We start from the raw sequence: 121,896 nt of genomic DNA on the forward strand, positions 1-121,896 counted from the left end.
GTAATGCCCAGAATAAGTGGAGAAGATCAGGATTTGCCAATGCTGTGGGCAAGCATCCAGATGCTAACATCTGTGTTTTGTTCACCATATCTGGCACTGAAGTTGGGTGAGAGGAGTTGCAGAGGCAGTGGTGTGATGCAGTTGCCTGTACAAGAGTACACTGATGCTTCTGAGATGCTGGTGTAGTAGACAAGGCTGGGGAAACCCTGCTGACAGGAGTCTGGAGCAGTGGCTGGACATCCACATGACATCCTCCATGGTTCCCATAGCACAAGCTCACGGTGTTCAGACAAATGTGTTTAAGCCCAGCATAATCCAGATGAAAATAATAAGATGATCTTTAAGGTTTTTTCCAACCCAGACCATTCTATCTGCTTCATTTGCTCCAATACCCTTGGGAAAGCTGAGTGATTACAGAACAGGACAATATCTGAACAAGAGATATTTTTTCCTAACCAAAATTCTTTGTACAACAGATGATGTTCCCACCTTTTTCTGCCAAAGCCCACCTGCCTCCATCTCTAGTGAGACTCATCCGGCAAATCACTCACCTAACACATGTTTCATATCCCTAACTAATATCATTGAGTTGTTGGCTTTGTGTGACTGACAGTCAGAGCACTGTGTAAATCACAAGGCAGGAGAAAACTCCCACTCTGAAATTATCTTTGTGTAAGAATATTTCACTCATGCACTCACCTCTCCTTTCAGTGTGTAAAATACATCTAACCTCTGTCAGTTTCCTCTTAAATGGGACTTTGTGGCTAGGAACTTTTAATTCCTCTCTTCAGCCACTTTTTTACTCTTACAATAAGTGTTTCAATCAGAAGCTGGAACACTGGCTGAGAGTATATGCAAATTCAGCCAAAGCCTTTTGCCCAGTTGATTCAATCTTCCCTTTAATCCCCACAATGATCCGCAGTAATGGATAAAAATTCTGAGTAGGAGAAAGAAGGAAAAAAAAAGCCTCAGGAAGCAATTTTGATCGCTGTGAGGAAACACTGGAGGCTCTTGGCCCTGGGGAACCCTCCCCAGTTCATTGGAGGTTTTCAGATACCATGGTGATAGGGGACTTTATGAATAACTAGATAGATAAATGGTAAGTGCTTTTGATCTCTGCTAGCCTGTATTTCATTCTGTCAGCTGGAGAAGAGGCTATTCAAATCTGTCGGCTGTAGGAGGTCAGCCAGGAAAGAGAAAATGTCTTCATTACAGCCTTCTGTTCATCCAGGCCTCCCAGCTGACCTCAGTGCCCGGGCTTGTCAGTCAGACAAGGCAAATTTTCCAACTGAGGAAAGAAATCACTGCGCCAGATTTATCCCTGGTGTACAGGCTCGGAGGCAACAGTGTGAGGCCAAGGAAGACTTTGCTTGCACTGGGACATCTCCCCCAAAAAGGTCATGGATGCACAGGCACTTTCCCTGGTGAGGTGTGTGTGGAGAACCTGATCCCACTTCTTTCTATGTCTTTTTCAGTGGCATTGGGGTGGGAGGCTCTGAAAGCAGGAATGAGCTGCAAGATTACTCTGTAGTTAGAAATACCTAAATGTTAATTACATTTTCTGCATTAAGTCTTTTCAATCAGGTAGTCCCCTCTCATGGATCTGACGTAAATTTCAGGCAATGGAGATGGAGTTCATTTTAGTTTACATTTCAGGCTAAAAGTGAATTTTTCATGTTTAAAGATTATGCTCTGGCTCTGTGGGCACAGCCCCACTGAGTTTTGTAACAATACTCAGAAAGGAAACCAGGGCAGGTTATCATGACACTGAGCCCTTGTCTAATGGAGAAGAAAGATCTCAGCTACTCAGGAGGGAGAAGAAGGGCATGTTTTTGCAAGAGGATGCATAAAAATTGAAGTAGGAATTCCAATTCCATTATTTGGTAATGGGATTTGTAAACATCATGTTCACAGGCTGAGATAAACAATATATGCTTCCCAAATTCCTCTTGGAAGAAGAGCTCCTTGCAGCATAGCTAAATTACACAGTAAGTTATCATTTACAAAGAATGAAAATAGGAAAAGGAGTTTATGTCTAAAGGATTTCTCAGTTTTTGTATTGAAGAGTGGGGAAGCAGAGTCTCCTCCAAAACCACACTCGTAATGGAGATGGTTTTATTGTGTTAGATCATTTCCAGAAATTGTTATAAAAATGTTCCCTTTACTCAAGCCAGCCAGGTTTTAATAGTATCAAAGCAAAATATAGTCTGCTATTAGCATAAAATAACATTAGCATAAATGGAAAAGAGTAAGGACACTTGACAAAAAATTCTACATAAGTGGCCTGCTCATTTCACTAGACATCACTGTAGCTGAGAAACTGTGAAATTTCCATAATAATCGGGTGCAGAGAAAACAAACAACAATTTTATTGATAGGGAAATTACATCCCGTTCCTGAATATAGAACTACAGCTCTGTTCAGAGGCCTTTTAACAGCATTGAAAACGCGTATTAATTTGTAAGCGTAAATGAAAGGTAAATAAAATATTCAGTTCACTCTGGACACAGAAACCTCCTGGTAGTATTTCAGTGCAGGAACCCAGGAGACATATACTTGGATTCCATATCCCAAACCCTGAGCTAGTGGCATCTGATACCCTTGTGGAAAAGATTTATTCAGCTGCTATGCAGTGATGCACTTATGACAAAAAGCACAGTACCAACTGGCATATATGAGATGGTACTGGCTTTGGGGGAGAAGGGCTCCTTTGGGTTTTTTTGCTTGCTTTCTTTTAAAAAGAGAATCCTTCAATACTTTGCAGCAATAATACCAGATATTGCAGTTTGAAGTTATACTGCTGCAGCACTTCGCACTGTTACAGTGGTGCTTTTCTTTGAAATAGGATTGTATTTTCAAAAGAAAGCAAACCAGGAGGTTTTTTTACCATCTGGGGAGCAGTAGAGAAAGCACCTATGGAAAATGAATCCAATCAGGAGGGACCATTCCAGTTGTTCCTGCACAGACCCAGAGCTGTCAGCCAAGTGAAGGGGCTCTGGCTGCAGTGTCCCACAGGTTGCCCCACCAGCCTCTGGCTCCTTCATGACTGGGACGTGCATGGTGATAGCAACAATACTGCTTAGACTTCTTAATGGGCATCTTCCCAGCTGAAATTCAGCAGCAGTCACCATGAAGCTTGGAAATCCATGGTCGGTCTGTGTTTTTTGCACACACAAGCTCACCAGAACCCCTAAATTGTTGTTGCCCCAGCCCTTTAGTTGCTGTGGTCCCAGCAAGCCATACCCTAGCAGAGGGAAACCCATTACAACAGTCCTGGTAGCAGCAGATTCCTTCCTCCTGCCTCTAAATGTACCTGGGCACCAAGGACTGCTCTTCCAATCACCTCCTGCACCCATAAAGACTCCTGCAAAGTAGGTCTGAACACTACCCAGTCAGCAAGAGTGTGTTTTATATCCCCTGTGCTCTCTGCACGTCAGTAAATATTTTCCCCCAGGGCAGCGCAATGGAGAAAAAGGCCCTGGAATTGTGCCTTTAGCTGTGCTCCTGCCAGGCGGCCCCCACAAAGCTCTCCCTGGATGGCTCATCCTCAGAATGGTGTTTGGGGAAGAAAGGTTTGGGGGGGTGGGGGGTGTCAGGGCAATTGTGTGGCTGCACAAAGCCCGTTGAACGGTTAATGCTTTAACCTTGCGTATAATTTATACAATAAACAAAGTCACATGTTTCTCTAATAATTTAGATGTAAGCAAATGTTGATTTATTCAGGAAGGCTACTGCCAGCAGCAAAGCCTGCAGCACTGAAATTTGAATTAAACTAGGACAGAAGCAGGCTAGTCTATAATAACATTTGTATAATTTTATTTTTGCCCTTGGCTCAGTTCATTTCCTTCTACAGTAGATGCATGAAATTGGTTCTTCAGCCACCTTTAGCTGATGTTCATTGATATCGGGGGTAGGCAGAGAAGCAAGAGAATGTAACCTTTTTAGACTTTGTGTTTGCAATCATAAGGCCATGAATTCTTAGGTCATTTATGACAATAATATTCTTCTCCGCCTTTCCTTGCCACAGTGCTATCTGAACTGCTCCATTTAACCCGGAGTGATGGGGCTTTCCCCCCCATTATTTTTCCCTGTATGGAGACTTCTAGAACAGAGCTTGTTAAACAGATGCAAATGTTGTGTTGTTTTTATTCTTTTATTCAGGCCTGAGGGCATGAAATTGGAGTTTTCTTACTCTGCTTTCAACATGAAGGAAGGGGGACTGTATGATACTTTTAAAATGATGGTGAAAAAAAATATGCACTAGTACAGACATTTGGAATGGATCCCTTGGCTTTCTTTTCTTTTCCAACTTCGCCTTCAAGGAAGAGAAAATACACTGGGTAATGGGAAGATGCAAAGCAGGCAGGGCAGTGATTCTGTCAGGGGGTTCTAGTAGCAGTGAAAGCCCTGCTCCAGAGCCTCAGAGGATTCACAGTGCCAGAACACAAAGATGAACTGCTTCGCTTTTGTTCAGGGAGCCCACAATAGGTTTTGAAGTGAAATCAAAGGATTCCACTCTAGAGTGAGATCTGTTCCCAGGCTGGTGGGTGCTGGGCACTAAGAGGGAGCACTGGCCATCCCACTGTGGAGGGGACACCTGGTGTTACCTGGCAGGTTCTCTCCAGCATTGGGCTAATACGCCCTGGAGAGCCTGCCTGAAATGTTTCTAAGGGCACTGTGTTCATTTCTACTAAACCAAGAGAGACACTTTTAGGCTGAGGGAACACTATGGGCAAAGAAGTGAAAGTAAAGCAGAGGATAGAGAGCAGGGGAGGGGAGGGGAAAAAGGAGCTAAGAGCAGCACTGGCAGAAGAGTGACAATGTCGTGGTCTGGCAATGTGACAAGGATCAGCTTCTGAGTGCAGCCAAGGTGAGCAGGATTGTTGTACTGGAATGACTCACGATGGGTTTTTCCAGCTGCAAAACCTCAAATGCCTATCACAAACTGAGGTAGTGATGATGTAGGTGGTGATTTCATGGCTGTGGTATTTGCTAAAGAGTAACTTCATTTCTGCAGTTCTCTAGTTTGTAGAGAAAGTCTTAATATGAGCCAAAGTTAAACCAAGTCCTGCAGGTGCAGGGCAGTCTCTGCGACCCACAGCATGCCCCTAGCCATGCACATGTCCATGACCCCAGAGTGCACAGACTCAAAAACCTGTCAGTGTCACTTTCAAAGACCAGTCTGATAAAGGTCTGAGCAGAAACAGACACCTGATGTGTTTCAGTAGAGGACTGTGGCTGACTGCCAGGATGGGAAATGACAGCCTCAAGCCTCTCCCTTGAAAAAGTAATATACTCCCTCTCCTCACTACACAGCGACCATGAAAATGGTTCCAGCCCATGGTCCTCCAAGGTCCCTATTGCCTCAGGAGTGTAAAAACTGAAACAGAACAGCTTTCTAGTCTGGGATCCTAACAGTATGTGACCTGTGGATGCCTTGAAACTTCCAGCCCCACATGACTCATCTTGCAGTCTCACCTGGAAGCTAAGGCCATGATGTATTCACCTTCAAACAGTTTTCCCTGCCTGTGGACAACAGTGAAGGGAGGACAGTCATGGCTGGTGGGTCCATTCAGCTCTGCCCACGACAATACTTGCAGTCCCCACTCCTCTTCCTCTCCTCAGATGCTGGTTACTGCAAGCAAGGATAGAGCAAACTGGGGGGGGGGACGGGGGGACGGGACGGGACGGGGGAGACGGACGACACACACATGACGGAATTTCCTTTGTCAAAGCATGTAGGAAGCAGAAGCAGACTGCAACACCACCGGCCACAGCCTCACAGGCTGCTTCTTGGATAGTGCAGCCATGTGCTGCCCCTGACCCGGGGCAAAGTCATGGCTGAGCCCTTAGTTACTTTATTATTAATTAAAACATTGGAGGAGATCCTCAGCTGGAGTAAATATTCATTGCTCCTGGCTCTCACCCACCGGTTTCTGAAAGCACACAGAATTAGCCAAATTTATGCTGCTAACACTGAACTTGGATCACACTTCTGTGGCCAAATAAATAAATATCATTGATTCCCATTTAGCTCTGTTAATGCCACATTAAGAATGGCATGTGTTTTGACATAACCACCCTTCCCCCTTTTTTCAAACACCATAAATGCAGCATTCAAAGTCCCAATCCATCATGGTGACATCAGATCAGTGGACTGTGACTTTTATGACATCAGAGCAATTGATTATATGACTCTTTTATGTGTAGCTTGCTATGCAATGATTGCTCTTCTATCCATATATTACACCCTAACATCCTGGAATAATCTCAGGAGATGAAAAGGAATCACTGTGAAGCAGTGAAGTACAGTAGTTACAGAATTGCCGTAAAACTGTCATAAAAATTGTAGAAACAAAAATGCCTTTAAAGATGGCAATGTTCCATTATGGGTCCCTTGCTAATGGTCTGCAGTTGCCCTATGCATACCTTACTATATTTACTGCTTCTGGATATTTCTGTAGCTTTCTCCCAGAAGCTTATACAGTTACCAAGACATGCAGGGCTGTTAGCATGCATACTGTAAGTCCCTTTATCCCATTATATCACCTCTAACAAGTCAAGTGCCACTTGTAGCAGGCTAAATTCGGAGCTTTTTTTTTTTTTTTCAAATAACCAAAAAAAGGGAATGAAAGAAAAAACTCCTGACAAGGAAAGAGATATAACCTGTTTGTTGCCATAAAATTGCTGAAAGAAAACAGACACTCTGTAGTGCTCCCAAAGAAAGGTGCTGTTACAATTAGATACAAGGCACAGAATAAGTAGCTCTTTCCTGCTGAGAAGTGACATGGAAAGCTTTACCCAGAAGACAGAGTTCCAACTGGATTTTGTACTATAAAGCCACAGTGCCTGAGCCCACTCGATGTGCAAGGTGCTGTGCCACGTAGCTCCGTGTTTTCTTGTGCTCTTGGGGTTGTCCACACACACTCACTACTGCCAGCAATGAGGAAGCCACTGTTTCTTTTCCAGATACAAATGTGGCCTTTGTTGCTCTGTGGGAGGATAAGCCCCAACAGGCAAAGCTCAACACTCTTTTTTCTTTTTTTTTTTTTTTTCTTTTTAATCTCCAGGCAATTTAATGTAAGCAAAGAGGTGCTACAGTGGTAAGGAAGGTGTAAGTCATCGCAGAAGTTTATGCCTTGGGGTCCTGAAAGATGAGCTCTGGCAAATCTCATCCCTGCTACTGTGGATGTCAGTGTCTCCAGCTCTCCACCCATGCTGCCTGTCCCTGCATCCTCCTCTGGGGGAGGATGGATTTGCACCATTGCACCAGCCTCCAGGGAGGCATGGACAAGCATGTCTCACCACCTCTGTTTCTGACTTTGGGCAGAGGAGAGGGGCCAGCAGCCAGAGCAAGAGCAAGCTGCCCTTGAGCAACTGCAGTTGTTGCTGCTGTACATGTCAGTGGGCACCTATAGTGCCTTCCCCAGACTGTCTGAATCACTAGAGCAATACAGCAGCTTCGTGAAGCACCTTAACATCTCTAAAGTACTGTGGGATCCTTACACAGAACGCATTAGAGAAAAGGTGCATTTGTAATAAAATAGCTGGTTGTGTCAATATCCTCCAGTCACCTTCAGAAATGATGTAGTGGAGGAAAAGTAGCACCTCTTTGGTCAGCTTCCTCCAGCCCCTCTAGCTTACACCACATGGCTGGGAGCTCCAAACCAGAGCTGGACAGGCCATTTGCTGGGGGGAGACAGAAGACAATCTGTTGGTGCTTCAGCCAAAGTTGCCAAGCAGGGGAAGCTGCAGTGAGTTTAACAGCCAAAAAAAAAACCCTCCACACAGGGTGGCACCTCTGGAAAAACCATGGTGCTGGGGTGGGAGGCACGATCCTCCAGACACTCCCAGACTCATATGGAGCAGGCACCTTGAGGTGAAAAGCTCCATGCCCTCTTTCTCTTTGCTCTTCCAGTCCCAAACAGGCATAATCTGGCAGGCTGAGAAACAATCTAAGCTAAGATGATGAATGATTAGTACTTGTCCCCTTTTGAAGGATCTGTTTTATCGGTGTGAGGGGGAAAGAGGTGCGTGGCTAGGAGCTGGGACCATTACAAGTGCCCTTTGCAGACTCCTGGGTGATTTCAAGGGCAGCTTATGGCACAGGATATTGACGACAGAGCTCAGTTTGAATACACACCCTTAACACACTCTAATTTATATGCAGACCAAGCAGCAACATTATTGTTCAGCTGGGGGCATATTTAATTGCTGAATGTTCTGCAGATGTCTTGCAGGCTGTATAGATAAAGGCATTTAAGTTGCTGACTTATAACAGCACATCTTTCTTCTTTTAACATAAAAATTCCTACCTTTGATGGATGCTGAATTTTTAGGACTGAAATCCTGTGCTAGTCCTTTGGAATATTTTAGCGAATGTTAAACTCCCCAGTACTGGGAGGGAGAAGCTAAACTATGACACCTTTTCATCAGAAACGAAAAAATGAACTTCATTACTGTAAAAGCAGTGTTTTCCCATGGTACAAAATTGGGGAAGGTCCATTACTGTTTCTTTAGACCCAGCAGTACGACATGTCAGTCTCTAGCCAGACACCAAAGTGATTGCAGCTTATTTAAGTGCAAGCAGACTGCTCAGTGCTGAGTAAGATGTGCAAGGAGACTGCAACCCAAGGGCAGTCGTGCAAAACCATGTTGGTGCCAACGGTCCAGCATAGCTCCCCTTCACAGCAGTGCTGGGAGGTGGCAAGCAGTACAGGATCAACCCCCTGAACTTACAGTTCTTATCTATTGCTAGTCCACAGCAAATACTAAAGGACTAAATACCACATATTGTTTCTTTTTGATATGGTTTTTGCTGTGGGGTTTTCTTCTATTAATCCCTCCCAGCTTTCAAGAATAATCAGATTTACAAAGGGATGTCACGCATGTTTTTTAATGACACCAACAATGTCCTTTCTGGCTCGAATCATCCTAGTGACATAGGTGTCTGACAATTTGTCAGGGAGAGAGCCATAAGTTAGGCAGAAAACCGGACTCCATTAAAAAAACATAAAAGCTGGGAGGAGGCAACTTGATGTGGCATGGCTCCTGGCAATGAGGAAGCATGAGTGTATACTGAAGCTTAGAAATAGAAAGTGATGTCCTCATAAAAATATGGCTCTAGGCTGGTGTGCCACTAGAAATTCTTCTGTCAGTTTAGAATATTTAGCTCTAAGGGATCTCTACTTTCAAATGGATCTTTTGATGCAAAATAGGCTGCACAGACGGAGATAGTGTTGAAGAAGGGAGAGTCGCATTTGCTCTCGGTTATGCTTGGTAAACTGAAGATTTTTAGATAGGCTTTTTGATCCCAAAGTATTGAGTGGGCAGATGGGTTACCTTACCAGTGTGTTAGGTCTCTGGGCCCTTGTAACTGAAAATCATAACTGATGCCTGGCCAGCTAAATAATACTGAAAGCTTCAACACTGCTGGTTATCAGGGGAACCTTTTTAGCCTAATTTGAAAACTCAAAGCTCCAGGCAACTGAATTTTTTTTCGTTACAGGCTCTTTTGTGTGATGTTCCAATGCAGTATATCCAATCAATGATGCAATATCACGCACAGTACCATCATGCGGATGTTTATTCCCCCCGTGTTTTGTATTTGACTTGTTAAACTGCAAGAAGAGTTCAGGGAACAAACAAACAAACAAAACAAAGAATGAAAAGCAAACTCCACAGCTCCCCTGCTGCAGAAATTTAAAACTAGCAAATACACATGCCTCCATGCTCCAAGAGAAATGAAAGAGCAGAAAGTGAAAATATATACATATGTATACACATGAACAAAACATGAGCCACAGTCATGGCAATCTGGGCTCCAGCGTGCCAAATGAAAGGGGTTATTCCTCCAAGCAATCTTTGTGCCATAAAATTGAGGACACAGCAAGGCTGGTTTATGATCACACTGTAGATTCCACTATAAAACTATACAGTCACAGTACAGTAAATTCCACTGGATGATTAGGGCATGCTCGTTTGGGGGATTTTTAATATTGCATCTGCTAAAAGAAGTAACGATAAGGATAGCTTGCATGCGGGGAGGGAGATGACTACTTATCAGATACTCATTCCTCCTTTCTTCTACAATTTCTCTCACATGCATCTGTCATAGTTTAAGTTCATTTGGGGCAATCACAAGAATTGTGAGTCTTGCTTCCACATTGACTTATTTTAACACAAATGATAATGGTCCAGATCTTCAGATGAAACAAATCAGCCCAAGCCATTTAATTTACTTTGTTTCTGTGTAAAAGATGTTAAATTAATTTTCCTTATTAGGATGACAAAAAAGTAAGAGCAAGCTCCATGATAAATGATTCCTTTACAGAGGATGCCTGATGCCTCATGAGATTTTGGTGCAGAAGAGCAGAAGCAGCTTATGGAAACTCCATAATTTTATAATGCTTTTGATTTAATTTGTTATGAGCTACTTCATCTACCCCAGTGCTAAAAACATAAAAGATGGTTCAACACTAAGAATTCGAGCAGGACTAGATTAAAAGATTTAAACCTTTGGAACAAAGATCTCAGCTCAACTCAGACCAACACTTGCATTAACTGCATTTTTCTGCATTTACAAGATTTTACTTCAAAACTGGTTTCTCTTGCTGCTCTGTTCTGAAGTGAACTGCAAACCTGCATTTCTGATGCTGTAGTCCTTGGTCAGTGAGATAATTGTAACTCTTGGAGTTTCCCTTTGTCATTTCACAGGGTCACTCTCAAAAGAGAACTCATATTTGAATCTTAATATCTTTGATGGTGAGGCAAATGGGCAATCAAAAGTGGCAGGCGTCTGACAGGGCAAGCTTCCATAATGCGCACTGAGCTGTTTTCTTACACCATGAGAAGACTCCCTTCTTTCTTGGCTTGATCATGCTGGTGCTTAGCGACAGCTGATGATGCTGATAACCTTGTGCTGTCATTGACAGGAGGCAGGTGTGAGGCTATTCCATCATGCAGGACTATATCCTGTGCTTGCCATTACCCTGCAGCTTTTACCAGGTAGCTTTACTTCTATTTTTGGCATCCTAACAAATAAAATCATCTTACCACTATTTATACATTTCCATGGAAGCAAAGTGTCTGCAGACATACACTGGCCTCGAGTTCAACTAATGTTGCTGTCTCTTTCACTGTTTATCTCTTTGCCATGTGAATCCTCACAGCGAGTTGACGTTGATTTTGTTGGTTCCTGGAAGATATCATCAGTGCAGCTGTGACAGTGAAGGAGTGAGAGAAGAAGCAACACTTACACATTCACACTGTGTGCATTATTCTGATTTATAAAGGAAATGTTATCCAAAATTAAAGGTTTTGCCAACTTAGTGATCAAATCACTGCTGAAGACAGATGGGCATAAGCACTTTTTTCTCTCTTTCCTCTTAAAGGACTTGGTGTCAGTGTAACAAATCAAAAGGCACACCAAGAGGTGTTGATTAAATTCATCCAAAACAAGTGAATTCTTTTTTATACTTATCTGTCTTACTTTCTTTATCTACATAATTCGGATCTGTTTGTACACCTTTTAGTTGTTTTCAGCTCATGTCACTTTTCAGCAAGGAAGAAGGTGAACATAAGGAGGCAACAACTACAGCTCAGAATACTCAGTTACATGATGAAAAAATGGAACTCTCCAGATAGGAAGCATGGCAGAAAAGCAAAGAATTGTATGGTTAGGAAGCAAGGTGAGCTAACCTCCCATCCTAGTGAGGTGAAGAGGCTTAAAAGGCCTGCACAGGTCTGCAGGGGATCTACAATCCCCAGGAGTCATGGAAATTGTGCCAATACTTGCCAAAACGTACCCAGGGCAGCACACAGCATCGCATACCTTTTGGATTCCTCTCAAGTCTGAAATGAAGCTAAGCAAAATGAAACTGGAGAGTGTAGGCGCTCACCCTGTGAAAGCACAAGGTATAACCAGAAACTAAGAAACTGGAAAAGAACAACCAACCAAAAAAACCCACCAGGTAGGGATTGGGTTTATTTGAACACCATAGCTAAGAGACTTATGAATCTAGATGTGTTACAAGCCCTGTGTTCAAATGAGATATCAAGTGACATTGAAAAGAATGTTTTGTATATAGTCAAAAGTAATCTGGTACAGAATTACCTACAAATTTCAACATGGCAGTGACAGCAACTTTTTTACCTATTCCCAGTTTATTTTGCCTGTCCATACACAACTGGTTGGGAGAGATTTTCCAAAACCTCATGATCCAGACATTCTGGAAATGCCAGCATTCCAAGCAAGACTTTTCCCTTTTGTTGCTCATTATTTTTATTTTGTGCTGGGTGAATGTAACGTACACTACTGTCAAGTCATATGCTAGCAAGTATTCTCAAATGGATTCCCATCCTAAGAATAATGTCAGAAATAACTCATTTTTTCAAACAACAAATTTTAATTGCTGTCTTAATCTAGTGTAATAACAATACAGAGGCTTTAGGCCTCCGGTCATCAAAGCATTTAAACATGTGCTTAAGTATCATTGCACTCAATGAGACTTAAGTCTCTGCCTAAGTGTTTAGATAGTTCAATGACTTCATACAGGAACTGAGGAGTAAATTTTCAGTGATTTAGCCAGACCACTGATAATATGATTTCAGAAAATAATGTCCAGACAAAACTTCTGAGTGTAGATTTTAAGAGTGTGAAGAAATAAGCAGGCTGAAGGGCAGAATAAAACTCTTAAAACCAGTGAAGGGACTTACTGCTATTATGAGCAGTGTCTCCAAGGCGGAGCTGGTTGGCATACACCCATACAAAACAGAAACAGTGAAAAGTAACCAAATACCATTACACAGCAGAATCCGTGAAAGTCAGATCAAGAAAACACACTTTGAGAAGACAAGATAGTCCCCGAATGGAAGCCAGGAAAGAGTTCACCTCCCATCACTGGAGAGCCCATTGCATGCAGGGATGGCTGCCATCTGCAGTCACCCAGAAACACCCGATGGTTGAGCAGGGGTACAGGCACCTGGACCTCGAGAGAGCCTTCAGGCAGTCTGTGATCCAACCCAGCAATTTCAGAGTACACCATTTGCATATCTTCCTGCAATTCTTTCCACAGTCTGCCCAGCAGTCTTTCTGCTTTTCCAATTTGTCTCTAAAAGAGACATCATTTTAGGAAACTTGGTAGGAAAAAGCCATTCTGAATAGAGCACTGACCATATAGCTCATCATTTGAAAATTAGGAAATGCTGAAGTAAGGGGTTTGGGCGTAGCTTTGTCTGTTGCTCACAGATATATAGAGATGTATCTGTGTATATACACACATACAGATATATACAGAAGTGTACTCAGTGCTACTACTCCTGCGAGGAAGTTCCTCTAATTTTTAAAACCTGGAAAAATGCAACACAAGGTATTTGTTACTAGTAATAAAAGTAATATGAGTAATGAAATTGCAGAATATTTCTTTCTATAAGCTTACACTTTATGATACAATCCCCATGGCAAAATGTATTTAGAGATCAGAATATAAATGAGTACAAACCTGGGGTATTTAAATCTATAGGAACTTTGTTATTGACATTTTGGCAAGGAGTACAGTTGACATGAAAATTGTTTTTTCTTGGGATATAGAAATCACTGAACTGTACCAAGTACCTGAAAAGTCCAGAAGGGTGGTGTGTGGTACACATCTATTTGCAAGTTCCTCATTCCTGGAAGGGCTATGATTAAAAAAAGCCAAGCTTTCAGTACAAGGAAGTTTGCAATTTAAATCTTCCAGTTAACAAAGTTTTGCAACTAAATTAGTTAAGAATGGGAGGTTTAAAACACCTATGTAAAGACAAAACAAAAATCATGCAGCTGTATAGCTAAGGCTGTAGAGGGAAGTTTTTATATCAACTTGAGAGATTGTGCCTTTGTGCTCTTAAGACATCATTTCTCACTGAAAGCTGGCAAGCGTGCAAGTTCCTTTCACAAACGTAAGTCATGTCCACCAATATAAGATGGATAAGATGATTTATTTGAATTTTCTTCAAGCTTTTGACAAAATCCTATACTAAAAAAATCCTGTAAAAGCTGTACTATAGAAAAGCAGTGTTGTTCTCTGTTGTAAAAAGCAGACTGGGAGACAGGAACTCCTGAGTTCTCATTGTATTTGCTTTGATCTATATGCCCTGTACATAATAAGCCTGACACTTATTCTTTCTGTAGCTTTGGGCAAGTCATATAATCTCTCTGCCTCATTTTCCTATCTTGGGGGGTATTGCATGGATTAGTTAGTGTTTGCAAAGCAGCCGAAAGAGTATTGACCCGATTCTCCCAAGGAAGCAGGGATACTCAGCTGCTTGGGAAGTCATGACCAATAAATTTTAAGGCATGCCACAGAAAATAAATACCAGGAGAAAAATGAACCCAGCTTTGACACAGACTACACCTGGTTTAGTTCAGTTTGTTCCTGAAAAAGGCTGCACACAACTTCCCTTCCACAGCTGTCAAAGGAGACCAGGACCTCCCCAGGGGTGTTTGGCATCCTTGGTTTAGGCTGTGAGAAAGGAGGTGAGAAAGGAGGGAGAACAGAGTGTTCCCAAAGGGGACACTGACACCTCTCTCCACAAGTGTTTGCACTAGCAAGCTGGCAAAAGAAAATAAATAGGGAGTGAGTGACACTACCTGACAGTACTCATCATCCCAAGCGGTTGAAAAGGACTGTGAGAAACCTGAAATGAATTAAAAAGCACTGGCGTATCCCGAATTTGGGGATGACTGATAATCAAGTGAAAATTGCCTTGGATGAATATAAGATAATACAAATATCGACACTGTTCTTTCTGTAACCTCAGAGATTTTCTTTAAGTTTGGCTTGACTTTGCTGCACAGTCACACCAGTATGTTTCCATGTCGGTCTGTACGATAGCACAAAGGAATAACTGAGAAAGGTTTCCTCCTGTGTTAGGCATCAGTGTGGGTGGTTTAGCTGACCATTGAGTTAAAAAGAAAAATTGAGAACATAATTCTTTAAAACTAAGAGAGAAATCAAGAGAGACAATGTCATAACCAAACCATTGATAAGTGGCAGCAAATCCCCAGGCAAATGAATATTTTCTCAGTATTTGTGACTTTTCCTGATCATTTCAGAAACTGCTTTTCTCTGTCAGGACAGCAAAGGCAGCTGCTGCTGCAGTAGCAAAACCCTGCATTTCCTGGTGGGAAAGAGAAGTGCTAGACAAAGAGGGATAAGCCAGGTTTACCAGTGTGAGTGCATCCGCAGCAGTCATTTTTCACTTTGGAATAGCTATTTCTATACCCAGGTAGTATAGCTGCAGAGAGAGGAGAAGGCAGTCAATTGCCTTGCCACAGAGCCCTATTCCTTTCTTTGCACCAACAACTATGCCAGCTACATCAAGCCACTGACTCTTTGCCAGCACTATTTGCTATTATATCTGTCAGGGGAGTGTTCCTACGTAGACATGGCTTTGGCAGCAACTCTTGCTTGCCAATGTGTGCTTGTGAGATGGCTTTTTTATGCCACCTTCCTTAAACTGTCTTTGGACTTATATTTGGCTGTCATCATGTCCTTTCTTTTCTAGGGGCTCCCCTTTACCATATGTACTCCATAGTTCAGTCGCTCACAAGAAGACTGAAGACTGGAAGAAATATCACAGCAAAACCCAAAGCAGGCTAGCAGGAGATTGGCTGACAAGATAGGACTTCTCTCAACATCTGTCTTATGCTGTTCAGGATGGAGAAAGGTTGCCTGGAGGTATACGAGTGTTGCCTTTGCATGAGCTAGCAGAGCCATTTTCCGTGACTGTGGCATCAGAGGAGAGTTTTGCCAGATGGGCATTTTTCCCTGGCAGACATTTTCAGCCTCTGCCTTAAGAGACGACTGCGTCTATTTTCACAGGCAGTCAACTAAAATCCTCTTTAAACTTGTAGGTGTCTTCATGTCCCCCAGCAGCTGCAATAGGACCAGCAGGGCATGGATTAAAATCCTGATGAGCTTCTTGCAAACCACTATTTTTGACCAGGAGATGAACAAATAGGAATTGTGATGAGTCCGTAAGGTTCATACCCCTGACTGTCATCACCACTTTATAGTCTTTATGTCACTTTAGGAGTCTAGAAAATTAGTCTAGAAAATTAGTCTGGTTGCAAAAACTGCAGATCACTCATTACAGTCAGTATTTTTAAGTTTAAAAAACCTTGGAACTACCTGTTTCTGAAAGGGTGATATGGTAACAGCCCTGTTCAGATTTTATAATTTGCACCTTTCTTCATCCAGATCAGCTATTTGACAATCCCAGACCAATATACACACTTCCAGGCTTTGGATTATTCAAAACACAGATGCAAATCCGGATTTTGCAGCCTGAGTTTCTCTTACAGCTGTATTGTGTATCCCTCTGAAATATTTCCTCGATTGAATAGAATGGTTTATTGCATGTAAATTCATACTTCAAATAACTATCTCTATGTATTACCCTATTATGCTGAGATCTCACAATTTCTGGAAGAGTGTGTTTCAAAATACATCTACATTGAGAGACTGTATTGTAGTATCAATGTCCATTTTCTCTCTGAAAACTCCTGGTACAGTTGAGTAATGCTAAAAACCCAGGAGGGAAGATTGTTGGTGTGTTTTGTTATTTAACACCAAATGCCTCTGCTCATTGTCTTTGTGTATATAGGCATGCTCAGGGAATAATTTTTATAGGTAGGAAAGAGAGATTCTGACACCCAAAGGATGCGCAAAGAGATATACTAACATAAATTTCTATGGTGCCCTGAAGGTGCTTCCATTGTATTATAGGGCTTCTTGTGAGCAGTTTTGGCTCAGGCAGTAGGATCAAGAAATAAAACTGAGTGGTCCTGGACTAGATGAACTGAGACTGAGGCAGGTTATACCACCTCTGGAAACCATGTGTTTTGTTACAGGGTAGTGGAATATAAAATAGCAAAACCAAGTTCTTTTTCTCCTTACCAGTTTCCCTTCACCCCAGCATAAACACACATACATGCTCACATTTTACCCTCTTTTCCTCAGTCTACTCTTTAATTACAATGAGTTGAGCAGTTAAATTGGAGTGATCTTGGAGCAATTTGCACAATCTCCTGAGGTACATTATCAATTATGCCCTGAATTCTGTACACTTTATCTGAAAGTTTAGACCAACTGAAGCTTCTGCCATATTCATCCCTGCTGGTATTTCACATGGTCCTGCTCAGAAAAGCTTACAGTGACCATAAGAGTGCATTAGTCCTTTTGCAAAGTGTACTGACTTATTCTAAATAGAACATCTGGCTTGCAATGGGAGGAGAGGTTTCAAATGTGCATAGGAGAAATCTAGCCAAAGCAAACGGGTAGCGAACTCTGATTTGTTCTCTGCTCTCATAGGTTGGACAGAATGGGTCTTTTCTCACCTATTTTGCAGCACAGATTTTCTGTGCAACAAATGCCTAAAGACAGGTAACAAAACTAGTGTGGTACTACCCTGTTGTGCCCCTCAGAAAGCCTCTGCAATCACCCAGCAAGCAGAGGAACTGCTTCTCAGAGGAAGGAATAACTGTGGAGGGAAGTGGGAAGCAGACAACATCAGAGAATTTCCCAAAGTTCATTATAAATGCATAGACACATAGAGGACAATGACACTAGGGTTCACATTTTCAATGCTGCATGCTCGAAGGAAACTTTCTAAGACCTATTTTTGCCTATCCACAAGCATCATGATTTGCTAGAGGTCTTCACATCTCAAGCTCCCATTGCTGGTCCTGAGGCTTCTGAAAGACATAACAAAATAAATCTAAATAACAAAATTCATTTCTTCAAATATTGCATCAAAATGTTACTGGTAACAAAGAAAAACTACATTATTTTTAACACTTCTTGGGGAAAACAAATCTGGAGAAACTGTTCATAAATCTCCCCCTTTTAATGCAATGTAAAACCCTTTCTATTTTTATAAAAAAAAAAAAAAAAAAAAAAAAAAAAAAAAAAAACCACTAACAAAATATCTAATGTAGGCAACTGTTGCTAGCTTTTATTGCCACACCAAGCTGATCCTCTTAATATGTTTGAAACAAGATTGCAGCACATACCAAGCCTATGGACTGCAGGAGGGAACTTTCAAAAGGTCAAGCTGGCATGAGGGCCTTCCTGAGAAGAGCCCCTGTGCTTGATCCCAGACAGGATTACAGCTATATCAGAATAATGCCCTTTAGCAGGTGGACACATGCAATCTGCAGCCGCAGGAAAACCTGCCACTTTAAAAGCTGCAATTTTCCAAACTGTTAACATTGACAATGATACAGAAAAAACTACTATAGTTTTCCAGAGGCTAGCTATGAACAGGTGATGATTTGAAGAAAAAAATCAGAAATCAAATATTGAGCTCAGTTTGAGCTCGTTACAGTTGAATTCAGCATCAGTAAACTATTCATAATCCACAAACACAATGTAGTTTTATGTAAACCTGTTTAAAAAAAGATAACTCCAAGTAAAAGAGAACAGAATTTGGTTTAATGTGTGCTCCTTTGTATGTAAATTACCTCCAAGCAGTTAATCAAGGCAAAGCTTGATAACTTATTTAGATATATGTGGCAGCTCATAGAGGTTATATCTTGTGAACTCTACTGGTGTCAAAAAAGCATCCCTAGATCAGAGTACGGCTACACCAGCTGTACATTTAGGCTTCTGTTAAGGCAATGGAAATTGAAAGCTGCAACAAGGAAGAATAACCAAAGCCAGGGTCTTTCCTCTCCTGAGAAAGTACTATGGAACTATTTCATTTGCATGTGAAAAGAGATGCAGACTGTACTTTAGTGTAGCAGTTAACACCGATTTCCTTGAGAACACGTCCACTTTAGTCACGTGAGTTTATGTTTTTGACCACAGTGTATAGGGAAGGGCCAGGCTGCAGTCCCATTGCTATATTATAGTGGACAAATGGAGACGCCAATATCTATCCAAAACGGTTTGCAGCTACCCCAGTGGGTATTTCGCCTATCTCATCTCATGAATGTGGTGTGAGACTTAAGCCTCTGATTTTCTGACTCAGAGGAGAAAATTTTACCAAATGAGCCTTCTTGAGATAATAAATACATTTTCTTACTTCTTAAGGAAATGCACCTTTTCTTATCTAGTTCTGACATCATTTGATAAACTCTTTGCTGCAGGTAAAATAACAGCACAAGGATATTTTCCACATTTTTAAAGGATGCTACACTGCTATTTTTCTTCACCTTTCTCCGTAATGGACACTTGCTAGCTTGAAATTAAAATTTGCTCTTTTACTGAGTTTTCCCTCTCTGTATTATGCAGGTCGCTAATGAGTGCCAGGCTGCCAGCCTGCTGGCATTGCTGTATTTATTTATTGGGAAAAGAAGGGCGATGAAGCATTTAAAGCAGTCACATACAAAGACCCATCAAATTTTCTTTGTGGTGACACACTGTAAGACAGAAATAAAGTTAGGTCAAGAGCCAGGACTACTGAACTTTGTTTCTCTTTGCTTCATCTGGACAGAAAACGGGGGGAGACGGGGATGGAGAGGGAGCGGGTATTTACTGCGGTATAATTGACAGACCATGAGAATCTTGGAGTTATTAAAGCAGGTTTACGTACTTGAAAATGACTCCGCTGCTAAAGTTGTGTAACATTAGTGAGGGTTGCATTGACCCTGCTCCTCATACACCTAGCGGAGGAAGGCACGAGTGGTTGAGGGGAGGTTTTCCTCTTGTGTACTCCTAGTTTTTTGGAAGAATGCTAAATATAAAATTTGATGACGAAGGCATGTTGAATGTTTCTTGGGGCAGTTAAGCGTGTGGTTACTTAAAGTTTTTCCTCTTCTATTCAGACAGCCATTCCTGCTTAATTAGCCTAATGTATTTGTGCTCGCAGTGGCAAAACATTCGCAAATGGTGTGATTGCTACGTGAGAAGTCCTACCACATTATTGTGCTTATCGTTTAAAGAGAAGAGGAAAGACAAAAGGAACGTGTTGGGTTGGATGTATTTTTAAGCAAGAGAATTAGTCATTCCTTAGGCTGCAGCAATTGCCTTAGGAAAAAAAAAAAAAAAAGACGATTGTCATATTTTGCATTACTTTCCTTAAAATACTAACCCCATATAATGAAAAGCTAACTGTGGGTTTTCGCTGGACATGTCCAGTTCTATTCAAGGGCTTTGTTGGGCAGTTTTGGCCTCAGCCTGGTCTTTTTCATGAGAAATGTCATCAAAGTCTCTGAATTAATGGACTGTGAAGCGCTCAGAAACATACCGTTTCACAAAAGTGTACTGTGAGGATGTGACACTAATGGGAGGTGACCCAGGGGGGCTGTGACAAAACAGTCCACTCTAACAACCATATCAACAAATTAATGCAGCGCCTGTACTCAGTAGCTTTGCACAAAGCAATATACAGTGGAGTGGGATATGAAGGATGGTAGAATAAGAGAAAACTGGTCAAGAATAAGATTTGTAAATTGTTTGTTTATGCCCGGTTTTGTTTTCTTCAGGATAAATGAGTTGCAAACTCCTGGGTGAAGAGAAGGAAAAAGCCAAGGCTCCATTTCTAATGGATAATTGGGAAAGGAAAGTTAGTGGCATTTGCGAGCCACGGTCACATGAACCTAAGTGGCAAATTCCTGGATTTATTTACATTGATTTTTTTTTTCTTTTAATTTTGCAGCTTTTTAAAAAAAATATAAATAAAATTTTTAAAAGAATGCAGTGAAACTCCTTCAATCTTTTTGCAATTCTGCATGGTTGAACATTTGAAATGAGTTTGTGTATCACCCCGAGGCATTGATTCAGACTTGATTGGGGCAAAGCAGTCTCCATGTGCTTATTTTTATACACGTCATTTGGGAAGTTATATAGCCAAGGGAACAAAAAATGTGTTGCTCCACTGCCAAATTATCCCGTATCCCTCGATCAAAACGGGAGGTGAACCTAATCAACAAGTTGTGCGACCTTAGCGCAATGGCAATGTCAGGTCAGCTCGGGAAAGTGAAGAGACAGACCTAAATACAAATAAAAAGAAAGGGAGAGACAGAAAGAAAGAAAGAACCAACCAACAATCCTTATAATTATCATCATCTGCTGCTTTTCCCTCTTCTGGCAAAGAAACACTCCATCCATTTGCAGAAATCGCCCGCGGAAACGTTACATCAAAACTAATCACAACGATTAAAATCAGCTTTTCTGTGCAAGAGGAGAGTAAAAAGCAAGTTGGAGGCTGGAATGAGACTGTTTTTTCCACCAAAAAAAATCCGGAGAAAAAAAATACACGCTATATACATATATATCTATATGCACGTTTCGAAGGAGATCAATTTTATGCCCGTGTGATCAGTTAATTTAATTTAACTTTTATTTCGGAGATTGATTCAGACTGGAGGTAGAGACATGAGCTAATTGTATCCTGATCCTTGCCTTGAGGGGTTTCAAAGCCCTGGAGCAACTATTCTCTGTATTTTGCTCTGTCTACCTTAGCCAAGCTATTGCATTTCTCTCTGGTGTAGCGAGGAGAGCAGACCGCTGCCGGGAGAGAGAAATATCGGAAGTGTGAGTTGGGGAGGGGGGAAAAGGGGAGAAAAAAAAGGGGGAAAAAAGGGAAGGAAAAAAAAAAGAAGGAAAAAAAAATAAAAGAGGGACACATTGGCGGCTCCGATGTTCCAGGTAAGGGCTGCTCGGGATCGTTGTTGTTGTTTGCAGCGGAGGGTGCGGAGGGACTCGGGCGCCACTCGCTTCCACGCATGTGCCGGGCGCTCGCACCCCGCGCGGGGACGCGGCGCTACCGCCGCGCTCCCCCGCGCAACCCGCGCCCCCGCGCAGCACCGCGGGGAGGCGGGAGGGAGGGAGGGAGGGAGGGAAGAAGGGAGACGGGGGGAAGAGGGAGGGAAGGAGGGGGCCGCGCGGCGGGAGGGTGATGGGGGGGGGGGTGCGCTCCTCCTTTCCCCACCGCCTCTCCTGGGGGTGGCGTGTGCGTGGAGGGGGGGATTTATTGAGTTGAAGGGTGCGTGTTTCCGCGCGGGGGGTGCGCGGCTGGCATTGTTCTCCTCCGGGCTGCAGGAGGGGGCCGCCATTGTGTGTGTGTATGTGTCTGTGAGAGCGAGCGGGAGGCACCTTCCCCCACTACCACCACCTCCGGAGCTCCCCGCGGCCCCCCCTTTGTTGCCGGGGCGGCGGAGGGAAGGGCGGCCCCTCGGGGCGAGGCGACGCGGCCCCGGAGCAGCGGCCGCCCTTCCTCCGCGCCGCCCGCTGTTACCCCGTGGGGAATGAGGCGCCTGTGGTGCGGGACGGCGGTTGTTCCCCCCATCTCTACTCCCCCTCTGGCCCCGCACTGCTGCGTGCCCCGGTGTGCGACGCCGTCCCGGAAGACAGCCGCGTCCGCCGTCTCAAAAAAAAAAGAAAAAGGCAAAAAACCACCAGAAACCTCAAAAATAATAATAAAAAAGGGAACGAAAGAAGCCGCTCGCCGCCTGTTTCCAATCAGCGCGGTACAAGTTTATTCGAGCCCGCCCTGCGGGCACCGAGCGTGCTCGGATTGTTCGGGCAAATTAAAAAATGGGCGAAACGCTTCTCCCTTCTCAGCGGCGGGGGCTGCACAGGGACCTCCTCCGGCTCTTCCCGCTGCGGGAGGAAAGGGGCAGACCAGCCCGGTGCGCCTCCCGCACCGCTCCGTCTGCGGGAAGGAGCGGGGGTGGCGTGTGGGAGCTTTGGGGCTGGTGGTTCGAGTTGCCGGGTTGCGCTCTGCCACCAGCGCGGTGGGAACCCTGAAACGCAACTTTCCATCCGCATCCCCCATCCTGGCCTTCCCCACCGAGCCGGGGGAGGCTTGGCGGAGGTCACCGGGGCCGGGGGCTGAGGGAACCTCCGGGTTCATGCGAGGAAGTTGGTGCTTGGCGCACAAAAAGGAAAATGAATTTAAGAAGTGTCAGTGCAGTGGATGCCGGTTGGGTTCAGCAGCGGCCGGGAGAGGATGCTGGCCCCGCGGGTCGGAGGGACTTGGCGGAACTTGCCCTCGCCTGTTCAAAATGACTGCGGTGATTCTGGTGTATTAATTACTCCAGAAGCGCGACACAAAATATTCTAGCACACGCTAGAGGTCCCTCTCAGAGCTGTCAGGGTGTTTTCAGGTTGGGTTGCTCATTATTATTTATTTATTTCCCCCCCTCTTCCCCGGTTTCACTGTTTGAACAATTTCTGCTATTGCTGCAAATCCCAGCGCAGCAGTACCTTACTCAAGTAATGGTGAAGACGGATTCGAGAGGGTTTTGTTTGTGCCCTGTGTGTTTGCGTGTTGTTTGAGCATCGGGGGTCACTTAATCTATACATTCCTCTGTGCTCTAAAAAACGCGAGCGTAAACGGGTTTAATTTCATGCCGTGATTTCATAGCTCTCTTTGAAATATCCTCCCAGTTTGTTGTTGTTGGGGCCAAGTTCCGAATTTCTTACTCACTTTTCTCGTGTGAATCCTGCCGTGGAAACAAACAGAATAGAACTTGAATAAGGCTTCCAGGGTATGGCTCGTGGGTTTTAAATGAGAAATATGTAAACGAGAAAAAGCCGGGTATTAAGTTTATAAAGAGTCAATAAAGGTGATGGAGATGAGAAAAATGATTGATCCCCAGCAATTTTCATAACCAGACTGTGTTAGGGAACTAACTAGTCTCCCGATCTTCATGTATTACAAGCAGTATTATCACCGTTTTACGGATGGAGAAACTGAGAAATAAAAAGAAGGTCACTGACTTGCCTAAAGCCATATAGCAAATAAAAGATAGATCTGGAATCAGCTAGGACAGATTTAGATCTCTTGCTGATTTGCCTTGCTGTAACCATTGATTTCAGTGGAATTCTTCTGGATTGAAGTCTGATTCGGACCTTAAGTGTTGCTTTGTCCCTTAGAAACGCTGGCTTCCTCTGAATTCCATTTTGAGCATGACTGAATTAGTGAAAGATTTTGGGGAAATATTTGGTGCATATCTAATTTTTAAAAGACAAATTACTGGGAAACTTTAGGACTAAAATGGCTTTTTATTCATCCGGTTTTATTTTTTTCTTTTCTTTTTTCCCATTGCAATTTCATCCGTCACATCAGCATAGTTCCCTAGTTGGTTTTTGGTATTGTGTTTTGTTTGTTTTCTTTTTAATGAACAATTTCCTCATGTCTAGTGCAGCTTTTGTTGCTGGCTTCTGAGAAGCGCCTCTTAGTAGATGTTTCTGAATGAAGCCTTCGGTTTTATGTCAAAACAACAAATGATTTTGCACGAGGAAGACTTCCATTCATTGTGGGTGTCAGGAAAATATCTAAATTGTATGACCATCGTATACAAAAAGCCAGCCTTTCCCATGTGCAGAGGAAAGGCTACATGCAAAGACTTGCTCACATAGTCTCTTTATGGGATTATGATAAGTTTATGTATGGAGAAAATGCACTGTGAAAGGAAATATTCACTGATCATAACAAATATGAGTACATTATTCAAACTGGGGTCTCTAACAATTAACAAAATATCAAATCTGCCAGTCACAGTCAGACAGCATTTCACATAAGCCCAGCTGGGGAGGAATGACAATTTCTGCTTTCTGTATTCCAACTACTTTAGAAACATTTTCAGAATACCATAAAACAGACACAGATGCACAGATTGTGGTTATGGTGCTTTACTGCTCATTTATTAATATGTGCTGGTATATACAAACTGCCACTGCTAAAGCATAATGTGAAGTTCCTGTTTTCTTCTGGTCATCAGAGGGATTCACTGAGATGCTGATACTTCAGGGATTTGATAGTGCAGCTCACACCCCTGCCACAAGGGTCCGACCCTACATCTTAAAGTGTGGGGAAGCAGACATAGAATATGGGTGTCATTGAGACTATCCCCAGTCTGAGCTTATACTTCTGAAACAGAAATCATTCAGGTGGAAATTAGCCCTACAGAGCATATGAGGTTTGTTCAAGACCATGTACTGACTCCCTGCCTGAGCTGAGTTTTAAGTGCCAGAGCTTTAGCCCCCTTTCTCATGTTCTGTGCAGTAAAGTGCTGTGCCTCACTTGCAATATGTGTTCAACTCCTATCTGGTTCCAGAGGAAAAATAATGTAGATCAGAAGCAAATTTTAACAGAGATGCCTGCTGTTACTTATTTTGGATCCTTTTACACTGCTGCAGCGGAGCCAAGTTGGATCTCCTTCCAGGAAACAACTTTAGTTAGCTGTTGTTTTTTTCTGACAGAAACATAATTCTTACTTTAAATGGAATCTCTTCTGTCGGTCTGTGTTGCACTTATGTTTTTAGTTTTTTTTTACAGCCTGAGTAAAATTCGTCTCTGGTACAGTGCCATTGACTTCTGTGTTGTTTCACAAAGAATCAATTTGCTCTTCAGTGTTGAAATACAGATTTCTGTTGTCCTACTTTCCAAAGAATACAATTTATTTTATTTTATTTATTTCAATTTGAAAGAGAAAAGTATAAAATGCAAATCTTCATTCTATTTTGCCCACCTTCACTACTTGTGCAGGCCGAGGGTATCTCTTTTTTTGCTACTCTGGTAAATTCAGTTGAATATGTATATATATACATTTGGAGAATGTCTATAGGTGGGAGGATGGAGTAATTACTATATTCCTAGCTGATAACACCTTAAAAAATATCTTAATGTATGTGAAGGACGTTAGCACATTCCATATTGATGATGCATGTTGTAGCTTTAATAATCTTGGGTTCTCTAATGTGTATTTTAATCATTCTTTTGATCCAGAAGTCAAATAAACAACACCCCATATCCAACTGAACCAAAGTTGATGCTGTTGCATGTTCGGTTGTTATAAGCCCATGTTTCTGAAATGAATGGCTCACCTTATAACCTTTCACTGATAGCTCTTGAGCTGGCTGTCTACCCGCACTGGCAATAGAAGTTACCTGTTTGATGTGGTTGGCAGGTTAACTCAAATGAGGCTTTGCAGGTGGTTTGTACATACCTGAAGTCTATGGGTGAGGGATATGAACCTTAGAAGTGCTTGCTGGGGCGAAGGAAAACTCATTCTGACAAATTATTTAGTGGCTTTTACTTAACTGTTTTTCCTTACCCAATGCACTCATGAATAAGGAGCAGCCTTTAAAAATACGGAAAGTGACATTGCACAGCAGGGTTGCTCTGAGATGATAGGGAAAATGAGTTCTGTCTCACCCAGGGTAATGGGTTTTTCTGCTCTGGATTCTCAAATGAGACCTTTACAGTTGTGGTCATTCCCCCTCAGACAGCATTTATGATTCACAAGCCTCATGTTCAGTGCAAGCATCTGTGGGGTTTCCTTTATTTTCCCTGGTGTAATTCAGGATGACTTGCAGGATAGCTAACTTGCAGGACTATAACTGGTACATGGGTTCAGGCATGTGCACCCCACTCCTGACTGTGACTGTGGCTGCCTCTATCAAATAGGCAACTGGTATGAGGACAAAACCATCTCCTGCAGTGGTAGGAGGTTTCGTTAGACCTCAGCTGTCATAGCTTTTGGTTCTCACAAGGAACTGTGAAGCCACCTTGTGATTTGGTCAAGCAGAAATGATGGACGGTTGTCTCAGGTGAGGCATTTCTAGCAGACATTAGGAAATGTTAGTACTTCTATGTAAGGCATGGGTGAAACTTGGTCTATAGTGCAGCACACAACTCTGAGCATTCACTTTTGAGAAAGATGAACTTAAGCTGGAACTACAGCTACAAGGACGATTAGAGAATGGAGTGTCTTGTGAAAGGAGATTAGAAGAGGCTTGAATGTCCATGTTAGCAAAGTGTAGTTGGGAAAATTATATGACTATTCCTATAAATACATACAGGTAGTGAATCCCAGAGAGAAGAGAACTAACTCTTCAAGCTGAATTACAATAAATGTGGCTATAAACTGGCCCTGTTTACACAGTAGTTTCCAAGACCACTTTCTGATACCTTATCTAGAAGGAAGTGAGACTTCGAATTCGGTAATACTCTGCTTTGTGCATGTCTATAAAACCTGGACTATTTGGAGAATATTTCCGAAATCCTTCTATGGTTCCATGAAAAGCACTGCCAGCCGTTTACCTCAGTGACTTTACCTGCACCATTCCAATGAGCTATGGCCAAGCAAGTTTTTTCATTAACATTTCTGTCAGTGGAGAAAAAGTTTTTCTTTAAAGAAAAAATAGACATTAAAGAAATCTGTCAAAAGGCAATTTGAGATTCATTTACAAAACTGAAACCAGACCTTTCTCGTACCTAAAAGCCACTATTTATTTTGAATTTTCATTAGATAGAAATTTGAAAAAGACAATCTGACAGAAGAATTTTAAAAATATCCTGTTATTTTCACAGAAAAACATCCTCAGTCAGTATCTGGTTTTATGATCAATGAAAATTGTGCATGCTTGCTGGTCAGTGGGAGGCATTTCTGGTTTGCTCTTTAGATAGGATCCTTCATTCCTTCTCTGTTCCAGCTGCAAAACTATATATCTTTCTATAGTTCTTCATTTTTTCCAAGTTAGACCTTTAATGCTTACAGTTTTCCTCTGGCTTATTTAGTGGCATTCACTTTATTTTCACCATACACTGTAACAAGGAGAGAAGAGATTTAATAAAGAAACATGAACAAAGAGCCCTTTTCTCTTTTCCTCACCTTCCTACAAACATTAACTTAAAAACACCATCTTCATCATCCAATCACCCTGCAAACTTTCTGTGCACTGGTTTAGTTGCATACCCAGCTTACAAATCCCCATGGGAAGGACCGTCTCTCCTGCTGCAGCAGAGCACTGCAGGTATTCAACAAGTAATTAATATTAGCTCCTGCTATCAGTGTTGCCAGAGGAGCAGGGGGAAGAGAGGAGTGCCAGACAGTGTGAATGTATAAATAACGTCTGGAAACCAAAGTATCCAGGGGCTGCTGAAGTAGCTCAAAGTTAAGGCAAAGTGCTCTTATGAAACAAAACCAGCTTTATTTCCCTATGAGAACTGAACTTGGCATCAGCATTAGATGGAAGAGGCATTGTGCATATAACGTCTTACAAAGGGAGTACAGGCCCATCAGCGTGATAACAGAGCTGTCAAAGAAGCAGGTAGGAGTGACCCAGGGGAGGGATGAAATAGGAGTCTCTAACTAAAATACTGAGGATGTCAGGTCTCCAAAGGTGTATTGCTTTCTAAATAAGCCAAGACTCACCTAGAGGTTTAGTTAAGATGTCCTAAGAGAGATTGATGGTCCATCCATTCAGCACTGGGGACCAGTGCTGAATAATTCAGAGGATCATTATCATTATCATAGCCCATTATGTACCCATTATACCACTATTCTAAACACTGAAGAGAGATAATCCACACACTAAGGGCCACTAACACAAGGTAAACAGACCTTCTTTTCTTGCCAGTAACAGGCAAATTTGACACCATTTATCTACGTCAGCCTGTTTCTCTGTAAGTGGTATGGCAGCAAAGGGGTTAGGCAGGCATACCAGCTATATCATGGAGAGTCTTGTGGGTCATGTCAAGGCAGCTGTACCTGCTGGTGACTGTGGGAGAAGGCATGAAGACCATAATAGGAGAAAATGAGAAAAGAGCAGGGTAGATCAACAGAGGACAGTTAAAACCCTGATTATCAAAGGGAGCTCACAGATGCAAGGAAGTTAGGGAGAACCTGGAAGACTAGTGAAAATCGGCAGATGCAACACCAGTGGAGGGATTCAAAGAGAGTCAAAAGGAAGAGATAGACAGTTAGGGCTCTGTTCTGTATAGACAAAAGAAACGTTGATTTTTTTTTGTAGACAAAAAACCATGATGGATTTTCGCTAGATATCCAAGAGACAGTCTTGATGAGATCCAGGTGGGATCTTTCATGGATCTGCAGCTTGGTTCTGGAGAAAGAGTGAAAGAGAGAGAAAGAAGCAGTAGAGTTTGGAGGTGGTTGCAGATGTGAGCTAAGGAGAAATAAACAAGACAGTGCAACCTTCCGTATCCTCCAGCTTTTCCTTACAGTGGCCTCTGTGACGCAGACAGCTTAGGATTCTCAGAGGCAAAATGAGGCCTGTTTTTTGCTCTCAGCAGAAACCTGAATTTCCAAGCCTGCTGAGGCTGTTCTGAGGAAGAGGCTTCCTGAAAAACGTGTAGCCAGGAGTGGTGTTGTTTCTGGGACACAGGAGAAAGCAGCTGCGGTTTTTGCTGGGCCTTCTGCACTCAGGAAGGAGAAACTCAGTCACTGATGAAGAAGGTAGCTCTTTCTCAGGGGAAGAGGTGGTTCTTTCAGCTGAAAACCAGACCTTTGAAGACATGTTTTCTTTAGCTCAAGATCCTGCGTTTATTACTGGCTACATACAATCTTCTCTTTTTAACGTAATCTTCTTGAACTATTTACATCAATGTCCCACAACTGCGAGTTCCATAGGTTGCTAAAAGATAAGCTGAAGAGTAATATGCTTATCCATGTATAAGGATAATGCCTTTTTAAATTCCATTAAGTGGCCTCTTGTTTTATGAAGGGCATCTGATTTCTCCTTCGCACCATTCATTATTTTATATACCTCAATTCTATCATCTTTTACTGTTTTCCTTTCTAAATGAAACAGTACTGGTCTTAATCTTTTTGTTTAGAAATACCCCCACATGTCTCTAATCATTTTTCTTGCCTCTGGCTATCTAGTGTAGCTATCTAGCACTCCCATCACTACGTCTCACTGGATCTTTTAAAGCTAGTTCCAAAGTCATCAGCGTGAAGGAGACTGAAGGATGATCTTCTGGTTAAAGTACATCAGAGAGTCCAAAGTTCTGCTTGTAGATCTTCTGCCCTATGGCCTTGGACTAATAATTCAGCTGCAGAGATCGACAGATTTCCTTTTAGTACCAGAAAACAGTATGGGGATATTTCAAGCAAAATATGTTAACAGCCTCTTCACGGCTGGATGGAAATTATTATAGAAGCACAGCCATATTAAATGCAGTAGTTTTGATTGTTTTTTTCCACAAGGCAGCTGTGTGTGTGTTGAAATGTGTAACTTCTCCCTGTTTGATTGTATGTTGCTTGACTGTTTTCTATTTGTTACACTTCTCTGATACCAGGTTCAAAACAAATTCAATTAAGTCTCTTTCTTATTTTATGGTGAACTTCATATGGAAAGTATGAGTTACAAATGATTCGGCCAAACAGACACACGGCTTTCATGCATCCTTGGGGACTTGGAAAGCCAACATAGTCCTGCTGAAAGTGAAAAACAGAACCAAATTCCGACCTTTTACATGCAGGACATGGCCCACTCATGGGGGGCACTGAGTATACCCCTCATTCCCACTCATACTTCCCACATGTGGGATCAAGACTGAGGTATTGCTGGCTTGTCCCCAGCCTAAATGAACTAATTATCCACAACCTGTCAAGACTCTCATAAGGAATGTAGGACTTGCCCATTTAGTTCCCTCCCCTGATGTTTTCAGCTAGGCCTGGCTGTTACACATTTCTAGTGCCTCTATCACTCTCCAAAATCCTGCTTCAGGTCTGGGGCACCTCAATTCCTTGGTGCTGGCATGCAGAAGTTTGCAATGCTGCAGCTGGGGCTGCGCTGCTGTCACAGCCCCATGCTCCAAGGATCTCATAAGCAAATGCGTTCCCAAATAGTATCACTTGCTACAAAATGATCATGTCTCAAGCACTGGGATAAGAGAACTTTCAAATTTCTGGACTACAAAACCTACTTTTTTAAAAACATCTTGTGCCAAAAAAGGTGGTAAAAGAATATACCTCTTTGCATGGCTGCTACTCCAGCAGAACTGCAAAAGCAAGCTGCTTCAGTATTTGCAACATAAAACTAAGGATAAGTTAACTCTGGTCTAAACTGCATTTTTTTTTGTTTGCTTGTTATCCCTCTACCTCATTTTTTGCCTTGCTGTCCTTCTTTCCATTTGCAAGCAGATAGTCAGCTACTGTTCCCATGAATACCCCAAATGGCCCTGTCTGCTCTTTTCACTATTGGCTTCAAGCCTCTGAGCACATTCCCACACAAGCCCCAGGAAGTTCAGAGCAATTCTGGTCTCTTTGAAAAGGGGCCAGTCCTGCAAGACTCTCCTGATAACCCCGGTCATGTCAATAGGCCTGTTTGTGTGATTAAGGATTACACATAAGGATGCTCAGGGGTGTTGGGGCATCAAGAATCTTTGCAGCTTTAAAAAGTGGAAAAGGGTGGTTTGGCCTTTGGTAGAGCTTGGAGGGGTTTGTTTCCATTATGCCTTATAGCTGGCATTTTGTCAGAGCTTTCTGCACACTAGCATTCCCATGACACATGAACATGCTCAAAGAAAAATTTCCTGTGAGAAATCAGTGGGCTTCATTAAATTTTCAAAGTTTAAAGCTGTGATCCTCTTTGCCCCTCTCCACAGGCAGCTGGCCATGCCAGATTCTGATTGCTTATGTGAACATTTGATAAATCTCACTGTGGACTACATTTGCTCTTTCACCCAAGCAGTTATCACACACATTTCCCTAACACTTTAAAATTATGCCTGCCAAACATTTTCTGATGTAAAGTTAAAAGTCATCTACTACTGAAGTGATTTTTCAGCCCTTGTGGGCATGTTTTTCCTTCTTTTTTTTTTCCCCCTTGTGTAGTTCAGATAGTTTCAAGCTCTTTTAAACAGGCTGCCAAGGGTCAGTCTCCAAATATATATCTTCTTTTTATTTTATTTTCTGTGCCCTAAAAATATGTTGGTGCTGTTCTTCTCTTTTATACATCTCCTTTTAAAGTTGGTCAAATGAACATAATGTTGTCTTACTGCCAAAGGCCATAGAGAACTTAGTATATAACTAGAGGTTGCTTCTTCCTCTCCCACAGAATCATAGAAAGGTTTGGGTTAGAAGAGACCTAAAAGACCATCTAGTTCAAACACCTCTGCTGTGGGCAGGGACACATTCCCCTAGACCAGGCTGCTCCAAGACCTGTCCAGCCTGGCCTTGAACACTGCCAGGGATGGAGCAGCCACAACTTCTCTGGGCAGCCGCTGCTAGCGCCTCACCATCCTGACAGTGAAGAATAGGGATTTCTGCACTTACATCTGGAAGGACGCTTCCCACTGACTTCCTTTAACCACAGCTCAATAGGTCCCATACCACCATGCTGAAGCTGATGACAGTCTTTCTGAAGTGGCCTCCACTGTATGTGGTGGCACTGTGCCTGCTGTGCTCCCAAGATGTCCAAACATGAGACGTGGCTTGAAGAGAGCACAGCTCCTACCTGGATGCTATGCTGGCTTGCAGAGAAGGGAAGTGGCTTCTTGCCGAGAGCAGATCTGGGGTGGGCCTGGATCAAGCACCCATATTCAAACACTACCAGGTTCCCTGCTCTAAGATGGACCTCAGTGGATTTGTTTGCAACTTTGAAGTCCAGTGATTTGGTGTCATCTATGGCCAGCCTTTATATGCAAACCATCTGTTCATATTCAGAGCCTTTCCTGGCTTTTTCATCATTTTTGCCCCTTTTCACATCCTGTACGGATCATAGCCCTGCTTTCAGTGTGTGAGCAGAAGGCAATATGTCACTTCTTTCCTCCCTGATCTCCTCATTTCCCCCCTTCTCAGTGCTCTTGGCGTTTTCCTTTAAATGCCTCTTTTCTTCCTCTAGGTTACAGGGCTGTGTGTGGTTTATGAAACTGATTAAAGCAGTTTGTCCTACCATGGCAGGAAGATGCTAAAACAAAGCATGTGTGTCTCTTGGTTATAAACCAGCATTTTTCTTACTCTTTTCCCAGTTTCTTGCTTAGCAAACATGGTTAAGCAGGATCATGGTGTAAAAAAAAGCAAAGCGACTCCTCCCTTCCTGGAAAGCACCAGCCGGCTAACACATCCAGGTTTTTTCCGAGACCCTGTTAGTGCCCTTGAACTTACTGAAGCATGCTCCAGCATCAAATGGGCTACACAATCCAAATGTGTGATTTCCCTTCGATGTGTTTCAGCAAGGTCTTTATTTGAAATTGCATTTGCTGCTTGTTTGTGTAACAACTGCACTTCATGCAGTTTCTAGAAGTGCAGAGTCTTGGGTCCGGGCCAGTCTTAAAGGAACTAATGCAAACACCTCCCACCCCAGCTTAACACAAGCAATGCAAAACATCATTCAAAGCTTTCTAGGGTGGAGATAGAAATCTAATAGCCAGCTAACACTTACGTTGCACTGCAATTAAAATATAATCCTTTAAATTTCTTGGACTTGGAGGGAGAAAAGGTTTAGAAAGAGGTACAGAGAAGGAAACGAGTCAGAAGTGAAGACATTACAATCCTCAGCCTCAACATGGAACTACTTAAGCATACCATAATTGCATCACAGAAGGTATGCATACCCCGAAACCAAAAAGGAAGCAGGAAGGCAAGAAAAACAAACACAGTATGATGAACCAAACAGGTAACCTTCAGGAAAAGGAAATCTAGCCCTGGTTAACCCAAAAGAAAGGAACATAAACTGGCAAGGTAAAATGAAAGATGGGAAACAGAAGGACTGATAGGAAACTTCAAGTGCAAACAGACCCATTTCTTCAAACAAATAGGAAATACAAATAGCTGAAATAGAATTAGTGGATTTGCTGTATCAAAGGAGCAGTTAAAAATGACAAGGGTATTGCAGAAACTATATTATAACTCCCATCAGTCCTCACTGATTGGAAATACATTCACTCTCTACAAGTTTTATTTAATTACTAAGGATGAGGGCCTGTCAAACATTGAGGTATCAGAAGAGGGACTGCAGGATTGACATGTTAAAGTAACAAACCTCCCAGAGCAGATGGCATCAATCAAGGCTGATAGCTGTTAACAAACTCATGCAAGTTTCATTTAAAAATAGACTATTCTCATATACCAAATCACTGGAACATGGCATGAATTTACTTTAAAATCAAGATCATCTCAGCCATATGAAGAAGAAAAAAAGTTGAAATACAAGTTATATATATATATAAAAATATATATATAACGTATAAATATTTAAAAGTATATAAAAAAAAAGCATATATATATATATATAAAGTTACCCCTTTTTAATTTCTCCACCTTTTCCTGGCACTAAAGAGTGATAGCATGGGTAAAATGCAGGTGACTTCAGGGTGATAATGCCAACACTGATTTTTTTTTTTGTTACTTATCTAAAAAAAAATAAAAAATAAAAGGGAGATCACATTTTTGTCCTTTTTAATCAGTGTCCCCAGTGGCTGCTGCTATTCTTGCTCTTGCAGAGTATTTAATAAGAAAACAAACCGTGCACTTTCTCAATGAAGCCATGGATTATGCAGAACCATTTAATATATAAATTTTAGAGGAAATTTCATTAAGCCTTTGATAATTTTTCTCAGAAGATGCTGTTAAGAAAATCCAGCAGCTATGATGTGAGATGCAAAATTCTGCCCTAACATCTGTTTTATAAGAAAAAGCAAATTTTGCAGGAAGGAAGAATGAAAGGTTAGCAAGGAAGGCAGTAGAATACCCACAAATAGACCCTAGGGGCGATCTCTAGAACTTTGATGAATTATCAGAACAATGAGTTGGAACATTTGGAGGTATAAACGTTGTCAAAATTGTCTGGCCTCTTGGTCACTCAGGGCAAGACAAGACTCTGAAAAACTTGGGACTGAAATACAGTTTTGTGAAGAAGATGACATTAATTTTGTTGCTTTGCCAACACAGAAAGTGACAAATGTGACAAGAAATGTTTGAGTTCTCTGCAGACACTTTCAGGTTATGAAAAACCTCCTAAACCCTTATTTTATGTGTCATGTGAGTGCAAAGGAGCAGCGGAAGGGGCAGACCATGGCATTCAGTTGCTGAACACAGAGGTGCAGAGGCTCAAGCAACATGAGACCCAAAGGGGAATGAGAAGGGGCTCCAAGAACACAGCCAGGCTCTTTGTCCTGTGCTGGGACTGCCCAGGACCAGGGGGCTAAAGAGCTTGGCCTGCAAGGAGGGAGCCTCTGACCTGAGTGAACTGGTCTGGTCACCCTCTTGTATGAAAGTTAAGCACAGAGGGACACAAAATGCACAGAGGCATGAAATGTCACCACTGGGCTCTGTGAAAGCTGGTTTGTTTAAAGAGAAGACTGAGAATATGATGAAGGCAGATGACATAATGAATACAGCTGAAAAAAAGAAATTATATGTTTCATTTTACTTTTTCATAATATTAGGAGAAGTTTTGTGTGACCCTGTTAATTTGCATCAAAGAAACTGGTGCTATTCTTGCAAAACACAGCTTTTCTGAGTTTTTACCCAGAACTGGCTGCAGCATCACTCCTGCTACTTTCTATGTGCTTCACTACTTTTGCAAACTGAAACAGACAGAGAAATGCTCTCACAAAGATCAGAAATACAATAAAACATAAAGCCAGTTTAAAGTTTAAAGCTGATAAGAGGAATTATATTTTGATACCAAAGAAAACTCCCTGATGCAGAATGGACTAGGTGATCTTTAAAAGCCCCCTTCCAATCCAGACTGTTGTATGTTACTATGGTTCTGTAACTGACACCAAACACCATTTAGCTCAGCATGGGCTATCACAGTAAAATCTATCTGGGCTGCTCCTTGAGAAAGAGACAGGAGAAAAGGCTGTGTAAAGACTGGACATACTGCTATTGTGATCCATTTTTAAGGAGAACTGTACTGGATCCTTCCTATTTTTTGTCTATAAAAATTACTAGATTTTGTAATCCGGAGGTTTCTTTCACTGCTCTTGTGTATTTTCCTTCCTTTAATCCTGCAGTGGTCATGTTCTGCTGCAAAAGTAGTAGCAAAAAAATGTTCAGTTTGGTATGGGTTGTATGAAATTTTGTCAGTCCTGGGGTGGTCAAGAAAGATGTAGAGAGCTGATTGAATAAGGAGAAAATCTAGTTTATGGAAATGAATAGGATGTGATTAAAGCACAGAATAAGCTCCTTTCATCTCACAGCAAATACAGTATTTGTGGGATGTCAGGATTATGAGTTTCTTGCGAATGACTGGAGTTCAAAATACGCCTATTTGTAATTTTGTGGCTAGTGGCACTTCAGGGTCCACAAGTCACGAGAGAAAATTGCAGAGAGGGAAATAATTTAGAGAGGAAACTGAAAGTTTATTATGATACAAATCACAGTGGAAAAATGGAAGATTAATTTGTTCTCATGTACAGTGCATGCTTCAGTCTGCAAGCTAAGAAATAATAATACAAAACCTCTCCTCCTAATCTGATCTACAAATAGAATTAATTTAATACTTCCACCTTTTCCTGGCACTAAAGAGTGACAGTGTGGGTAAAATGCAGGTGACTTCAGGGTGATAATACCAACACTGATTTTTTTTTGTTACTTAGCCAAAAAAAAAAAAAAAGGAAGATCACTTTTTTGTCCTTTTTAATCAGTGTCCCCAGTGGCTGCTGCTGTTCTTGCTCTTGCAGAGTATTTAATAAGAAACTGCACTTGAAAGCCCAGTGTTTGACATCTGATTTTGTCTAAAAGACTGATGAACTTAGGTGCAAAATTGCTAACCTACGAGAGTGCTGAGATACCAGGTCTTACAGGAGCCACCAGAAAATAGGAAACATTCAGTATGTGATGAACTTCCCACAAGCTCTTTTACAGAGACTCCAAGGGTAACATCTATTGCTATATGTACATGAAAAGGGAGGAAAGACAACAGACAGATCACAGATTTCTTTTCTGTTCTCAAGGGCAGATAGTGTGATCTTCATAGGTGGGTGCACATCCTTAAATATAATCTAAGTATTACTGAATTTAGTGTTCATGTCTGCCAGCCACAAAATTGCAATCTGCAAGCAGCTCCGAGCATCCCTCTCTGTGTCAGGGTTTTTGTGAACGTAGTCAGAACCTCATAGGATTGGACAAAACTTGCTATACGTAACTGTGCATAGGGATTTCCCCTGTTTCCTTGATTATCTATTACATTTGCAAATAGATGTTCTGCTGAAGGCATTACTAAATGCTATCAATAACTTCTTCAACCCATAAACTGGTCACAGACAGGATAAAACTGATAGCTTGATAGAAAGTGTAACTATGTCTTGATAGACTGGCAAACAGAAGGGCAGAAGTCACTGTCCTAAGACAAAGAAATGAATACCAGGCTCTGTCCAGAAGTTAAAACTGAGCAAGTGGAGCATTCCCTAGTCACACATGAAAGAGGAAAAGGTTGCTTGGTACACCACATATTTGTGAAAGGTTATGGGTAAGAAGGTAAATAGAGAGAAGTGCTTTTATGCTCTATTCAGGGTGAAATGAGAGAAACAAGTTCCCAAAAGACACAGATTTACCTAGAGAGGCAGCCATGGAAACTGGATTTTTTTTCCACTGTATTCAGTAGAACCTCTCTTTTGCTATGAGCAGATGACATCAAAGGTTAATTCAAAAAGATTATTATTTGAACAGAATAACCACAAAGCAAGGTAATGACAGTAATAATAATGGCCAACTCTTCTGCTGCATTTTTTAACAGCAAATTTCAGAGTTTATAAGAGAAGAGGTGTTTAACTTTGAATGCATTTTACAGAGAGGGAAAGTGCTGCACAGAAGATGGTGACCTCCCGGAATTCAGCCAGGAGGCATGTGGCTGAGTCAGGAACAGAAACCAGAGTGCTAGCCTAATGGGGAAGTCTTCCTGAAACAACATGGAACCAAAGAGGAACAAGAACAGTGTCTCTGCATTTCAGCAGTGTGAGGCACCAGCTGCCTTATTTGCCATTTCTTTAGACTATTAAGTGCACACATTTTTCTTAAAGATGGTATTTATTTAATTGCTGAGCTGGCTCTGCAGCTCCTTTACAGGGTGAAAACAAACACTTCAACAAGCCTCTCCTGCCAACCCCACCCAACACCTACTCAGTTACAACAGCTGGATGAGTGCCACAGACCAGATGTCAGAAAGATACCAACTTTGTTGCTGCACAAGAAACTGTAGCATGCTGCAGAAAAGAACCGCTCCCACGGCAACATTATTTAAATGCCACATTGGACTGATCCCTGTTAGAAGTGATGTTCACAGAAGCCGGCAAAGCCTGTAGCTGCTGCTACAACCTCCTGAAATCCTTCCATTGCTTTTAATAGCCTTGCCTAAATTTTATTGTCTTCCAAGGGTGGGAAGCTTTGTTGAAAAAAGATATAGAAATACCTGGCTGGAGTCCAAGAGGGATGGGATGACTGCCTCCTCTCCTTGGAACAGCTTTGACTATGCCTGCTTGTGTAGTAGGTAGTAGTAAATAGACCTACTCAAGGTACTCCTTGCAGGCTTTGAAGGACAGGTAATCTCTCCTCTGAGAGATTGTCTTTTCCTGAAACATTAAGAGATTCAGATGTAACGTGGACAAAGACATATGTATGTGAAGAAGACAAAGATTTGATATTTACATAGGTGGAAGCTTCATTCAAATGGTTTATATAATGTTATGCCGATTGGCTGCTTTAAGTCTGAAGCAGCATACCCTATTGAGCAAATCTGAAGGCCTTGCAAGTTGGATAGGTGGCCCAGAGTTATTGGAGACCAAGGAGATTGTGTCTGTAGCATGGCACAACAACCTTAGCCAGGTGAGTATGCTCTGCTGCCACAGGAGCAGTGGAGCATCTATAGCTGTTATAGCAGAGTTCAGATGAAAGAGGTGCCTTTGCAAGCCTAGTTTGACTTCACCTAGGAGCAACTATCTTTGGAAACAGAAACTTGTACAGCGGGACAAGTACACTCATCCTAGAGAGTCCTGTCATAGTCTCAGGAGTCCAGACAGGAAACATGACCCAAGCAGTTGTCTGACAAGAAAAGTTCTGTTAAAACTGAAGCTCTTTGCTGTAAGTTTTCAGTTTTGATGAAATCCTGACAGGGAAAGGTTTCCCAGTTAAACTGAGTGTACAAATGCCAAAATTGGCTCATTCAAGCAACTGCATAGGGCAACCTGAACATGTGTAAGCTGTATGGGAGGTCCACCCCTCAGAACTGTGAGTTGGGATTTTTTTGACATAATGGGGATTTGAAACCTCAAAAATACCATTTCCCAAAGATGTACTTGTCACACTGTCCTCATGCTGGAAGAAGTATTTTGCATACAGGAAAAGAAGTCTGGGGAGATCATGGCCAGAACTGTCTACTATTTTTAAGTTGGAGCTGCTGAGTGTCTGTCTTGTTCAGAATATTGAGTATTTTTGCAACATTCTGCCCCAGCTGCATTCAATGAAAGCTTAAGTCTTTAACAAATCAGATTTCAAGTGATTCAAGTTAAGCACCCACAACATAAAAAAGAGTCTCTTTGTGACCACTTTGCTTTGGTTTAAATGACTAGTCCAGTATCTTAAGATAGGAACTTAGTGGCAGAGCAGGGATAGAGTCAAAAGATGTATCTTCAGCTCCAGGCAAATCTGCAGACAAACTGTCAGACTACAGATGCCTATTCAATGAGTCGCATCCATCCTGGGCACTGAATGAGGCAAAGGCCCTGTAGAAAAAAAGAGGATGTGATTAGATCATTAAGTGCAAAAGAAAATGTGGCAGTAGGAGAAGAAGCATAGCCATGCTGGCTTTAATGTAACTGGTGAGGAAATGGTTTCTTGTACATGCGGCTGTTCGGAAGACTCCAGTGTTGGGTGATGTGTATTTATGACACACCCTTTGTTTGCTGAGCAAACTTATCATATTCAGTTTGGTGCTCATAAACTCTCAGGAACAGAAGAGAGTCAGGATCCATCTTCAAATTGAAGTTTAATCCTGTTCTTGCTGGCTTATCTCATTCTCTTTATTTGCATGTGTGTGCAACAGGTGTGACCTGAAATACCAAGGCAGTGCATGTAAAATAATAGCTGGTTCTTGGCAGCAAACTCAGGAATTATATGCATTTTTAATATTGTGTAAGATTTTTGCTTTTTACCACTATGTAGTCTAAAAGAATATGATCAGTTTCAAAATCCCTGCAGTATATCTGTGTAACCCTGCATTTTAGAGAAACCCTAATATTATGTCCATAAGGTGCAGAAGCTAATCCATGTTAATCATTAACTGACTCCAGAACAATAGCATGTGAATGTAAATTCTTTGTGGATATTGGACCTCATTATTGTATTCCCATTGGAATAGTAACCTCAGTATTTTGGCTTGTATCATGTTAGTGCTGTCTAACACTCGGAAAATGGAGGTACCAGAGTTTTTAAACATGGCTATTAAATTCTATGTGCTTTAGTAGAAGTTTTTTATGTCACACTATTGCTTAAGACAAAGGTTTGTAGCATATCACTCGAATACCTAAGATGGAAGGCAGTCTCAATGTTATATCCAAGATCAAACTTGTAGCTGCACAGCACTTGGATGGTGGCATTCTCTTCAGAAAAGTGGCTAGTGTGCGTCATCACAGCAATGCTACTGTGATAACGGTGATAAGACTATCAGTACACTTGTTGGTCAAAATAAATGAATACTCCTCCACTAATCAGTCACATTAATAAAACTGTCAAGGGTAAACAAGTCCTGAAATGGTAAAGGAAGCCTAGTAACAGAGAATGGAAGGGACCTGGGAGGTCTTTCAGAGTTCTGTAGCTGGTCATTTTGTATTAGTTGATTTTCAGATTGCTTTAATTTCTAGAAGTAAATATTTTTTTTCATGACAAGCATGTTTGATGAAGCATTGGAAATAACAAGGGAAAGTAAAGAAGAGCACTGTACAATGCATATCAGTTCTCCAGGTCATAGTGATACTAGCTGAAAGAGGGGGCAGGGAAGAAGGGATGGTCTGAAAATAATCAGGAGGGAGAAATAACAGTGAAAGTATGAGGTAGAATAGAGTAAATAAAAGCATCACTTGACAGCTGAAGTAGGTGAGAAGTGCCAAATACCTGTCTCACTACTCTGAGTTCCCAGTGGAGTGCCCAAGTGAGGGTGCACTTCAAAGTTTCAAATGTTTTCCATCAATGCACTCTCCATCCCACAGTGTGTCCCCAGAGACAGTTATTTACCCCCAGTCATTCAAAAGCCATTCAGGAGACCCAGTAAATGACAAGGGGAGGGAGCATCTGAGGCCATGGTTTCTGTGGCTGAGAAGACTAATTTCCCTTCATTTAAGAATTTATCTTTTTCACAGTTCTAAGGATGACTGCTCAAATGTTCTTAATCGTGTGTGTGCTTGCCTGAATGGAAATGTGCAAGAGCATTTGGGGACTGTGGCTTTGGTACATGGCAAATGGCAGTTAGCAGAACAAAATCTGCCTCTGGCAAATTAACCTTGCACAGAATTCTAGAGGGTTTTTTTCATTAGCTTTGTTTTGTAGTGACTTTATTTGCTGAAATGCAGGAAATTGAAGTTATAATTTCAAAATGTTTGTGGGGATGGAGTCCTTCTTCCCTGCTATGTGCATTTATTTTACAGTCTTTGCTTCCCACTTCTATTTGCTTAGGCATTGGCCTGCATCCTTTTGTGTGTATTGCCTCTGATGTTTGACTCATTATGGCAACAGAAGTGTTGATGCCAGGCCCAGAAGCAGTACTTAAAAACCTGCTATTCTCTCTCCTTCAAGCTCAAAGCTAACCCAGTTTGTGGCAAATGAAAGAAATTCAGTCATTTGGCACGTTGTCCATGCATCAGTTTGGAAACATAGGACCTTTCTCCTCTGCTTTTCTGAGTCTTTTTCAATTTGTCTAGGTTGTCATATATACCACTAACTCTAGGGTGTGGGGGTTAATGCTCTGAAAGCAAATGACTGGTTTACTGAGTTCTTTCTTGGCCTGCCAAGCCTCTTCCCTCACCTCCCATTAAGTTTTTCAATGCATAACATCCAGGAATGGAGGAATTCTTGGATTTCAAAGGGAAAAACAATCATCTTTAGCCCTTATGTTTGGGAGAGAGGGTAAATGGATAAGGGTGGTGGGAGAAGAAGACAGCAAAACAAGACTTGTAAACAAATGCAATCTGAAAAACTCAAAACCAGAAGTTAAGTGAATACTCCTAAATACACTGTTTAAAAATTAGCCAAGGCTTTTTCTCTTTCTTCATGCCTTTTTGGGGAACATCCTGTAGTCATGAATACTTGAGATTGGCAAGGACTGGGCACTGTTGTACCCAAACACTTGCAAAGCCAAGTGGCTGAAAGCATCAGGATTCCCCTATGCATGGCTAGATAGGTCAGGATCAGCAGACTGCTGCAGCACTTGGTGCCACCTTGAGTAGAACACCACAGTGGTTTTGTGCCATGTGCCAAGGTGAGGAGCTGTCACCTCCTGAGGTGGCAAACAGGGTTATACAAAAATGGAGAAACTTGGAGAAAGAGGGAGAGGATCATCCTGTCTTTCATATTAGTGCTGTCTGTTCAGCTGTTTGTATGCCCCAATAAGAACGATAAGCTAGCCAGGGATTCTTCTGGAGAAATGTAACAAGTCATCCATCCTGAGATATGATCACAGCTCAGAGAGGAAGGGGTTTTCCTTTTCTCCTATTTTGAAGCTGACAGGCACGCAGTTTTTTGCTGACAGTTTTCAAGGGATCGCAGAGTAGAAGAGATAAAACAGGAGGAAGAGATAGTAGAAGAGATGTTCAGGGTAGCTTTACATATCAGCTCAGTATGTTTTCTGTCCTACCTTTCCCTGTCTTTCATCTCCTCAATCCCCAGTAAAAGAAATACAGGAAATAATTTAGGCAGCTAGGTATGTACCTCTACTCATTGCTGAAGGAAAAACATGGGGCAAAGGAGACACTATGAGAGAAAGAAGTAGGTGATTTGGAGAGAATGGAAGAGAGATGAGAAGAGGAAGTATTGTCCAAACTAGGACTGATGTGCAGCATTTCCCTTACCTGAGTGTGATGCACAGGGAGAGGGGAAAAACTAAGGAGTTTCTCGTAGAAGAATAACAGAAGAAAGAAGAGTGCCAGGGCCTTCATCAGAATTATGTACTTTTACCAGCCTAAGACTGGACTGCCAAAAGTGGAATCAAAGAAAGAAAAGAGGGAGAAGAGACCTAAGATGAATTTGTTCATATTTGCTTTTAATTGTAATGAGCAAATAGAAACCAGTATATCTTGTACCTCTTGGAGGTTGCAAAAAAGGCAAATGCAAGAAGCCTTGGTGTTCCTCAAAGCCCGACTTCTTCACTTTCACCCACCTTTGGAGCAAAGCAGCCCTGTCTGCCAGTGGCAACACTTGCATGACCTCTGCAAGACATACGCTGCTTGTCACCACTGTCTAGGGTCTTTATTGGTGTTCCAGGGGAAAAACTCTCTTGCCTCTGCCAGCACAGCAAATTCTATTAGGCTTTGCTTGTGAGTCCAGCAGTTTGACTTGAGAAAAAGTTGCTGGAGGTTTTCAACAGAGCTGATCTCAGGCTCTAGCAAAGTAGAAGCTGCTGAGGGCAGCAGATTGCCTTGAGGAACAAACCCTTTCTGCCTCAATTCTATGTCACCTGTGCCAGAGACCTAGAAAAAGAGACTTGCTCCTACTGCTGCATTCACAAAAGGGAGAGTCACTGCTGGTATGGAAAAGAATCAGATCACACTTCTTGTCAGCTGTGGGATGAAGAAAGTCTGTTCTATGGCACCTTTTTTCTGGCTCTGTCACATCTGTTCCCTTCCTCTTCTGTGTCAGCTGCACTCTGGCCCTGAACGCTGTCCACTACTGCCCTTTCACTAGAACAGCAAAGCTCAGATTTAGTTGTGCTACTGAGAAGCGTTCTGAATATAGAGCTCATGAATATACCTGTCCATGCCTAAGGATCATAGGTGGATGAGGGCTATAGAAATGCTCCCACAATAACTCTTCCTATCCACTGGGACAGCTGATGGGAAGAAACTGCAGGCAGCCAGACCACATCGTCTATTAAATGCTTCTTTCAGCAAAGTGTAGGATGAATTGCACACAGTTTGACAACAGGATGGCTTTAGGGCTGTAAAGGCTCAAATAATTGCCAACAGACTTAAGGGGCACACAAAGATTGTTGAAGAAAAGTGAAACCTGAGTGGGAGTTATTTCAGAACCATTTCATATTCTTTTGTAGCCCAAATCCATCCCCTAACCTTTTTGTGTCATTCACCATTGCTCCAGCTTATTTTCCTTGGTTAACCCAGCCCAGCCCTGACATCCTGATATCAGTTCCTCTCTGATACAGCTGTGGCAGTGGTTCAAAAGAAGCAAGACAGGATACTAATGGAGGAAATAGCCACCTATTTGGTCTGGATTTGGGGTTTGTTTTGGGTTTTTTTTTCTGTTTTTTTTTTTGTTTTGTTTTGTAGGGGTTTGTTTGTTGTTTTGGTTTTGGGTTTTTTGTTTTGTTTTGTTTTTCTCAGGGAATGTCCTTTATTTAAGAAGAATAACCATGGTGAAATTGTACTTCTATCTGTTACAACTTTGCAAGTTACCCTGCATCAGACTGGTTGCCATGTGCTCCAAATGAGCTCCCCTGACATTGCTGGTTTTGCAAATGTGATGGGAGATCTTCTAGAGTTCCTACTCTCTTCTAGCAAATCTTCATGAGTCTGAGCTCTGTATTAGCAGGGGAACGTTATGGTCTGATATACATCATTAGGGCGCAGCAGCACTCTTGGCATCCTTGCTGTTTACTGAGAACTTCCTTTAAAAATACAATAGTAAGTTGAATGATGGTTGACTACACAGAGCAAGGAGACCTCCTATTTCTCCCATGAGAAAACTAAGCCACATACGTGATGCAGACTATTCTAGTGGAAAGCCTTTAGCTCTTGTGCCCAGATTACTAATATTTCCCCCAAGGTGTATACATTCTGCAGTGAGCACAAACAGTGTGGCATGGATCACCACAGGCTCTCAGATGACTGCAAACAGCTGAGACTGAATTCTCCTTTCCCCAATTTGCTAAGCCTTGCTTTGCTGGCAGATTCAGAAGAATCAACCCAGACTGTGTCAGCACAGAAGAGAAGGATACTCTTCAAAGTAGAATGAAAAAGCGCTGGTGCAACCAGCAGTCTTCAGTTCAGAGTTTTCCCTTTCCTTGCTTTTAGGGTGTTCTATTAAGTACTTTGCAGTATTAGAAAATAGGGGCTTTGTAGGAATAGGCAATTTCCATTCGTCAAACGTGTTCTCTTCTTTATCCAGACAAGTGTCTTCTAGCTGGTTATGCCAATGCAGTACAATTACTGCCCACTTCTGCACACTGTTCTGTTGACTTGGTGACATTTTAGACAACCTTGAGGGAAAAGATCCTTTTTTAGCATGGTGTGAAACTCTTACATCATCCAAGCCAGAAGTTTAATTCACTGTGGTTTTTTTTTCCCCTTTATTTGCATTAGTCTATGTTCAGCTTAGGTGATTTGTTGTTTGGGTTTTGGGGTTTTTAAATTCTGGTTTAAAACATATCCAAATTTATAAAACATTTACAACATTTTTTGGTTGTTTCATGTCCTTTCCACAAAACAGAAGAGTATGAGAGGAGTGGTTCTCTCTCTGAGGTTAAAATGAAGGGTAAACCTTTCATACAGGCAAGTGCTAGCTTGACTACTGCCTATTTAAGTAATCATTTGTGTACAGCATTTTGAGAAACTACTCTAGGGCCAGTATTTACCATCTTTCATTAAAAAATGTGTTATTACCGAGGTACTCTGTGAAGGAGACTTGCCTAATACAAATATCACAGTGCTTATGTTCAAATTGTTACGAAAAAATGGTGTTTGCCTTTTCTGAAGCTTTCAGAGGGTGAAAATTCATCTTACTTATTCGTTTAAAATTTTCCTATTGACCAGCTGATAGAAAAAGTAAAAACACTATAAGCTTGCAGGTATTACTCCACTAACACATCAAAAAATACTGAAAAAGTATTGGATTTAGGTATATTTGCTGTTTTAACAACAATCACCCAGATCTAGATAAAGCCTACACAGCCCTTAAGAGAGGAGCACCCTGCCCGTTGGGTTGAGCTTCTGAGCAGGACAGCAAGCGGGGTAGTGGCATTGGTCCACGGCATGAGGGAGAACCTTCACAAAAGATCAGAGTTTGTGGCCAGAAAGAATGAGGAAATGAAGACTTGATGACTTCGCCAACATGGAGGTGGTTGTGTAGCTTCCATGTATTACTGGTACTACTGCTGAGAGCTAAAACTCTCAACATGACTTCCCACCTTAATACCATTCTTCTTGGACCTCACAGAGCTTAAAAGCAAAGAAAAAAGGTGCCCCTGCAAGGGGAAACTTATTGGGTAGCCAAAAAGCCTCCGGGTTTGTACCCTCTGTACAAAAATACTTCAGTAAACTTAGTAAGCAAGAATAATTATAAACATCCTAGGTGGACAGGTAGCCCATGAGCATCCCACCATGTGTTTCTGCCATGATACAGCATCAGGATCATTTTCCCATGAGATTTTGGATGTGGCCAACGCCAGGAAGTACAGCAGGCAGGTTCAAGCAGATTTCCTGTCCATGGGTGCTAATTAGTGCTAATTAGTGCTAATTAGTGCTGCTGACCTCAGTCAGGGCCATCAGGATTTTTCTAGTTTATTCAGCAGTGTGTGGGGTTCTCTCTACCTGTCCCTAATTAGCCCAAGCACTAATGGCCAAACAGGAATTCAGAAGACAAAATCCTGTCCCTTCCTGTTTGGGAATGACAAGCTCAGTTAAAGTGATGGGTTAGCAAATTGAATCTAAAACTTTCCTTCAGATACAGTACCCATTACAAAAACATTACAAATCCAGATACTTTGATCCTTTAGCTTTACAAACAAAGCTCCTGTAATTCTGCGTCTCCACTTTGTGTATGACTGAAATTCCTAAGTACTTAAACACCAGCACTTTCTGACAGGACAAAACTAGCTCTTAGAGAATGTTACTAAACATTTCCATTTAAGCCAAGCCCAATATATATTGTTGAACAAAATAAAAGCTTTGAGATTCAGGAATGCCAGTGAAAATGGAGGAATTAAGGTGACTAGGAATTAAGGTGACTATTTACCTGCGATTGGGCACAAGAATCCTGCTGTAACTGCTGAAAATACAGTGAAATAGTGGGAATTTTTGGCAAAAGTATCCTCAAAGTCACATCTAGCTAGTTTTAAAATAAAGAAAATGTGGCTCTGAATATGTAAAGTACAGAAAGGACGTATTTTCCTTCATTCTTCTATCAGTGCACCAGAAAGACCAAAGGTCAGGCTCTCAGAAGAACACTGTGTTCACTAACTCTAATTTAATTATCTACATAAGCAGCCATGTTTGCAAATGGCTAAGCACCAAACAGCTCCCATGGAAACCATATCAGGTGCAAGCCTGGTAGAAGTACTGCTGGCTTAAATACCTATACAACAGGGTTTGAATGCAGAGCCTTTTTAATAACCAGAACAAAGTTACTGGTTCTGAGAACCTGAAGGAATCTGGATACAAATTCCTTGTAGTAGTTCCTTGTGATTCTTTTTTTCTAAACACCTCACCAAAGAGGAGGAAAAAGTGGCTTGTTTAGGATTTGGATGATGAATTTTTGACAAAGAAATCTTGAGAGGAAAATATTTAGAAAAACAAGTCAACAGCTCAGTTCTCATAGGGAAGTTTATCTGGGAAATCTCAGGAGGAACAATCACCAGTCTTTAAAACAAGAAGTCTATCTTAAAAATCACATGGATTTCTTCTTCCTAAAATTACAAAACTGTGGTTCTACAGCTGATTTACAAGTTCTACAGAGCAGTAATTCAAGGTTTCAAACTTGTCTTCCAAACATTAATTTTCAAAACCTCCATTCTAGCATATGGAGGAGGAAAATCCAAACTCACTACGTGTTATGAGGCTGTGAGATTTGGCAACCCTGTTATCAAGATGTTCCTGTCAAGGCCAAATTCATAGGAATGACCTCGAAATAAAGGCCCTATTATCTCTCATCACTCTTCAAACTACTCATCCCCCAAGAAACTTTGCAATTGGAGTAGAATGCTGAGTTGTTTGGAAAGAGATTAAATTGTTCACAGCTGCCTGGGAATTAACAAACTTCCTGTTCTTTATGGTAGAATGCAGCATATTTCTGAGCCAGGTGGAGGATACCATGTGAGGCTCTTGTAGGACCTGGACTTGGCGCTAAGAACGACATTTTCAAGTCTGTACATATATCTGAGTTACCAGAGCTCAATAATAATTTTCTGGCAGATTAGTCCTGCCCTACAGCAGGTTTCTACGATCACTAAAGCCAGAATGAAAGCAATGGGTCTGGATTTCACACTTTATATCCTTCCACACTGAAGGATAATAAGGGTGATTTTACAACCTGCTTTTTTGCCTTTGACACCAATCAGCAAGAAGGAGTCTGACAATACACAGGTACACAGCAGAGTAAAGTGTAGGAACAGGTCCATAACAGGCCAAGTGACACACTCACTCCAAATCTGGTGGAAATTACTCAGAATAACTTAATAAACCTTTGCCAAGATTATTAATGGAGAGACTGTGCACTGCAAATTGCAAATTGCAATTTGCAAAACAACATTGTTCTGTGCCAGGCAAAAGAAGAGCTTACAATATTTTTCTTGCTTATTTGAACAAAGCTCATTGATCCTAAAAAACAGCGGGTTTACTGGCAAATAACTACGTGCTTGTAATTTAATAATTCAGCCCATCAACGTGCAAAGTGTTGGCTCTGAAGGGGTTTTTGAATAATATTTATTTATTTAATGAGAGCTTTATTTCTGTGAAAAGAATTTTAGCCTTGATATTCAAATAATGAAACTTTGAATCAAGCCCAGCTTAATCTTTCATGGATACAAAAAGACAAGGCTATTCAAAGCAACGGATGGACAAAAAAGTTTTGCAGTTAGGCATTATAAACAGTTGCAGAAGTGTTTGCTTATTTAAATGCTGAACTCTAACAAAATACTAAAGTTTACCAGATGTTAGAAGGTATTTTTAATACTATAAAAACTCAAGTGAGGTACAGCCGATGCATCCAGTCTTTTTCTCTAATAAACTTTGTAACCTTTGTCTATCTTAGCTCTGAATCATTTCAGTTTTTCTACTTTTGCAGGTTTTACCCTGAATAACTTAAAACTACAACAAAGTACAGGTGCAAACTGTCTCTTTTACTTCATGTCATCTGGCTTTAAACTTCAGATGAAAGTCCTAACAGCATCCCGAAGATTTTCCCCCCACTTTTACCTGAAATCATATACATTAGCAACATTTAGTTCATGAAAGCTTTTGCATAAAGGACCAGTCAAATAAAAAAATAGCAAGCAAATTTTCCTTACCTGTTAATATTCTGCCACATGTTCTACTGCTTTTTTCTTTATATGAATCAAATCATGCTCTGATAAAGGATATGAAGGGGGTTGGGAGTTAACATGCTATAGCTTTTTATTCCCGTAATCTTCTTCCATATGACCTATGAGTTTATTCCCTTCTATTCAAATGCTGCTTTACAAATTAGTGGAGTCTGTGATGCAAACCCTATTTAAACAATTTGTGTTTAGATCTCAAGGATAACTAGAGATGCCTTAAGCATCTCACACAATGAGAAGGGAACGTGGCATTCTGCTATCAGGGGCAGAAAACATCATGACCAGACAATGTTTGAAAAGAAAATAGGTGCAAAATTTGCACAAGTCAGATTTGCAAACATCACATTAAATAATGTGAGTGAGAAAGAAGGGGACGCGTACAAAAATGAGAGTTGTGTTTAATTTTAAGTTACTGTTTCAGCAACAGAAAGGTGGGTCTGGGTAACAGCCTGGGTAGAGTTCTGACACTGCTTAACAGTATGGTTGCATCCTCTGTGGGCTTCATTTGAACTCACCCAGTTTTAAGTTGCTTAAACTGGGTTTGTGTCAACCCATCTGAGATAACTCAATTGGGAAAAGAAAATCTAAGCAGACAGGCCATTGGTGCTGCGGTTTTTGCTACATAAATACCTGAAATGGAATTTCCAAATTCACAATGACACAGACATAATACTGGTAGAAAGGGAGAATAATCAGTTTATTTCAGTCACTAAGTCAAAACAAAAGTATATTGACAGTGAATTCATGGTATAAAGAGGCTTTAAAGCCACCAGCCAATGGTCAAGGCAAGATTCCCTTCTCCAGGCTGTGCTGAAGTGCAGCTGTTATCTTTGCCTCTTGAGGACCCCCAGCTCTGAGAAAAGCCTGGTGTGAATAAGTTTCGTGGGGTGCAAATCCCTGCCTCTGGTCCTCTATAGGAATCACTGCTCAGCATACCTCATGGCAACACGGAAAGTTTGGGTCATGCAATGGGGCTGGAAAGGTAAGCAAGAATGCATACAGTACGGGAACAAGGTGTAAAGTACACTTCTTCAGAGTATCATCCCATTACATTTTTGTTTATTATATTTTAAGGACTCAGCTTTTTTTTCTTTTCTTTTTTTTTTCTTGAAGAAATGTTTAAGGAGCCTTCTCACCCAGACCCTGTTGTCATATAACAAGTTCTTCCTCCCTGCATTTCTAGATTTCATCCAGCCCAGTGTGACTTCCAGCCTGAACTTTTAGCTCAAATAGGTACTTATCAGAAGATTATGATGGAAAATGGAATTTCAAGAACTCCATATCCAGTACAGCATTAGCTTATGCTCAATTACACATAGTACCAAAACCACTATATAAAGTGAAAACTTATACTTATGCAGACCTATAATACCTATAAACAAAGCTTTGTGGTTACACAGAGATCTCTCTTTAGAGGTTCCTTATTTGAGTTACTGGCTTGGTCCTTCTAAATTTCCCTCACCTCAATGCAGAATTTATGGGCTCAGTTAAAAAAGACTAAAAACTAACCTAAGTCATCAGCCTGGATGGAAAATGCTCTTTCTCTCCACGGAGAATAAACATTATGCCACTAACATGCTAGGTTGCTTGGTGTCAGTAGTTCATAGAAGTAGCCAGGCAACTGCTAGAGCAACTCTAACCAGTTACTGCTGTGCCCTGCAAACCAGACAATTTGTTTCAAGTGCCCTCATCACCACAAAAGCAAAGACAAACATAAACTGAAACACTAATATATAGCATTAATATTTCTCCTGGCTACTTACCTCCAGCACATTCTAAAAGACCCTTAAAACCTTTATGCTGTGCAATGCAATTTATTACCTGTCTCTCTCCAAGCTGTGTGACAACATAGCTCTTCTTTATTTTTGGAAGCAAAAGTGCTCCAGCAGCTTGACACTGAAAATAACGATGATTCACGAAGCCTTGACTTTTAATTTGCCAAGCACTAAACACATGCTTTCTTACAAAGATGATGACTCAGGTTTTCTCTGGTTTGTCTTGAAAAAGGAGCAATCAGGAAAGAAATTGTGTCCTCAGCAGCAGAAATACTGCTTTTGTAAAAGGAAAAGAAAAAAAAGCAGTCAAGTGAAAATGGCAAATACCTGTGGGGAAAAAAGTACGAGCACATGTTGGAAATATGCTTTCAATTGGCAACGTGGAGCTTCATGATGGGGCTGGTTTGATGCTGCCTTCACGTTTCACGACATGTCGATAGTAGCTGGAGCTTTGATATGCGCAACTACTACTAACGTTTCATAATATGACAATCTAAGAGGTGAAATAGCTTTTGTATTTTAAAATTCATTCAGAACAGCTGCAACTTAGCACTGATGGATACATCATAGCTTTCCTAAATCAACGTCTCCTTCCTTGAGTTATATAAAGCTGTTTCATTGTCACGCAGACAAGAGACACTAATCTAAAAAAGAGAAGTTTAGGATAAAAGATTTTAAATCTATTATAGCACATTATATGTCAGCATCAGCTGTCTCTAGTATCAAAAAGTAATGAAACAAACAGAAATATTGTATACACAAATAAAAGAGTAAGATAAAAATGCAATTAACATTTTGAAGCAACAGTCATAAATACTAAAAAAGCTTATCTCAAAACTGTGTGTTTCTGGGTGGGAGAAGGATATTTAGGACATGCTTTTTCCCTAAGTGAATTTTCCAACAAGAGTCCCAAGTGTTATTTGCCTTCTAGTTCTCTAGTGTCAGTATGGATTTCTCATACCAATTTCTGCATAGCCTGCCTCTACAGTGAAAATATCTTGTGTTTAGAAAACATACTAACACGTTTTAAGAACATGTTATTGCATTTAAACTAAAAGTAAAATTGCACATGCAGAAAAAGCTATTTTCTCAAAAAGATGCTGCGTGGTCAGCCTTGTGGTTAACCAGCAAACTTGCTTTAAGCACTGTTTTAAAGATCTTTCCTAGATAGTTAGACTGGATTCTGGGGTGCAAATGAGCTCGACAGATTTTCTTTGTTTCTTGGCTTTTGGGGGATATTCCAGTTTAGTTCCTAGTGAAGCTTCATAATGAAACACCTACCAAGAAGCACCAAACCAGGAAGGGTTAGGTGGCTGTAAGTGAAATAACCACTTGCGGAGACCACAGGACAAGTAGCCTATGTTAGTCTGAAGGAGAATAAAGCTGTGTGGATTAGCACAATAGTCAGATTGTACAGGTGCATAGCTCTAGCAAGTTCTCTCCTTGCCAGGAGCAAGACCAGGGGTAAGGAGACGAGTAGCTTAAAAAAGAAGTAAAGAAAAGCCTGAAACTACTTGTTAATGTGGTTACAAGCCTTTATTGTAAACCAACTGACTCATGGAGAAGGTTTTTAGGGTTTGCTTTTCAACCTGGCATGCTGATTCTGTGGCATATGAACCGATTTCCATGCATACACAAAGAAGGATAATCCAGTCTAGAGTTGCAACACTAGCAGGGCAGGTGCATTATTAGTGTTCTGTGGGTATTACACCTTCTTTACTGATAGCAGTAATAACACATATTCTCTAAATGTGGACAGGACCTATATGAGAATCAGCCTCAAACCTTGAGTCCTAGGGGAGAATATTGTCTGTGCCTGCGTGGAGCCCTCAGCAGGATAAAACTCCAATTAGTGATGTGGAGGGTGGAGTGGATGCAAGTTTAATATTATTATGCCAACTTGGATTAGAAAACCTTGTGCAACTCTGGCGTTTTTGGAATGTAGTTTGATTACCTTGTCTACCTTGAAAATTTGAACAGTAGGATTTAAAAGTCTGGTATACACTGACGAGGCTAAATCTTATCTTCAGGAATGTAGACAGATAAGTAAGTTAACATATAAATGTGATTAACTTACATATGTATACATACACACACACAGATATACATATAGGTTAGACAGGTATATATGTGGGTGTCTGCCCAATTATGGGCACCTGCAGCATTCTAAACACCTCACTTGCTACTCTCTGAATTCCCCCTGGCTGGTGAGGTGCTTCCAGATGATGTGTGTAATATGGATGCTCCGTATACATTTTTCCCCTCCAACCTCACTGCAAGTTCTTTATGTCCTTTATACTTACTATTAGTATACTGGGCTCCATATTCATCTCCAAGTCTGTCATCATAGTTCACCTCCTATAATCAGGAAATGGTGATTAAATGAACATCCAAGTACAGAAGCTGTCAACCTGGTGCTCATCTCTTTTAAAGTTAAAAAAAAAACACAGATATTCAATTGCCTTTTGCACTCATGTGGCTCTGAAATGCTCTTCTGAAAAAAAAAAAGGAAAGCAGCTTCATCTGTTTTAGGACAGGCTTGAGATCAGAGGTCAATGACAGTCATGTCATTTTTAGCATTTGTGGGAACAGTAAAGGAAAAAAAAATCTCAGTAGAAGAGGTGTATGTATGCCCTGCAGTTCTTTGTCTTCTGGGGTAGGATGCTACAGCTCCTAAAAGGAGCTTGTCTGAAGCTTGTCTGATTTTAACCTCAACAAGGTCTTGCTGCGTTTAGCTATCTGTTCAGCATTCGGTCCATCTCATTGAAGGTCTTTGAGACTGTTTCAGGATTGGGTTGCAGATAGCGTATGACAAGAAAAAAAAATAACAACACAACAATCAAACAAAACAAACCCAAACCAAACAAAAAAGAAAAAATAAAAACCCAACCGAAAACCACAACAGAATCCCGTTATTTGTATCCTCTTTCTGTGCACAGGAAAAAATCCTCAAACACTCTAGTATATAGATATATGTCAGGGAACATAATCTGCTCTCAAACTACAGAGTGAGCACAACTACTTTAGCGCGCGCAATAACTTTGACCTCCGTGTAATTACTCGACGCTTACATCCATATAACAGTGCCGGGTTTCTTTTCAATTATTCTCTGGGAGTGGCAGGCTCTCTTCCCGGAGCGCTTATTTATTTCGAATTGGCTAATTTGCTCCACAATTTGCACATCCCGTTTTCGGGATCACACGTGTGTCCGGACGGCGAGGGCTGGAACTGACCCGGACGCCCCGTCCGCGGCCACCGGCCTCCGCCTGGGGTGGGGAAGAGGGGAGGCAGCTCCTGGGCTCGGCGCTGCTCGGTACAGGCACCGAACTTTCCCCAAAGGTAACCACCACGGCTGGGCATCGAGCAATTGCCTACGGATGAGTAAGCAGCAAATGTGGTAACTCGGGCCAGCAGCTCTGCAATTAAGGCTATAATTTCAGGTGTAGCCAGTAGTCGTAATGAATATTTATTTCAAGGTACCAAATAAAAGAAATCACCCGGCGAGGCTGTATAGGGATAGTTTGGTTTGTGTAGTGTGGGTACTACCTTGTCGGGAGCAGCTTCGCTCCGTCCCGGTTGAACAGGCTCCCACGGCAGCAGGGCTTGTGTCCCTGAGCCCGGCAAAGGACCCTTCCCAGGGATGGAAGGGTAAGGCAGTGCACAGCGAAGTGGCTGGCTGCGGCACTACTGGGTACTGCTTCCCCAGGTCAGAGCCGGGAGGGGAGCTAAGAATCAGGAGAAGTCCCCCTGGGGCGGCCTCACTGCGTCCAGCGGCTCCATACCCCCTGCTCTCTGCTACGATTGCTGAAGTTCCCTCGGGTTTTGCTCCGTTGCTGGAGGGGATAGCTAAGGAAGGAGCTGTGCTCCCTGGGAAGCAGCGGCGGGGGGGCGACGCGGGGGGGCGGAGGGGGTAAGGGGGGGCTAGGGCCCTCCGGCTGCCTGGAATTCGGCAGCCCCAGCGAGCCAGAAACTAGCCCGAGGCGTCCGCCAGCCCCCGAGTCCTTATTACTCCTTCTCCGCGACCAGCATCACCGCGTGTCCCGCAAGCCAAGCGAGCGCCGCGGCTCCCACCCGGCTCTTCCCGGGAGGACTGCAAACCGCACGGATGCAAAACCCCGAGGGTCCGTCTCCGCCTGAGCCCCTCGACCGAAATCCAGGCGCCCGGCTAAAGGTGCGAGGCTGGTCGGGGCCGGCGCCCAGGCAGCATCCCGTAGAGGGCAGGGACAAGATTTTTGGGTGGTTTTTCTTTTTTTTTCCTCTTTTTTTTCTTTTCTGGTTTGTTTCTAAGTTGCTGTGCAGTGAGGAGCGCCGACCTCCATCCCAGCTGCTTGGTGGCGGTCCGTCCCTTCCGAAAGAGCTGCTCCACAGAGCGAGTGCTTATTATATGCTTTTTTTCGGGGATGGGGAGGCGGGACGGGCGCTGGGGGTGGGGGGGAACCATCGGGTCAGGGCGGACGCCCTAGCCCGGCGGTTCTTCATCACCCCCGGCGCTCATCACCGTTGCTCGACGGGACGGACCCGAGGTGAGCGGCGGGCGCGGTAAGTACCGCTCCCTTCCCCGCGGTACCCCTTCAGCCTCCTCCCCATTCATCCTCAACCCCTCCCGCCCCTTCCCCGCCGCCGCCACTGGGAGCGCGGCCCCTTTAAGAGCCCGGCTTTGCCTCCCGGTAGCTGAAGGTCATTAAAACACAAAAGCGCTCCAGCGCTGCGGTCCAATATAGCGCATGCGCCCTGCCCGAGGACTGGCAGGGAGACGGCAATATGGCGAGAATGCCTGGCAGCGGCGGCGGCGGCGGAGAGTGGAGCGGCGGAGGGGGAGGCGGACGCGGACGAGGCGGCGGGAACAATGCCGGGGACCGGCCGCCCGGCCGCGGCGTCGCCCCCCGCCCGCACCGCTACTGCAGCGCCGGCGAGGAGGAGGAGGGCGAGGAGGAGGATGAGATCCAGGAGGTGCAGATAACGGGGGACGAGGAGGAGGAGGACGGAGCCGATGGGGGGCTGCTGCTGGACGAGGAGGAGGAAGAGGAGATGGGTCTGGAGTGGGACGGCGAGGAGGAGACGGAGCCGCTGCCGTCCGCCCCGGGCCGTACGCCGGGCGGCGGTGGCAGCGGCGTCGGGGCGGCCCCGGGGGGAGCCGCAGCGGCTGCCCCGGGGGGCGGCGGTGGCCCCGGGGGGGCGGCGGAGGACGCGGAGCTGGAGGCGGCCCTGCTGCTGCAGCGGCCGGAGCGGGCGCGGCTGAGCGAGAACACGCGGTTGGCCACCCGCTACGCGGTGCGCATCTTCCGCGAGTACCTGAGCGAGAAGGCGCAGAGCCCCGACTTCGAGACGATGGACAAGGGGGCGCTCTGCCGGGTCCTGCGCTCCTTCTACGCCGAGGCGCGCTCCAAGAGCGGACAGCTCTACTCCAAGTCCTCCCTCATCAGCATCCGCAGCTCCCTCAACCGCTACCTCAACGAGCCACCCTACTGCCGCACCCTCGACCTCACCAAGGACCCCGAGCTCCGCGCCGCCAACCTCACCCTGGCTGCTGTCATCCGCAAGCTGGAGGAGCAGGGTGCTGGGCCAGTGGTGCAGAAGCAGGCCATCACCCGCGCCGATCTCCGCAAGCTCTACACTTGCAGTGTCTTCAGCACCCAGAGCCCCTTTGGGCTCCTCAACAAAGTCTGGTTTGAGACCTGCATGTACTTCTGCACCAGGGGCCGGGAGAACCAGCGGGAGCTGGAGGAGGACTCCTTTGGGCTGGCTGTAGATGAGGATGGACGCAAGTTCGTCTACTTCAAGGCTCTGGGGCCCTACCATAAGTCACGCTCATCATCCTGGAGCAAAAAGCGGGCAGAGAGCAGCGACGAGGAGAACCTGCCCCGCATGTATGAGACTGGCACCGAGTTCTGCCCCTACGCTAGCTTTGTCAAATACCTCTCCAAGCGCAACCCCCTCTGCAAGGCCTTCTTCCAGCGCCCACGGGACCACTGCAGTGAGGGTGACATCACTTGGTACGAGAACAAGGCCATTGGCAAGAATCTCTTGGGCACCCGCATGCAGATGCTCTCCAAAGCAGCCAAGCTCTCTAAGACCTACACTAACCACTGTATCGGTGCCGTCTCCATTGCCACCCTCAACAGCATCGCCGGTATCGGCACAAAGCTGGGGGGACCGCAGCTGCCGCACCACCAACCCCCTCCCCACCACCACCACCACCTCCTCCATCACCCTGCTGGCGGGGGCTGCTACACCCCTGCCACTCTCAACGGTGGACCACGGCCCCGGCCACCTGCCGCCAATCCCTACGTGCTGCCCAAAGACAGTGATGCAGCACCAGTGAAGGCAGAAGCGGCTGCAGTGGCCCCAGTTAAGCGGGCGCTCTACGAGGCAGTGTTCCCGGCAGGGGCTGCGGCCGGTGGTGATGCCTGTGGGCCCTCTGCCTCCCCCAAAAGACTCTGCCGCCGCCCCGCTGAGCCCCTGGATGCCGCCGCGCCTGCCGTGGTGGTGGTCTCAGTGAAACACGACCCCCTGCCTCACCTCCTCCCCGAAGCCAATGGGCACAGAAGCACCACTTCACCCACAGTAGTTTCACCTGCTATTGTTTCCCCCACACAGGTAACTGAAAAAAGAAAAAAAGGAGGAAAAAAAAAAAAGGTGGCAATGGCAACCCCTTACCCGGTCCCACACAGGCCTCACTGCACCCTGCCTTGCTTCCCATCTTACCCAAGGCTGGGTACCGACGTACACCACCAGCCCTGGGTGGCTGTCGCTGTTCAGGCACCCAAGGAGCCCAGATGCGAGTTACCCGACTTCCTTGCCCCATAACTTCCTCTGGTCCAGTGGCTGCTCGCTGCATGGGTCAGACTCAGGAGGAGCCTTGGTGTTGCCATGGTCCCTGTTGGCAGCAGCACCAATGGCTCAGCCCTGTGGGCTTCCCCTTTCCCTCCTCATTTTTTCTTTCCCCCTTTTTTTCTTTCTCTTTTTTTGCGGGAGATGTGAGTTATGAAAGTTGGGCCAAAATAGTAGATAAGGGCATCAGGTGTCATTAGTGTGTGTGGTGTTCTTGATGTGCTAATGAACTATTTGAATAACCTCAAATGCAGGAAACGGCTGGGAGAATACTCAATTACACACTAGTAATGAGGGTGTAATTTTAAACTTCAGAAGTTAACAAGAGGGTTAATACAGCAATTGCATTAATCTTGTATTTGTTTATTTAAAATAGCTCTGTTTCCTGGCAGTGATCTTCTTTTTCCCCATTTTTTTTCAAGTAAGGCAAATTGGCTTTAGTTGCATTAGTTACTGTACTAGTGAAATACACAGTAAGAGCACAATTGAACAGGTTTAGGTGCAGCTTCACTGTGGAACGAGCCCAAGTTCATTAGATGTGTTTCATTGAGGTGAAGGAGGTCTTGTCAGGAGCGCCGTTGAGCTGTCCTATAATGCGTGTGTTGTGAACCCCCTCTGCCGTGTGTCACACGTGGTGGTGCCTGCTCCCTATCCCCTCCAAAAGTACTTTCCTTTTGGATGTTTGAGAGCTGAAGCTAAATTACTTCAATTAAAGACTCGCACCTCTGCAATTGGCTTGAAGTTTGGAAGTCATTCTAACTAAATCTATAAAGCGTATGTGGTTATGTTGTGCCCCATAAAATACTGTGTTTCAGGCAAGAACTTTACTGCTGGCTGCCCTACATGATTACAAAACCCCTCTGACATTCTTGTGTCAAGTAATAACAGGGATTGCAGCCGTCAGCCAGAGAGCGCGGTGCTGGGCAAGCACAGGTATATGACATGCCTGAGCTGTTTCCGAAGTGGAAATACCAGTTCTGGACAGACTGACCCTTTCAAAGAGTTTGCCAGCTAATCAACCAGCCTGAAGGCTAATTGGGGAGGGAAGAGGGAGGGAGAGCGGGGCTTCCAGTGAATGCCTGCATAAGCATCTATGTTCTTTAAAGTACCTGTGACCTCTCCTTCTAGCAGGGTTGGTTGTTTTTTTTTTCTTTGGACCACTTCAGTGGAGTGCTGCAGTTTGATCTCCTGCTGTATCTGGTGTCTCTGAATGGCTTAGAGGCTTGATTATGTGCAGATAATGTTTTTGTTCTAGCTCATTATTTCAGGTATAAGCTAATGCTCTTCGCTGTGTTTAACCCTGGACTCCTCTCTCCCTCGCTTTTAATGACCTTGAAACTAATTTTGAAACTTCAAACGTAGTTTGGCTCTTTCAGAGCAGCAGCACGTGTGAGCATGGGCAGGGGAACAGGGATCTGGGCAGAACAGTTTTGATCCAGTTAGCTGTAATGGAGTACATGTGTCTTTAACCTGTTAAATGAGGTGGTTCTGTACCTTCAGTCATGAGGCTGGAGAGCTTCTTCACACTTGTGTAAAGCTTAGGTGAGGAGAAATGCAGCTGCTGTGCTGTTTGTTGCAAGGCTGTGATTCCTACATGAAGCATTCAGTGCTGTAGTTCTCATTAGTGGCAGGCTATAGAGAGAAAGGGAGAAATATTTAAAACAGATTATAGACTGCACAGGCATGTGCTGTTTTCTTGCGCATATCAAGAAAGAAAATGAGCAATCAGCAAGGATACCAGACAGTGTGGGGTTTTTTTTCCTCAGTAATTACATGGAAATGTTCATCTCCATTCACAGTTTAATGAGCTAAACAAGCTGCCCAGCCACTTTTGTAGCTGAATCTTTCCTTTGCTACAGAGCTCGTTAATTTAAGTCTTTAGGAGAAGGAAAAGTGTCTTTTTTAATTGCCAATTCTTCTCATGTCAATTTTAACTTACGCACTTCTGGGAGGTGACAAAATGAAAAAATACTGGCTGTGGAATAGATTTCCTTGGGAGAATGTTAATGATAAACTTTTTCTCCCTAGCTACCTTTTATAATAGTTAGGCTAATAGAGGTTCAGGGCATTTCCTGGGGAAATTAATGGCTGGCTGGGGTTAATGGCCCAAGGCACTGCCTCAAGCCATCAACTCTCCCAGCCGGTCATTAATCCCCAGGAAATGCCCTGGTCCTCAATCGTTATTGCTTAATTATAAACAAAGGCTTTCCAGGCCTCTCATCAAGTAACATGACACTAAATTCAGCTGTTGACAAATATTACAGATTCCTTGAAAACATGAAGGTCGTAAGTCTGTGGTTTATTGGTCATCTTTGTAATTATTCTTCTAGGGGATGGTTTCTGCTGCCCTTGTGGACTTGTGCAATACTGTGATGAAAAACTGTTGGAGTGATGAGTGGGTTTCTCAGCATCTTTCTACTGTGTGCATGCATGCTCTTTTTTTTCATAGCATTAAGCAAAGTATAGAAAAGGTTTAACAAAAGCACTGAATGGAATGAATGTCTTCTGTGTTCACTGACTACAAACTTTTAAGTGTAAGAATCTCAGCAAGGATGTTAATTTTATGTTTTTCTGTTGTGGTTGCTCCTGCCTTCTGTTTTAGCCCCAAGATGTCTTTTCAATGCTGGGCTTGTAGGAACGTCCTCCAGAGATAGGGAAAGGTACATTAAACCTTCCTCTTGATCCAATGATTGCTTTAGGTTGCAGCCTTGAGAGCAGCATTTACAAAGTGTATTTTAAGCATACAGCACTGTGCCATCATGGCACAACTTTTTTTTCAGTACTTATTTGCTCTGAAGTGTAGCAATTTTCCTGCCACTGACAACAGTACTTCAGCTCAAGTTGATGACAGAGGGATGTAATTTGGCTGTTGTTCGTCTCTCGTGTTACTGAAAAATGAACAATAGCTGAAGTTTAAGCTTCTGATGCTACGATGTGGTGGTAGTTGTTGAGATTTATAGATCTGGTACATGCTGAACTTACTACAGTAGTAATACCCCAAAATAGGGTTAGGAAATAGATTGGCTTCTGCCATATGTGAGGGGAGGTGTGTGTCACTTGAAAATGCTTCCTTTATGTTGATTCTGTAACTCAGTCGGGTTTTTTCTTGGCTGCTTGTGGAGAGTTTCTTCAGTTATTAAGGTATCTGCTAAATGCTCCGTGATTAAAACATAAGCCACATGCATTTGTCTTGGCTGTTCTGGGGAATCCTTAAACATTTTTTTACTCCTGCTTTAAACTGGGAGCTGCCGTTTTTGTTTCCTTTTGATCTGGCATATGTCTCTTCATTGCTTTATGTTCTCTTTGAAGGGCTTACTTTGACCAGAACCAGAAATCTAGTTCTGACTGCAGGTTTTGCAAAAGAAGGCAGAAGAGTAGCACATTATGAATATGAGGAGGTAGCAGGTACAACTGAGAGCAAATCAATAAATTAGTCTAGCTCTTTTTAGTACTTTTGTTCAGTTGATTTTTTTTTAATGTGGATAAGAATTCTTCTGTTTGACCTTTGATCTGGGAACACCCTGCACTTCCATAAAATACCCACAAAAAAGGCTTCTGTTCTGTACAAATATTTGTAGTACTCTGACCAGAATCATCACTAGGTGCTTTACGAGTATGGGGGGGGGGGAGGGGGGTGTGGTTGTAGGAGAGCCCGTCATAGTGCTTCAGGGAAGGGTGCTTAGGGTAGTGGTGTTAGGATGCTGGGCTTTACTTCTAGGCAGGTAATAGATGGGGCAATATCCCTATCTTAAGGCTATTTAGACTGATGACTGCTAAATACCGTGTTAGTTCTTGTGGCAGGACTGCTGTTGATGAGGTTTCAGAGGATAGTCCTGGCTGCCCTACTGCCTAGTTAGTGCCATCCTGTTTGATTAATGGATTATCCCAGGTTGCAGGAAAATCAGGATTTGCTTGGTGTCTTTTTTAAAAGAAATGCTGTGGTTAAAAGCTTAAATGTTGAGGGTTAAAGGAACTTTAACCTACAGTTAAAGAAACTGGACCTACCTTGGAGGCTACTGTTTGTTTCTTGGTTGTTGTTTGTGGTTTTTTTAATGGGAAGATTTTAATCTTCTCCGAAGTTACAGATTTGGGAAGTGTTTAACTGTAGAAGGGAGCTGTTATACCTGGTAGTCATCAAAATTGCTCTGAAATCCTCAGGAGGCTGGGAATAGTGTAGCAGGGGTGTTAAATATAGTCCCCAAGCACAGCTTTCTTACCGGTCTCCATAGTGAAACACGTGAATCTGGACTATTGCACTCTTTAGTGGAAATCTGTTGTTTGTAACTGAGTGCTTCTAAAGATTGTTCAAGAGAGATGGGGATTTTTTTGAGGACAGTAGGATATCACAGGCTATGGTCCTTATAAGTTAATGAGGTTTGGTAGACATGTGTTTCCCAAGATGAGTACAAGAAAAGCAGGATAGAGATTAGGTTTAGGGACCTTGTATACAGATTTGAGGGCAGTATATGCCCCGAAAGGAATGAAGGGAACAGTTTTTACGTTCCTATACTGAAGCTGATCCATTTTTGGATCAGCTATCAGAGATGGAGTTGATTTGAGGTGACTGAGGATTGTATTTTACAGATGATCTGAGAATGGTGTTTTGATACAAGTATTTAGAATTGTGGTTGTGGGGTTTAAAGTCAAATACTTGTCTTTATAGGTCCTTTTAGTTGCATTGGCACATTATTTTGGAGTTATTAAACTTTGTAGCTATTTCAGATGGTGTTTTTCTCTCCCTATCACTTTAGTTTTAAGAATATTTTTACTTTTAGAAATTAGACTCCTTTTATTTAGTTAAATCACATGAGTCAGAAAACTTGCTTGGTCCAGCCTTCAGTGATGGTTAGAATGCAGGAAGTGATCTGTTTTGTATAACTCAAATGAAGATGATCTTTTTAGCACAATTAGGAGGGAAAAAATCCAGTATGACTGAAGCACTGTTGTATCTTAACACTCTGTAAAATTCTATGGACTCTAAAATGACTATATTTGTACTCTTTCTCTGTGCACATCAAAGATAAAATGCACAAACTTAAAGGCAGCAGAGAGGTTTTTTGTTTTTGTTTTTTAATTTTTTTATTTTTAACCAAAAAGTTTTTTTCTGTGATTCTCCTGTAAAAAGATTTCCCATTGCTCACTGCTCTCCTAGAGAGCAAGAGATCAGAAACCTGTTCAGTCTAATTGGTGAGTCTGTATGACAGTGAGCTGCCTTATTTCGTGTATGGTGTAGAAATAAATGAGTGCTTAAACCCTTTGAAACACAGCACTACTGCAAAAGCCATAGGCTGTAATTAAATTGAATGTGGGGTTGTATTGTCTTGTGCCTTTGGCTATAAACTTGATAACAGACCATGGTACACCCACTATTGTGTTAGAAGCTGGAACCTAATTAGTGATGTTGTAGATTTTCAGTCACTTTGGAAGCCCTTCTGTTGGTCTTTTTCCCTGTGTCCTTTCTTTCTTATTATTTTGCTTTTCTGTTTCTGAAGCAATAAATGCACCCTCCTTTTCAGAAGGAAATCATTAAGGGCATGTAGCCAAATATGTATGTGCAAGATAATTTTTTATCGCATTTTGGATTCAAGGGACAAGTGTTGGTAACTGCATTTTATCTGATGTGGAAGAGATTTATTAGTGTTATGATAGTAAAAATATATAATCATGTTTCCAGGGAATGCTTTCTAAGTCTCTTCCAGGCATTTGAAGGGGGAGTGAGGAAGGGATGGGAACTTCTTATAATACCTTGATCTAAAAGTAACATTGGAAGACATAGGAATTAATTCTGTTCTGGTTGTTTTTTGAGGATTATCCACAAGGAAAAATGGCTCTTCCAGGCTTTTAGAAATTCACGTGCTTTTGCACTCAGCCAGTTTTAGTTAGTTGATCTGAAAACCTTCTAACTTGCTAAGAATTTAATCCCTAATGAGGGGAAGTGCCTTCCACATGTTCTTATTGCCATTTTTAGCTTGGGAAATAATCAAAGTTGTATTGCACAGATGTAGTATATGCATTTCCAGTAACTTCCTACTTACTTGATATTTTTACCTATTATTATATGCATCTGTACACTTCTACAGCTAGGACAGATCACTTCAATTAAATTGAAACTGAGTGAAATTTTTAAGCTCTGTTCACTTTACCAATGTGTGAAAGCATTGTTTTCACTGTATGTGTAGGGCTCATCTACTCCATATAACACAGTCCTGTGCATAGATACAGATACTTGTGCTAACACCTCTTTGGGACTTCTGATTTGCTTCTTGTACTAACCTGGGAGGTGCACTGTGCTGATGTGGCTTACAGTGTTTCTGGTGCTTAAACTGGGTAGTGTAACCTGGATAATGTTATGTACCTTTTGGCAAGGAGTAATCACTTGTCTTCAAACATTGGCAATGACAGTGTGAAAACGATGCTTCTTGTGTAATGCTCTCATGGTTTTCCATTGAGGAACAACAGGAATGCAGGAGGACAAAGCTGATGCAATCTGCAGGGATAAATGGACTATAAATCCCTTGGTGAAGCTTCCCCAAGGTGGGGGTAGGAAGGGAGGCTTGAATGTAGCTCATGGGGGTAGGTGCTGTTCAGGTAACACAGGCTGGACCACTTGTCCTTGCAAAAGGAGGAGGGCAGAAATCTCTTTATGGAAGGTGAGGCACAAGGATAAATTTTGGTTTTCCTTCTGTTTTCTTATCCCAAAGATCTTGTGAAGGTGCTGGGGTGATTTCTGATTTGGCCTTACCTCTAGCACAGTGTTTAATTTCACTCTCTCCTCCTTAAATTGCCCAGGAACCAGGTCAGATGATGCTGTTATTTGTTTTAGTTTGCTTTTCAATATGGGAAGTGGGAAGGAGAGGAGGCTGTGTAGTTGGGATTCTCATGCTTGATAGCTCTAATAAAGAGGGCACAGCTCTCAAGCTTCCTTGCAATTTGGCATCTATGTATACTGTTACTACTTTTAATCTGTCAGAAACATAATGCATAAGTGAATGATTTCCCTAAACCACCACTTTATTTTAAACTTCTCTCTCTTTTTTTTTTTAATGTCTGTCTATTTACGTTTAAAATTAAGGATTGCTGGGTAAATTTCAAGAGCAATTTCTCTACATCCTTCAGCTGAATCCTGCAGTGATATATATATCTGCTTCTTTCACTACTGTTTATTTTCTCCATATATTTCTAGTAGGCTTCAAATTGGCAGTGAGAGGTTGGGCTGAAGTAAGGACAGCATCCTGTCTGGTGCTTTGATCTTCAGTTAGTAAGGTTCGGTACTGGCATCCTGAGTTCTTCCTGTGGTCAGGGTTATTGGCTGCGAAGCCTGTGCTTCCCTTGCCAGTGTGAGCTCTTGTTTTATGGGTGAGGAGTTTGCAGTGCACCCAAAGGAACAGCACTGAAACACTTGGGTGCAAGAGGAAATCATCAGTGGTTAATTACCAAGTAACCTCTGGCTTAAAGCACCCCTGGAGAAGAAGCAGAGGAAGCATGTGGTGTGTTTGGCTGACACAGGGGTGGGAGCATGGGCTGTGTGGGTTTAGCACGAAAGAGAAGGGGAAATCCGCTCACGTTGCTGTCCTCACCTCAGTTCTACTTGGGTTGAGATGTTTTCTCCTTGTGCCTCAAGTGTGGGGAGGAGGAGGAGAGAGGAAGGTGAAGTGGGCTTAAGTAGCTTCCTTCCTCCCTTCTTACAAGGGCTGGCTGTTACCTATGACATGCCTGATAAATTCCTTCCCTCGTATCGAAATTGCCCCATTCAGAAGTATGCAAGTCATCTGAAGCGCTGTAATTGACCCATCTAGTTTTGATGCCAAATTAGGAGGAACTAACTGTGAGAGTGAGGTTGACAAATTGGAAAGTGAAAATGGGAGCACAGACGCTATAGCAGACAAACCTGTGGCTGTAGTATGAATGGTGTGTGAATATCAGATGCCTCTCTGAGGGTTTCCCAGTGTTTCTAATAATGTTATGACTAGTAGCACTCACATAAAGGATACCTGTGTGCTCTTCCTCCTCATCTCAGATATGATGGCTGCAGTTGTTTTTCACAGGAGTTAGCTAGAAAATTATTACAGACCAAGTTTGTGGCTACTGGGAGGTGATGATTTGTGTGGCCTTTTATATAGCTTATCAGTGCTAGTTTCCATCTTGGATTTAGAAAACATGTCTTTTTCTTGTCATTGTAACACTGGTTTCTGGAAGCTTTCCCTAGACCATTGCAAGACCAGATTCATGTTTCTTCTCCATTCTTTAAAATGCCTTTGTTTGGGGATGGAGAAGTAATAAGATGCTCTAAAAGTGAGTTTTGGCAAATAACCAGTCCATAAAGAGCTGCTTAGCCTTTTGGTATATTTTAATACTTTATCTTGTCTCTTAATTTGGTAATGCTCAAGTATGCATCTTGCTGATTATTTTTATTGGTAAATACAGTTTCTTTGGGGGAAAAAAAAAACCCAAAGCATAGCAAACACCTCTCTTTATTTGGAAATGCACACTAATCAGTGACTGGCAAACGTGGGAGTGGAAAAGTGACTGTTCCTGGGGGCAAAATGGATAATGCAAAGCTCTGTGGTCCATGAAACCATGTGAGGGGAACTTAAGTTCTCTAGAACTGACAGATGTTGGTAGGAATAGATTTCTTTCCAGCACAAACACTTGAAAAAGTGATATTCCTCAGGAGGGATGAAAATGCAAATCCATTCGACTCTGTCTTTTCTACCCAAGTACTGTTTGAAAATAATATAGACAGAGTGGGACTAACGCAGTTTCAGTGTCAGACTCAAAATTAACTGCTGCAGAATTGTCTTTTTGAAGCTGTTGCCAATCCAAAACAGTAACAGTTGCAGTTTGACTTTTTTATATACATACTTTTTCTTTTTTTAAAAGAGCAGTAACAGCTTTAATGTCCTTTCATAACTTTGTAGTTTTGCCTTTCTTTGGGGGTATTTGATGCATTTCCAAAGCAGTCTTATTCCTGGTTTTCTCTTCAGAAGTTCTTGCAGAAAAGTTACCTTTTCTGGGGTGTATTTTTAATGTGATATTTTTGAAATGCACCTGCATTTGTCAGTGGGTTTCAAATAAAACATTGTGAGGTTTTTTGACATCTTCCAAGTAGGACCTGAACACAAATGTTTTGTGCTGAAAGTACTTTTAGATACAACTGTTTCCTTCGGTTTTAGGCATTGAAAAGTATCAAAAGTAAGGAATTTAAAAGAAGAGTAAGGAAACCCAGGTTCATTGAAACTAGCAAGTATAAATTTGTCAAAATGGGTATCGAGTTTAAAACGTACAGTGACTCAATACTAAATATAGTATTAATTTAGAAGCTAATGCATTGCACTGGTGTATGGAAGTATAACTATGCTACTGTGTAAGTGGTAAATGTATCCCCATGATACAAAGAAGGATAATTCAATGCTCTGTTTTTGAAGTTTGCTCTGGTAATTCATTAGGAAAAGATTCCTCATGCCTGTACTGAAGTGGAGTAATGTTAACCAGTCAGTTTTCCTCAGTACGGTATATTCACTTCCCTCTGCTCATAGGTATATTCAGGATCATGAACATAATAGTAGGCTAGATTTGCAGTACAGGATAATGATATGGTAGTAACTGTTGCAGTCATGTAAAACATACGGCAGGCACTTCCAGAAGCTTATGTGCTTTGGTTGTTGAGAGATATCAAAGTGTCAGATCAAATACATATCTTTCCAGGAAAAGATATACTCGCTGATAAATATTTTCATTTGGTTTTGTTTGTTTTTAGATTTCACAAGGCCTGTGTCCAAATTTTAGCTGAAAAAGCAAAACACTCTTCCCTCTGCTCCTTCCTGTGCTTGGTAGCTTAGCTGAATACTCTAACTTACTGAGGCATTCCTGTTTCTGTAAACTGCTGGACTGATTCCACTGGACACTTTTTTTGCTACAGGGGTATGATCTTGCAGGTGTTAGTTGCTGTCAGACGCTCCGGTGTGCTGAGGTTCTGACATTCTTCAGTGCAGATTTCCAGTGACAGAGCTTCAACTCCCCAGCTACCCTAGCCTTCGCAGCAGCGGTCCCTTGCTCAACATGTGGGATGGCAGAATCCTCTGTGCCCCCATCCTGCCTGCAGGGAGCTGGTTCAGGCTCCTTCAACACAAATGAGCAGGAACCACTGCAGGGATGCTGGGTACTACTGCTGACAGCCTCTGACTCTGGGCTCCTGAGGATTCTCTTTAACATTACTGACAGTGATCTGAAATAGCCGTTACCTCTTTTATCACAAAGGACTAGACTTTTAGGAGGGGAGGAGAGCAGAGATGAGCACGCCAGCTTATCTGGAGGTCAGAGAGCATGGGTTAAATAACTGCCAGCAGGATTCTGAAGGCAGAACATGAGGATTTTGTGAGAAGAAAAAGATCTAGAAATGAGTGGAAAAGGAGGGGGAGAGGGAAAGCAGGGTGAGGAAATGTTACAAACTATCCTGTAGCGCATCAGTTTGGAAACTAGTTCTGTATACCAGTGTGCTTCTGCTGGATTAGTTTAATAGATTCAAGGGGTAGGAAATAATGCTTCTGTTTAGAGAGGAGCTAAAATTGGAGGAAGAAATTAGGATTTAATAAAATAACAACCAAACCTTCTTTCCTAATGCTAAATAACAAATATAGTAGGTGCACTGAAGTGAGCTTTGATCAAGCAGAAGATAGATCCAGAGAATTGGCAAAGAGGAATTATGCATTTTTCTTTTTAAAGTAGAAATGCTATAGGAAAACATAAAAGAACAGTGAAGGGGTGGGAAGCAATTTCTGGTTTTCTTCAACCTTAAGGTTAGTTAAAAAAAATGAGTATGACATGAGTATGAGAAATACATATTATTGTCTCTTATGGAAATTAAAATATAAAGTTGGTTTTTTTTCCTTAACCTTAAGAAATGTGACGTTTAAACCAGTGGTTTCCTATAGCATTTTATGTCAGAGTAAACATTGGTTCTTGGGTATGTATCCCAGAAGAAATCCACTATGAGTGCTGTGGTAAAATGTCCTATAAGCATTGTTTGGTTTTATGCCTAATGGACAATAAACTAGTTTTCTCAGGCTATTTGAAATACCTTTTGTAAATTGTAGTGTCTGAATCAACTTCTCATTCACATCTTACTAGAACTCAGTGAGGAAGTTAGGAAAACATGTTTTTTATCAAAGTGCTGTATAAACTAGTCATCTATTCCATTAATCTTTAAGCCAGTTCATAAAATTCCTGAGAAGAACCCTCGTAGGTTCCTGCTTTGTCCCTCCTGGATGCCAAACAGAGCAGGAGCAGCTCCACTGCATGATGGGAGGGCATGTGGGAAGTTTAAGGAGTGTAGAGGAGGGGGGACAGTGGGAGAGTCGTTTTTTCCATGTGTATCTGACTCTCAGTTTCCTAGGAATACATGTATTGTTGAATTAGTTCCATGAATAGCTGTCTGCACCCAGAATGACTTGTGTATGCTAGTTGTATTCTGTGTATATTAATGCCTGTATTTTTGTTGTGTCAGTTCATGTTATATATGGGAACCTTAAATGCCTCAATGGTGTGCTTGATCAAAACGGTTTGTTTTTTTTTCCCCCTAAGGAAACCAATGTAAGGTGGTACCTCTGAAGTGAGGAGTTTCTTGTTGGTTCTGGTGGTACATGGCTGGATGCTAGCCTTCAGCAACTCCTTCTTGAGGAGCTGTTAAGCTGCTATCACACTGTAGTCCACCTTTTTCATAAATGATTTTGAACCTCTACACAACCTCTTTACAGATCTCTCTTCTGTCATGTTTCTGCCTAAGCAAATAATGACTGGGAATCTGAGATCAATGTTTACAGCATCTCTTCCTATGCTTTATATACAGCTGTATCAAGATGTATGGTTGTGTACTTTATCAGAAACTACTCAAGGGAGAAGTTTTCATCTGATCAGCAGTGTTTACTTGCTGGCAATAGTATGGGATGCTTTGAGGACTGTTATAAAAGCAGTAGTATTGCGTTTTGGAAAAACTGTCAAATGTGCTGGCTTTGCTGTAACTTGAAAAATAAAGCTTTGTGTCTTACCATGGAAGAAAGTACATGAAAAGTGGCACCCACAACATAAAGCCTCCCTGGAGTGAGTCTGCTATCTGTGTGCCAGTGGGATGATGCTATGAGACTTAAGAAGCTGTGCTTCAGGATATAGGAGATGACAGTGTTGGACATGGTGTCCCAGTTATAAGGAGGAGATAGGCTACATGGCTGAGAAGGATGGTAAGAGATGTTAATCTGATTGCACCAGCAATCTAGCCCAAAATTGGGTGAGGAAGAAAGTCATCATCTGCAGTAACTGAAAGCATGTTTTCTGGTGTGAAAATTAGCTGTCTTAGTCTAGCTTCCAGTGAACAAGTATCCTTGCAATGCAGGCCACCAAAATTGACACTGATTGTCACTCCTGTTGGCAGCCTGGGTGGCAAGGTAAGGGGAAGAGCTGCCCTTCCTCAGAGGTGAGCTCCTGAGAGACAGTATGGGCTGATGGCTGTATGAGACAGCTCGCTGTGCCAGTGGTACACTTGCTGTCTGGATGGTTGGCTGGGCTGCGGATATGACGTTATCTAAAAGTAGCAGACTTTTATACCAATTTAAGTGGAAAACCAAGACTAATGGCCAAATTCATACTCTGTTTTTCACTAATAGTGAAAACCAGCAGTTTGCTTCTTCATCCTCCTGGCTTTACTATCTTCATATAACTGTGCTGCCTTTACTGATGACTTCTTGTGTCTAATAATTTCTTCATGAAGCAGATGATTATATTTACTTTATCCTGCATGAGCTTCTTTTTGTCACTCATTTCCCTCCACTCCATTTCTACTCCAGGCAAAAATTATTTCCAGCTGAGAAGGGCTGGATGCGCGTCCTCCCAGAGCAATTGTAAATGACCCTACAGATTTGCTTGTAGAAAATAAAACATATTTCGCTTTGGTGCACACCCCCTTTTCTCACCTAGAAGGCATACAAGAAAGGTCATATGGGGCCAGACCTGAGGGGTGTCTGTGCCCACACCCCATCCCCACATCATGGCCAAGAGCAGGTGTCTGTAGAAAATAGAAATGGACAAGAAGGTGGTGCTTCTCATGTGGATGTTATAAAGATGTTTGCCAGGTCTCCCTCTGAGGTGCAAGTGGTATGGCAGAAGGACATTTATCATTAAAAAGTAGATATTAAATGCAATCCCATTGGGCTTGTAGGATGAATGGGCCCCTTCGCATTTTTCTCTCAAACTGATTTGATGGGAATGGTGATTACAGACAAGGTAAACTTGTTTGTACTTCATTCATTAATAACAAACTATAAACTGCCCTGCCTCCCCTCCCCACAGGCAAGGCACTTGAGGAGATGCCAGGCAATTAAAGTACTTAAGACAGTAATTACACTCAAATATACAACAAAAATAAAATCACTGAACATGATTTTCTTTTTTATGCTTGGTTTTGTTCTCTGCATTTATTAAACCATGATTCTTGCCTCATGATTAAACAGGAATCTCAACTGGTAATACCAAAGTGTGCGACAAGTTTGCTTTGGTTCAGCTGGGTATTTAATAACCTCTTTGGTGGTCTTGCTGTTAAACTCTTCACAGCTCTGAAACTGCAGCTTTTTAGATGGATCTTGGTACAGAAAGCCAGAGCACCCCTAAGTCTTAGCACTGATCAGTAGGGAGATGATACCAATGCTCCCTTGAAACTTTTCATTTCTTGGCTTTCTTGCTAGTTTTCTTATTGTACAAGGAGTAGCATCTCTGTTTACTGTCATGCTAAGGATGGGAAGATTGACTTAGGCTGAGGCTTTCAGTTAATAACGGACAATTGGCTTCAGATTTAAATATTTAAATTTAGCTGATGTATTTTAGACATGTCCATGAACTTGAGTTGTTCTGAACCCATTTAATGAGTTAGCATCCTGTAGTATAAACTTGTGTGTATGCCAGCTCAATGTATTTTTAAGTGAAATTCTTTAGTGAATTCAATGTCCCAGATAAAATACACTTTAAAAAGACAGAAACTTAGCTATAATGAGATCCAGCTGGTGTGCATAAACCTTTCACATTACATTACATAATTAAGTTGGCAAGTAATGTATGGGGAAAAGTTCTTGTTGCTTATTCTTTTGTACTGGAGTTTTACAAGGCTGTATAAATACTGTAAGTATTTAATGGGGGAAATGGAGGATTAAAAGCAAACAGCAGATGATGTATGATATAAAATTGTCATAAACCAAATGTGTAACATTACCTTTCTCGTATTTAGTATTAAATGACTGAAACTTGACAGTGTTCTGAATGTCACCTATAGCTCTCATAAGAACAACTTCCAATTGATTGATTTGATTAACGTGACTAGTTTAAAGGTAGATTGTTTTATGCTAGATTATACCAGAGCATGGATTCCCTCTGAGTAATGTTTTGAGCGGTCTCTTTATTCGTTATATGCTACATCGCTGTGGTATTCAAAGCAGGGTACAGGCTCACAGACTCCTTACCATAATTTAACAACCTGTTCTCCTTTTAACAAACTATAATTACAGACACATAAACTATGTCTTCATTTATTTCCACGGTAGAGCATGGGAGAGGAATGTGGGAAGGCATTCCTTGTGCCACCATCAATTTACTTTCCTAACTAGCAGTTGTTTCATAAACATCCTAGAAAGCTCTTGAAAATACTGAATGTGGAATGTGCCAAAAATGGTTAAAATGCAAGATGTTGTCCTCTGACAGGCAAGCCCTGGCAAATCTTAGCTTGATGTTACTGCCCTCGGCTGCCCTCCTCCTTTGTGAAAGGCTTTTGCTTTGCAGAGTCAGCAAAAGGTACTGTGTGCCTGCACTTCAGTGGCTACAGGAAGCCTCGGTCAAGGGATTATTATGGGGGTTTTTTGGGTGCTGTCATCATCACCAGCAATTTGGAGTTTGCCATGTTTAGTCCGTGGACTGGAACACAGGAGGCATGGGCATAAGGTCTGTTTTGCCAGCTCTGCTATGGGGGTGGTAGCCTTAGGGAAAGGAGTGGTTAAAAAAAGAGTAGTCCTAAATTGCACAGCTGTTTGCTGCATGATGGTGAGTCTGAGCCCTCAGCTATCCTCATTTAAAGGGAATGGTCAGGCAGGCATCATAATGTATTTAAAGCTTAGGCTGTTGTTCTTGTGAAGAGTGTAATTTACAATAATTGTTGCTTTTAATAATAAACCGATTTATTTGAGATGTCTCAATGCCCGCTAAGCACTTAAAATGGCAACTTAATTTCATGATGCTGCTACCAATGCAGGTATATTGACCTCGAGCTGTTCACGGGGGGATATTGTGGGGTCATTTCCATAGTGAAGGTATATTGTGCTTAAGACCCCTTTTACAGAAGGGAAAATGAATTTTGAACTAGAAATAAACTTTCACTTGCCCAAGATTTATTCATTAAGAGGTGAAAGGAACATTCAGAATGTAAGCGAATAGCAAATATCTTTTGGTTTTGTGGGTTTGTAAGTAAGTTCCCGTAAATCAGTCAGCAAGTTCTCAGTTGTGACAACCACATCTCATGCTCTGACATTGCAGCCACCACAAAACTCAAGTGAAGGGTGAAATCAACCCATAATAAGGGTGGCAAGCCAAATGAGTGCTATTAAAAAACCAGAGTGCTGCCTTGCAGATTTCTGTCTCAATTTTTTGTGAGCTGTCAGTACACCAATAGACTTTTGATCACCCTCTCTTTCCCCTGTGAGTCCCCACATTGCCCAATGCTCTACACAGTAAAGCAGCAAACAAAAATGTATTATGGGACTTTGTGGGGGAAGGATGGGCTGAAGACCATTAAAAGCTCATTCATAAGGATTTGACATGGTTCAATATTTTTTGATCCTTGTTTTTAAGGAAATGCTTATGTTAATGAGCAATTACTGTAAAATATGGGAAAGAAATAGGTTAAAAGTCAAAGTAATGATAATGAGGAATTCTCTGTTTAGCTCTCTTTGCTCAGAAGGCTGAGGTCCACACTGCTCCTGGTGAAGCCAGCACAAGGGGCACTGGGCCCATCTCTGATTTTCGGGTCAGGGTGAGCTCTGATCATGCAGCCCAGTGCCACCCAAGCATCCCAGATTAAAAAATGAGGGTAGGAAGCACTGCTGCTCAGCAGCTTTGGGTCACTTGACAGGGCTGTGCTTCTTGACAGCTGCTTGCTGTGTATGGGACTTGTGAGCAGCTGTCGGACCTGCCAAAGTGGTGGGAGCAGTGGTTGAAGGTGCCCATAGGAGTGGCTGTGAGCACCCAATACCTTGTGTGCTCCCACTGCACAGAGTGGCCGCACTAGGAGTGAGGTGTGAGCTTGCTTCAGCCTTGGAGCGGCTGGTGCCAGGGCTCTGCCAGCCTCTAGCCAAATGCTGACCTGACCCGACCCTGCTTGGCTTCAGATCCGGTGGGATCACAATGTAGCAGGAATAAGAGGCACTTTGTTCTCCATTGTAGATAGACTGCAATTAAACTCGATAGTCATGAGGCTAGATTTACTGCTGTGCTCTCGCTCTGTTGTATTGCACAACAGCACAGACGCTCAGAGAGCAAACGAATTTGATCTGTGTTTCCTCAGGATTGTGAAATCCTCCTTCTGTATAAATTTGCTGGCTGAAATTTGAACATGATTTATAAAAGAAGCCTTTCCTCTTGTAGTAAACATAATTTCCCTTTTTGTAGGGCTGTAAGACAGATGTTCTTAGTCTGCAAGGTAACTTTTTCAGCATGCTGTTCTTAACGTGGGTTTGGCTCATCTTCACTGCTGCACACTTACTAACTGAAGCTATTTAATTCGGATGCAAAAGAAAAATAGTTTCTTTCAGCATTTGTACTTAATGCTGGCTTATAAGAAATGCAGAGCAAGGAAGGCATTTGTTTTGCACTGTTCAGAGGCTTTCCGAAATTCTCTGAAGTGTGCTGTGGTTCTTATTTTTGGTCCATTTCCTCTGTCTTCCATTGCAAGTAGACTTTCTCTTGCTAATCTGCTGCCTGAAATACTCTTTGTTTAGGACAGCAAGTCTCTTTCTGTTGTAATCAGGGCTAGGAATTCAGCTGCAGGGTCACTCTTGGTGCTGTAGAGTTCACTGACCATGTTTTGCTTGTGGCAGTCCTAGCTTTGGCCCCTTTACACAGATCAATGCCAGGCTAACCCCATTTATTGCTACTACTGAGTCAAAACTCTGCTTCTCTTATTTAATTTAGCTCAAAATAGACATAATCCGAACAAGCATCAGCATGGCAAAGGAGCCAGAAGAATGGGAGGAAGAAAGAAATCCCCACACTCAGGGCTTTTTTTGGATCAAATATACCAAATGGTGCCAAGCTTCAGATGGGAGAAATTAGCTTGTACTGTATCGTTAGACCCTTTATAAAATCAATCATTGTTATTGATTCTAATTTGCATGTGAGTATTACAGTTTATCTGGTTGTCTTCAGTTCCCTTTTTGTGTTTAAAGACATTTCTAGTGTAATTGCTACTGCTTAGGCTTAGCCATGCATTCAGATTTATTCTGGGTTTCTTCAGTCCCAGATGAATCTCCTGGTTTGCTTCATTGTGCCCCCAGTAGGTGAGCTTCCATCCTTATTACTAGATGTCTTCCAGTTCTTACCACAACGTTGGCCTCCTAGAAACTTCCAGACTTGCACCTGGAGAAGCGAAGTTGCTGTTGGCAGGAGTGTGTTATTCTCTGTGAAGCTGCTTTGTGCTGGGCACTTCGTAAGGCTTGTCGTTATGAGATAGGTTAAGAGGTTTTGTTAAAGCAAGTGTGTGGCAGGTAAGATCCCTGGGGCTATCAAACCCTGTGGGTGCAATGTAATTTTTTTCTCTATCTATGGCATACCTCAATATGATGAAGTGTTGGGATCCTCAGGACCTTACTTGAAGTTTAGATGACGAGACCTGCATGGCATTGTTGGCATCCAGCCACCTTTTCTGGCCAGGGCTGGAGTTATGAATTCCACCCACCACACCTCATTCCACACTGCTCGTTAAATATGTGGAATAAGGCACAAACATACCTTCACCTCTTGTTGTCTTCTGGGTTGAAGCTCTGTTCGTTGTGCAAGGCAGCATGGGTGGAAATCATGAGGCTTAGTGTTTCTGCTAAAAATCAAAACCCTCTTGCCACACATCTTTCCTCCCCAACACCTTTCCCCCAAGAAAAATCTCTCCCCAGAATATTCCTCTTCAGTTCTTCAACTCCAGGGTGGTGTTCAGCAGAAATGAGTGCAGTTGAGCGTGTCTGTAATAGGATGGAAGACGGCTGCCATGAGACAAATCTATAATTTAGGAATTGATGTTGAAATTAATTTATGCTACCCCTTGCTAGATGATCACCACAGGCCTCCTGAAACCCTTCCTGTTTGTTTCAAATGATCTTTTGTTTCTTACATTACAATTAATCTATTCCTGAAGGCAAGCTTTTCAAGTATTTATTCCAGAGGGGAGACCAAAGCCTGTCAATGCTCTTGTTTGGTGGGTTTTTTGTTTTTTTTTTCTTTGTTTTATTTTTTAATTTCACCACCCTTCTCCCTATTTTTACCAATTAAATGCCATCTCCTTCTTCTGCCTGCCTGGTCCTTTTTCTTGCAGATCTTTGTTGTTCCAGTGGGGGATGCTTCAGTTTTCCCACTCTGAACATGGGCTTTGCACCTTACCTCTTGAAGGAATGGTAGTGCTTCAGCCTCTTTGCTTTTTTCTGTTTCCATGCTGGGGAGGGAGCTGCTGGCTTCCTGCACTGCTCCTCTGGGCAGAAGACAGTATAAAGTAACACACAAACTGTAAGGTCTTGCTGATGTCTCCCTCAAATTTAACCTGGTTCCTGATAAAACCCATCACAAATGTTATCTCCCAGGCTTTATCTGAGATTGGTCTTCTAAAGAGTCCGGATGTGTTGCTGAAAGATTAGCCCTTTATCTGCTGCTTTACCTGTCAACTGCTCCTCTTGTGATGGTTTCTTCTACTTTTCAGATCTCTGTTGGAATGTGGTGGGGTTTTTCAAGATATTTAAAAGTACTCATACTTCTGATACTCAAACTACTCTTTTTCTTTTTTTTTTTTTTATACTTCAAGATCTTGTAGTCTTGATCCTTCTTTAAAGTTGTTCTTTTTCTATTGCTATAAAGGATATTTCCTCTTATCAGCATATTTTTACTGGTTATTACCACTCAGGATATTCAGCGGGTTTGTTTTCTCTAGCTTCTGTTAGATGAAGTCTTCCCCCTGCCCTCCCTATCAACCCAACAAAAGATTTCTGGAAGTGTTATTTTTAATAAGGATAATTATGAGCTGTCCCTTGGAATCATCTACTGATGTGATTCTTCTCTATTGTTGGTTCCTTTGTCATAACACAACTGTATGTACTGTCAGTTTATGTTAATGTGTCTATTTCATGCTTTTCAGTTTTATTGAAATGTGTTGTACATTGGAGGCAATAAAAGCCAATAGATAAAGTGAGATAGACATTTCTTGTTGAGTGACAGGTGTAGTCTTTTCTTCTTCTCTAAAGGTTTTTGGGTCTTCTTGTTGTCTAAGCACTGGTGCTTTTCATGTAAGTAATGACTAGAGAAGCACAAACAGTCTTAGAATCAGGCCATGCTTCGAGGAAGGAATGTATATTGTGTAAGATTTCATCCACTCTTCTAAAGTTATGTGTGTGGTCTGTTGTGGTCTTGGGTCAAATGAAAGCCTTTTAATATAAAATTAAAAGTTTACTGAGCTAGTTAGCAGAAGTCATTCTGTCTACAAGTAGACTGTGGTTTGTAGCTTCATGACTTTGGTGGTGGTGGCAGTGATGACTTCTGTAGCATATAGAACATGGTTGTATAGATTCATGGTAATCCACCCTTATGGGGAAAAATGCTAAAATTAGCTGCCAAATGGATGTTTTCATCATATGAGCTGCAATGACTACTTGGAGAAATCCCTACAGGTCTGAAAACAATCATCAAAATTGTATTTCTTAGCCTTGTATCCTAAAGTATCTTTTACACATAATGGAATCAAATGAACCAAATCTAAAATATGCTTTGTTCATATGCCATATGGTCATCATCTTGTCAAGCACTCTTCTTGAGCAGACTCCTGTCTTTTCCTTTCCTCAAATCCTGCCCTTCACACTAACCAAAACAAACTGCTGCTTGACCCCCACAGTCATATGCCTACTGTTCCTTTTTTCCCTTTGTCCATAAATGCTTTTCCAGAAAACACCAGAAAAGAGGTAAAACTAGCCAAAAACCTTCACGTGCTGCATTAAAGGAGTGTTTTGAATTTACCCCCATATGTATTTAGCATAATTCAGCATTTCAGTCCCTTTCTACCAGCCACCGAAAAACATACTTACTCTTTTGAGAGATTTGAAATCCAAGGATGGGCAGATTTTAATATGGGTGGAGGTAGGGAAGTATCTGGGTCACTGATGTCTTTCAGTTCATGTCCAGTGTGCTGTATTGATACCCCACTTCCAGAGCTCTGGGGGGGTCCCTGTTGATATGTGTATTTTTAGTAGGAAGTTGTTTCCTGCCCTTGCACCCAGAGCATCTGTGTGGTGTCATGTCACCTATTCCGAGGTGTTAAGTAACCCATGTGTATTTTGAAATAGCTAATGATAATACGATTTCTCTCATGATAGTGTTTGGGTTTTTCATTCATCTGGTTGTTATGAAACCTGTAGGCTGATAATTTTAATGGGAGTTACAAAGAGGAGAGGAAAAAGTCCCAGCCAGCCCTGGAAATGCATAGGATCGTGGTAGAGCTGAGTAAACACTCCCTACTGCAGTCTGTTTTAACAAGGACTTCCAAAAAGCCTGTCATTTCAGTAAGTTCATCTCTTAGCCCTTATTTGCGCTGTTCTCCCTCTTGGCAGTCTCTGTCCCTCTGGTGGGGTTTCAAGTAGATGCTTACTTTTGAGAGATAGGGTTGTTGCTTTGCAAAGTTCAGCTTTGGAGACCTGCTGGGAGGGGAGGTGGATGGGAGAAAGGAGAAGAGCTCAGCAGTGATGCAGGGCTCCTAAAAGTCCACCCTTTCTGCCCATTCCATCGATACTGGAGCAAGGAATGTATGATTTAAGATTACAATTTCATACGGTATTCCTAATTCTCTTCCAGACTGAACCGTTACTGTCAAAATTGCAGTTCTGTTTATGTCTTCATTATAAATCGGATCATTACAAATGTATGGCTTTAAAGCCCTTTTGTGCTTTTCTTATGCAGCTAGGTTTATAGATGAAGCTGTCTATCTGTTTTATTGTCTAGCCACATAATTACTAAATGGACACAATGTCTTCAAAATTACTGTTCCATCTGAGAATATTTTATTACTGGTTGCTGCAAGAAACATCTGGAGAGTGCTTAGAGCTCTTGTGTGTTACAGTATTTCAAAGACATGGTTTTATTAGATCCTTGTAATTTGTCCCTTCCCTTCTTCTTCTTCACATGGCATGAAGAGCTAATAGAGGCTTTCTTGTGTTTTTCTTAAGCCTCGTAAAGTGATTCCAGTTATGAAATTCTTCGGGTAGTCTGAAGGTGTGTGTTTTGCTGATTGCTTGTTCAATCTGAAGTAGGTAGTGTTCTGTTGATGTGTCCAAAAACACATCTTCCCTAGATGGGTCACTATTATCTCTTTCTGCTCCTAGGCAAATTAATAAACTAAATTTTAAAAGTGCAAAGAAAAGCAGGCGGCTGGCTGATTCAAAGGGAGAGGCTATGTTTTTCATCACCACCCTTTCAAAGCCTCTCTGAATCAAAAGAACCATTGGATTGCGAAGGCAAGACCTATGCCACACCAGAAGCTCCCAGTTCAGCAATTTTCCCAGGGTAAAATTATAACTCATGTTTCCTCAGCACAGGCTGTAACTGGCAGCGTTCCTTCTACTTCTAAGGGTGAAATTGCTGCGGGGGGAACAGGCATCTAATGTGCCTCTGGAAGTTTTACAATGGGTGTTAGCCTCCCTTTGTGGAAAGGTAGACGTTCTTCTGGAACATACCCAAGGGCAGGTGCTATTCAAACTGGAGTGTAAATTAACTTCAAATAATGCAGTATGGGCTTAGTTTTGTTCAGTTTGGGAGTCAAATCTAAAGAAGAAAACTCCATTTCTCAAATTCTGACAGTTCATGACAATCTTTCAGTTACCCCACTGAAGTTTGCATTTTTATAGGCCTTTAAAATCTTCAGATTTGACTGCAATTCAATATGTTAATCTTTATTCATGTACTACTGATAGGATCTTCACTCGCAAACAAACCAGACAGATTTTAGCAGTGCTTGATTTTTTGGTGTTGCTTCTCACCAGAAGATTATTGGACAAATTGCAAACTCAGTCCGAGAAGAATGTAACCTGTTGGTTTCTTTCTCACTCTAATTTTGACACCATCTTTAAGGGTTTGTTTAACTTTGCATTCAAATGTACAAGCATAGTTCTGGCAAACAGAAGTCCTTTCCTTGTAAACCCAGGAGGGAGTGTTTTCTTTTTCTTGTCCTTTTCTTATGTAAAAACTCTTACAAAATATGCATGGAGTGCCTGCTAGAAGTGGATAAAAGGCAACAACACTCAAGTGAGAAGTCTGACTGAAAATTACATTATTAATAATCTCCACCTATGGAGGCACCCACCTGGGAACAGCTGGAAGACGGATTCCAGTGTTCAGAGCTCCCCTATCCCTTCCCACGTCCATTCCTAGTGTGAACCTCACATACATGAGTGAGGAAGAGGTGGCTATTGGATACCTGTCTTCACTGGTGCAGGAGATGAGGTGGGAGATCTTCCATCCCTCCCTTTGGCTGCCCTGTGCTGGTCTATTCCCAGGGACTGGGGATTGCTGCTCGAGTTGCTAACTCTTTCATGGAGGAGGTATAGACTCTGGATGGACCCCCAGAGTATGTAGGTATGTCATTTGCAAAGCTGCTGTCAGGCCACACATCATGCAACAGGGATGAAGTGGTCCAAGGTATTTGGATCAATGCTGCTTGCTGGAATAAATGAAGCTTTGAGTGGAGAAGAACTGGTCTGTCATCTTTGTTTTTTGCCAAAAGGTGAAACTCCCTTTGCATGCTCGCTTTCCTGTGAAGTGCAGGTAAATTCACATTGTCTCTGCTTCCAGAGGTTTGATAGAGGTAGGAGAAGAAAAGCGACCTATTTTCCAGGTTTAAAGGAAAGTAAATGAAACTGTCCTCAGGGCAGAAGTAGCAAAGACTTTTGTATCAGCTGTAGTGTTGTGGGCAGGGCTGCCAGGCTGCTAAAGGCTCTTCAGAGCTGGCAGCCTCTTTCCCAGAGACTGCTCATCTCTTTAATAGTGTTTCCTTTTTGTTTTTTTTTTTTCAAGTGTCCATAATGACTGCAGCCTTTCTGCACTGAGACTGAGGGATCTCTTGGCACTTACTGGCTTATAATAGTTTCTGCAGTATCTGGCAGGATCCCCTTTTTGCCTGTGAGAATAGAGTGAAGGTCATGGAGGTGCTTTGCTATATGCTTTGTGTAATGATTTGAGCTGGATATGTCCAGTTAGAGAAAGCTCAGGCTGGGGTGTTATGATTCCTTTTTCTCACTCCTAAATTGCTAGATTGAGCAGAAGCCAGTGCAGAACAGACAAGCTCTTGGTGTAGCAAGTGTCTTGAAATGCCAGGTATCTGGTCCTCTCCTACCATAGAAGCAGCACAGCAGGTCTGTTGACCTTTGATCCCATGTTCTCCTGTGTCTAAACATTGCATCCTCCAGCATGGTTAGGGGATGTTTGTGCCTGCTGCACCCTGGGGTAAGCACCCTGTGATTATATGGTGTCAGGTGGGCAGCGGTGTGCTGTGCGGTAATTGAGAGCAGCTTTCAAATCCAGTTTTGCTTGTAAATTAAATGGCCACTTTTACTGAGTGAGAATCGAATCAGCATGTCTGAAGACTGTGGAAGTCATCTATTTCCATTATGAAAGCCAATGTGGCTAGTGGAAGCGGGCGTGTTTGGGGGTAATGAATCTGGGCTGGATCCTCAAGTTACATGTGGATTTTTTAATAGAGCAATGGGTTGGATATATGCCAGAGATCCTACTAGCATGGGTTTAAGCCAAGTCCTGTGTCAGCCACATTTACCATTTGCTTGACCAAAGTGTAGAGGGTGTGCACAGCAAGAAATGGGTAGGCAGTGCAGAAGAGCAGAGCTATACTTGCAGGGCCTGAATGTAATAAATGAAAACGTTTGGGCTGGCCTCAGCAGTGCTTACCCAAACAAGCGAGGGGCTGAGTTAATCTTCTGTAACAGTACAAACATATAGAATATCTTGAGGGAGGTATTAAACTTTTGTCTGCAGTTTCAAGGCTTAGGGGAGTTTTCTAAGTTTACAAGCACTCGAGAGGATAGATCCTGTCTCTATAAACTTTACCTTTTCCAGGTTTTGGACTCACTTTTACTGCTGTACTGGTATAAGCATAGGTCCTCATTTGACTCCTGCCTTATCCCTAAATCTTTTTTTGCCAGTTAATGAAGAGATTTTTTTTCTGTTAAGGTCTCAGTGGCCAGTTTCTGGTGAAGGTGTGGTTAGTTAGAGCTGTTCTGCTGAAGTTAGCTGTGTGCTACAGACTCAGCTGCTGGGCGCTGGGATTCTCAAAGTGTCTTCAAGCTCTTATCCGAGGGCAGTTTTAACTGTCCTGTGTCTCCAGGTAGGCAGGTCTCTCCATCCATCACAAATACTTTACTTCCTTCAGCCCCTTGCCTTGCATTTGTTTCTCTGCACCTGTGGCATTTGTTCTAGGTCCTGATCAGCTCTGATGAAATCCAAGCAAGGTTCATTTTAGCAAGGAAATGCAACCACAACCTCTCCAGCACTTGCAGCACTGAGCGGATGTACGTGCTCAGCAGCACCAGCATCTCGAGGAAGAGGAGGCTGTGAACAGCCAGCATGCAGGATGTGGAGCAAGCAACCCCAACCTTGAGGGGCCAGATCAGCGTGTCATCCCAGGGCCAGTGTCTCTGGGACAGGAGGATGTAGCATCTAAAACTGTCCCATCAGGTAAGTGCTCCGGTCATCGCTGCTATAGCCGCTCTGGTGTGACAAAGAGGTCCATTATCACCTTTGTAGACTTCACCTGTATATGGGCAATTGCAGGATACAGAAGACAGCCTGACATGGTTCCTGGCACCTCTAGGAAAGGGTGTCAGCTAAGATTTTGTTTCATGACGGCCTATACCTTATACCTTGGCTATGATGGAACTCTGTGGGTATTCCTGTCCCCCCTGTCAGGCAGCCTTGTGGCATCCACCTTTCTAAAGTGGGTTGCTGCATGTGCTTCTGCAAATAATACTGAATGCTGCAAGTGCTGCATTTGTAAGAGGAGGAGGAAGCAGCTGCTTGGTGCAGTAGCTACTTGGTAGTAGTAGGCCTGCCTCAGCATCTCAAGAAAACATTCCTGCTTCTCAAGCTCTCCGCTGCATTTTACTGTCTTTCATAGGATAATTTGACCTTCTGCCACATGTTGACAGATATTCAGCATTTAAAATGAGGCTTTTCCTCCAGAGGTTTAAGACAGAAATTCTCGTACTACCACTGAGTCTCGGGGGACCTGATATTTCTTCTTACTGTGGTACTGAATTGCAGCTGATAGTGTTTTTCATGTGGCACTCAAACACTTGTTTTGGAGTTTTGCTTTATAGACATAATTTGTAATGTTCAGAGTCAGCTAGACTGAAGCTCGCAGCTGTGAGGGAAAGAGCAGTTGGATTATATTGATGAAAGGCAAAACATGAAAGTGAAGTCAGCATACTTTCACTGGGGAAAAAAATATGCTATTCCTTTGTTTTGCAGACCCAGTGGCATCATTGCAGCCCAACCATGTCCTCAGAGAGCTATTGACCATTGGTGTAAGGGTGAAGAAGCAGACATGGTACGGATGTGCTCATGTATGAACTTTTGCCAAAGATTTGGGCAACTTCTTTGTGCTTCTAGAGTCTTCAGAGCGAAGGTGAAGAGAAGGCACTGTGGTGGCACACACACCTTAAGAGAACAAAAAGCAGCTTGCACACTCCATCTTGTGCACGTAGTCATCTTTGATCGCCTTGCAGGGCTCTCTTTCTGAGAGGCCAGCACAACCTGGTGTCATCTGTGGTTTCAGTGTACCACGGCCACAGCCAGAGAATTTGGTGTGAGGACATGGCCAGCCCATAGAGGTGCCCAGGATGGGATTTTCCCCTTTTGAGCAGGACAAGCACCTGGGCTACCTAGACACATACCATTGTATCTCTGCCTGCTTGCTGCACCTTCCAGAAGTGCTGTTTGTACTGTGCTGATATTGTTTATGTTGAATAAATGCTTTCTCCAGCCTCTTTGTTGTGGTGACTGTTTTTGCTGAATCGAAATAGAAAAAGTGGGGGTGCTTGTTTAAGCTTTGTGGCAAGACGTGATCGGGATTATTTTTTTAATCTTTAATGAAATGTTTGTTTTGAAAAAGTGCATCCTCAGACTGGGGACACTCGTGCGGGAGCTGAATCTGAGAGTAGTCTTAATGCTCCTGGTTTGGATAAAGGACTTGAACAGGACTTTCCCACATCCCACAAGCACCCGTAAGCATCAGACTGCTGTTTATTTCTGAGTCAGGTGCATAGCTGTCCCTGAATGACACTTGAGTGATTTCTGCTTTGTACTGAAGGAAAAGTAAATTGTCTCTAACTTCTGAAGTTTGTTCACTGTTTGGATTCATTCCCCGTGTGGTGGGATGTATGGGGAGGAGACATTTCTGCTGGAGATGGCTGATGTGGTTGCGCTAACTGCTGTTGCCAGCTCTTCCTGGGCTTTTGTGAAGAGAAACATCTCTCTCGTGGCTTTCTTTTGTGAAACAAAGATAATGAATACAGACAGATTTGATGCTTTAGAATAAACTACTGTATGATTATAGTGTCTAATGTCTAGACTAGATAAGACAAACTTGTCCTCACCTCCCCCAAAAATCCAAGAGAGTTTGAAATATGTAACTCTGAGTTTCTCAGCAGTAATAATTGCTTGGGCTATGACAAGGAGTGTGCAATAGCTTTAGAATTTGATACAAAGGTTAGAGGTACAGTGCATTCAGTAGCATATATGAGGTACTAGAATGGGTTGCCCAGGGAGGTAGTGAATGCTCCATCCCTGGCAGTGTTCAAGACCAGGTTGGATGAAGCCTTGGGTGATATGGTTTAGTGTGAGGTGTTCCTGCCCATGGCAGGGGGGTTGGAACTAGATGATCTTGAGGTCCTTTCCAACCCTAACTATTCTATGATTCTATGATTCTATATGTATGCACTCCTGCTTGAGCTGAGTTGGCTCACAGGGAAGATGCTGGCTATAATAACCCTAGCCAACAATGTCATGACCTGCAGCCTAAAGTGATCCCCACAGTCCAGTGAGTCAAGCAGATGTTTGTACTTGAATGTCGGTCCTTCTGTGAGTGAGCTCGGGTTGTCTTGTAGTGGCATGGGTTTTGTCAAGGTTTCTGGCTTAAGTAGGGAACTGGAATGACTTTACTTAAGACCGCAGAGTGTAAATAACACTCTGCTAATCACAGAGTGTGTGAGTGAATATATTGAGGGGAGGAGGAAGCCTCCTGTCTCTTTGATTTTTTTTTTGTATTCTTAGCAGCACATTGTAATAACTCACGTTCTTCAGATATCTCTTCTTTCTTCCAGTGGAAGATTGGCATGGTTCTGATGTTGTTGTGCTTTGGTAGGCCAGTTGCATGGGTGTGTGTCTCAGCCCTACAGCTACTGTGTTTTTTTTCAAAGGCTTATTCTTTAACAATATTCTGGAATGGATTTGGGAAGAAGGTATTGTAGAAGAAAAAGGCAGGGAAGAGATCTGAAAGCTCTCCGCCAGCATCCTCAATCCCTTTTGGTAGAAGAAATTCTAAATCATAAGGATTTTTGTAAATCCCAGGGAGGAGGAGTTCAGGCAAGGCTGCTTTTGCTTTTCTGTTGAGCCTTGCCCTAGGGTGGCTTGCCTAGAGCAGAAAATGAGAAGCAGGTTTAGATATACTCTAAAGATCTGGACCTACAAACTGCTCCTTGTTGAAAGACTCCTTCAAATAGCAGGAAAGTGGAGGAGCCCCGAACTGTTCTAATAGAGCAGTGGTTTGTGAGCCAAAACGGAAAAGTTTTATATGACCTAAATGCATTTAACCTGAGGGATTTTAGCACTTTTGAGTGTGTAGTTTCAGTAATAAATTCATTCTGATTGGAAATCAGAACTCATTTTTTCAAGAAGCTGTTAGAAAAGGAAAAATTTTGAGTACTAATAATGATAAATGTTTTACAAGGTATTTAAAGTATTTTGGCCCACAGGAACTATTGTGAAACCTAGGATTTCCTGTTCTTATTTTCTTTTGGGTTTTTTTGTATGACAAATGTCACAGTGTTTGAGAAGTAAAGGTACCAAGTGAAAAAGAGACTGTTAAAGATCAGGAAGGTCACTGCCCATCCAGACTGTGCTGGCGTTAGGTGCGCTTTGTGTCCAACTCATGAATAAAGTTATTGCCGTTCCCGAGGCAGATGCCAAACTCTGTGATCTCCCATGTGGGAACAGCCACGGCTGAGCTAGAAACCCTTCCTGGGTGCAAGTCTCACCTGCCTGACACCAAGCACACCACGAAAGGCTTCTGAAGAGCTTTTTGATCATTGTCATCAGCTGTTCTAGATAGCTTGCTGGATCCTGTTAGGTTTAGTTTCTATGATTCCCTTCTCTTCTCTTGTAGTTGTTTCTAAGGAATTACATTTGTAATCACTTTAGGTAGTAGAAGCTTAATTTACCAACAGTGCCTTGTTCTAACCACTTTTTACCCAACTTTGGTCACTTCATGTTTGCAATAATCCAACATAAGCTATGTATTTCTTCAGAGAGGCTATTTGTCCCTGCATTATCTTTTCCACAGCTGAAACAATACAGTGATTTTACTTAATGCAGTGGCTTAATTCTGTTCTGTTAAATGTCAGTGGTCTTAATGCCATACATGTTGGATGGCGATCTGTGCTGTTTGTTGTTGGATGTTTTTTAAGCACCTGTTTCTCTAAACCCCATTTCTGCTTTAATTTCTCTGAGGCAACTGTAGTAGAAACACAATTGCCTGATTTCAAAGGGATCTCCAAAACAACAGTGAACTGGTTTTATCCAGTGCTTTGTGAGCTAAGGCTGGAGCAAGGTTAGCATTATTGTGTTTAATATCTAAACACTGAGCAGATGGGTGTTGTTTCTTGAGGTGCAATAAATGCAGGTAACTCAAAGGGGGGAATGTTAGAAAGAAGGAGGGTGAAATAAAATAGCAAAAGGTTTTCTTATAAAGCATTTTTATTTCTTGGGAGTTTTAGTAGGTGAACTCTGTAAATGGCAGCTTGGTTACATCTTGGTTTTGGAAACTGGTTCCTTTTTTTTTCCTACAGTTTTAGGGGGTTTTGTTTTGCCTTGTAAAATGCCCACAGTCCTTTGACCTATCTCCCATCCTGGCAGTGATGTTTATACTACACATTCTTCTACCGTTTCATGCAGCCGGCGCTATCACAGCTATGCTGAATGAGGTCCCAGCCTAACTACAATATTAACCCTGCAAATCTGTTCATTTTCTCCCCAGCAGCCCCAGGCAGGGTATACAGGAGAATGTGTCCAATTGAAAAACTATTACAGACTTGGTGGTGCTGCAGTGTGCTGAATTGCAGCAGGGCTATGTTTTTCTGCCAGAGAGAATCCTGCTAAGGGAGGTGGTGGTTTCTGTCTTGTACAAGTTATAGAATTTGGTTTTTTGTTTTAAGTCTCAGCCTTTGTTGATGATTTAAAATAAAATAAAACTGTTAAGTCTGCTTTTAAGGACTGAAACATGGTCCATTACTCACACTTGCTTCTTTCTTCTTGCTAACCATCCAATGTGTGCTTTCTTGTTTTACACCAGCCCCCCACCCCCAGTTTGGATCACTGCTTTCCTTGTTACTTTCACCTTTCCAGTTGTTTTTGATTTTTTTCTTCATTATTTTACTAAATATCATGCTGCAGATCAGTAGCATCTTGGGTGGTGGTTGTACCACATAGCATTTATAGCAGACATTAGTTTTGCATAGCGTGTGTACCTTATTTTGTCTGGACTTGTCTTCATTGCGCTGCAGGCACCTCCTCAAGCAATTGTAGTGATTAAGCATGGTATTTCTGCAGATTTATATTAACTTCTGCTTATAAAGAAACAGAAGAAACACAGCCCTCCCCACTCCCCCCCCTCCCCGACATCTAAACTGGATGTTTTTCTTCATCCCCTTCATTTTTATCAGTTTTTGACCTAAGCTTGCTTTTGTGTATGAAAGAAAATTAGTTAAGTGCCTTGTGGTTTATAGATGCCTTTTGTTACATATTACTTGGATTTATTGTGCAACATTGGCCTGTAAATCATTTCAGTTAGACATTTACCTGGCTTGCATTGCCCTTACGGTTTGAGCCTCTTAACAGCCATGAAAAATGGGGAAATTATGTTTTCAGTGGCAACAGGCTTTGCTAGTCTGAATACCCCATAACTCTCATGGCCATGCTCCACTTTTGCAAGGCTTGCTGCCCAGCTCTGCAGAGATGTTTACAAGGAATCCATTACATTTTGCAGCTGAAAGACGTGTTGAAAGAACAAAGAGAGTTTTGTGATGAAGTGTATCTGGCTTCTTGCTGCTTTGCTTACCTTTTAAATGTAAAACTTAGTAATTTGCAAGGGCTTTTAGTTCTCAGGGCATCCCTATAAGATTCCACCCCATACGGAGCTTTCCTTCAGTCGAAAGCGGGGTTGTCTCAAAACCGCTCTTGAATGCATTTCTATTTTAATCCCCAACTTTGAATGCAGCCTGCCTTACTGGCTCCGGCAAATCGCCCTGCCCTGCCCCACCCGCCATGCGCGCAGGCTGCGTCTGCTGTTTGCCGGCGTTCCATCTCTTCCTCTGTGACTAAAAGTTGGTTTCATCAGCAAAGCACTGGCTCCCGCTCCGCTCTTGGAGCTCGCCTGCCTCGGGAAGTCGCTCCGACCTGCAGCCTATGCGGGCACGTGGGGGCATCTGTTGCCATACGTATAACTTTTAAATGGAAAATGTCTTTCTCAAAGGCTGCCGATGTCCAGTGGTCTGCAGTCCATGAGCAGTTGACTAGTCCAGGTGTTTCTGCTTCTGTTTCCGTGCTATGTGAATTGGGAGTTCGAGAGAAGAGTGTGCAGGATGGAGGAGTTGAGGGTTTGTATTTATGTTCTGACTGTACGGCAGTGATGGAGGGCTTGGGAAGGAACAGAAAGTCTACCTGGGGTCGTCTTAACTAAAATAGTAATTTTCACGGTCTTTCTTCTGCAGCTCTTTCTGTCAGAGCCTGTATCAGCTCTTAAGTACTAAAGTAACCTTTCTTCATTTGGTATGGATTGTCTGTCATGAACAGTATTCAGGAAGAACTTGTTTTATTGAACATGATTTCTACTTTGCGGGTTTTATCACTGCATTTTGCCCCACTTATTTAAAATGTAGCCACTAAAAGCTGGATTGATTTTTTTTTTTTAAGAACTGCCAAATATTTGTCTGTGCTTTAATAAGATAAAAGTCATGAGCAGCTGAGACTATGAGGCAGTGCTGTTGACTCGAGACTGTGGATTTCTGTGAAGTTTTTAAGGAGATCATTAACCCAGGTCTATCTCTTCACAGGACAGTCGGCCCAATATGTCAAGACCTCTGATCACTAGATCCCCTGCATCTCCATTGAACAATCAAGGCATCCCTACTCCAGCACAGCTCACAAAATCCAACGCACCAGTTCACATTGATGTGGGTGGGCACATGTATACCAGCAGCTTGGCCACGCTTACAAAATATCCCGATTCCAGGTAACTTTAAAAAAGCTTGTTCTGCATGTCTTTGGCAACTCCTTTTCTTCCATTTCATGCTTAGATATCCTGGGGCTGTCTCAGAATGATAAATTTAGTTTCTTTTGTTTCAAAATTAAATTAGGTTTCTTTGTTTGTAAGAGGTTAGAGACTGACTTTTCTTTCCCTGTTCCACTGTGTTTCAGACAAATGGCACTTCTGCAAATCCCTGTGTGTGTACACTAAAATGAAGTTGATAGTAAAGAGCGCTTACGTTCTACCACCTAGAATTCTGGTTTTGTGCCAAGGCACCCGTTCTGCGGTTTATTACATTCAAAACCTGTAGTGATACTGCGTTTTAAGTCCAAACGTGGGGGTGTTGGGGTATTTATTTTGTTTCTTTTGGAACCGTAACCGCTCTCCTGTGTGTGTAATTCAGATGTGCCACTTGAGGTAAAGGCAAGGTTGAATGTAACAAATATAGAACAGTATTAACTGAATACTTTTTATAGAATCTTAGGACTTTACAAATAATTAGACTCTTAACTCTCACCTACCTCCTGAATGAAACTTTTGTGACTCTGGTAGCTTATTGGTATTTAGCAGTTAGAAAACTTCTGCATGCATGAACAGTGTATGTAGAATAGATGAAATAATAGTGCAGCTTTAAGAAAACAACAGTGCATTGAGCCCAGGGTGTGTGGATATTACATTGTGGTGATGGCAGACAAATGCTATAGTGATACTGTAATTCTCAGAGTTGGTTATTGGTCAGCAGGTTGATTGCGTCCACAGTACTAGTCTATACCAATTCTGCAATAGAGGGAAGGCAGTGTTACTTTTGTGGTCTTTCTAGCATTTTTCTTGATCCAGCAGCTCTTGACTTGCCTCTTCAAAGGGTGTAAGGCATGCTTCATAGGATTTCATTCTAAGCATGGGTTTCATTGGTACTACTGCCTCTGCAGCATTGCCTGTATAGTTTTATGTGGGACTGGAGTAGTGTTTCTGACACTGGGAGTTGACAGGGCAAGAGGAAGAGAAGAGTAAATGAAGAGAAACAGCTGGACACATGGCCTTTCTAAGACAAGCTCCTTAAAGAAGGCCAGGCAGAGAGAAGCAATAGAAGCCATACCAAAGCATAGGCCCATGAGGATAGATTGAAACAACATCTGGAAAAACTTGTACTGTTCTTCAGAAACCAAATCTGTAATTTTGGGGAACTTTTTTAGGAGGAGTTGTGATTATTTAGCATTTTCTTAGTAGCTGGAGTAGAGATGGTGTCTGAAACTGTTGCATGTGCAGTATGAGAGGCTGTATCTATTAATACATGTACCTTCTGTTTCCAGGTCAAATTCACAGGACTGCATGTTACTTTAAGTGAAGAAACACTAAAATATCTTTCATAACTGTGTATGGTGGCAGTGGAATTTAGGCTTACTGTATTCTTTGTTCAATTCAGCCACTGTAGCACTTGAAAGTGGAAGGTATGCCTGTAGTATCAAAGCTGGTTTAATAAATTAAGCATTTTAAACCTCTTCAAACATAATTTGAAGAAAACCCAAGCTCTGAGTTATAGTCATTTTGTTTCAAGTCGTTCTGACATGCGTTTGTGTTTCAGTTCTGACAGTGTCTTTTGAATCCCTTGATGAGTGAATATTTCCAGCATAGCTGTTAGAACCTGGAATTCCCAGCCACTTCCAGAACTTGATTTTTTTAAATTTTTTTTTTTAACATTAGCAGCTTCAAAAGAGCAGGTATTAAACTCATTTGGATCTCAAGATGATGGCATGAAGCAATAAGTTGGCAATCATGATACAGTATTTGGGCTTTGTCTGTGAGATGTTACCTGAGCATGTTGTTTGAATGGTTGTGTGTGTCTACATACATATGTATCTACAGTGACTGCTGGGTACAAATTATCCAGTAATATTTAGACTTTAATACAGATTGTTTCTTGGAGCCTGACCCAGTCAGTCTATATCTACAGTCTGATTTTGTTAGTTAATCTAAGGATTTGGTCAACATTGTTTGTATGTTTTCCTTTTCTGCCAATATCGTGTGTGTGTGTGAATGAGATGAAAACTAAGGCAGGGTCTCATAGATATCTTTGGCCAGTTGAAGTCTCCTGAGGCTTACTGTCACATGAAGTATTGTCTATGAAAAATAAGGTCTTCATTATCTTGCCTGAAAGAGCACTGCTCCAGGGATGAGTCAAAGCATAGGTTGCAGGCTCCAGCATCTAACAGGTTGAGACATGAATGTCATTAGACTTCTGACTCGTATTACATGTAGTCTAAGGGCCAGAAGCCTAAAATGAACCTTTCATCTGTGGGCCAGGTACCAGAGTCATCTTTCTTTGCGAGATTGAAAGGGTGATATCCAAACTAGCAGCTTTGGAGTCACTGTGACTTGCTGGTGTGAAGGAGACCTGTCCCAATATAGCAGTCTCTTTGTAGGATCAAGTGTACTCTTTCTTCTCCTTTTGGATTCAACAGCATCTCATCTTGTGCCTCTTTATTTTCTCCTTCCTGGACAGCAGAGTAGGAACTGGAAAGAGTACTTTAAAAACAGGCTTTCTTAAATGATATCAGGTGAAGACTTGTAGCTTAAAGGGCTCATTTTCCATAATTCTTTTGTTAGATCCCCCAACCTGTTTTGTTCCTTGATAAGTAAAATGCCTACTGACAGGTATCCCTTCCTTCCCCCAGTGAAACCCAGGTGTTATCGTAAAAGTGTCTTACTACTGATTCTGGGTCCCTGCACTTTGCAGGGCTTCTTTCCAAAGCTCTTGTGATTGAAGAACTTGAGGAATCAGAGCCTATCTGTGTTTTGGCCAAAGACTGGTACAGTGAAGCAATACAACAGGCAAGCAGCTTATCCAACAGACGGTTTGAATCGAGTAATCCTAGAACTTTGAATTCTGAAGCTGAAATCATGCTTAAAAAAAAATCCTTAAAAAATCCAATAGCATAGAATTCAAAGAAACCCGGTTATCTTCTAGTCCAAGGAGAACCTACTGTTTCCACCAAAAGATTCCATATCATTACTTTATCTCATCAATAGGCTTCAGGTATTCCTGAGACACCAGTGAGACCATGCTTCAGATATGATCTCATGCAGCTGAATAACACAATTTGCCAGTTTAGGCTTCAAGAAGAGGGACTTTGAAGCAGTGTATCTACCAAGAAGACCTAATGTAAGGTCAGTCAGCTAAAAAACCCAGTAATTTCCTTTAAATGCCTGAGGAGGGGGCAGGTGTCCTTTTGTGCAGCACTTTCCACCAAGACTGTAGACCTCCATGCATTCACCCATGTGCAGATTGTTCCTCCTGTTTCTGAGATGTTGAATGATGGTTATTCATATGTCCATGTGAACAGACCACATACATTATTTGTATTCTGTACGGAGTCTTACGGTTTTGGAAATTGTTCTGTTTTGAACAGATCCTGCCTTCCTCAACAACCTTTGGTTTACTTTAAGTTGTCAGGATGATATTTGGCAACATAAAGTTATTAAGATGTGGATTTGCTTTTTTTTTTTTTTTGGGGGGGGGGAGGGTTGAAAGTGAATATTTTAAAAAATAGGTCTGCTTTTCACTGCCCAGGAAAAAAAAATCATTTTTTTTATTCCAGGGAAGATGCATGTGGGCCTACTAAAGGAGCCTTTCTCCCATAAGAGCTGAGGCACATATATGCTGTCCCATTGTTCCCTAGAGCTTGAGGAAAATGGGTTGAAGTTTTAGGATTCATCAGGAGAGGAAGCACAGGCCTCTTAGTTCTGATATTTGAACCTGAGCAGCCTACTGTCCTCCTTTTGGTGCATTATCATCTTGCAATAGCATTGAACCCTTTGCTTGGAGTTTGCATTCCTGAATCTCTCAGCCTTAATGCTGTCTGTATGGTATCTACCAAAAGCTAAAACATCCTCAACTATCAGAACTAAATGGGAAGACATTTAACTTTGATCATATGAGTATCAGCTGTCTGATATCTCTGGTATCAGCAATATCAGCAGTCTTGTCTAGCTATCTATCTATATCTCATACGTTCAAAGCATCTGGACTTTTTAATTAGTTCTGTCCAAGTCATCTGGTACAAATATTTGCATAACACCATGGAACTGGATTACTGCATCTTGTATTCCCACCACAGAATGGGTAAATTTCATTTAAAACCTTCCATATATTATCTGTAGAACCTTTTGAGATATCTGCTTGTGTTGCTACATCTCCCATCTTTAGTTGCTCCCTGCATATGAAGATGGGTTCTTCTTATATGGTATTTCACAATATTTCCAAATTTCTGCCCAGGGCTGTTTCAGGTTTTCATATGAACCAATCCATTCGTGTCCCAGTTTTCTTACCCAATCTTCACTCTTAGCCCTCAGGGAAATTAAATTTCACATACTTGAATCCAGTTAGAACACTGGCATTTTTGGAGGGTTGGTAAGGGTTGGTTTGGAGTTGTTTTTTTTTTTTTGCATCAGGAGCACAGAATTACATAGGAGAATGCCCAGACTGCCCTTACTCTTTTTTGACGGTTTGCAAGTGAGACTTATCCCGCATAGGTTACATAGGTAGACCTCCAGGGACTTGCTAAGAATTAGCAGGTTGCACTGTTTACCTGTTCCAGAGCTTTGGCAGATTCTGTTGTCTGTAGACCATCCTCCGTTCCTAAATAAGACACTTCCAAAATAAGCATGGTGTTGCAGCCTGCAGAAGTTTGAACTAAGGGCCATCTTAGTTCAAACTTCTGCAGGCTGCAACACCATGCTGGAGACTTCTGGTTTGCAGGAGATCTGAGGGCATTCTGCACTTCATATAAATTTCCCTCTGGAACACCTCCACAGGAGCAGCCCCATCACAAGTTTCCTACTCATCTTAGATAGTACCTCTCAAACTGCCCATCTAGTTACTCACCTTTTATATTTAATTGCTCAATCGCTGCATGGTCTTGTGGCAAGGGAAAAGGAGGGCCTGGGATAGGGAAATACATTGACTCTCTCACTGACCCATTCTGTGACCCATGATAATTGATTTGACTTTGAACTTGAGTTGCTTCCTACTGAGGTTAACAAAAAAGCAATTTGTAAAATGCTTTGGGATGTTGATTGAAAGTGTAACAGATTACTATCTCTAAGCATAAATATTTATAGATGCCAGTAACTGAGATACACCAACATCATCAGCTGTTTCTCATCACTAACATGTATTAGTAAAAACTCAAAAGTTGATTCATGAGGACCAGACTGAATGCAGTTAGGCAGTATAGTTGGTTGTCTTTTGGGAGGCAAAATAAAAACAAAACTGTCAGTGATAGTATAAATTATGTGTATTTCAAGAAATTAAGAGAATTTGGACAACTGATACTGTAAAGAGAAATCTCTTGTAACACACATATAAATGAAGAGCTCAGAGAGATGTTTTCTGGTCTTGGCTGACCAAGATTAATTGTATCTCTAGGTATGTATATTGAACTTAGGGTATATGTTGGCCTTATTTTGCCTCAATTAATGATCGCCACAGGTCAGCCATCACTGTTGCCTCAGTAGAAATGAGTATTTTCCAAATGTTAGTCCTGTAATATGCCTAACTTGCAAGGTCAGCAAGTTGCTGTTGTTTGTGGCCAGTGACTAGGTAGAAGAAATAGCACAATCAGACTAGCAGGTTCCCACATCATGCAGTCAGTAACTGGTAGTGAGTCTGCTGAAAGGGGCCATGGAGCTGTTGCCTTCCTCTTCTGAGTGTCAGTAAAAGTGGTTTTGTGTGTTATTTGTTTGGAGGATAAAAAGCAGTGTTTTGTACTTGTTCAATGCTTGTGCACTCAAATGTGTAAAATGACAGCAAAATCAAGAGAGAGGATTGCTAGAGTACTCTTTACAAATATGCAGACTCAGAGAAAGTAGATATGCAGACTTGGTATTGCAGGAGTTCATGCTATGCTTAACTATGGCTGCATGGCTATGACTGTGGATGGAAATATCCAGGGGGATAAATGTCCACATTCAGGAGTGTTACAGAGCTAAGAGCCTCAGCTCCTTGTTTATGAGGCTAGTAGTCTTCTGAAGTAACAAACATATTTCTTGAGGGGAAAGAAGAAAATCCATATCTATATTGTCAGTATGGCTCATAGATGCCTTTCCCACTAGGCTCATGTGAGGTTGTATGGTTTGGATCAACCTGTAAGTCAGAGGGGAGGTTGTCAATAACTATGTGAAGGGTTTGTGCTCTGAGAAATCCTTTCATTGCAAAGGCTGCTTGATATAAGCATTGTGGATGGAAATTCATCAATGAGAAACAGTTTATTGTTGTAGTGTTTGTATTTTTTTCTACCCAGTAGCTGAAGGCACCCAAGCAGTATTTCTCACTCTGACCAAGAAAATATGTGGGAAGGAAAAAAGGAGTGTTGAGTCTATGCATCTTGCTAGTCTGATAAGGGAAAGCCCATTAGAAACTGAGGTGTCACTGAAGTATTCTGCTTATCAGTCATTTTTGATAGGGCCTAGGTTTCAGCTTGAGGTTCAGTGGGTTGCTTTGCCTTTTGCTTTACTCAGTCCTTGAACTCCAAAACCTCTGTGTATTCTGTATGTTAGTACTAGGTTCTTATCCTGCACCCACATAAACTGCTTGCAATGTAGTTGCTAAGCAAATTGGCATCTAGTAAGTATGTAATTGCAGAAGTAAACATTTGGCTTCCAGTTTTACTGTCAACACCCGTCCACCTCTTGGGTGTGTTTGGAGCTTTAGGATACAGATTCCAATTTCTGGCTTACTTCTTTCTGGTAATGATCAACCTGCTGGCTGTGTTTCATATATACAAGTCTGCTTAGCATTTGGGGATGTATTTGCAAAGATTGCATAGGAAATGGTAAAAACTGCTTATAACAAATGCTTATCTGCATTTGTTTTGATGCAAATATAGCATAAATGCTGTCTTGGCCAGGGGATCGTCACCAGTTTCTGTTACATGGATGTTTCCTCTAACTGATCTGCAGTTTATTCAAATATTATAACCAGACAACCGTAATCTGGCAAGCTTTTGTTTTGTTCTCAGTCTTTCTTTCCACCTTAGTCTACAACTCTCAGGATGTCGCTGTCTCTTTGATGCCTGCCCTTCAGTATCTTGCTTCTGTTCCCAGTTTGCTTTGAGCATTGACCTTACTTTTATCATCTGAATTCCCTCATTGCTTTGTCTTAATTTCTTTTTCAACTACATTTTTCTATCTCTGATGGAAGGAGTCGGAGCTAATAAAGGTCAGAAGTGATCTTTACGTGACAAAATCAAGGCAGATTGCCTCCTTGATTGTCCCTTTCTCCCCACACATCCTTGGTTTTCTGGCTCATAATTGTGTGCTTTCTTTGAGTTGTTAAGCAGCAAACATATTTTATAGGTATCTCTGACGACGCTTTCACTCTTAGTGACATCAGTGATGTCTAATTTATTGATACTAATTGATACTAATCTCTTTCATTGAGTCTTTGAATCAGTAATCAAATAAACTGTTTCCAGATGCAATGTGTACATTAGCTTGGTTCTTTAGGACTCTTCTGGCGGTTGTCTCTCCACTTCATTTGAACAATTTTCTAGGCACTTTCTGCCTGCTTCGGAGAACTGAGGGTCTCCTGCAACAGTTCAAAAGCACATAAGCTGAGTTTGTAGCTGCTTCTTGTGGCATGATTTGTGGGGGCACCCCTCTAGGAAAGCAGTGGGCTCAAAGTCACCTTCCCACCCAGTCCTTCCACTATGCAGTGCAGTGTATGTAAATGCTTGGACTAGCTCTGGTGCTCAAAGCAATATAGTGCAGTGCTCCACCTGGACTCGTTTATCCTGCTTCCAGCTAACTCAGCTGTGCTGTGTCTGGTACCCAAGCTAATTAGTGAAGACCTATCTTTTATATTTCTACACACTGCTGCATCTTGCAGGACTGGCACTCAGTGAAGGAGAGCAGCACCAGCAGCTCAGCTGCTGTGGATCAAAAACTTTCTGTTTGAGAAGGATTAGAAAAGGTGAAAGGGAAGAGTGATAGAAAGAGACAGGGGTTTTGTTCATAAGATTGAGACGGTTGAGTGTAGCAGTATCATGTAATGGGGTATACTTCAGTAGTTCATCAATTTATAAAGATTAATTCTACCTCCTGTACCCCAGTGGGGTTTTCATAGTAAAATGTGACATGCCTGTCAGTCAAGTGGTAGACATAATTGTTCTTTAAATGACCTATTAAAATCCCATTCTTTTTAATTAAAAATCGTATTTGTGTTCCCACACAGACCATATGTGAACGATGAAACCTCTTTTTATATGAGTAGAGAGCTGTCACAAGCTCTGTGACATGCGTAAAGTGGGAGGAGTGACTGGAGTCCCAGTGCAGCAATATGTGGCTTGCCTTCGGCTCCCGCTGGCACAGAGGGAGATGGAGGGATAAGCAGCATCTCCCAAGACCACACCCAAACCCTTTGCATTCCTTGCCTAAGAAATTGCTTGTAGTTGCTTACTGTGGCATAGAAAGTTATAATGCGTGGCACTTGCCATAAGTGTGTCACTTCAGAGCAAATGATGGATTACGTACTTCCACACCCCAAAAGTCATCTTTGTGCTGTAATTAAAAAATAAATGTTGCAATGTTCAATTGGAAATATTTTGTGCCATACAATGAATTTGTTTTGTTAGGTTGCCTGGATGTAATTGCAACAATGTCAGTGTATTAAACCCTTGTCACGGGGTAATGGTTTCCTGCCGCTACACCAATGCCAAGCAGTACTTTGCTTAGCAGCTCTATTGCTGTTTATCTCCACCAGCAGTACTGATTATTTTGCTTCTGCAAAACTCATGTTTTCCTATTTTGTTCCCTGAATGCATACTATAAATTACAGTTCTGTGTGAATGCTAACCACAAATCCTAAACAGTGGGAAACGCTGCCATGCCAAAGAGCTGCTCTGCTGGGAGCTGGTGTTAGGTTTGCCCAAACTTGTCAGGGATCCGCAGGGAAGAAGGTATTCCAAACCATGAAGGTCTGCTGGGCCCCTTCTACCCATCTGAAAATTGATCCCTCTTAAACAGTTTAAGGGCCCTCCGGGTCTTACAGCTTACATAAAAAATGAAAGCCCTTCCTGTCTTAGAGCAGCACAAGTAGTCAATACGAGGGAGAAAAATGATCTTTTAAGTGTATCCCATTGAATCCATTATCTTGAGGGCCTGTGGATGATCTTTCATCAAAACATCGTCTTGGTGGTACTGGGGGGAAAGGGAGAGGTGACATTTGGGGGATTTTAGTGAAGATGCTGCAGTATTCTCAGCGCCACAGGACAGGCTAAATATGATACAAGGCAGAAAATGAGAGCTGCAGAAAAACTGGTATGCTCCTCTTTATAACAGATTTAATTCATATTTTGTGGGTTTGAAACAGGTAAATTGTTCAGGTAAAGTTTTTAATGTTTCATTTGTAGGTATGAATGCCCTATTAGCCATCTCATATGAGAGTTGCTTTGTTTTCAATCAGAATACAAACTTTCAAAAAAGATAAGGGGAAAGGAAAAACAATGTTTGTACCATCCATGCCTTTTAACCTTGTGCTGGGAGGTAGTGAAAGGGCTGGACTAATCTCTCATGAGCTGCATTGGTGTTGAATTTCTGGTTTTGTGGGCAAGTGTCAGAACTGTTAGTTTTTAAATCTTTTGCATGTCTGTGCTAATGATTCACATGTTTTTCTTAGAGTAGCATGAAAGGAAGAACTTCGATTTCTGTTGTTCTGAGTTTACAGTATTTACTTAATGTCATAGTGGTATGTTTTACAGATTATGTGGTTAGGAGCTGATCTTTTGCTGTTGGTGTTTCCTTGCTACAAATAATAAATATGTTGCTCTTTGGTAGATTATATGCAATAAAAGAGAGATCAGATTTGTTTCCAATAACCAGTAGTATAAATAATACAGAAGTGCTGTTGAAATAAAAAAAGAAAATAAATATTTTTGGAGGGCAAAGGGAAGAATGAAGGAGCAGTATTTTGAAATGCAACAGAGTTGTCAAATGCATGTCCTTTGGGGTGTCCTCCATTTCCTTCGGTAAAAGGTTTGCTTAAATAAACTGAGCAGTAGGCAGTGGGTGTGTGCCTTTGCACAACAACATACACCCAGGTGCTTTGTTGGCCAGGGTGATCCTAAAGGCAGAGTGCTGTCAACATTCCTAATTGGTTATTACCCAATAACACACACCCTCCAGTGTCTTGGGACTACAAAACAGTTTTTACCTAGCCTTCCTACATGAATAATGAAGCACTTCAAATATTCATCCAATTATAGTCAGCCTCTCTCTTGACTAAGGGTTGCCAAATGCAATTGGACATACTTCTGACATAGAATTTCAGGCTATATCTATGTTGGAAGGGTTTAGTCATAATTCTTGACTTCTGGGGAGAGATTAGATAACGCCATGATGGTAATTTCTCCAGCCTCAACAGCTATTGCTATTAAACTCTAGTTTACTAGCAGTATAATTTCAGAGTTTTAGAAAAATGTTGGGTTATTTTTAGTTTTATCCTTGGAGTTTGTCTCATGAAACAGCTCATATTGTTTTGAACAATAAGATGATTTTGCTTGTTCTCCAAATGTTGTGGATACAGCTGCCAATGACTGAAGTCACCACCAAGCATATGAAAAGCATGAGAAATCTGCATGTTTACTTTTCAAACATGTAGATTGTATTTATATTCTATCTCTTTTTTCCAAACATTTTGCTGTCCATCATGATTAGCTCCTGATATGCCAGTGTCTGACTTTTAAATAGGTTTTTCTCACATCTTGCTAACATTCTCAAAGCAATGTCCTCATCCTTTGCAGAGTGTTAAGGTGAAATTTCACTTTACAAGCTTCTCCTGTGAATAAGGTTCCCTGAATGTTAATCTTCCTTCTGGCCTTCCAAAACCTGATGAAGGTGTATTGCTGTACCCTCACTCATGGCAGTTTCTAGCCCCAGTGCAGTAACACTACAGGGAGTCACGCTGGCTCCAGCATGCTGCTGCAGGGGAAAGCCCTGTGACAGTGTCTGTCTTTTTGGTGCAAAGGAGATACACGAGAAAGGAAATGGTGGTAAATGTTATTCTAGGAAGATGTAAGCTGTGGAAACAGTGGCAGGAAAGATGCCTCGCTGCTTGTATTTCCCCCATGGAAGATCTAACTGAGGCAGAGGAGAAAAACTGCTGCTTTTCTGTAGCTAAAGTGCATTTAGAGGCACCAGTTTTTATCAGGCATTCTCATTTTCCCAGTTTCTAATACTGCTGTCACACAAAGCTGGGCCTTAGGCCATGCCTTTCATACCAGCCTTTTCTTGCTTAGTAGCTAACCCCGATAAACTCATCAGCAGAGCTACAATTGGTGCTTTCTTGTGTCCACTTTGGATTAATGATGTAGCTCTCTGAAACTGAATGGATGCTGCTCTTTGCACCACAGAGGTCTCATTGCAGGTTTAGCGTTTAATTCCTTACTTGGGAAGTAGAAATAAAAACACTAATCAGGTATGTTTTGTGCTTCTGTCTTTGGTAGGCTCAACAAAAAGAAGGGTGAGAAGGATGCTGTTAGAAATCATTGCTTCTCTGATATCATTACAAGGCATAAAACATTGGTTTGAAAATAGAGCTGGTATGGCTGTGACTTCCAGTTGTGTTTAGCTTCCATGTGGGTCATTTTATTTCCTATTTAAATGCTGAGTAGCAAAATCAGAGGTGTGAGTCCTTCTTTGTTTTCTTCATTAGTGAAGTCCTGGAAACATGACAAACCTGAAGGGCCCTGGGAGTGATGAAGAACATATAACAGGCTTCTGAACCATGCAAAAAGCACAAAGCTAGTAGCTCAGTTCTCATTCTCCGGGAATGTTTCTTCTGAGGGCCCTTCCTGTTGCTCTGAAGGACTTCAGGAAAGACTCTATCCTTCAGCCTTGCATAGTTGAATATTTTTTTGCAGTCTCCTTCTGCTGGAAAGGTGAGTCATGATGAAAGCTTTATCAGCTGGAAACTGCAGAGACTGCAAACAGAGCAAAATAAATGGGGTGAGCTCTCCAGAAACCACAAAACAGAGTCAGTGAAATCTAGTCCTGCTAAAGGTCAGTTTTGTTGTAGCACATTGCTGACTAAATGTATGTCTGAAATGAAGGCACATCCATCATACTGGAGAGAGTTTATTTTCCTCATCGCTGTCCTAATATTATTCTGCCGTAGTAACAAAACACTTGTAGCAGTGAGGGAGCAGAGCGGCAGTGTGGGTGGTACAGGGGAGAGCTTTCCTTGCCTCAGAGGTTAAAGTGAAACCCATTTTTCGACTTGTGTAAATAATAAGCAAGTGATGTGCTCCCAAAATTAGACGTGGAGGAATTTAATTTTGCCCATGTTTGCAGACTCTAAGGAGCAAATATGTCTTGTCTGACTTTGATCCTGCAAAGAAACTGCTGTCCACAGTCATACACTGGCTATTTCTGTATCCCTCAGTATTGTTTAGCAGAAGATTTTCCATGAAGAACAACCAGCCCTTGAAGCACAGTGGAGAAATATTTATTCCTTTCGTCAGTCTGTTGTGAGAGTCAAGTCTTAGTCAACAGTTCTCACCAATCCCAGTTAACAAAGCCCTCACTAACTGGCTTTGCACTACCAGTGTAGATGTGACAGACTCCTTCTTTCCTTACAGCAATGTAAATCCCTGGGGCATATCGCTGCCAGAGGTCTTTCAACATCGAAGTAGGTTGGTAGTGTCTGGTGGCAATTAGAGGCAGCAAAGATTACTTACGTGATTGTGCTGCTGCTGCCCACTGCGGCTGGAGCTCTGTGTGGGATGCTGGATGCAGGGATGGAGTGTGGGGCTTGTTATGGGCACAGCTGATGAGCAGTAAGGCTTGGAGCAGGCACCTGACAGGGGCTGCTGCAAGCAAATCTGTGTCTTGGTGCTTTTCTATGGACTTTATTGCTGCAATATGAGTAGTAATATCACAGAGCCTGATCTGGCTTCAGGTGCCTTCTCCTCCCTGTTAAAACCCATCACGAAGCAGCTCATTCTGCCTTCTGCTTCACAACTGGACGCCCAGGTCATTTCACCTCCTGTGCTATTTTGTTAGGCATTTTGTGGTGTACACTGGGGGAAAAAACTGTGCAAAAGTGAGTAGCCAAGGAGTGCACTGTAGGTTTCCATCAAGGGATTGCTTGGTTAATGCAAATAAATGCAACTCTTATGCATGTGGTGCTTAGCAAGAACATATAGTTTGGTGGTCTGGGTTCATAGTCAGAGTTGGTGGTTGTTCTCAGACATTGTGTTTTTCCAGACTCCTTTCTTTCATTCTGCTATTTGGCTTCTGCCTGCCTCTAAACAGTGAAAAAGTAGGTTTTTAGGAAAGTAATGGAAAATGATCAGAATCATCCTATAGCCCCAAATTGTTTGTTGTATCACCAGTGGCTTCTGGAGAGGTGGTATTCTGATGAAACAGGGCAGCTCTTCATTACCCCAAATTATTTTCAGGTTTCTGCACCTTTCAATAATGTGGTTTTGTAGATCTCCTGTAAAGATAGTAGAAAACAATTACATTTATGCCTTGTGGTGACACATGGAAAAAAAACACCAGAAATCTATCAAAACACCTGGATTTCTGCTAAATCAAAATTTTATTACAATCAGATACAGAGCAAAAAGTATTGGTGTTAAGTAGCTACACAAGTGGAGGAGGTAATGCAAGATTGTTGTAACATGTTTTATTTTCAGCAATCAGAGAGGTGGAAGAGCTTCTTGGAACAGTTTTCTGTCCCTATATTGGAAAGTGCCTGTATTGGAACTTGCATTATTCTAACAGAATTCTAAAATTCTAGATTGAAATTCAGGATTTTTCTCACTAAAGTGTTAGCTTTTTTCTTCTTGTTGGTAAAGGAGTTGTAGCTCTTGACTCTTTGTTGGGGACTGTAGTGGTAGGACAAGGGGTAACGGGTTCAAACTTAAAAAGGGAAAGCTCAGGTTAGATGTAAGGAAGAAGCGCTTTACTGTGAGTGTGGTGAGGCACTGGAATGGGTTGCCCAGGGAAGTTGTGAATGCTCCATCCCTGATGGTGTTCAAGGCTGGGTTGGACAGAGCTTTGGGTGACATGGTGTAGTGTGTGGTGTCCCTGCCCATGACAGGGGGTAGGAACTTGATGATCCTAAGGTCCTTTCCAACTGTAACTATCCTATGATTCTACGATAGCTTTTTGGCATACATGCCTGTCTTGGTGGTTGATGAGGGCTTTTTTCCAGTATTTAGCACAAGCTGCAATTTAAGCTATTGATACTACAGTAGTGTGGTGGTACCAGTGTCTGGGGACAAGGGCAAATGCAGTATTGAAAAACTCTTAGACAATGTTGGGGTTTTCTTTCCTTTTTTTAATCCAAGTGTATTTAAGTTTAGTTCTGTTTTAGAGAAATGCTTCAAATTTAAGCGAACAAAATAATGAAAACATCCAAACTCAAGCTGCTCCATGGTCAGCGTCTTTCTGCCAGTTTCAAAGCAGTGCACAGTTCGGTAGGCAATGTCTTGTTTATTAGCAGCCTGGAATTGCCGCAGGGGAATTTTTGGCTCTTGGGTTGTGCTGGTTTCTACCAGGAAGATCACAACAGATGTAAGACAGATATCCTCACTATTGTAAGTCTTCCAGAGTGAAGGAGGACAGATATGCTTATTTGACTGTTTCTCTGCAGATTGTTTCCTTCCATTCAGAATGTATCAGTTGCTACATGACAGAGTTGTCATAATTTTTCAGGTGCATGATCACCAGTGTAGTGGTGCACAAGGCATACATGGAATGAGATCCAGTTCCACATAGGTGGGATGGGCTGCCCTCCATAGGTGCCTATGTCTGTCCATTGGGTAGAACTCTATCCTAGAGTCAGGTCACTTCAACACCCTGCTAAAATACTTGATGCTGCCTTCCTGCATTTAGGAAATGGGGGTCTTAAACACACTTGCAGTATAATATGACTTCAAATGGCACTCTTCTGTATTTGCTCTGGTAAAGGTGCATCTCAGGAAGACGCTAGGAACAGTCAGCTCTTCTGTGTGAGGGTAACCTGAACTCCAGGGTAAAATAGTGCTGAAATTAAAAAAAACCCACAAATTCCTACATGTTTTGGGAGCACTGCAAACTATTGTTCACAATTTTATGTCATACAAATTTGCTATTTTTTTATTTAATAAAGCCCAATTTTGTATTGAAATTAGTATCTAGGAAGAATAGTGTTAAGACTTTAATATACAGATTTCAGTGCTGTTAATTTCTGGTCATTTTGTGAGTGGAACATGCTTGCCTTAACACAGGCAGCTAGTGCATAGTTCCTTTCTGGACTCTTGTGGCTGCTCCAGGAGAGCACAAGTCTGCAGTAGTGTCCCTGTGCCATCCCCCAGCCCTTTAGGGGGTCCCAGAGATGCCCTAGAGCCTCTCAAGTTGCACCAGACACCTGTATTTAGGCAACTGAATGATGTCCTAGCTGTTGTGTATTCAAGGCACAAGGATGTAACCTAGTCTTGTCATGGTATTTTTGAGGATTTCACTGGCTGCAGTTATAGTGTCTGTTTTCACATACGTGGATTGATTATTTCTCACGCCATTATTTATGGGGCTATACTGCTCCTCTTCTGTACCTCAGTTCTCTTCCTTTCTTCTCTAACTCCTCCACAAAAATACATTTGACATACTGTTGGGTTTGGTATGGCTGCAGGGATGATTACACCATGACAGCATCTAATTTAATAAACAATAAAGCCACTATTTTGTATATGTGAAGTTTGTCAATGGAAATAATGTTATCTATGTGTTTTTTATCACCCTACCACCAGCAGAATGTGTAGGTGTGGCTTTGGCATTTCTAACCTATGCATTAAACATTATTTATTGCTCAGAGCCACTGCCTAAGCTGTTTTAGGTGGACTTTCCTGTCTTCTTAACTGATTAGCTCACAGTCTTTGTATGAACTGATTTGGTTAATAGTGTGATTTTCCTAGTTACTGAAACACTCAAATTATTTCAACCTCTAGCATGGAAGTGATTAAACATGTAAATTTACAGCAATAAGTTCTACTGGTATAAACACGTCTCTGTAGGCACATGTGTGTGTCCACACTAAGAATCGCAGCAACATAACTGTAATGTATATAAGTTAATCAAAACAAGAGCAGTGTACAGTCCCATGTTTCTCATATTTATTTCTGTGATCATGTCTTTGTTACCTCTGTCATGTATGCTGTCACGCTATCTGGATTGCCTTTCTCAAAGAGATTATAATGGAGGATGTTAGCCTGGAAGTACCATTTTTGATCTAGATGGAGGAATCTGTGAGCAGGTGAGCTAAGTAGTAAAGCAAAACACAAACATTTAAGAAGTGTAGTAAGTGTGTTATTGTGTAGCTGGCCTTGCAGCTTGTCTCTTTGCAATTAGTCAGCTTATAGGAAAAGAATGTTATTAGAGAAGCCAGGAGACCTTAGTTTGTTGTCTTCACGCTGTATGTGTAGTAATGCCATCTCCAATACATGATTGCCTGCTGCTGTGCACAGAGAAATGTGGTACTTAATTACTAAACAGGTCATTGGCATCTCCTGTTCCTCCTCAGTGCAGCATATATCCTTGGGCTGTATTTTCTGTGTATTAAGTGTCCTGCTCTGAAGAGTCTCTCTTGCATGCTTTCCTTGCAGCATTCCTTAACCTAGTACCTTCTTGCTTCACTCAGAGGAGCTCAAAAAAACCCAGATGTGGCTATCATGCTTAGTGGTAGCATTGTGCAGGAAATCTGGCACATGGTTGGGCAGAGTTCATTTATCCAGGGCAGCCCCCATCTGCCTTACCTGTTTTCCTTTCCTGCAACCCCTTCCTCATCCATCAGGCCTTTTCCTGCTCCTCCAACAGATAAAGCAGAGGTCCCATGGGCAAGTCTGCTATGCTGTACAACCCTGGCTTATCCCCAGCTTGCATGCTGAATTGAGAGTGCTGTGGGAAAGCAGTAGGCCATTAAAGACCAGTTCTAAAGTGTTTCATGCAGAGAGAGGTTTGCAAATGAAATTTGCAGGACCATCTTTAATATCTGACATCACTTCTGCAGCCTGTTTTGACTGCTTTAGTAATGTTCTTTATATGTGTATTTTTCCCTTTGTCTATTTTTTATGGCTCTAAAAAAGCAGGCTGAACATGCTTTCCACTTTCCTTGGCAAAATTGTCTTGTGACAGTCAGAGCCCAAGTTCAGCAGCAGGGTTGAAACCTGTTAATTGGTTTTACAGGCTTCTGCTGCACAAGCTAGCAGTAGCACATTGTTGTCCTCTGCATGAACTGCACTTGAGAAGGATGTTAGGAACTTTGCAAGTGACTTTCATTGATATTTATTGAGAACAGAAGAGCAAGGATGTTTGGGAATACTTTATTCTATTCTGGGCTCTGGAGGATGGTGTTTTCTGGGGACATAGGCTCACCATAGTTAAGAAGTAAAGGTGTTAGAAGCGCTTTCTCTCTCTGAATATTGTTAATTAATGAGAAGCTTTTACTTAGGCTTTAACGTACAAATGACCTCTTTCTCTCTTGAGAAGCAGTCCCCACAGGATTCCCCATACAGCATGCAGAGGTTAGTTGTACAGTCTTGTCTTTATGGGCTGCAATGCAGGAGGAGTTTGTGTAACTCTTGCAAAGGGAAGGGCAAGTGTGTTCTTGTCCTGTCTATGGAAACATGCTGTCCTTTCTCTTAGAGGAGGCAGCAGTTAACAAAACAACATAGGCTGGATTTCTGGCTAAGTACTCAGGGTTGTGAAGATGTTGGGAAGCTTGATTCGTTACGGTTTCACTGCAGTGATTGTTTTTTACAGGGCACAGGCTCCAGGCATATGAAATGTGATGCCTGGTTCCCAAGGTAACATCCTGGAAAGGGGCAGTTTGCAGTACCACATCACTTCCTACCTACGTGCTTTACTGGGTTATCCATTGGGTTTGGATCCAGAACTCATTTTGCTATTTTTTTCTAAGGGATTTCATGGAGAATCTCAGGATGTTTCCAAATTTTCAGTGATCTGTATGTAGAATTTTGATGCTGAGTCTTCTTGAGGGAATACTGAGAGCTAATAATGTTTGAATGAAATTCATGAAAGCTGAGGGGCAAACTTGATGTACGAAGGAATACATCAAAGAATTTCTTCTATTCTGACAGAGTTTTTTGTTGGTTGGTTGGGGTTTTCTTCAACATTCAGAGTTTTGAAAGGGAAATGGCTCTGGTAGCTCTTTCTGAGTTGCTTTAACAGTGTTCTTTGTGGAATCTGCATTTACAGATTTACTGATAGGGATTTAAAAATGGCTATTGCTAGCACATCCTTTTGGAGAAGAGTTGACAATCTTAAAGGAGAGTGGGTTGGAGCTGTTGTATTTTTGCTTAAACATGATCCTGAGATGTAAGTTCTTTTTAATGTTGCTGCCTGTGAAGGCATTCAGTGTTCTGAATATATATTTTATCATGGCCTTTGGGTTGTGCATTCACCAGTTTAGCTTTTGGTACTGAATGATAAATACTCCAGTTCTGCTCCTATCCTGCATTATCTGTACTCACAGCAAACCTGACCATCTTAAACATGATTAAAATATAATTCAAAAGTTATTAGCTAATTATGACGCAAAGTACTTAATTTGCCATTGCACCCTAATAACTTAAAGGTACTCCTGATAATTTGGTAATAACCGTATCATAAGCAAAAAGACACGGTTGCTGCTAACTTAATAGGCAGCTTCCCTCAAGATAAAACAAATAATATACCTCAATGAAATCGGATTCAAGCTTAGCAAAATTGTCTTGGCAAGCAAAGAGAATATTTGTTAATTTTTCTGTGAAATGCTATCATTGCCAAGAAAACTTGGTTACCAAAAACAGAGATGGAAAAAAGTATTTGCATGGATAATTGATTTAACATTTCATTGGTTTAAATGATTTTAGGAAAACTGGTTTGGATATGCTCTGGAAAACTAAAAAGTTTTTAAGAACTTATTTGCAAGATACACCGAACACTGTAGGAGATGTGGGGCTTAAAGGCTTGCAGTCTGCTCTCCAGTGTGTGAGTGAGCCTAAAAAGGGAGAGCAAGGAGAGATGGTGTTGTAAAGCATAAAATGCTGTGGCTATGAAGCAGTGGGCATGCAGGTGAGCTGCTGTGTGTAGCTGCTCATTGACTGATGTCCTCACAAATGGCTGAAGCACAATGCCACTTGTGATGAAAGGGATGGCAGCAAGTGTCTGCAGCCTCCTCCCCTGCTCCAGGTCTCCTTCATTTGTCATGTGTGGTGGCTCGATAGAGAGCGAGATGGTCAGAGAGGTATCTTAGGTTCTGAGAGGAAGAGAGGAGCTGTGGTCCTGCTCTGTGGATAGTGGCTTGGCTGAAAGAACAGCCTATTTTGGGATTGCAGCAACCCAGTTTTTCTGGAGATGGGTCTGTGTGGTAGCAAAAGGGCTTAAGGGAGTGCTTGGTATCTGCAGACAAGCAAGATTGTGAAAGTTGGGGATAGATGCAGTGTCTTGGAAAGTGTCAGCACCTTCAGTGTCTGTCATGGAGGAACCTCACTTTGTTAAAAGTGATGGATTTTGTGGGCATGAGGATTGTGGTTTGGGGGAGCAGATGGAGAGCAGAGGACAGACCCCTCTCAGCCACATCTGAAGCCTGTAAAGCAGCCTAGAGGTTCAGGAGGTTTGGCTGCCATAGTATTGAAATTGTTTTTAAAACACCTACCCAGCCTTGTGTGAAAAGATGCAGATTTGGATTGCAGCCTGTTCCTCTTATCTGTTTGTATCTCTTCGGTATACTTTAGAAGAGGAAGAAGGTATATGGTAAATAGAAACTCTCTGACCCATCATCTGCGGTCCAGGGATAGCACTCTTCTGGCCCCACCGTTGCTGCTGTCATGCTATGTGGGAGCTGGTTTCCATCTGCCCACGTGTGTAGCTTTCTGTGCATGAGTCACCAGCTCTTCACATCCCATCCCAAGTATTTGTTCCTTTCTTTTCTAAAAGGTCAGTGTTTCTACAAGTGCCATTTGGCTCTGGGTGGATGATGGTCCTGAATTTGAGAATGAGGGTTTGAACATCCTGGGAAAATGCTGTGATAGAGCCTACTCTTATTGTCTTACTTCTGTTAGACATTTGGGCACCGTGTGAAGGCTGTCAATGAGTATGTTAGGTACTTGTATTAGCTCTATTTTGTAGTGTAATTCTTACTTCTGGTGTGAATCTCCTAGATACCTAGATCACATGTTTAGCACAGAAAATACAGGTTTTATTTTTCTTGGAAAACTTCCTTTTCAGGCAGAGATTAGGGTGTTGCTATTGACTTTTGGAGCCTTAGCCATCCATTTTTTCTATTCATCCCAATGTTTCCTGTGACCCATATATACTCTTTTGTTCAGCTGTCATTTAGTTGCACATCTCCATGCTCATCTGCAGTGTACAAAGCAGTAGTTCACTCTCGTGTAAGTGGCATTCCTGCAACATGACTACATGGTGTTGTGCAACTTATTCTTTTCCAGTTAATGTGTCAGTTTGTCCATGTGGGTTAGATCCAGTGACTGTTGGTTCATTTTATAATATGTCTGATTTGCTTTCATCTCTGCTGCTAGTACTGCCTCTGATCAGGCAGGTTATAGCAAATCCCATGCTTTGTTTTTTTTTTCCTTCGGATACGTTCCCTGATGATACCACCTCACTCATCATTTCAGATCCTTCCCATCTGCTCTTCATATGCTTTGCTCTGCCTTAAAAACTATTCACCACTTCTTGTCTATCTCAATTTCTTGTAAATGTTTTATTAGCCCTCTGAGCCTGCCTTTACCTTCTCTTTTGCTTCCATGTTCAAATAACTATCTTAAGATGTTTGAAATGATCTCCACGTAAATGATTCAGTTCTTTAATCTGTAGCAAATATTTCCACAAAGGTTTGACATCCTTCTACTCAGTATCTGCGATTTATCTGTTCTTTAAAATGCAATGTAACATTTTCTTTTAAATCTCATGAGAACTGGTATTTTAATACCTCCTCCCATGCGTCCTTCTTGCTCTGTCACTTTGGCTCCTATATAAATACCCATTCTATAGAAGGTTTAATGAGAATTTAGGTTTCAATACATTTTTCGCCTGTTACCTTTGCTTTATAATCATTGTATTAATGCCTCTTCTGATAATATAAGAACTGTCTGTGCCAAGGAATTCCTGAGACTCATGGACATGAAACCTTAAATTAAATGTAAGGAAGAAGAGATAAGAACAAATTACGATAGCGCTGAGAGCGAGAGATTAGGACAGGGTGTTTGGTTAAAATGTGGTTTTCATAATATATGTTCCTGAAAATTGCAAATGTATTCTGTTAGATCATGTTTATGAGCCAACTTTTGTTATGCAGAGCTATAAATGTAGCTGCATATTCAGTCACTGTAGATCCAAATGATGTGAGATATTCAAAAAAGAGCAGGTTGTTACTGTCAAAGTGGTCCTCTGAAAAAGGAATAGAAACCTCCACATAAGTAGGATACCATTTCTCCCTGGTTGAAGAGCTGCATGTGTCTTCAAACGTACTAGCTTTTAGGGGGCAGTGCAAAATTACATGATTTAGACGTACAAGGAAGTAAAATTAAATAGCTATGAGATGAGCATAGCATTAAACAGATCTAATTTATAATGGGCTCTTATGCAAATTGCCTTTGAGCACTCAGTAAAAGAAAATGAAAAGAAATTAATAAGGACAATGTGGACTGAAAAGTTGCAGAGGAAAAATAGAAGTAAAAAGCCTAATCCAGCTCGCTCTCCACACACCCCAGAGTGTTAAATAAGCATTCCCATTAGTCACATAAATATAATGATGTGACAATAAAACTTGCACGCACTTATCCCCATAAAGGCCAAACCCTTACTCACTTTCCTACAGTGGCTCCGATCAGATGAGTAAGATTTCAACTAACATGTTTCTTCTTTGCCATGCGATCCATTATTAGAGGGAGAAAGATGTGTTTTCGTGAGTACTTTGCCCCTTGCTTGAATATCGGACCTTGGTGGAGTCCCAGGCCTCACCATGGGATTGTAGGTGGTAGGACATCGCTGAAGGTTCTCCTGCTGCTCAATTCCTTCTGCTGGGTTATTAAAAGGTCTTCACACCAGGAGTTTTCGTCCCTTTTTGTAGTTCTGCAAAAGATACAGAGAACAGAGGAAGCTGACAGCTTAGAGCTGGTGAAAGTAGTATACTGCAAAAGTTTTTCAGTTAATTTGAGTTCAAAATGTCCTCTAATAAGGATGATAATATGAGAAATAATATACTGATTATATTCAATAGTAAGGAATCTATATTTTCTCAGGGAAGGTTTATTAAAAGTAATGCAATATTCTGCATGCTTGCAAACATCAAGGCTTGCATCTTTTCCTTGTACCTTGTATCCCTTTGCTTACAAAAGGAAAGAATTTTAGCTCCATCCACAGAAACCATTAAAAAAACTTGCAGAACTCTGTTCTGTTTCTTAGTTTTAAGTTGTGCAATGGTTGACTTGTTTAATTAATATTGTCTGTCTTGTTCCTAATTATTGCTGCTTTCCCAAATAGAATATACTAAAGGGAAGTCTTTTTCCTTATGTGTATAATAATATATATGTAAATATTTCTACACTGAGACAGCAAGGTTATAACCACTTACTCTATGTATACAGCTTTGCTGCAGACTGAGTATATTTTATATATTTTTATGCTTGACAAACAAAACTTGTTTCTGAAGAATCTGAGAAATCCTCTCATCTTCCTGTGCTAGCTTTTTGTTCTAGAAATGCTGCTATGGGAGTGCTGGTCTGTGGGGAGAAGGATCCATCTTATTCTGTGAAGTACTGTCCTGTTGTTTCCTCCCCACTAAAACCAGGCGTGTGGCTGTAGCTGTTTTGTGTCCTTACAGTAAAACCAAGTTCTCTGATGGAAGCAGAGTTTTACACTGGTTAGATTTTCTACCCTTGAAGAATTTTATTTCTGACAGGGGAATGTGATACTTAAAGCCACAGACATTAATTATTACCCATTGGGGGTCGCACTTTCAACCCATGGGACATTAATTTTCCTGATATACAGAAAATTCCAGCCTGATAATTTTAATTAAATATCTCAGAAGTACGTTTTCTTGTGAATGGACTACAGTCTCTTATCCTTTCCCCTTGATATTTGGCTAATTCTTCATATAATTATCAGCCTATTTTGCAAGCCTCCTTCAAAGCAGTTTCGTGTTTGGAAATCCATTCAATCTTTTGCCAATGTCGTCAAGAAGAAAATGGGGAAAAGCATCTTTTAGGTTTTCCTAGGATGTGGAATTATAATAAACATGACTTAACAATCCTTTCTCATGCCAGCGGACTGATGTCTCTTAAGCGTTTATAATGGCACTGTGAGACCAAGCTGGAGTAACAGTGGAGCTGTGGGTGACAGGGAGGATGGTTGCTCAAGTCATATTGTACAGAAAAATTGCCAAGCGAGGCATAGCAGAGCACTTGCCACTGTGCTTCCAGGAACCCCACGGCTTAGGGTGAGGCTGGAGGGTTAAGGCGTTGGTCCTTTCCCAGATTCTGGCACAGGTCTTATCTCCTGATGGGTGTAACAAATGCAGCTGAGGAGAAGGACAATGCCACCCCGTTTGGGTCCCATATTATCGCAGATCTTTCTCTGGAGGCTATGTGAAGGAAGCTGGAATCTGTGTTTTTCCATCTGAAAATGAAAAAGACTTTAATTTTGCATAGAGAAGTCTCTCTGCTGGGAGTCTGCCCTTCCAAAGCTGTTTTAACATGGGAAAGTGCAGTTGTGTGTTGAAAAGTGATCCTGGGAGGAGAGCTGGAAGGTAATTGGGGCTTTGCAGTTCCTTGGGTTTTTCTGCTGCTGCGAAGCAGTAGCGCACAAAGACAGCACTTCGTTAACTCTTCTAGCCTGGACCCAAAGCCTTTCAGTTCCCAGGTAGCAGCCTTAATGGCAGTGCGCTCTCGTCAGCATTATGGTTTTGTCAGAAGGCTCCATCCTCTGATACTATCTTGTTTTTCTCCTAAACAATTAATAAAATGAAGACCAAAAAGCCTAGAGGTTTAAAATATGTAATTATAGTAGTAATTTAGAACTAGGAAAATGCTGCAGAAACCAATTACAATTATATATTTCAGTAATGACTGACTTGGCCAAATAGATATGTTTTGTGTGTGAATTCCACAATAGATTCCAAGATGACATGCTTGAGTATAGGGGAAAATTAATTCCAAATGCTGAGTGCATCCATATTAGACTTAAATGTTGTTCATCCACTTAGTGAGCAGGAGCCTGTATTATGTGGGCTTTCACAGCTTAAATTTTGAGCAGCAGGGCAGGCAGTAACAAGAATCAGAGGAAGAAAGCTGGACTAGTTCTAAGGGGCTGCTTTGGAAAAGAAATATTTTTAACTTGATCAGTTTGCAAAAATATATTTGATTCCTTATATGTTACAGATTTCATGCAAATGGAATTGATTTTGGTATTTCCTACGGACTTGTAAATGGTCAGCCAAGGTTAATGGGGTTTTATTTCTTTCTTGGTCTTCATCTCTCCCAGCTGGTGAGGAAAAATAAATAGATGAGTCTTGTATTCTGTTCAAAACTTATTACTGGGTATACTGCTAGAGGTCCCTGCTGTGGGCACAGACGTCCCTCCAGACTCCTTTTGGGTTTCCTGTGCTGTTTTCAAAGGGCTGCGGGTGCAACATGGCATATAGTCACCTGGAGCCCCAAGACCTAGCAGCAAGCCCTGCCATCTCCTTCTCTTTGGGAACCACATCTGCTTTTTGCTTCTTTGAGCCTTTCCTTGGGGATCCCTTTCTGCTGGCTAATGGATGGAGCATCTCTCAGCCTGGGATGCTTTGTGCAGCTGATCACCTCTGAGTTTTTGGTGGTTGTGTGTGGTTTGTTTTTTTCTGGTGGTAGTAGGGAATGGTTGTTTCTTCACATCTTTCAAAACAAAAATAGTGTGCCATGACTGCTTGTTGTGCTCACTCTATCCTTTTCATGAGAAGACAGACTTGTACCTTACCTGCACCACAAACTGAGTGTGATCAGGGAAGAGTGCCTATTGGTCCCCTAGCTCCATGCTGACGTCTCGTGATACTATTGTATGCTGTTTAATATCCTGCAGAGGTTTTACTGTGCTGGTTCCCAGAACAGATTGGTTATACTGGGACAAAAACTACATACAAATGAGACAGTATCTTCAGAATGTAACAGGTTGTGACAAGGCTCTAAAATCACACCTCAAATCGTCAGTGGTATTTTACGTAGGGTGTCTGTGTGATGTATTGCAAGCGAGCTATTTTGAGACGATTTTGTTTACAGTTCTGGTGTTGGAAAGAATCACAAAGTACTTCCACATTCCACACACAGACATATGAACAGGCACACAGAATCAAACCTACCAGTCGCTCCTGCTGATTTCATTAGGAAACCACTAGTGACTCAGGAGCGTTTTGCAAACACCGCGGTGCAGAAACATATACTTCATGTTATTCTCTCAAGGGTTTTGGTAGGAGTTTTCATCTCTTCCTGATGCTCTAACTAGAGCTTGCTTTGTGAGCCACATGTCCAGAAATCATGTGTGTACCCAGCAGCTGATGTTGTAAGAAGTTTTGGCAAGCAGAAGCTCTCTGGCTGGGTGGATCTGCTGCTCAGTATCGAAAAAACGGATGCATTTTTCCTGATTATTTTAGAGTGCTAATTGATACCTGCCACAAACAGTTATTTTTTACTGTGAAATAGTTATCTCACATTGAAATGTTAGAACCTTTGTACCCCCAGCTTCTTATTCCCTTAATGCCTGCCTGACTGTTGCAGTAAATCACAGAGTGGTTTGGGTTGGAAGGGACTTTGAAGACCATCTAGTTTCACCCACTCACCATGGACAGGGACATCTTCCACTAGACCAGGTTTCTCAAAGCCCCATCCGGCCTGGCCTCCATGGCATCCTCCTAAACCACATCCAAGAAATGAACTGGGTTTAAAAGCAAACAAAAATCAAGGAAAGAACTGAAAAACCCACCCCTATTTCCCAAGTACAATTTCCAAACTAAATCAGGTTCACTGTGCTGTCGCTTGGAAAGAAGAATGGAGTCAATCAAGGGGTTGGTGCATCTGGTCTGCTGATCTGGGTTATGAAGAGAGGTACCAAAATCAAGGGGTATCATCTCACAGTATGTTTATTTGGATAGCAAGGCTGGTGTGAGAGAGGCTCTTGTCCCAGCTGCTTCTGCTCTGCCTCCCCAGCTGAGCTACTTAGAATCATAGAATAGTTGGAGTTGGAAAGGACCTTAAGATCATCAAGTTCCATCCCCCTGCCATAGGCAGGGACACCTCACACTAAACCATGTCACCCAAAGCTCTGTCCAACCTGGTCTTGAACACCATCAGGGATGGAGCATTCACAACCTCCCTGGGCAACCCATTCCAGCACCTCACCTCCCTCACAGTAAAGAACTTCTTCCTTATATCTAACCTGAGCTTTCCCTTTTTAAGGTTGAACCCGTTACCCCTTGTCCTACCACTACTGTCCATAGTGAAGTTTAAGGCCACACTAGAAACCATGCATCTTAAATTGCTTTTGAAACCATCCCTTTTCTTAGTAATCACTTGGTGTGAGGGGGTTTTGCAGCATCAGGCTTTTTGAATGGCTGTTGAGAAAGGCTTAGCCTGACCCTGCTGCTCTCCTCTTGTTTCCTCTCCAGAATCGGCCGGCTTTTCGATGGCACAGAGCCCATTGTCCTCGACAGTCTCAAGCAGCATTATTTCATCGACAGAGATGGGCAGATGTTCAGATATATCTTGAATTTTTTAAGGACATCCAAACTCCTCATTCCTGATGATTTCAAGGTGAGATTTCAAGGCGCTTGGGTGTTTTGCATGTACCTTGATAAAGCAAGTATCTAGTATGTAGTCAAAACAGAGCCCTAGACCTGGGGAACTTGTAGGGCATGGCGTTTAATTTCAGGTATGTGGCAAAAGTAAGCATGGGGTTCCTAAAGTGCCATCAGTAGTAAATTTCCCCCTCCTGGCTCTAGTGTAATGGAGCAATCTCGCCATGTTTGACATGGGGAAGTTAAATATTGTAGGATGATGATGAAGACAGAAAGGATGTTACAATCTGCAACTGACTGCTCATGAGCTTTGCTGATTACTTGTCCTCTCATCCACTTTTATGCTTCCCCTCTGATTGCAGCAGCTCCAGCTTCCACTCCCACGCTGAAATTCAGAGAATCACAGTATTGACAAAATAAACTGCACACATGGTAATATTTGAGCATTAAGTCATAAAATATTTTCTCCCTCAGACTCTTGAACACATACTGCAAGTTTAATTTTGGAATTTTAGAGAAGTCAGGAATAAATACTTCCACATTTATTAAAGCTTTATTAAAGAGCCTGCTTTTTTCTTTTTAATAACGAATTAAATATGTGGAGTTTACCACATTAGACATTAGTCTACAGAGGTAGAGCTTCAGACTCTGCGTGATGTTCTGTGTTTATCTGCTTGTAGGTATGTGGGTGTATATGTAGTGTCAGCGCTGGAGACTGCAGTTGCAATCAGAACAGATCTTTATCGTTACTTAATGAATGCTTATCAGTGTAGCTGTCTATGCTATTAGTTCACTGCAGGAAATACAGCAACTCCAATTGAACAGAAGAGGTGATGGGGAAGGGTTAGAGCAGTTAACACTGGTGTGAAGTATTTTATCCCTTGTATTTGAGACAGATTTTCAGTGTTTGGGGCATAATAGGTATGAGGTTTAGTTCGAGGCCCATATCGCATGAACCCTTGAATCCTCTCCTGTAGATGCATGCTTACTTCTCCCATGCGTGACAAGGGTAGAGCTGCCTGAGTAATGTGGGAGTCTGGAACTAGCTGATAAGCATCATATCCCTTTTGAAGCCTTAACATGGCTTTGTGCTGCTCTCAGCATTTGTCCCAAAGGAAATCAGAAATAAAGGAAAAGCCACCTTCCATGCAATATTAAGAAATATATAAACAGCCTTTTAAACACATAAAAATACACTGTAGCTGGACTGAAATTAAAAATGTAACTCCTGGCAAGGTCACCCAACCAACGTGATGTTCAAAGAGGTATCCTTCCCTTATGCTTTAATGTGTCCAAAAGACCAGTGCTTAAAATTAGCAGCAGTCCTTGTTTCTTAGAAATACACAGATCAGGTGGGTTTTTTGTTGCACATTAAATATGCACAGTATTTTGAGCATGATTTAGGTGTCCAATTCTTGTCAAGTGTTTGGTTTCTAGCTCAAATTCAGGGCCATATTGACTGTTAGCAGTAGTCTTGTGTTGTCATTCTGTTTCTCTGTCTTCCTTAGTTCTCATGTATTGCTTTTCTCTGTAGAAATATTTTTCAAATGGGCTCATGCTCTCAAGCCTAAAAAAGCAAGAATTTTTTTTTCATTTTAAAAATGGCAGTAGACAGATTCCACATCATCACTTCTAAATTACTTCTGTACTGGCTATGCTTAGAAATGTGTTCTCTCTGCTCTGGCATTTGAGTCAATGTAGTAAACAATACTGTTGGCAAAATGGGGAGGTATTAAAGAATACTTAATTTTTAAAATGCAGTAATATTGCAATCCATTATGCAAATATCTGCATCATTTTACACTAAGAACCATTGCAGGCTCCCTCATTTACATTCTTATACCTGTTACAATGCCTGCTAGTATTGCTGTAAGACATGATGGATCCTACTGATGAATTTTCTGAATCCTGATTGAATTCTCTTCCATCTGTTCAATGAGGTCATTATTCTATGACATCACTGTGGGGATAAACTATGGGGAAAAGTGGGATTTTTGCCTGGATTATTCCATAGCAAGAAGGAGTTGAGCAAACACAGCCTCCCTCTCCCCTCGTGAGTGCTGCTATACCCAGTCTGCTTCAAGTGGCTGATGGTCACTTTTTGCGTGCAGTGTCATTTTGTTTATTTTTTATTTTATTTATTATTATCTTCCTGCACAGTAATTACTATGTCTGAAGGGTTCCAGATCTAGAGTGGTGTTAGCCTGCATAACCATATACAGTAGGGGGTATGTTAGCAATGCCTTTCTTAACTGTGCACAGTAACATATGTGTCTTTCAGGACTACAGTTTGTTATATGAAGAAGCAAAGTATTTCCAGCTTCAGCCCATGCTAGGAGAGATGGAGAGGTGGAAACAGGACCGGGAGAGTGGCCGCTTCTCAAAGTCTTGCGAGTGCTTGGTGGTGCGAGTTGCCCCAGATCTTGGAGAGAGGATCACCCTGAGTGGCGATAAGTCCTTGATAGAAGAAGTGTTTCCAGAAATCGGTGATGTGATGTGTAATTCTGTCAACGCTGGCTGGAATCACGACTCAACGCACGTCATCCGATTTCCACTGAACGGATACTGTCACCTCAACTCAGTTCAGGTAGGAAGTCTGTTTTTCAGTGGCTTGTACTGAGACATTTAGAAGGGAGTTTTTGGCTTATATTGCTAAAAGCTAAAGATCATGGTAAACAAAATTTGCCCAGCTTTGATGGTTGCTTCTGAGTCTCTTTTCCCACCCTCTCCTTTCTGAGATAGCTGTATGATTCGCCATGCTCAGGTATTTTGGAGAGATGTTTGCTGACCTGAGGAATGCATGTAAAGATGTGGCATATCTTGTTTTAAGTGTTTTTAACCCACAGCTTTCCTCTCCTCCTACCCTAATCATCGTTCTGACACTGCTTGCCCTTGCTGTCCCAGCACACATGCAAGCCAGTTCATTAATCGGTAAAATAACTGGGAAAGACTTGGCAGGCATCCACTCTGAGCACAACCCTGGTGAAGTCCAGTCATGCTGGACAGAGGGTTCCATGTCTTGTGAGCTGTGGGAGCATCAGCCTCTCTCACCTTGGGGCTGGTGGCCATCACAGGTAAAGATGAGGCAAAGGAAGTCCAGGCAGCAAAATAGTTGAGAATGGTGAGGCACTGGCACAGGTTTCCCAGAGAATCTGTGGCTGCCCCATCCCTGGCAGTGTTAAGGCCGGATTGGATGGGACTTTGAGCAACCAGGTCTAGTGGAAGGTGTCCCTACTCATGGCAGAAGGGTTGTAATGAGATGATCTTTAAGGTCCCTTCCAACCCAAACCATTCTATGATGATAAAAGCAGCAAAGAGTATAAACAAGGGAAAGAATGCCTCCACTTTGGGATTCTGTGATTCTGTGAATCTGTTAACCCTGCAGTTACAGTAAACCAGCATGAACATGGGTAACTCAAAAAATAATAATAGTGGTGTGGAAGGAGACCATGCTGTTAGCAGCCTGGAGCTGGTGCTGGGAGCTGAAGTCTTTGCCCCATCATCTGTTGGGTGAGCTGTGTTGGGTGCATCCCCCTGCTGCCCCAACAGCTCTGCCTCACTCTTCTTTCCTTGGGTATTTTATTTTTTCCCCTTTCTTGCTTTTGCCATTGTATTTCCCACTGGAAGCAGCACTCAGGTTGTGAAAAGGGAGGAAAGAAGGTGAATAGGTAGAACTTGTTATTCCTGTAATTAAAGTTAAAAGGTCCCAGGTTTTACTACAGGTAACTGTAGCCACAAACCTTCGTAGTTGTGGTTGTGTTTTTCAGTCTCTAGAAAATACTGTGGGAACCTTTCTGAAATTATGACCAATTATTATCTGCATTGTCGCTGTTTAGTTGAGGTGGTTGCTCAGCATCCTCCAGTATCTGCTGTGCAATCCTGTATTTGCCCTTTGGTATTGTAAATTTTGTGAAGCAGAGAATGCGTTTTTCCAGGGATGTTTCTGTGGCCAGCAGAATACTGGATTCATTTGCTGTAGTAGAAGCATAAGGTAGATTTTTCTTCATTTTATTTCTTATTGCTGAGTGGCCAAAGTGAGCAGAAACCAGTCCAATACAATGAAGCTGAGGGAACCAGTTAGTAGATCTCTGTAACCTCTTTTGTTTCCTAGCTGAATCCATTTGAAAACAGTAGTTATTGTCCTAGCACAGCAAATAGTCTGTTTATTTACTTATATCTCAGTGTTTTTTCCCCTTTTTTTGCAGGTACTTGAGAGGTTACAGCAAAGAGGGTTTGAGATTGTTGGCTCCTGTGGAGGTGGGGTGGACTCTTCCCAATTCAGTGAATACGTACTGAGACGAGAACTCAGAAGGACATCTCGTGCACCCTCCGTCATTCGAATAAAGCAAGAGCCTCTGGACTAAAATGGACATGTTTCTTTATGGAAAAAAAAAAAAAGAAAAAAAAGAGAGAAAGGATTAAAAAAAGGGGAACGTTTCATGTGCAGTTTGGATTCCAAACAAGTCCTGGAACAAAAATTGAATAAAAGACACATTTATATCAAATATAGAGACCACACCTGAATTCATATGGGAACATTTGGAATAGTAGTAGTAATAATAACCTCAAGGTATAAAAGAAAACACACACATATATATATAAAATATGTATGTATATATATGTATGTACATATATATATGTATGTATATGTCAAAGGGTAGGAAATGCAACAACAAAAAAGTGGTGGGTGAGCTTGGTGCTGTGATGGCCATTAAGTGTCCTAGGCCTTACTCGGGCCCACTTAACGGTGTACAAGCCATTACCATTGGGGGATGCATAGACTACTCTTTGCCCATTTTCCATTGCCAAACAGGCATCCACTTTTTAATGTGTACACACCTTGACTCAACTTTATTTGCATATGGAGGTTTATGTCTGTCTCTTTTAGAGGTGGATGGGCAGGTGTTCAGGAGATGACCATCCATTGCAGTGGAAAGCTAGTCAACTGAAATTTTAAATGTAGTTTGTACAGAAGTCGCACACTTTTTGTCTGCCCTCACAGATGTGAAAGGTTAACTTTTTCTTTTGAATGAGATTTTTTGTTGTCTTTTTGTTTTGTTTTGTGTTTTTTTTTCAAAGGGGGTCAGAATAATTAATATTTGGTAGAGATGCTCTGGTTTGAATCTGCTGCTTTCCTACAATTTTTTCAAATTTTATAATGTATTAAATACAATAAACTCTGTTTAAAATAATGAGGGTCTGGTTTAAGCCAACAGAAGCAGAGAGGTGGGATTTAGCTCACTGTGCTCCAGCGTGTGGAGTGGTGGCTGCTCTGGCCGGCAGTGGGCAGGCAGTACTGCCTGTGCATGGTGGAGTGAGTTAAAGGCAGCAGATGCCACTGTGGGATCTGTCTGGTGTGCTGCATCTTTCTCTTTGCTATGAGGGTGGTGAGACACTGGCACAGGTTGCCCACAGAAGTTGTGGATCCCCCATCCCTGGCAGTGTTCAAGG

The 121,896-nt window shown here is 42.0% G+C and overlaps 1 protein-coding gene across 3 annotated transcripts; it reads left to right on the forward strand.

Moving 5' to 3' along the window:
* The first annotated feature begins 54,480 nt into the window (after window positions 1-54,480).
* KCTD1 (potassium channel tetramerization domain containing 1) lies at window positions 54,481-121,637 on the forward strand. Of its 3 annotated transcripts, none has more exons than XM_034069952.1 (5): window positions 54,481-54,583; window positions 89,422-89,600; window positions 116,317-116,461; window positions 118,727-119,032; window positions 120,651-121,637. In XM_034069952.1, exons 2-5 carry the CDS (start codon window positions 89,437-89,439, stop codon window positions 120,807-120,809), a joined length of 774 nt encoding a protein of 257 aa, XP_033925843.1. In that variant the 5' UTR covers window positions 54,481-54,583; window positions 89,422-89,436; the 3' UTR covers window positions 120,810-121,637. The 3 variants fall into 3 exon arrangements, with proteins under 3 accessions (XP_033925843.1, XP_033925834.1, XP_030908855.2); XM_034069943.1 differs by lacking the exon at window positions 54,481-54,583 and adding an exon at window positions 55,667-57,532; XM_031052995.2 differs by lacking the exon at window positions 54,481-54,583 and adding an exon at window positions 88,574-88,965.
* Window positions 121,638-121,896: the final 259 nt, after the last annotated feature.

Source organism: Melopsittacus undulatus, chromosome 1 (genome assembly GCF_012275295.1).
Source record: "Melopsittacus undulatus isolate bMelUnd1 chromosome 1, bMelUnd1.mat.Z, whole genome shotgun sequence".
Taxonomy (NCBI): Eukaryota; Metazoa; Chordata; class Aves; order Psittaciformes; family Psittaculidae; genus Melopsittacus; species Melopsittacus undulatus.

Coding starts and splice junctions, on each gene's coding strand:
- KCTD1 (XM_034069943.1), top strand. CDS start 55,697: ATGGCGAGAATGCCTGGCAGCGGCGGCGGCGGCGGAGAGTGGAGCGGC. Junction 89,601..116,316: donor ACAAAATATCCCGATTCCAG/GTAACTTTAAAA, acceptor TTTCCTCTCCAG/AATCGGCCGGCTTTTCGATG. Junction 116,462..118,726: donor TCATTCCTGATGATTTCAAG/GTGAGATTTCAA, acceptor TGTGTCTTTCAG/GACTACAGTTTGTTATATGA.